The sequence below is a fragment of the Bos grunniens genome, chromosome 13 (genome assembly GCF_055505025.1).
Source record: "Bos grunniens cultivar Pamir isolate PY7600 chromosome 13, Bosgru_T2T1.0, whole genome shotgun sequence".
Classification (NCBI taxonomy): domain Eukaryota; kingdom Metazoa; phylum Chordata; class Mammalia; order Artiodactyla; family Bovidae; genus Bos; species Bos grunniens.
The window spans coordinates 26,276,334-26,420,512 of record NC_141177.1 but is presented as its reverse complement, the minus strand read 5'-3'; the positions used below and the strand labels follow the sequence as shown (position 1 = coordinate 26,420,512).

The 144,179-nt window shown below is 44.8% G+C and overlaps 1 protein-coding gene across 1 annotated transcript; it reads right to left on the bottom strand.

Annotated features, from left to right (window-relative positions):
* Positions 1-38,493: 38,493 nt before the first annotated feature.
* On the bottom strand, positions 38,494-128,036 carry ZNF831 (zinc finger protein 831). The gene is made up of 6 exons (XM_086330954.1): positions 127,901-128,036; positions 105,928-109,476; positions 104,690-104,829; positions 92,297-92,448; positions 41,346-41,506; positions 38,494-40,559 (listed from the first exon to the last, which is right to left on the bottom strand). The coding sequence occupies exons 2-6, from the start codon at positions 109,438-109,440 to the stop codon at positions 39,723-39,725; spliced, it is 4,803 nt and encodes a 1,600-aa protein (XP_086187080.1). The 5' UTR covers positions 109,441-109,476; positions 127,901-128,036; the 3' UTR covers positions 38,494-39,722.
* Positions 128,037-144,179: the final 16,143 nt, after the last annotated feature.

Genomic DNA, 144,179 nt, shown 5'->3' with positions numbered 1-144,179 from the left:
AAGTGGGAAGTAAAGGGATCACTGGCCCCAAGCAAGTTAGACATCCAGCAGGGCACATTCCATTAGGTTTCCAGTGAGTGTGCTCAAGCGCTCAGTCCTGTCCAACTCTTTTCTACCCCATGGACAATAGCCCACAGGGTCCTTTGTCCTTGCAATCTTCCAGGTAAGGTTTCCAGGCCTGAGAATAATCCTCTGTGGTTCTTGGCCCCACCCACTGTACCTGTGGGCTCTGCCCCTAGGCCCTCTGCTGCTGCTAAGTCGCTTCAGTCGTGTCTGACCCTGTGAGACCCCATAGATGGCAGCCCACCAGGCTCCCCCATCCCTGGGATTCTCTAAGCAAGAATACTGGAGTGGGTTGCCATTTCCTTCTCTAATGCATGAAAGTGAAAAGTCAGAGTGAAGTCGCTCAGTCGTGTCCAACTCTTAGCTACCCCATGGACTGCAGACTACCAGGCTCCTCTGTCCATGGGATTTTCCATGCAAGAACACTGGAGTGGGGTGCCATGCTGCTGCTGCTGCTGCTAAGTCTCTTCTGTCGTGTCCGACTCTGTGTGACCCCATAGATGGCAGCCCACCAGGCTCCCCCATCCCTGAGATTCTCCAGGCAAGAATACTGGAGTGGATTGCCATTTCCTTCTCCAATGAATGTAAGTGAAAAGCCAGTAAAGACTGCATTGTGGATTTCAAGGACAGAAGCATGAAGCCCAGTCAGGAGGCTTGCACAGACCAAACAGGAGATGCTGGTGCTTTAATCTTGGATCATGGTGGTAGGAGTAGGGAATCATGGTCAGATCAGATTCAGAAAATATTCTGGGTGCAGAGCCAACTGGATTTTGTGATATTGAACTTGGGAAGCAAGAAAAGAGTGATAGAAAGAACTCAAAACGCCCTCGAGGATTTTGGCCTGAAACTTAGAAAGGCAGACAGATGCAGGCGTGTTTTGGAATGTGTGGAATTCTGTCTGAGTAAAGAGGATTTTTCACACCCTTTCAGAAACTGAAACTAGGAGGTGGCCAGCCCCTACACCCCAAGGTTAGAAGGTCACCCCCCAAAGGCCTTTCCCTTAGCGCTCAATTAGTTTTATTCCAACCCTCATCCCCACTTCAGATTCAAAGCAGCTTTCCCACAGAAGAGTTTTGGGGTGTGAGAAAGAGAAAAGCGTTATCTTGGAGGCCAGTCCCACAACCCAGAGTGCTGGAACACCTCTCTCCAATTCTGGGGCCTCCTACCCATCCCCCTCACACCCACTGCTGGGGACACTGTGCTTGGCTGTACCACCCCAGCCCACATCTGTCAGCCCAGCAAACAGACCCCAGGAACAGGTTAAGTGAAGGGTCTTGTGACCCGCTCATTCTCACCAAGCCACGCCCCCTCTCAACACCACAGTCATTTGCATCTCATAATAATCTTGGTATCTTACCATCCCTGCTCTCAACTGCTTGAAGACAAAAGGAAGTGACAAATGAAAACCCGTTGGGAAAACAGATTGACAAGGAAAAGAACAAACAGCATGAAGCAGCACACACTGAAGCCATCAAGGCTGGCTTTAGCTGTCTGCCCTGCACGCAGACTTTAAGAACAGCCAAGAGATGCTAGGATCTACAGTGTTTTAATTATTGCTTTCAATTTTTTCCCCAAATATTTATTAATTAACGAATGTCTGATCATAGAAGTGATCTTGGGGCCTTCCTACAGCTGAAACTTAATAGTGTGAAAGTCGCTCAGTCATGTCCAGCTCTTTGTGACCATGGACTGTAGCCAGACAGGCTCCTCTGTCCATGGAATTCTCTGGGCCAGAATACTAGAGTGGGTAGCTGTTCCCTTCTCCAGGGGATCTTCCTGATCCAGGGATCGAACCCAGCTCTCCCGCATTGCAGGTGGTTTCTTTACCATTTGAGCCACCAGGGAGGCCCTAACCTTAATAAGATAAGCTTAAAATAATGCTTACTACCTGCTGGGTGCCCCATATTAACTTACAATATGTATAATACACAGCAGCAAGGAAGGTCATTTTATTTCTGTTTAACAGATGAAGAAACTGAGGCTCAGAAAGGCTCAGAGACTCAACCACAGTCTGGAGGTTGAATTTGGGAGTTGTCCCCAGCAGGATTTCCCACAAAGATTTTGGGATAAGCTCACTGTGGAAATAAATGTGGATCAAGAAGACTTCTGGAGGGCTTCCTTGGTGACTCAGTGGTAAAGAATCTGCCTGCCAGTGCAGGAGACAATCCCTGATCCAGGAAGATCCCACATGTCACATGGCAACTAGGCTCGTGTGCCACCGCTGTTGAGCCTGTGCTCTAGAGCCCAGGAGCCACAACTACTGAGCCCACACGCTGCAAATACTGAAGCCCACGCACCCTAGAGCCTGTGCTCCGCAACAAGAAAAGCCACTACAATGAGAAGACCGTGCACCACAACTGGAGAGTAACCCCTACTTGCTGCAACTAGAGAAAAGCCCAAATAGCAATGACGACCCAGCACAGCCAAAAATAAAAATAAATAAAATATTTTTTAATGTGATCTATTTTTTAAAAAGGAGATATCTAGAGATTGAGAACTGGGGAGAGCCAAAGTTTAGAGCTAGAAAGGTTCAGGAAAGGGGACAGAAAAGAGAATCCAGCTGTGATTCAACCCAACTGGCACACTGCCCTGCACTGGTAATGGAGGGAGGGTACCAACCCACACATCTGTGGTCTCCCCTGTATTTCCAACGCCGTTTATGCACTGGCTCATCTGCTTACTCAAAAGTACTTCTTGAGACATGAACAATGGAGAGGGTATTGTCAAGATGCTCACTGGTTGGAAGACAGGACTGATGGTACAAAATCGTTAGAATTCTGCATTAGTTATCTATGAAATGCCCAGGGTGGGGATGAGTAGGGATCCATGGGGACCCACCCACCAGCTCACTTAGGTCAATATGTGCATCTGACTACACTGATCCAATCCATCTCTTTAAATGAAAAAGAGGGCAGTAGGCAATACCAAGATACAAAATAATGAGAAAATCTAGGCGCCACTGTTAAACAGGTTATAAGATCCAGTGGAACAACTAGATAGGAACCAAGATCATGCAATTGCTGTGAAAACATGGCAGATTCAAATAACGCATAAATACAGTAAAAGTTATGAGTGAAAGAACAGAAGAAAACCCTTGCACACATATGCAGATGATTTTCTTCCCAGCCATGCCGCAAGGCACGCTGCTTGCAGAATCTTAGTTCCCCTACCAGGGACTGAACCCACGTCCCCTGCAGTGGAAGCACGGAGTCCTAACCTCTGGACCACCAGAGAAATTCCCCAAAATAATTTTCAACAAGGGTGCCAAGGCCATTCAATGGGGGAAGAATCAGCCTTTTCAACGAATGGTACCAGGAAAACTGGAAATCCACATACAAAAAAATAGTTATGTAACACCATATACCAAAAGTCATATATACAGAAATGGTATGAACCTAACAGAAGCAGAAGATATTAAGAAGAGGTGGCAAGAATACACAGAAGAACTGTACAAAAAAGAGCTTCACGACCCAGATAATCACCATGGTGTGGTCATTCACCTAGAGCCAGACATCCTGAAATGTGAAGTCAAGTGGGCCTTAGAAAGCATCACTATGAACAAAGTTAGTGAAGGTGATGGAATTCCAGTGGAGCTATTTCAAATCCTGAAAGATGATGCTGTAAAAGTGTTGCACTCAATATGCCAGCAAATTTGGAAAACTCAGCAGTGGCCACAGGACTGGAAAAGGTCAGTTTTCATTCCAATCACAAAGAAAGGCAATGCCAAAGAATGCTCAAACTATCTCACAATTGCACTCATCTCACACACTAGTAAAGTAATGCTCAAAATTTAGAAAAGGCAGAGAAACCAGAGATCAAACTGCCAACATTTGCTAGATCATTGAAAAAGCAAGAGAGTTCCAGAAAAACATCCATTTATGCTTTATTGACTATGCCAAGGCCTTTGACTGTGTGGATCACAATAAACTGTGGAAAATTCTGAAAGACATAGGAATACCAGACCACCTGACCTGCCTCTTGAGAAACCTATATACAGGTCAGGAAGCAACCGGACATAGAACAACAGACTGGTTCCAAATAGGAAAAGGAGTACGTCAAGGCTATATATTGTCATCCTGCTTATTTAACTTATATGCAGAGTACATCATGAGAAACGCTGGACTGGATGAAGCACAAGCTGGAATCAAGATTGCTGGGAGAAATATCAATAACCTCAGATATGCAGATGACACCACCCTTATGGCAGAAAGTAAAGAGGAACTAAAAAGCCTCTTGATGAAAGTGAAAGAGGAGAGTGAAAAGTTGCCTTAAAGCTCAACATTCAGAAAACGAAGATCATGGCATCTGGTCCCATCACTTCATGGCAAATAGATGGGGAAACAGTGGAAACGGTGTCAGACTTCACTTTGGGGGCTCCAAAATCACTGCAGATGGTGATTGCAGCCATGAAATTAAAAGACACTAACTCCTTGGAAGGAAAGTTATGACCAACCTAGATAGCATATTCAAAAGCAGAGACATTACTTTGCCAACAAAGGTCCGTCTAGTCAAGGCTATGGTTTTTCCAGTGGTCATGTATGGATATGAGAGTTGGACTGTGAAGAAAGCTTTACGCCAAAGAATTGATACTTTTGAACTGTGGTGTTGGAGAAGATTCTTGAGAGTCCCTTGGACTGCAAGGAGATCCAACCAGTCCATCCTAAAGGAGATCAGCCCTGGGATTTCTTTGGAAGGACTGATGCTGAAGCTGAAACTCCAATACTTTGGCCACCTCATGTGAAGACTTGACTCATTGGAAAAGACCCTGATGCTGGGAGAGATTGGGGACAGAAGGAGAAGGGGACGACAGAGGATGAGACGGCTGGATGGCATCACTGACTCAATGGACGTGAATCTGAGTGAACTCCGGGAGTTGGTGATGGACAGGGAGGCCTGGCGTGCTGCGATTCATGGGGTCGCAAAGAGTCGGACATGACTGAGCAACTGAACTGAACTGAACTGATACAAAAATTCACTCAAAATGGTTCAAAGACCTAAACCTAAGAACTAAAACTATAAAACTCTTAGAAGAAAACTAGGGGAAAAACTTCATTACACTGAATTTTGCAATGATTTCTTGGATACAACACCAAAGTACAGAAAGAACAGAAAGAAGAAGCATACTGTTCCCCATAGTAGCTGCACCAATTTACATTCCCACCAGTAGTATACGAGGGTCCCCTTTTCTCTGCATCCTTGCCAATGTGTGTTGTTTCTTGTCTTTTTAGATAGTTGTCATTCTGACAGGTGTGATGTGCTATCTCATTGTGGGTCAAAGCTAAAAGTTACAAGTACTGTATGATCCAGCAATTCCACTTCTGGGCATTTTCTTCAAAGAAAAGAAAAAAAAAAAAAAAAACTAATTTAAAAAGACATATGCAGCCCAGTGTTCATCGCAGCATTATTTACAATCACCAACACACAGAGCAACATAAGTGTCCATCTATAGGTGAATGGATAAAAAGATGTGGTCTATATATACAGTGGAATATTACTCAGCCATAAACATGAAATCTTGGCTGGAGTGAACACATGGATGGGTCTGGATAATATTATGCTAAGTGGAATAAGTCAGAGAAAAAGCAAATACTGTATGATTTCTCTTACATGTGAAATCTAAAAAGCAAAACAGAAATAGACTCATAATGCAGGGAATTAACTGGTGGTTGTCAGAGAGGAGGGGACTGGGGGAATGGACAAAATAGGTGAAGTTGATTAAGAGGTACAAACTCCCAGCTAAAAAATAAATGAGGATATAATGGGGATATAATGGACACCTAGGGAATACAGTCAATAATATTGCAACAGCTTTGTATGGTAATTGATGGTGAATGGTCTACTGCAGTGATCATTTCATAATATATAAAAATGTATTCAAAATGTATAAAAATATCAAAACACTATGTTATATACCTGAAACTAATATATATGATATTGTATATTAATTATAAGTCAATAAAATGCCAACAATTTGGATTTCATCAAAATCAAAAACATCTGTGCATCAAAGATCACTATCAACAGAGCAAAAAGGCAACATGCAGAATGGGAGAAAATATTTGCAAAGCACATATCTGATAAGGAATTAACATCTAAAATATGTAGTGAATACTAAAACTCAACAAAGAAACAGATTCAAAAGTGGCAAAGGGCTTGAATAGACATTTCTCCAAAGAAAATGTACAAATGATCAATCAGCACATGAAGGAGGAGCAGAATCACTAATCACTGTCGCTAGTTGTTTAGTTGCTAAGTCATGGCCGACTCTTTTGCGACCCCATGGACTGTAGCCTGCCAGGCTCCTCTGTCCTTGGGATTTCTCAGGCAAGTATCCTGGAGTGGGTTGCCATTTCCTTCTGCACCCTAATTATTAGAGAAATGCAAATCAAAACCACCATGAGATAGCAATTTCTACACCCCTGTTTATAGCAGCATTATTCACAATAACCAAAAAGTTAAAGCAACCCAAATGCCCATCAAACTTACGGTTACCAAAGTAGAAAGGGGAGGGGAAGGGATAAATTAAGAGTTTGAGATTAATACATACCTATCACTATATATAAAATAAACAACAAAGACCTACTGTATAACACCAGGAATTATATTCACTATCTTGTAATAATTATAATGGAAAAGAGTTTGAAAAGAATCTAAAATGGAATCACTTTGCTATACACTAGGAACTAACACAGCATTGTAGACCAATTATCCTTCAATTAAAAAAAACAAGTCCCAGGCTTCACAGGCGGCTCAGTGGTAAAGCATCTGCCTGCCAAGGCAGAAGGCAAATGAGAGGCAGGTTTGAGCCCTGGATCAGGAAGATCCCTTGAAGTAGGAAATGGTAACCCACTCCAGTATTCTTGCCTGGAGAATCCCATGGACAGAGAATCCTGGTGGGCTACAGTCCATGGGGTCGCAAAGAGTCGGACACAATCAGCAACTAAACAACAAAAAAATGTTCCAGTGGTGGTGGTGATGGTTGAGCAGTGATAAGAATTTTACTTAATGCCACAAAACTGTACACTAAAAATGGATTAAAACGTTAAATACTATGTTATGTAGATATGGCAAAATGGTAAATCTTGTGTGTGTGTGTGTGTGTGTGTGTGTGTGTATATATAAAACCACAATTAAAAAATTAAATTAAAAGGGGGTGGAAATCCTCCCATACACCCCCAAAGGTACTGATGACGTGCATGCTTAGTTACATTCAGTCGTGTCTCACTCTTTGCAACCCCATGGACTGTAGCCCGCCAGGGTCCTCTGTCCATGGGATTCTCCAGGCAAGACTACTGGCGTGGGTTGCCATGCCCTCCTCCAGGGGATCTTCCCAACCCAGGGATCGAACCCAGGTCTCCTCCATTGCAGGAGGAATCTTAACAGCGGAGCTACCAGGGGTGCCCAACTGATGACAGTAATGGCCAAGTAAGTTGTTATATTCTTTTTTTTTTTTTTTTTCAGAGCTCTTTAGTCCACGGACAGAGGGTTATTAGTCTTTGAAAGAGTAATTGGGGCAAATCATTTCTAACCCCTCTCAGCTCCTCTACAAAGCATAGCTGGTCTGCAGTGACCGCTCAGCATATTGCTCCCACCATGTCTTGAAGGGGGAGGTGAAGGAGAGCATGTGATTCAAAAAGGGGCCCCTGAAATTCGATCCTCATCTTACTGCTGCTGTAAATCTGTCCCTCCATGCCCAGCACCTGGCGAGGCACTCGGAATGTGATACATTGCTGGACTGACTTCCAGGCTTCTCTGTAGTTTCTATAAAGGCAGGGTAGCCTCCAATTAAAATTTTAAAAAAATAATAATAAATTTAAATAAATAAATAAATAAAGGCAGGGTGGCAGTGGGGACTTGAAAGATAATACAAGTTTCAAACGAAAGAGATGTTCCAGATCTCTTATTAAAAAAAAAAAAATGTCAGGAGAAAGGTCAGGGAAGAAAGGTTACATGGTAATGAAGGGGGAGGGCACAAATCCCAAGGTGGCCTTGACTTTTTAATTTAAATCCAGGGCCCATCACTAGCTGTGGCTCCTCATGAATGATAAGCAGAGACTGTCCAGATGTGGCTGCCACCCGGGGCGATCAAACCACACGAAGTTGCTTTAGAATAATACATTACTCTGGATGAAACGTTTCAACAGGTGCTGATTTCCTAGGCGGAATGGTCTCTTTCCCCGAGGCAAGAAAATACTTCTTTTGCATACCCTGCCCTTAGAAACAGTAAAAGCCCCTTGGCCTCTGTGTGATGCTGATTTCCCTGGTAGGTGTCACCTCCTTTGTTTTGGGGTCACTTGAATTATAATTTTTGAACTAGTCTGGCCTTTGGCCGGAAACAAGCTCTCTTTGAGCACTTTCTCTGGAGGGGAATTTTACTTTTAAATACCAATAGGTATACAAATGAAGGCTTCCATGCTAGCTTGGGCATTGTTTGAAAGAGAAACATTATTTCATAACATTTTGGAAAATATTTCAAGTGAATGGATTCCTTTGATGTTCAAACAAATTAAAGGTTAAATCACTTCATGGAGTTGTGAGGGACAGGAAACAAGATTATTTGCTGTGTGCATGGCTTTTTTGTTTGCCTTAAATACTTATTTGGTACCCGTCCCTTAGAGTTCCTTGAAAAATTAGTGTTTAAACATACGCTATGTGGGTTCTTCCAAGCAAGACCTCTGGGTCATCCATTGATCTCATCAAATGTGTTTAAAAATCTGGCATATTTGTCCATGGGTCTTGCTGGGGGCTTTTTGTTTTTGTTTCCCTGCGCTGGCTATTTAAGTTAATTTAAATTCATTCTTTTCATGTGTCATTGAGAAACACATGATCTTTCCTGCTGACTGCCCAATGTATTCTCTGGAGCTCAACCCTGCCCATGCTTCTATAAAGTGTGTGTGTTCAGGATGGGAAAGAGATGGCGAAAGTCCCTGGGAAGTTGTGTCAGTAGATTAAAAAAAAAAATCTGGGCAAAGCAGGGGTAATGAAATTAAATACTAACATGTAAAGTACACAGCTGGCTCTAAGATTTTCAGATTTGGTTTTCACCACGGGTGCTTTTCCACAACACAGAGATGCTGACGCTTTCTCTGGGAAACAGAGAAGCATTGTGGGGAGTGATCGGGCAAGGGGTGGTGATGCTTCTAGCTTCTGAGGAGGTTTTACAGCCCTGGTGCGTTTGTTCTGTCTCACAATAGACTTACGAATAAGATTTCATGGTTAGAAGTAGCCTCAGACACCCAGGGAAGGAAGGCAGGGCCTTGGGAGAACATCCTTACATCAACCAAAACCTAGGGCAGAGGTTGTCTAAACAAGCTTTGAGAAATAACAATTCTGCACAAAGCAGAGCCCAGTTCTGTGCTGTAGTGAAAGTTCAAAGCTATCCAGATTCAGCAGAGGCGATGGCTGTGTGCAAAGGGAAATGTGCCCAGCATCAAAAGCCACTGCGGTGACCTAGAGGGGTGGGGTAGGGGCGGTGGGAAGGAGATTCAAGAGGGAGGGGATATATGTATATGCTATGCTATGCTAAGTCACTTCAGTCGTGTCTGACTCTGTGCGACCCCATAGACGGCAGCCCACCAGGCTCCCCCGTCCCTGGGATTCTCCAGGCAAGAACACTGGAGTGGGTTGCCATTTCCTTCTCCAATGCATGAAAGTGAAAAGAGAAAGTGAAGTCGTTCAGTCGTGTCCGACTCTTAGCGACCCCATGGACTGCAGCCTACCAGGCTCCTCCATCCATGGGATTTTCCAGGCGAGAGTACAGTAGAAGCTAACACAACATAGAAAAGCAATTAATACTTCAATTTTTTTTTTTTTTTAAGTGGAAAACTAAGGTGCTGCAGGTGTTGCAGGAAGGCAGACCCCTTCCAGGGCCCGAAACTGGGCTCTTGTCTAACACTCGAAATGAATTGTCTGAGGAGACACATGTGCTGACAAAGCAAGAGATTTTATTGGGAAAGGGCACCAGGGTGGAGAGCAGTAGGGTAAGGGAATGCAGGAGAACTGCTCTGCCGCGTGGCTCGCAGTCTCTGGTTTTATGGTGATGGGATTAGTTTCTGGGTGGTCTTTGGCCAATCATTCTAATTCAGAGTCTTTCCTGGTGATACACGCATCGCTCAGCCAAGATGGATGCTAGCGAGAGGGATTCTGGGAAGTGGACGGACACAAGGCGTCTCCTTTAGATCTTTCCCGAACTCTTCCAGTTGGTGGTGGCTTATTAGTTCCGTATTCCTTATCAGGAGTTCCTGTCTTGAAACAACTCATGCAAATGGTTACTATGGTGCCTGGCCAGGGTGGGCGGTTTCAATCAGTGTGCTTCCCCTAACAACTTCCCCCGGGGAGACTTCATACTCAAGATACTTCTTGGGAATTGGGGCGGTGGTCTCTTTCTTCTGTAACTTCTTCCTGCTGTGCATGGGCGTAGGCCTGCCTAGCAGAGCAGAAGTCTCTCTCTACCTGATCTAAGTTGGGGTGTTCCACATCTGAAACCAGCTTCCACCCTTGTAGTAGCAGCAATTTAGCTTGAAACTGTTGGCCCCTCTCAGAGATGAAATAGACAAGGGCCAAACAGAAGACCTAACAGGATGGTCATCTCTGGTCCCCGGAAACAGAAGGCAACATTTGGGGTGAGGGCTGCAGGGTTTGTGACCCTTTTTGATTGGTTGGTGGTGAGGCAACAGAGCTGTGCTCCAGGAATCTTGTGTTCAATCTGAAGTTACCAACCTCCACCTGGGTGGGGGCACAAAGACATTGTTATGCATATTTCTTTGAGTAGGAACCAGGACTCTGTCTGGAGGCTGTACCAACCTTTGATTGTTGTTCCTGTTTCTGTATCCCCTCCCTTCCCTGATTAGCAAGGGTTTGAATCCACCCTTTGGAACTCAGGGAAGGTCAAGGAGGCTGAATGAAGCATATATCCTACAGACAAGAAATGAAGAACACAGAACAGATCTCTACTCCAGAGCCCCACAGAGTTATACTCAGTTTTAATTTAGGGAACTAGGCAACTATGACTGTGATAACTTCCTGTCAAAATGGAGCATTGGGCTGCCTCAGCTTGGAGTATAGACACTGAATTGGAAGTATTTCTGAGTTCCAAGTTCTAGATCTGAGTCTTGTATGATTACAAAATCTCAATCCCTTGGTCTGCCATTTTGGTGTAACAGACCCCAATTAGAAGTAGTTGGAGGAGTGATAACTGGAATTTAGAAGACAAAATAAATCTCATTTCTTTTTAGAAGAATAGACCTGAAACCCAGTCCAGAGCTGGCACTTCAGGGAGACTTGTAGCCGGGTAGCCAGTTGCCTAGTTTTATAAAAAATAAGGTTACTAGTTTCCAGCAGACATTGTTTTGAGAATGGTGGCATCCACGCCTGACACAATTCAGAAAACTCAAGTGTTTAGCAATACAAGATCTAATCTGAAAGTACACCCATAGCATCACCTAATTATTTCCCAGGATATCTGAACCATAGCTACTCTATTTTGACTTTTAATTGTAAACTTTTCCTTAATGACATCAGTGTTTCTCTAGGTATGAGAAGATGCAAGAATTGGGACCATAAAATCTTCTCCTGAAAAGATTTAACTATCTGAAGGCCTGTTCTGCCAGTTTTTCCCAGAGCACAGAGTGCCTCATTCCTGATTTTCACCCTGAACTCCTTTCAGGGGTGTTGAAAGTCAGCAGTTGCAGCGGCCATGATTTAATCTTTGTAGATGTAGCTGGCAAGTGTCAGTCTTCAGTTGGCAGAGCCCCTTTTTGCTCATAAACTTGACCATGATTCTCAGGGGGGCATTTCATGACCATTTTATCCCATGGTGCTGGGAATGTCCATTCTCAGGTTTGGCAAAGATTTTGTTGACAGGCCACTCAATGTGCTGTTACTGGACTAGGCCATAAAAAAGTATCCAAAATTCTCTGGACCACCTGTCTTACTAGCCTCTTGGTCCAGGAAAATATTCCGTCTTGTTGCTTCTTCCCATATCTAGAGTTACACTGTTACCATCATCGATCTCATATGGGACTATATATTATTCTATTAGAGGCCTCACACACACATTTGATGGTATAAGAAACAGTAATTTTGTAAAACAGGTGAAATACAAATAACATAGCCAGCAGTATTAGTAAAGTCACAAGTAAGACTTAAGAGCTTCCATTAGATGTAGCCCAGTATATCTCAGGTCATCTGACTTAGTCTGCTCTGTAGAATCTTTATCTTCCAGGGAAATTATATATTGGCACTGTCTATAAGGCACATAGCCCCGTTTTCTAGTGGTACTAGACCGATTGTCCTTAGTATGATTTAATTGTTTCCAACACAGAGGAGACTTTAAACCTAAATTATCATAGCCTGGTGTTATCTATATAAATCCATCCCATAATTGTGGGAGATTTTTTCCTTCTGTGCTGAAACTTTTCCTGTTGCTCTGATTGAGCTTGAGTAATAGAAAAAAGCTCAAATTTATGGCCAGAGTCAGAGCAGGCATTATTAATTGGCCCGGTGAGGGGATCCCTTCTAGTACTATCACTGTAACCTGAGTATGACTATAATTTTTTTTTTAAGTAAATTTTCTCAGGGCCAACCAGTTAGAGTCTTGTAGTAGAGAAATTTACCAAGGTAACCCAGAACTAGACACAGGTAATTGGCCACAAACCCAACAATTGAATTGATTTCTGAAACTAGCATAGAATCAGGCCTATGATAGAAAAGCATTTGATTTATATGCAAAGGTCTAAGAAGTCAAGAAAACATAAATGATCATACGAATCAGGTCCAGCATCTTGGGGAAGCTGTCTACGTCTGATGTCATCGTCTTCTTATCCTGGTGTAGTGTCGTTTCTCCTGATAAAAAGTCCTTCCATCCAGGTTGGAGACAGTCCCTTAAATTATGTCCTTTTCTAGTCCTGGTTGCAGGTCATGAGGCATCTGATCTTCATTCAAAGATAGATTACTGAGATAAGCTTCAGAAACAAACTTAAGGTGTTCTTTAAGAATTCAATTAAATTTTACATTAATATCACGTAACAGCAAAGAATTATCTAAGAGATAAGTCTTACTAGACGCAGACCTCCATTAACAAACTGGGATTTAACATTTTTTGAAATATCTTTTTCTCCCTAAAGTTACCCTCATTTTTATCAAATATAACCAAATTAAGCCTAGTTTGTTTGCAAAATAGGTCTGTTCTCACTAATTTTGGTCTGATGATTTATATAACCATAATTGATTATAGACTTTTAATATGCTGAAACATTTATAGAGTCTCAGACTGAACTTTTAAAATAAAACAAGGCTGGGAAACTCACACCAAAGGCTTATCACAGATTTTGCCTAACAAATCTAAGTGAATTCTTCCTTTTTTAAGGTCTCAAAAATTTCTTGAGATTTTTGTACCCCTGAGATAACCTTCCTAACTCATTTGATAAACTTACTGGAAACCTAAGAATTTCCAATTTTTAGAGGAGTCAGAGAGAAAATATAATTGTTTTGTTTATAACGTTTAATTTTACCAAAGTATTGTCATAATTCGTTTGAGAGGAAGGTTTTCCCTACTCCCTGAAAACCCATAATTTTTCAGATACAAACCATAAAAGTTATAAGCATATTCACTGGTCCATTCAGTCCTTCTGTTAACTTTTGTGAAGTCATCAGGTTTTCCATTAGAGTACCAGGACATATCAGAATGTTAAGAACTCCATATAATTTCTAGGATATCTGTATTCGTAATTTTACCATACATTATAACATGAACGGATTTATTACTCATTTGATAATCTTTTTCATGTAATTTAACCAACCAAATAAACACAGTTTAATATCTCTCTTTGGGATGTTTCAGGGGCCCTCTGAAGCACCCCAAAGTTAGCTAGAGGTCAAAAGAACTTCAGAAGAATTCTATTTAGGAAGTTTTATCGAAAAGATCAATTAAAAGGGTTTAGAACATTTGGTCAGATTTAGTCAATGTTGATGGGTGTATCATTTAGCTTGTTGATATGTTACAATAGGCCTAAAAACCAAGGCTCAAGGTCTAGTGAAAGTCAGCTCTGCCATCTTGGACCTAGTTGACTAACCAGTTTTCTTATGGCTGTGTCATTTCTAACAAAATCCATTTATCTAACTAATTGTAATCCAATTTTAGAAAATCCTGATCATGCATAACTCTTTAGTATTTTTCACACCTTTTTCTTTCTTTTTTTTTAATACTGAAAACACACTTCCTACTTTCATTTAGCAAACCAAGAACTAACTTTTATATTAGCGTTTTATAGATTGGTGAGCATAAATACCAGTGATAATTTCTAAAACTCTTGCTTTCTTAGAACATTTTAGAATGGCACCAAACATTATTCATTTATAGTCCCAAATCTCTTTAGTTTCTCTGTAAAAGGAAATTAGTGTTTAGTAGTAAATGTTTCAAAATCTTACTTTATTTGGAAATGACCTAACTATTCAATAGACTTCCAACCCTTAGCACACTTAGCACAACCCTTAGAAATTTAAGTTATGCCAATCTGGAGAGACTATTTTAGACAGATATTTCTAAAGAATAATTATTCTTAATAGAGTTTATATAAAAGCTCATATCTCATTTACATTTTTTAGAAGTTTCTTCACTTGAGGTAATTTCCTTATTGACAAACTTGTAACAGATATAATATTTAACTTGTATTAAACCTAGGTACAATGAAAATATTCTACTTAATGTTAATTACTCTAAGACATGTCTATATTAGATAGGTCAACAAACAAACATTAATATCAGGTATTTAATACTGAATATTTCCCAGTTCACATGAACCTGGAATTTATCGTTTAATTTAGAGTTATTTGATTTGTAAGCACTTACCTTTTTTAAGCCAGTTAAATAGAGCTCATTTACAAATTAACCTCAAAAATATTACCCAGAGACAAAGACATACCAAGACATATTTAGACAGACACAGTGCAAGATCTAGCTTCATTTTCTAAGTTTAGTCATGAATTAGATACTACAATATAAAATTTACTAGTTTATTAAAAAAACAGTTGAAATAAATAAAAATTTTAAAGTCTTTTTCCCCTTTTCCCTCAGTCTCAGGAGTTAGAGATGGTCTAGATAAGTGTTCCTGAGAGCCCTGGTCTCAAGGAACAGGGAAAGAAAATCGAGTTCTAACAAAATGGTGGCAGGTCTAAACCAAATGGTGGCCAGACAAAGCAAAATGGCCATCAAAAATCACAACACAGAACACAGAGTTGAAACACACACATATAAACCTGGCAGTCCTCATCAGACACTCCCTTAAATACAATACAGTCTCTCAGAAAACCTCCTATAGAGACACAGAACTTCAGATCCAAGTACTAACATCAAAGATTTCAAAGGGAGGAAAGGAAGCCAGGTTGAAAGAAGAAGGGGGAGGAGGTGGGAGAGGGGGTGAAAGGGGTGGCCTTACGGACGTCTCCTGCCACCTACAGATACCCAGGCTTTATGGGACTTTTCCCTGAGCCTCCAGAGAAGGGAGGACTGGAGCTTGGCCCTACCAGAAATCAGACCAGACCAGAACCAGAATTCGAGTTCTCTGCCGAGAGGAAGTGATCAATCTCCAATCCTCAGCTCAGGCTGAGGGCCCTTCGACCAGATTCCTGCATCCAGGACCAGGGGACTAGAAAAACAGTGAAGGATAGGAAGGGTTAAGGGGAGGGAAGGGGAAAGAGGTCAGTAAAGTCTCTTGTTCTTTACTGGTCGGGGCACTCTGGCCAGTTGTCCACGTCAGGAGGAGACCAGGGACAAAAGGGTCCCAGTTGAGGCCGCTGGGTCTGGTCCATTGGCAGACAAGCTGGCCCCTGAGTTCCCCGAGTGGTCAGGATGTCAGTCTCAGCAAAGAAGAGTCCCCTCCAGAGTCGCCATTTTTTGCAGGAAGGCGGACCCCTTCCAGACCCCGAAACTGGGCTCTTGTCTAACACTTGGAAATGAATTGTCCGAGGAGACACATGTGCTGACAAAGCAAGAGATTTTATTGGGAAAGGGCACCAGGGTGGAGAGCAGTAGGGTAAGGGAACGCAGGAGAACTGCTCTGCCGCGTGGCTCACAGTCTCTGGTTTTATGGTGATGGGATTAGTTTCCGGGTAGTCTTTGGCCAATCATTCAGAGTCTTTCCTGGTGGTGCACACATCACTCAGCCAAGATGGATGCTAGCGAGAGGGATTCTGGGAAGTGGACCGACACATGGCGTCTCCTTTAGATCTTTCCTGAACTCTTCTGGTTGGTGGTGGCTTATTAGTTCCATATTCCTTATCAGGCGCTCCTGTCATGAAACAACTCATGTAAATGGTTACTATAGTGCCTGGCCAGGGTGGGTGGTTTTAATCAGTGTGCTTCCCCTAACACAGGGAGAGCCTACAAGGTTGCATCCCTGTGAGCTAAAGCTGATGGAAGCCTCACCTGCCAAGGCCAGTTCTGGGACTTCTCCTACCTGCAAACCAGAGAAAAGGGAAGCCTGCATTCTGTGACAGGACCCAGTTAATTTCAGGATGTGTTATAAACCTTCTGCTGCAGAACTTTGGCAGAAAGCAAATCTGTCATCTCGAGAGGAGTTCGATGTTCTAAATAAGTACAATTAGGATGATAAGCACACATCTCCCTCCTCGAAACCCCTTCATTATTAAGAGAGAGAAGGATACAGACAGAGTGGGACAGGAAGAGTCTGGTAAGAAAGTAAATGACTCCAAAACAGACCAGAGGGTGGAGGGCGACTGGCAGCTTCCGATGAATGAAACCAATTTTTCTCCCAAAGCTTCTGGAGTATAAATGGCTTGGATCAGCTTCTGCATTGGCAACTGAAGATGGCAAACTGTTGCTGAAATGCAAAGTGGCTCAGATGGTAAAGAATCCACCTGCAATGCGGGAGACCTGGCTTTGATCCTTGGGTTGCAAAGATCCGCTGGAGGAGGGCATGGCAACCCACTCCAGTATTTTTGCCTAGAGACTCCCCATGGACAGAGGAGCCTGGCGGGCTACAGTCCATGGGGTCACAAAGACTTGGACACACCTCTGTGACTGAGGGCAACAGCACAGTGTCCACCGCATTGTGAGGCCAAACAAGACCAAAACATCCAAGACTGGAACAGAGAAAGCTTTACTGCAGGGTCCTGCAAGGAGACGGTGGCTCATTCCTTACAAATACCAAACTCTGACTTCCCTGGTGGCTCAGTGGTAGAGAATTTGCCTGCCAACAGAGGAGACATGGGTTTGATCCCTGGTCCAGGAAGATCCCACATGCACTGGGGCAGCTAAGCCTGTGCCCCATAACTACTGAACCTGTGCCCTAGAGCCCTTGCTCCATGATGAGAGAAGCCACCGCAGTGAGAAGCCCACTTGCCACAACTAGAGAAAACCTGCACAGCAATGAAGACCCAGCAGAACCAAAATAAATTAATTAATTTAATTAATTACCAGCCTTTTAATTAATTTATTAAATAAAAATAACCAGCCTTCTGATCCTGGAAGGCTTTCAGCAAAACCCTTTTCTAGGAAAGGTGAAGGAGGCACAAGGTTGCAAACATCTTGGCATCACAGCCTTTGTTCTTGAGGTCAGGTCATGGTCAGGTAATTAGGTTCTGGGAAATCTATACCAAATGAATGTTATTCTCTGTTCTGACAAGAAGGTCCAGGTCCCCAGATCCTGTCCAGCTGCCATCACTGAGGGAGCCAGGCGCCCGGGACTCAACTGGCCTTCAGGCTCCTCAGGCTGCCCGTAAGGAGGGGGCCAGTAGGCTGCACCCTATGCAGACAGCCGCTGCCATGAGATGGCTGAGGCAGGGATTGGGGAGAGGGTCACCACAACCACCTCAAGGCCTGGGCCCAGCAGTGGGCAGCCTTGGCAAGGGCTCTGGAACCTGCAGGACACAGCCTGCAGCCTGTTCCCCAGGCTCCTGGCTCACCCACTGGGCCGAGGCCAGGAGAACTGGAGGGCCCCAGGGAGAAGGCTGGGCTCCACCTCTTATCCTACTCTCAGTCTGAGGACCACCATTCCACAGACCATTGGCTGAATGCCCAGACTAAGGGTCACTCACTGACAGCTGGTTGCTTGTGGGAGGGGCCACTGCAGCGCTGACCAATAGCTGAACGGGGACCACTAACTGCTCTGCAGTAATCATCACCTGGAAACAGGGTGGTGGGGGAGGAGGGGTAATGGCCCATAGCAACCGTCTGGTGCTAGGGCTGTACTGGGCCACGCTCTATTACAAAACCTCTTCTAAACCAAAAGGGACACAAGAAATAAGATCTTGACACAAGAAATAAGATCAATTCACCTTATCTCATTTTATTTTATTTTTTGGTGTTCTCATCCAATACTTTTTTTAATAAGAGATGCTCAATAAATTCTTCAAAATGAAGTACTGAAAGTGTGTTTATATCTGTGGTTCTCACCTGGGAGTGGTGTGTCTGGCTCCCAGGGGACACTGGGTAGTGTCTGAAGACACTTCTGATTGTCACCATGCAGTGGTGGCCTCCCCCACCCCAACCTGATGTGTAATCAGCCCTTCCTTCCGTGACATTGGCCTGAGTGCACTGGCCCAAGTGCTCCATTGAGGCAAGGACCTTTTGGTCCACAGCCCCTCCTAGCCCATCAGGCCAGCCTACTCCTGCCACCCACCCACTGCACTGCTCTAGCAAGCAGACAGGAGCTCCACCCTGGGGGCACCAGCTCTGGGCCTATCTCTGGGGTCAGGAGCTGACTGTTGGGGTCAGGAGCTGACTGTTGGGGCCAGGGTGGGCTGAACCCACAGTACCTGACAACCCTCCACATGGCCACCGTGCTCTCTGCCATCTGCACACCTCATTCCACCGAGGGCTAAAGGACAATGTTGCAGGATCAGCTGGGTCCTTCAGACCTGGGGTGCAGTGGCAATGAGGCAGGTACCAGTTACAGTGGCCCAACTCAGCCATTGATTGGCACCACAGTTGACCCCCCACCTTTATATGTAAAAGGAGTTTGAATTCAGACCAAGGGAAGATGGTTTTTTGAGATGCTAGATGCTAGTCTGCCATCTTCTTAGTCTGCTAGCCTTCCCATTAAAATCATTAGTCCTTGTTTCAACTACCCAGGGCGGGGCGTGGGGTGTGGGCAGGCACATCACCCCTAGGTGAGAGTCACTGATGTAAACTCCCCTGCAATATTTCATTTTGAAGAATTTATTGAACATCACCTATAAAAAGTACCACATGGACTGGATGAGAACACCAAAAAATAAAATAAAATGAGATAAGGTGAATTGAAATGATCTTATTTCTTGTGTCAAGATCTTATTTCTCACAGGCAATGGTGATGAAATTCTGCTCAATATTATGTGGCATCTTGGATGGGAGGGGAGTCTGGGGGAGAATGGATACATGTATTAATATATGTGTGGCTGAGTCCCTTGGCTGTTCATATAAAACTATCACAACATTGTTACTTGGCTATGAGAATGAAAGTGTTAGCTGCTCAGTCTTGTCCAACTCTTTGTGGCCCCATGGACTTAGCCCTCCATGCTCCTCTGATGGGACTCTTCAGGCAAGAATACTGAAGTGGGTTGTTATTTCCTCCTTCAGGAGATCTTCCCAACCCAGGGATTGAACCCAGGTCTCCTGCATTGCAGGCAGATTCTTTACCATCTGAGCTACCAGGGAAGCCCAAAATAAATAAAAAATTTAGAGAACTCATCTCCCAATTTATTGGCCTGTCGTGTGGCAAGCAGAATGAGCTTGGGCTTGGTGACAGCCGCTTGGGGGAGGGAGGTTAGTTATTGGCATCTACTGGATGGAGGCCAGGGGTGCTGATAAACTCCTCCAGTGCACAAAGCAGCGCTACAAGGAAGCCTCTGGCCCCAAACGTCAATGTGCCAAGGCTGGGAATCCTGGACAGGACCGTGTCCTCTAAAGCTGTCAGTCATTCAGACAGGGATGCCTACAGAGAAGCCCTTTGCAAGCCAGGCTTTGTGTTTAGAAACCAGGGAGGTTTAGATGACAAGACACAAAATCCAATGCAAATCAGTTGAGGCACTACAGGGACCCCAGTGACTCTAGCAACTAAAATCGACATCCGTAACTTTTGAAAGTTGGACCATAAAGAAGGCTGAGCACTGAAGAATTGATGCTTTTAAACTTTGGTGTTAGAGAAGACTCTTGAGAGTCCCTTGGACTGCAAGGAGATGAAACCAGTCAATCCTAAAGGAAATCAACCCTGAATATTCATTGGAAGGACTGATGCTGAAGTTGAAGCTCCAATACTTTGGCCACCTGATGCAAAGAATAGACTCATTGGAAAAGACCCTGATGCTGGAAAAGATTGAAGGCAGGAGGAGAAGGGGGTGACAGAGGATGAGATGGTTGGATGGCATCACTGACTCAATGGACATGAGTTTGTGCAAGCTCCAGGAGATGGTGAAGGACAGGGAAGCCTGGTGTGCTGCAGTCCTTGGGGTCGCAAAGAGTCAGACACGAATGAGTGACTGAACAATAAAAACTTTTGATGAGTACCCCTGGTATGCTTACTCTAACTCTGCTCACTTGGGCCAACATGTCTGCAAACAAAAATTCAGGTATAGGGGAAAAAAAAAAACAAACCTCAGGTATGCATTCATTTTATGGGCTTTGTCCTACTGAGATCCTCTGCCTGATCTGGGCAGAACTTCTGTTCTTCGTCAGTGGAGGTTGGGAGAAAAGAAAAAAAGCAATGCTGGAGCCCTTTGATTTTCTATTGTCTGCTAGCTCTAGGATTGATTACTTCACCTCTGAGGTTTGAACTTCTCCCTGGAAAATCATAGTGAAAATAAATGTAATTTATACAAACTCTTGAGCTTAAACATATACATTGTGCAAATTACTTTGGAAATGTTCCTTACAGCCTTGCCCATCAGAACTGTGCTGAAAGGGTGTCTGGTGAGCTTTGGAGCATTTATGAGTCCTAAGTCCATTTATAAGTCCACAAGTGCTAAGCTAACATCTTCCCCTTGCCCTCAGAAATAAAAAATAATTGGTTTCTCCTAGTATCCATTTTCACTCATGATCCTACATATGTCATGAGCTCTTTACTGATTAGGAAGTCATGATTAACATGTTCCCATAATTGCAAAGAGCAGAAGGAACATTCTACACATACCCATTGCTGTTGCTTCTTCTGCCAAAAATATAAACACTCATTTGAGTTTAGTTGGACATTCATTGCCACTAAAGAATCCCCCCATATCAGTGCTGGGAACTTGTTAGATGCTCCTCTGAAAACCATTGTTTGCTGAATTGAAACAAGTTCCTGAAGCATATCTTCCAAGGTTTTTAAAAAAAGGATGAGACTACAGGTTTGGGTGTCAGGGAATCACACTAACCATTTTGTGTTTGATTAAAAGCTTATCATCTAAAAATTGCATATTTCTTGTAAGAAATGGAAATTTCCCTTCAGTCTGGCCACTCAGAGGCAGCAAAAACTCCAAAGCGTTTCTTTGGAAGGAATGATGCTAAAGCTGAAACTCCAGTACTTTGGCCACCTCATGCGAAGAGTTGACTCATTAGAAAAGACTCTGATGGTGGGAGGGATTGGGGGCAGGAGGAGAAGGGGACGACAGAGGATGAGATGGCTGGATGGCATCACTGACTCGATGGACGTGAGTCTGAGTGAACTCCGGGAGTTGGTGATGGACAGGGAGGCCTGGCGTGTTGCGATTCATGGGGTCGCAAAGAGTCGGACACGACTGAGCGACTGATCTGATCTGATCTGATCTGATATATAGAATGGTGTAACCAGGCTGGTGAGAAAAAGGGACTGGAAAGACAGGTGAGACCACCTCAGCCTTTTATTTAGAAACCTTACATTTGTTTTGCACTGTTTTCCTTCAAAGCACTTTTTACATGTTTTGTACCTTTTGAGTCTCACCATATTCTAAAGCTGAGCTTTTTGAGGCAGGAAGACTGGGGCTTTTTGGTCTCTGTGTCTCCCTGTACCCAAAGTCTCATCAACCTAAGTTGGAGAGAACCTGGGGAGAAAGAACGCTCCCCTAGGACTGTCCCTGTTTTCGCATTCAAGGAAACAACAATGGCCATTTTGGAAGGCTGCTTCCAAGGTTAAGGTGGAAATCAATGCAAAACACCCTACGGGTATTCCTCTCAGCTTCTGGGTTCCACTGAGAGCTCTTTCAGAAGGATCCCCTCCCTTCTTGTACTCACTGTCTCCACTGCATGCTGAGCGGCGGCTCTGTAAGTTGCCATCCCTTTGTCTGTGGGGCTGTTCATCCCCCACCAGAAGTTGTTGTGTAGGTTCATGTTCTGGTTTCGCACACACTCCAGTTGCCAGCAGTTACAGCCCTAACTCAGAAATAGCTGAAGAAAGGCATCATAAACAAAGCATTATGGATTGGAGTTGGAGGTGGCTGTCTACATTCGTGACTGGAGTGTCCTGGAGGGTAGGAATGGGGGCTGATTTGTCTTTGAAACAGACATACAAACTGACAAGATGAAAATCCTCAATAACCACTTGGTCCATTGTTAGTTCATTTGTCAAATCATCACAGATTTTCTAGGGGCCAAGAACTCTTCCAAGCAACTTACAAGCATGATAACATTGAATCCTTACAGTGATGTTCCATGATCAAGCTAGAAGATGGCATTAACTCCTAATATGATGTGATGAGAAGGGCCCTTCACCTATGTGATTCCCTCCACAAAGCCCACCACTGCAGCTTAATCCCTAGGAAAACACCAGGGAAGCCCCCAAAAAGTATTAGTCATGTCTGACTCTTTGTGTGACCCCATGGACTGTAGCCCACCTATCCATGGAATTCTCCAGGCAAGAATACTGGAGTAGGTAGCCAGCCGTTCCCTTCTCCAGGGATCTTCCTGATCCAAGGATCGAACTCCGGTCTCCTGCATTGCAGGCAGATTTTTTTTTAACCATCTGAGCCACCAGGGACGTCAATCATGAGGAAAACCTCAGACAAACCCAAATGGAGGGACAAGCCACAAAACAACTGGCCGATCCTCCTCCAAACTGTCAAGGTTATCACAGCCCAGAGGAGCCTAAGGAGACATGATGATGGCCAAATGCAAAGGGGTGATCAGGATGGGGTCTTGGACCTGCAAAGGGACCTTAGGTGAAAACTAATGACATCTGAATAAACTGTGGTGTTTCATTCATAGTCCCTTGTCGGAACTGTCATTGTCACCAATGTACTACAGAAACGAAAGATGTGAAAAATACCCCTATTTTTCATTGGGTAAAGGTTTATGGACACTGTCTGTACTATCTTCGCAACTTTTCTGTAAATCTGAAACTATATTAAAATAAAAAACATGTTTAAATTAGAAAGCTTGCTTAAAAAAAAAAATAGAACCCTTTAAAGTAGGGATTTTTAACTGCCCCAGTTTGATGGTGAGACTACTACCCAGGGGAGTCAAAACTTATTGTCTCCTAACCTGCTTATCATTCTAGCAGTTTGTCCCACCCTGCTCTGAGGCTCCTGTTAACACCACGGAAACCCTCCCAAGCCTCCTGAGAATTAAATGTGAGAGCAGATCTTGAAGGGGTCATTTCTCTGCTTGAAAAGTTGAGTCACCCAGGTTGCTCTGAAGGGCAGAGAGCAAGCCAACAAGGTCTGGGAGCTCAGGAAAACATCGCCAGATTGATTTAAAGGGATGTTCAGAGACCTCCTCAGAACTCCTGGGAAGTCTTGGATGTCTGAGGAGGTTGAAAAATTGTTCCAATTCTGTGAGGCCTGGGCAGCAGGAAATCATCCAGAGTAACCTCTCACACCATCGAGACACCAACTTTTCTGCCTCTCTGCGAAGTCCAAGACCCACAGCTGCTTCCAATCAGGATAAGCAAACCCTCCTTCCGGAGCATCTCACTCCACGGTCCCCATGGCTGGCTCTTCAAAGCACACTCCGTCGCCCCATGCAAGGAAGAAAACACACACCCTTTCACCGCCTGGGGCCCGTGGTCCCTTCCCTCTTCACCATGTTATTTCTTTTCTGAGTCCTCAGCAGCTCCAGCCTTATCCACTGGGATTTCTTGGAAGGTCCCCTTGCTTCTGGTGTTTGCGTCATTCCAGTGAATTTCTCCCAATGACATTCAGATCTATAAACTTCCAGTGCTGCAAAAACTCGCCATGGACCGTGCTGGGCACTATGGGTTCTGCTTCCTCAGCATCCAGTCTCCCTTTTCTCCCATGACAGCTTGGGAGGTACTTCATCCCCACAGCTGGCTCCTTACCTGCAAGGTTCTTTGGGAGAGGCCTTCCCTCCCTTGTTCAGGCCTGGCTTAATCACAGTCCCAGTGAATATGGGTTTGTGGGAGGGGGATGTGAACCAAGAAGATTTGCCAGGGATTTTGTCACCAGCAAATGAGGGTCCTGAGTGCTCTTCAACGCCAAGGAAAGTCCCCTGTGATACCCCAGGGGGCTTCTGTTGGCTGCTGAATGATATGACCATGCTCCTTATGACATCACCCTCCCCCCAAAAAAGTCAACCTTTCAACTTACCAACTGTTGTGTGATACGTTGTCCTGTGTATTCCACTGTTTTCCTCTAGGCTCTGTTCCAACACATTATTCCTTCTTGTTTGTTTTATAAAAATGGGGACATCTGATAAACACTCTTATGCTAGACTCGGTGGCCCTTCCCTACCATATTTATCAATCGACTCATTCTTTTGGACCCTGAAACATATGTCTTGAATGGATGTACTCCGGTTTATTGAACTTTTTACTTGCTGGTGGGCATTTATGCTGCATTCTACTACAACTGCCTTGGTGCACCTGTCAATGTACTTTTTTAAGACAAAGTCTAAAAGTAGACATGTTAGTTGAAAGGGAAAATGTCAGTGACCACGCCATGGACGGACCTCAAGAGCTCTGCTGTCTCACACCTTGACCCTGCCTCTCTGTGGCCACCACCTGATGGTGCCCTGAGTCTTGTTCTGTGAAATTTGAGGAGAGGGCTCCTGGTGAGTGAGAACCTTCTGTGTGTCAGGCTCTGAGCATTTAGAATTTTATGTGCATTTAACCCTGTGAAGCAAAAACAATTACTATCCCCATTTACTTTGCAACTCTATGGACTGTAGCCTACCAGGCTCCTCTGTCCATGGGATTCTCCAGGCAAGAATACTGGAGTGGGTTGCCATGCCCTCCTCCAGGGAATCAACCCAGGGATGAACCCACATCTCTTGCATCTCCTGCCCTGGTTGATGGGGTTCTTAACCATTAGCGCTGCCTGGGAAGCCCACATTTACAGATGAGAAAACTGAAGCTCAGGGAAAGTCAGTAAGTTGCCCCAAATCGTAGATCTGATATATGGGGGGAAAAAAGGAATTTGGCTCCAGTCTTGCCTGACTTTGTGGCCTGTGCTCAGCACCCCCACCTCCCCTTCCCAGAGGCTGTTGGTGGGTGCATGGATGATGGATGGGTGGGTGACGGATGGATTACCTCTGCAATAATTGATTAGAAATCAGAGCAATTGGTGTGGGGTAGATGTGAAGTTCTCTTCATCTGGTTTGAATTATTATGAAATCAGGATTATGTTGTTATTTTTCAGGCTACATTCTGAAAGACAGTGATTACTTTCTTTTATTCATTTATTTTCTTTTTCTATCAGCTTTAGCTACTAAATCCTCCTCAGTACAACCTTCTGGATCTTCCCAGAACTGCACAGGAAGAGGAGGCTTACTGTGTTCTGAGCCGTCGACTTCTAGGGTGGGTCAGACGTCCTCACAGGCAAACAGGCCCTTCTGAGGTCATTGCCTTTGGGGCTGTTTTGTCCACAAACTTCTGGCTTCTCAGGGAAAACACATTTCTATATGTGGAGAAAAAGGAATCCTCATGTACTGTTGATGGGAATGTAAATTGGTGCGTCCACTGTAGAGAACGTTATGGAGGTTTCTCAAAAAATTAAAACTAGAACTATCATGTGACCCAGCAATCCCACTCCTGGGTAGATGTCTGAAAAAAAGAAAAACACTAATTTGAAATTAGTTCACCCCAATGTTCATAGCAGCATTATTTACAATAACCAAGACATAGAAGCAATCTAAGTGTTCATCAGCATATGAGTGGATAAAGATATATAAATACATTACTGTTAGTCTCTCAGTCGAGTCCAACTTTTTGTGACCCCATGGACTGTAGACCACCAGGCTCCTCTGTCATCGGGATTCCCCAGGCAAGGATACTGAAGTGGCTTGCCATTTCCTCCTCCAGGGCCACCTAGGGATGGAACCTGGGTCTTCAGCATTGCAGGAGAGGGCCATAATGGGCACAACGTGTGTGATATCAGAGATTTGGCAAATGCAGGATGACCAATCTTCCTATTTTGCCCAGAACCGAGGAGGACCCTGGAATGTTACACTTCCAGTCCTAAAATGGGGGAAGTCCCAGGCAAACCAAGACAAGCTGGTCACCATGCCAAACATCTCTATCCTGTTAGGGATAAAAGAATGGATGGAGCTCATGAAGGCTCAGACTGGACCACTCCCCAAAGCTGGGGCCATGTACCTTGAGTCTCAAAGGCACATTCTAGAAAAGTTTGGTGGAGTTTGGGAATGCAAAAAAAAAAAAAAAAAACCTAAATATTAATGACTTTCCTCCCTGCCTAGGTGCTTCTGATTAAATCTAGGGTGTTTATGTCTGATAGGGGGCTTGACGGTAATGAAGTCAAATCACCCTGCTATCCTGCATGGGGCAAAACTCCATTCCAGGCAACCACCAGAGCTAAACCCACCAGCCACCAGAGTATATGGCAGGGCCTCAGAAATTGCAAAGCATTATGCAAATATAAGTAAGATATTATTTTCATCCTAGTCTATGAAGGTCCCTTGTGGTATTGGCAATTCTTATATGACAAAGATCTATGTTCCTTTTATGCTGAATTAATAATTCACTTATGCTAATAAAAGAAATCCAGTTGCCAGGGTCTCAGAACAACCCCATGTCCTCCCATGAATTCTAATATGCTGGTTTTTTTCCTTTTTTTTTTTCCTTTTGAACCAGCAAACGGGAACAGGTGAGTTGCAAACTCTTGGCATATTTTGAGCCAAAAGTGGTCCACAAATTTTTTTTTTTTTAATGTGAGACACATGCCCCTGCTTTTGCTTGGCCTCAGAGCATACCACCAGCTGCAAGTCATTTGAATCGACTACCCATGTTTTTGGTTGAAGCGTGAGAGACCTGTGCTGATGTGACCTTTCACCCCTCTCCCTTACATGTGTAAGTTTTGTTTGTTCTCCACAAATGTGCATGCCGGGTGGGCCCCATCACAACATCAGCATTCCAACTCAGGTGGGTATAATTGAGCCTTCCCGTTAGCAGAAATAGGTCTAACTTGGTCTTGGAATCTGGGATGTCTAGAAACGGGCTGGACCCACAGTAGTTACTTGTAAGCAAATCAGACATGCCTGATGATTTTGAGGGGTCTCTTCTCCATAAAAGCCCAAAGACTTTCTTGTTCAAAGAATCAACCCTATCACAAAATCCTTGTCTTTTGAAAACCGGAAGAAAGCCCTGGAAGCGTAACAGAAAACTACCTATCAAACTTGGATGCTAAAGAATTCATATTAATTCAGAAAAACCTTCCCTCGCTGACCTTCATCTTATCTCGACATTTAGTGAACCCCTGAAAGGTCATTTAAATACAGACACAATCTGCCTTTTGTCTCACTGACTTGCAGGGTAGAAAATGGCTGAATGCCCCCAGAGGTATTTCATATTCGAGGCAGATCTGCAGTCTATTCAGGCCAGGGCTACGGCAAAGGCTTTGCAAAAAGGACAACAGCACATGGCTCCAAGAGACAGCTGACCAGGTGGGCTTCTTACAGATGGGGGCTTTTCACCACCTCCCTGAGTCCACCCCTAATGCTTTATAATCACACTATTTTATCTGGTGATGTGGTTCTGCCCAAGCGCATCCAGAGATGGGCTGTAACTGTCTATCCACACAAATTCTTCCCTCTGGTACACCAGGTGTCATCTGAAATTCATACGTATGTAATTGAAAATGACATTTCCTCCCACTAGGCAGGAAACCACCAAGCAGTGACCACAGGAGTGGTTAATAACATAGCTCCTCCCACCTCACTCCCCAGCGCCTAGGTTTAGGGTAGAAATCAATTAGACTTCCACCTTGAAGCTCCCTGCTGTTCCAAAGCATATTATTTTATTCCATCTGTCAGTAATTTCCAACAATCTGGTTATAAAATCAAAGTACAACCCAGAGGGTTTTTTTCCCCTCCATTCATACTCTTAGAAGCTCTTTCTCCCTCAGATGAAATTGTGTTGAAATCTGTGTAGTGAGGCTCCGATCCTTGGTCCTATAGCGCCCTTTGCACATTCCCAGGTCTGCGGGAATGTCCAGGCAGAGAACTGTTATTTCTCCAGTTCTGTTAATGTTTTGTGGCAGACATGTCCCGCAGGAGGGGGACTACAGCTTTGCTTCCCGCACCGCTGGTGAAAATTGAGTTGTCACAGCACAGGGAGTCCACGATCATTTCTAATCACCCCAACCCCTGGTGGGAAGCATTTAGCTTTGGGTCAGTTGCACAGACCAAGGCAGGTATGAGGACAACCAGGGCAACAAGCCCATCTTCGCCACCTAGGTGCTTCATGTGGCCATGAAGTCACCGGAAGATAAAATGTTAAATGTTCTTCCTTCTCAACAGTTCTCTTAATTAAAGACCAATATGCGCCTTCTGTTCCCAGGCTCCCAGCCCTGAAGGGGTCTCTTCTGACACTTTGAAGGCAGCACATTTTGAAGTGCTTTTTCCCGATGCCTTCCTCATCGGATGCGGACCATTTTTATACGCATCAAACAAAAGATGACTCATCTACACTGATCCAGGAATTGGCTTTTTTTAATTGGCTGATCTCTATGGGGGAGTGGGGAGGACTCAGCTACTAATGGAAAAGGTTAAGCTTTTCAAACTTAATGTGAAATCAGAATGAAGATGGCCGAACAAAATAAAGCAGCCTCGGTGGGCGGGGTGTTTTGAGTGAGTCCTGGGTGAGACCACACGTGGGATAGAACCGCTCCTTCTCAAGCCAAAAACAGGCTTGTTTTTCAAATGCTTCCCCATCTCAATGAAGAGAGAATGAGAGAGAAAGAGGAAGACTCCAAATACAAACCTAAGCCTCTTGAATTTTATCAGATCCCAGGGTGTCTCACTTCTGTCCCTACGTAAGTCAGAAGAGACCGTCTCGCTCCACGCGTCTCACAAGATTCAACACCGGATGGCAGGCATTCGGATTTTTCTGTTATTACGGTGACTTTTTCCCTTTCATCTTTTCATCCAGATGACTGTAAAAACTGCAAGGCGATTAAAGCCATCTACTCCTTTATCAGAGGGTTTATGGACAGCAGTTCTCAAGCCTTGGGGTCAACGGACCCTTTAAGTATTTTGTTTTAAGCCTTAGATTACTCACGTGTTAACAGTTGGGGCGAGCTGTTGAGAAAATTAAAGAAGGCAGGGGGGAAAGTCAGGTTAAACCAGATGCTGACAGAAAACCCTAAATGTGTCCATATAGAGTTTTGCGCAGCTCTACACAACTCCGCCTTGAGCTGGTTGGAAATGCTACTTTCATCTTAGGTACTTCCCATTCTCAGGAACAGTAGACACCTTGTAGACAGGAGTGTGCATTTACATTTTAGGTCAATTTTCAGCTTTTCAGTTCCAGAAGAACCTCCTTCCTAGATCCCCAAGCATGGTGTGGATTTCTTGGTCATAGCTTTAGGATAAAATATACTCTAACTCTGCCCATAAAATCCCCCAGGTCCAGCCCTGCCCCCTGCAGTCTCACTGCCTGCTCCCCAGTCCACACCTGTGCCCCTCCGTGCCTGGGGCCATCCCATTGTCTTTTCGGTTCCTTCCCCTCAAAGCGCCCTCCACCTGGAAAATCCATTTTCCTCTCATTCTAATTCATCCTTCAGCGTTCATTCTCAAGGTACCATGATTCTGTGGGTTCCCCCCATTCTTTTCTCACTTGGTATGGCCCCTTTTAGCATTTGAAAAATTGTAAGTAAATAATGTGTAATATTTTGTTTCACGACATCTTCTCTACCAGGTCGTGCCTGGCAGATGGCAGGAGTTCAATGAATAGTTTGTTGGATGCATGGAAGAGAGGAAGAAGGGGAGGAAGATGGAAAGAAGGGAGGAAGGGAGGCCGGGGGAGGGAGGGGAGGAGAGAGGGTAGATGCACCTGCAGCGGAGCCTCACTGTGGTGGATACTGTGAGGCACCCCCAGATCTCCTCTAGTGAAGGGCTGCTGCCCCGGCCCCTGGAAGTGCTATTGGCACTGTTGGTCACTATGGCGACTGCCTCAGCTGCAGACAGCTGCCTCCCCAAGGTCACACCCCTTCTCCAGAGCATTCCACAGGTTGGCCAAGGCTGTCATAGTCTGTGTTAGAGTTCAGCTTCTCCCTCTGCCCAACGTGTTTCCTCATTCTCCTTTGCACAGGGCTGGACCTTGAGAGCATTTCCAGGTAGACCTCAGGCACTAAACTCTGTTTCAGAGTCTGCTTATGGGAAAAGCTAACCTGAGACTCATAAGCCTCTCCTAGAAAACGGATGCCCCTTAAGCCTAGGATGGACCAAGCCCTAAAAGTCAGGCTTCTGGTGGCGGTGGATAGGGGGACACTCAGCAAGATTCCCAGCTGCATCTCTAAAGCTGACAGTTTAGGCAAAAACCTGAGAAGAAGGGCCTTTCTAGAACTGTTGGAATCAGCAATGAGGCACTTGAAGTTCTCTACTGAAAGTAATTTTAAAAGTAGAAAAAGTCACAGAAAGTCCTGGTGCCTGGCAACATACTAAGTACTCAGCAAATGTTTGTTGAAACAATGAAAGCTTCTCTTTTTTTCTCCTGTTCTCTCTTTCTCCCCTAAGAATTTAAAACCAGAGAAAGATAATAAGACTAAAACATTCAGCTCCATCAGTTGTTTTCTCTAAGTCACTTGTTTTTAGCATGAAAGTGATAACTATTTGTAATGTATTTTTCCATTATCTTCTTTGTGCAGGAGGTTTTTAAATTAATTTATTCTCTCCCTGCATCAGGTTGTCTTATAATTGAAGACGTGACGTGTTTGTCTTCCAAATGCTTTTGGTGATGTCTTTTTTGCTGTTAACATCTTCTTTGTCTACACTTGTGATCCCTGCCAAATTGCCCATAGAACAGCAACTCAAATACATAAATTATGGGACCACATAGGCACCAATCACATCTGTTTGAGTCCAAATGTCTTGAGAGAGTTTTCTTTTTGCAAAACCAACACAGTCACATCTAGATTAACTGGAACATTTGGAGGATGGGTTAGTCTGGATAATATATTTATTCTGGCTGATTTCCAGTTAACCAGAACTCCACTGATATTTCCCAACCCTGATGCAGAATATCTTTATAAAATGTATTGATCCTCTTGATGCTCTTATCAAGGAGAGTGGAGATAATGGACAATTTCAGAGGCAGAATCTAGTCATGTCATGGCAAGCATGTTGGACTTTGAGGCTTTGATATCAGTCATATCCTTGCTTCTGACTCAAGCCAGGACCACATCCTCAGGTTCTCAATTTCCTCTACAAAGAAGAAGATGCAAAACAACCTTTCAGATTTGGTGCATCCCCATCAATCCTAAAGGAAATCAACCCTGAATATTCATTGAAAAGATTGATGCTGAAGCTCCAATACTTTGTCCACCTGATTCGAAGAGCTAACTCATTGGAAAAGACCTTGATGCTGCAAAAGATTGAAGGCAGGAGGAGAAGGGGCAGCAGAGGATGAGATGGTTGGATGGCATCACCAACTCATGGTGATGAATCTGAGAAAACTCCAGGAGATAGTGGAGGTCAGAAGAGCCTAGTGTGCTGTAGTCCATGAGATTGCAAAGAGTTGGACACGACTTAGTGACTAAATAAGAACAAAACCAGATCTGAAAACTCCTTGGTTCCCAGAAGCAGTATTCATACTCTTTCATTCCATTTGGTTATAGAGGTCAATGAAGACTGTTTGGGGCTCTGGGTTGCATCTACCCTCACAGTAAAAGCTGATCTTTAGATCTGTATTTGCTGGATGTCTAGTCAATATTCAAACATCTGTTCACAGGGATTTAAATTCCCATGTCCTAGTTCTTTCTCCTCAAAGTGGAATGAAGAGTGAAAAAAATGAAGTTAATTGGACCATAACCCATAGATGGTCTACACTGCATGGATTCAAAATGCATGTCCTAATGCCTCTTGATGAAAGTGAAAGAGGAGAGTGAAAAAACTGGCTTAAAATTCAACATACAAAAAACTAAGATCATGGCATCCGATCCCATCACTTCACGGCAAATAGATGGGGAAACAGTGATGGATTTTATTTTCTTGGGCTCCAAAATCACTGCAGATCGTGATTGCAGCCATGAAATTAAAAGACGCTTGCTTTGAATTTAAAAGATGCTATGATCAACCCAGACAGCATATTAAAAAGCAGAGACATTACTTTGCCAATAAAGGTCCGTCTAGTCAAAGCTATGGTTTTTCCAGTAGTCACGTATGGATGTGAGAGCTGGAGCATAAAGAAAACTGAGCACCAAAGAATTGATGCTTTTGAACTATGGTATTAGAGAAGACTCTTGAGAGTCCCTTAGACTGCAAGGAAATCAAACCAGTCAATCCTAAAGGAAATCAGTCCTGAATGTTCATTGGAAGAACTGATGCTGAAGCTGAAGCTCCAATACTTTGGTCACCTGATGCAAAGAGCTGACTCATTGGGAAAGACCCTGATGCTGGGAAAGATTGAAGGCAGGAGGTGAAGGGGATGACAGAGGATGAGTTGGTTGTATGGCATCACCGACTCGATGGACATGCATTTGAGCAAGCTCCAGGAGTTGGTGATGGACAGGGAAACCTGGCATGCTGGAGTCCATGGGGTCACAAAGAGTCAGACAGGACTGAGTGACTGATCTGAACTGAACTGAACACAACTGGGGAAGTTCCAGAGGTGATGTAACAGAAAGCATCAGGACTGGGATATGGAGCCTAGACTCTGCTTCTTGTCCTGCCAAGGCAAGTTTTTCTCCCCATTCTAGTCTTGTCATCCAGTCCAAGTATAAGGCTGCTCTGGGGTCTCTAATAGACTGTGACCTCAGCTTCTTAGATCAGAATTTCTGAACCTCAGCAGTATTGGCATTGAGACTGGATACTCCTTGGTGGGGACCATTCTGTGCCTCATAGGATGTTGAGCAGCATCTCTAGATGACTTTGTTCGTCTCTGATAATGAGGCAATAATCAGAAAAGGGGTGGGGCCAAGTCACGCATCTTAGACTCTTTCTTTTTTCCCCTTGATGCCTAGTGAGCCATTTCTGTTCCTTCATTTAGTAGAAGTACATTAATACTTGCTATGAACTAGGCATTGTCCCAGTTGCTAAGAACCTCAAGACACCATGCCTTGCCTCCAAGGGAGTCTCTTTGGGGCTGTTTATGTGGCTGTCTCATTATGTACTTCATGGACCTCCACCACCCAGCTCTTTAACAAGAAGGGGACTTTCTGACTAGAGTACGGCTTACGTGTGCACACATGGGCATAGGGTGGGACTCCTTAGAGCAAACATGTCTTATGGGAACTCTAACATATAGAAAAAAAAAAGCCTAGATACCTGACCTTTTATTTATGATGAAGTCTAGGGACTCTGTCTGAATTTCTGCTGACTTCTAATGAACTCTTCCCAGTTTCATGCAACATACACATAGAAGACAACTCAGCTGCCACTGAGGTCAGAGACAGGACTGAGTCCCATCCACAGATGCTGCATGTACAAAGCTGCCAATTTCCTATAGGAAACCATTCAAAACTGCATTTATCCAGAGAATAGTTCCTCTACTTATGGGTAGAAATCACATGGACTAATGCTTGATCCTCAGAGGTAAAGAGTGTTGAATTTGCCTCTGGCAGAAGCTGAGGGAGACCGAGAACAGACGTCATTCACAGCTGGGGACAAATGTCTTAGACGCCACCAAGCAGTTCCTTCTGCGTTTGCAGCCTGGAGATTAACAGGCTGTCCCCAAATACGCGACTGGAGACTTGTTCTCGGTGGCTGTTAGCACAGCCAAATCCATTTGCTTCAAATTCAAGAGGAAGGAAGCTGGTCTTTCACCAGAACTGAAGGGACTGCTGGTGGTTCAGCACGAATCCCTAATACACTTTCTTGTGTATGATTCTGCACTCATTAACCAACCAACCAATAAAACAACAAAACACTGAAAAAATATATTGGCGCAACCAGCTATTATATGATTGTTCCTTCGAGACTAATGGATGTGAGCGTCCTTTGACTTGGAATGTTAATTGCTCTGCTGTAAAGTTTGACTGAAGACACTTATCTGATAAACCTACAGTGCAACTTGCCCTCACCAGTTCTGTTGGCTTGAGAGAGAGCTGAGCTTAATAAAAGCTGGAATAACTGAAGAAACTAACACAAGTATCTGTTAGATTAGTTCCATGTTTCCCCGCAGAGTGTGTGTATGGGAGGGGTTATCCTGGGTAGTACAGAGATGATATTTAACTGGTATGCGATGATCAATCTTAATACTTTTAATTCACATTGGAAAATACACACAACTACCAAATTAAGGCTGAGATTTCACAGATACTATAATTTACAAAAAGAGTAGCTTCTTTAAACAGAGATGATTTAAATAAAAGTATTAAATAAAGAATGTACCCACGTGTGGACAAATACGGCAAAAAGCAGTAAGATGGTTCTCAAATGATGGAAGTTTGGAAAGAATAGATCAATTTATGACTATAAGCGTTTGATGAGTTAGCAAAAAAAAGACTATGAAAATCCATCAGTCAGTATATCTGCTCTTCCCGTGTTTCCATTCACACTTTTTCTCCCAATGCATTATGTCTCCATTGACTTCAAATGGCTCCAGGAGGTATAGACAAAGAATACTGTGTTGGTATGTAAAAATAAGTCTACTATTCTTGCCAAGAGTACATGATTTATACTCATAAGGAGGCATTGTTTTTGAAGTAAGGATGTTTTCTCAGTTAATGAATAATATTAAATATCCAAGTAACATCAATTCCACAGGGAAAAGTTTGGGATTATTGCACTGTGGATAGTGCCCTCATGTGGCCTTAAAGTCTAGCTACATTTAAAACCACATTTCTAAGTTACTAGCCTTGAAATATGGCAGACAATGACAGAAGGGACACATGGGAAAAAGAGCAACACAAGAAAATGTGATAATTTGCCATTACCCAATTCTTTCATTGAGTGGAATGGGATACCAATATGGCGGATGAAATGTCTGGTCAACTTTTCAGGAATATTCAGATATCCAACTTATCTAGGATATATTTTTGGTGGTAGTTTGAGTTAAAATGTTAACAAATCAAACAAGACATTTTTATTTTCAGTTTTATTTTTATCAAAACAAAATAATTTAACCATATAAAGAAGGAAATACATTAAACAAACAACCAAGAAGCCAACAGCTTCTTGATTCTGAACAACGGATAGTGTAGTAAGTTCTAAAGAGTTGGCTGCATATATAAGTACTGAGTCATCCTCTAGGGCTCCAAATGACAGAAGCTGATTATTTTTCCTGGCTCTTTTTTCTTTCAGTGGTAAAGTAATACACTCAACATCCTATACTTCAGATTGAATTATGTGTATCCCCACAAACATACAAAGCATGGATGAAAAGGATTGTACAGGGTACAGATCTAGCGCATAGGATTTCTTGGGTCCTGACATCTAGGTTTAATGAGTATCTGGGAAAGAAGAGCAAAAGGCTGTGCTTACAGATTGAGAAATGTAGTGTTTCAAATGCCAAAGAGTCTCCCTCGCAAGCATTCTGGAGTCACAATTGAAGTGAGAAGAAATACGCAAGCCCTGTTTGCCATGGCTGTAGAAATATGACCTCCATAGAGCCAGGCAGCTCATTTTTTTTCCCTCACCAGATTAAATTATGTCTGGAGATTTGAGCAGCGGTACATTCTGATAATGATGACAGCTTCCATAACTACAAAATCTGCTGCACCAGGCAGATTTTTGTGCAAAATGCAAATTTCTATGCTGGGAGAAAAAATGAATAATGTGGTCATTCTAAGTAATGAATGTAAATGCAAGGAAATACAGTTTGGCATGAGACAGAAATCATTCATCTGTCATGGCAAGATCTGTGGTCACAATGCGATTGTATAAAGCCACACTCCTCATCTGAGCTCTAGAGGAGGGATTTCAGGAGAGGGAAGTTTAACTTGCCCTTAGTTACCCATCATGCTATTGACAGGGTTTTGATTCGAACACAGAAGCACCAATCCCCTGTCTTTTTTTTTTTTTTTTTTAACCTCTTGGAAGATGAACCATAAGTTCTCCTCGGTTGTGAAATGAGGGGTATTAGCTTGGTCCCGAATCTCAAAGGCCATGAGTTGTCTCTATCATGAGGCATGAGTTGTCTCTATCAAGTCTTACAACAAGGAGGCATGAGTTGTCTCCATCATGCCTTACATCAAGGAAGATTCAGGTTGTCCATCAAAAAGCACATGGCATTAAGAGCCACTTAACAGTATAGTTTGCCAAGAGCGGGGGAGTGTGAAACCTCTTTTCTCTATGCATTGTCAACAAGTGAGATCTGGCTGCGTGTAGGTACAGCTGGAGGGGCACACTTGGTGGTGTCTTGAGTATCACAGTTCATGGCATTTGTATACCTCACTCCAAGAGAATAGGAAAGAATTCCAAGTGCACTTTATCTTTGTCTATGACAGCATCCTGGGAGTTATTCTCTGTGGGAGAAGTTGAGACACCCATTGGTTAAGACCCTTACCTCAAGCTACAATGAAATTAACAGCACTGGGAAGAAAGGGGAATCCCTGATTTTTAGACTCCATTTTGCCCTGTTCTAAAATAAATTTGCTTTCCCTTAACCATTCCACAGCACACACTTGTACAGTCATAGCAGCAATGACCAATCAATAATCCTGAAATTTTATTTTTGATAACCCTAACTGGGTTATAGTTCACCAATAATATCCTTAAAATGTACCTCTATAGTTGCAGTTCACTTTAAGAAAATCCTTAAGAACTTGAGAAAATTAAGACTTACAAAATCAGAGATTGTCTGTTGCTTTATAAAAGAATTTTTCATTAAAAAAATATTTACCTTGGGATGATTTTCAAGGACCAAGTCCTCTAGGGTCATTCAAACTACATTTTTTAATTTTTTTTAATCCACTCAAATACAGCTTTTCACAAATTCATGTTGATATGAAGTAAGGTACACTTGTAAACATTGCCACCAACTAGCTTAAAGGACCATCGGAGAGAAGAAAATCGGTGACCTGCTCACCTTTGTATGAGAGGCACAGAGAGTTAGCGATGGAATCAGCATTCTGCCATGTTTGATGGAGCTTGGGATGTGGCAGCCAGCAATGATGGGTTGCAGAAGGATAGAGCTCCCACCTGATTCTCCTGAGGTCGTGCTACTGGGAGCTGTGATGTACTGACCTCAGTACAGTGATGCAGCCAGCAGCTCAGCAACCACCCGGGAAAGAAGGGTCTAGACCATAGTCTTCCCCCCTGACCAGTGCCTCCCAAGACAAAGTAACTAGCTCATCCTACAGATATGCTGGCTTCCTCCTACACAGTAGTGTTCTGTCTTTGCTTCTAATTTTTACATCATAAGCCACCATTTAGAAATGGGTTGACTGCACCCCCCTAAACCTGGAACTCTGGGGAAAAAATTAGAAGAGCTTCCCTGAGTCCACATTCTTCAAAAAAATAATAATTGGGTTTAGTTCCCCACATCCCCCTCCCAAACTTCTTGGGTGCAAGACTACTCCTCATGAGGCTCTCCTCCAAGCCACGCTCATGAGAATCGGGGCCCAGAGCAGCATTCAGTGCATCTAGTCATACTCTCTCCTTCCCAGAAGGAGAAAAAGGTGCCGAAAGGGCATAAGTCTTCACCAAGATTCCCTAGCCAGCTCTGCACAAGGTCAGGCCTTCTCTCCCTCTTCCTTCAGGACTCAGAACATTTTGCTAGCCCTCTCACTATAGTGGCAAGGATAAATCAAAGGGTAGATAATTACATCACTTTTGTTTGGTTTAGAAAGTACAGGAAGCAAACGCCTAGCCTCCTTCTTATGTTTTCCTTGACTGGACTTGAAATCACTAGGCTATGTCGAAGCGCATCTGAAATGACCACAGACATAAGCTAAGTCACTGGGAGAAGCTGACCCTACCACAGAGTTTCTGTATAAACAACCCTTAAATTGGAAACTTCACTTGAAGACTCTTGAAATCTGACCGTCCTTCATCACAGACAAGGACGTATTAAAGCATCTTCATACCGTGCGAGATGTTTTGCATTGCGTTTGAACTATGTCGTAGGAACATCCTTACATCAAAGTGAAGCCAAAAGAGCTGGGCTATAAATTCCAAATGGTACAAAATCATACCAAAAGCAAGTATAAAATTTTATTGAAATGCAGCAGTGTGGATCTCCTGAAGTTTCTCCTCTCCCATTTAAAGAGGAGAAGAGTGTGGTAACTTGGAGGCTTTGCTCACCACTGACGTATATCAGCTATTTTCTTCTGCACAGCGGTGCATGGGCTTGGAATCCTGGGGAATTTTCTCTGTGCTGTTCTGACTTGCACAATACAGAGGCTGATTTAATTTGACAGCAAAGTAACACCAAGCCCCCAAAATAAAATTACCAAGATGTAAAACAGCGTCAAAACTCCAATTAGTTTTGTAACCTTGAAGCTTCTGGAGGAAATCTGAAAGGCTCCCATCACGATGAGCAGGCATCAGTTTAAGCTGCAGAGATTACTAAAATGTAACCCTCTAATTGAAATTGCTCAGAGCACAATATGACAGAGAGAATTGGAGGAAAACAAGTGAATTTTCCCCCTCAAAAATGACTCATTACAGAGACTGTTCTATCAACTTTTAACACAATGTTCCTTTTGCAAGAGCTGGAAAAACCAAGGGTTCCAGAGGTCTCCACAGAAAAGGCACCAGGAATACAAGCGAAACATGCTGTGTCATTGAATCACACGTAAGCATTGACCATGTGTGCAACATTGAGAGACACTCAGTATTTCATCAGATCATAGGCATTTTGAAGTGTATTTACAGCTTCCACTAAGGAGGCAAATTACTGAGCCCAAACTTCAGTTTTGGGAGGAATCCAGAATGAACAGAAGTATCTCACTGCCCAGCTCCTTTGCAGGCTCCCCCAACTTTCCCAAGTACCATTACCCTCTTTGAAGCCAACCCCAAGCTCACTGATGGAGGAGACCTGTCACCTTGACCCTGGTTCAGAAGCAAGTCAATTGTGGCTGTCTGGGTCAATGCCAGTTTCCTGGGTAAGGCAGTGAGGAACCAAAGCAGAGGATGCAGCTAGGAGTCAAGCCACAGTCCTCATGCAGGTCAACCCTGCTTACACTTTGTTTCACTGCCACCTTTGCCCTGCTGGCACCTTGTGAGCAGGACATCTGGGGAGGAGTGAGGCTGAGCTTGGGTTTCAGAGTGGGTTGGGGACATCTTAGAAAGACCCCCAGATGGCTTTCCTCTCTGTAGGGGCTTCATGAATAGAGTTCATTTCTGCCGCCCACTTGATGGCATCGACTGCAAAGTATCAACCATCTTTGACGACAGACACCATCTTTCTCTGGAAGCGTCAGATTTCTATCACTAACCGATCTTCATCATCGCTGCTGGTGTCGCTGGACTCCACACGAGTTTGCTTTCTCATTCCTTCCAAACTTCTCTTCCTGAGGGTTTTCAAAGAGGCTGCAGGGACCTCCGTGGGCAGCCCTGGGTTAGAAGGGACGGCATCATCCTTTAGAGCCATGAATCCAGTTCCTTGAGATTTCACACTGTCAGGTCCTACCAGAGGGCAGGGGACCAGTCCTTCCCTACACCCACATTGCCCCCCAGAAGGAAAACACGACTTGTGTTTCCCTTCCTCTTGGTGTGAACTAGCTGAAGCTGGTCCTAAAGCTGGTATTTCAAGATGAATTTTTCCAGTGGACCCTGGTGTAACTGAACCTGAAATTCTCTGCCCAGATGAAGGCTTCCCTGGCAAAAGGTTTGGGGACACACCCTCTTCTATCGTTTTTCTGTCTGGAGAGCTTTGTGCGAGAGTCTCCTCTTCACCCTGGCTATGGTCTTGCGGTTCCACACTGTGAATTCCCAGGGTTGTGTGGCCTGCTCTTGCCCCCAGGGAAGGACAGAAGGCAGCTGCAGAGGTAGCAAGGTCATGGCCGAGAGAGGTTCCTTTGGACACAAAGGAAGAAGGCTCTTGAGCATCTGAGAAAACGCATGGTGTAGGGTCTGCTGAGATGTGCTGCTGGGATGGCAGCAGGTGAGTCTCCAATGATCCCACGTCGAGACCTTTGCTGTGGGCTGGAAGGCTGTCATTAGCCCCCAAGGAGTCAGATGGCAGAGATAAACCTGACCCCACAGCCGTGATTAGAGGACAACCAGCCCCATGCTCGCCAGCAGATGAAATCTCCTGCAATAAAGTGCAAAGGAAAATAAATGGAGGGAAAAAAAGTTAATTGGTATCAAAAAACTTGTGGTCAGAGATGTGGTCCTCATTGAGAACAAGGTCTGGAGGTCCTGATTCTTTACCAAGTGTGAACCTCGATACAATGTTCTCCTCAGTTTCCATTAATAACTAATAGATGCATTAACTCTAGGAGAGTTCCCTGTTGACACACAATAAGCTACTGAGACTGCTCTGTATTTTTATCTGGATTTAAGAAAACTCAATCACTCAGTTATCCAACCAGCTCTGAGCATCCAGTTTTAGATCATTACTTAATGTGTGCTACTCAGTGTGTGTGTATGCTCAGTCCTGTCTGACTCTTTGCGACCCCCTGACTGTAGCCCACCGGACTCCTCTGTTTTGGGGGATTCTCCAGGCAAGAAAACGAGTGGTTTGCCATTTCCTCCTCCAGGGGATCTTCCTGATCCAGGGATCAAACCTGCATCTCCTGCATTGGCAGGTGGGTTCTTTACCACCGCCACCAACTGGGAAGCATCTTTATTCAAGTATGAATTATAAAGGGACTTGGGATTTTTTTTTTTAACCGACTCTGAGATCATCCCAATGGTTCACCGTCCACTCATTCAGCACCATGTTTGAGGCATCTGTTTGCCTCGAGGGGCTTTTTATGCCAGGAAACTTCTCTAGGTGTCCTGAGTGAGTTCCGCCACACTGGACACTAACAAGGAAAAGAGAGGCATAAATCCGGACCACAGATGGGTACAGACAACTCAAAATCACAATTCCCACCTTTGCGATTGGTCTGTCTGTGTCCCCGATGGTTCTTAAGCTTGTGTTAGGACAGAAACTCCTGGAGACGTGTCCGCTCTCCTCTTCCTCCTGCTCTCTGTTCTCAGTGCAAACAGATGATTCTGAGGTGACACAAGAGGGCTCCCCTGACGGATTCACACCTGAAGGGGGGGCACACAGATACACACCTGAAATTATAAAATCAGCCAATAGCCACTTCCCAGGTGTTGACCCATGTCTTCGATACCAGCTCCGAGCTCATCAACTGCGTCCTACATGGGATGTCCACCAACTCGATTTACCTTGAATCAGTTCACATTGTAAATAAAATGTCTCCACTTCTGCTAAGGAGAGAGATGGAAAAACCAATTCCTAAGGTAGAAAAATCCTTTGATTACAGATTTTAATAAATATTTCATATGGATCTTTTTTTTTTTTCATTAGAGTCATCTTCCTTGCCACATTGGTTAATTTTGGATTGGCTTGAATTCTGTGGTCATTCAACTGAGGCCAGAGTAGAAATATTGAGAAAGGAAATTTCCCTGTTATGTTGGATGTCTTGATCTCCACCAGAGCACTGACAGCAGGAGGGTGATGGGTTTTTGTGTTGCTGTTGTTTTGTGGTGGTTTTTGTGATGAGTGTGGGAAGAGGGGCGACAAAGACATGGTCTTGACGGTCCCCACCAAATATCATCTCCCTTTCAAGGGAACCTTACTCTCTCTTCCATCTTATCATTTTGGCCTGGGATATAGGTCAGAAGGATCATGGAACTTCAGAGCATGTAGATCCCATCATGAGAGCAGAGCAGAAAAGCATTCTATAAGGACTGTGTTGCCAGAGAAAAGGGTTTAAACCACTTTTCAGTTTATGAACTTTAAAAAAACTTTGTGTGCTGCAGTCCATGGGGTCGCAAAGAGTTGGATGTGACTAGGTGACTGAACAACAACAGCATAGCTGGTTTACAATTTTGTGCCAATCTCTGCTGTACAGCAAAGTGACCCAGTTATACATGTATGCGTGCTAAGTCACTTCAGTCATGTTCGGCTCTCTGCAACCCTATGGCCCATAGCCGGCCAGGCTCCTCTGCCCATGGGATTCTCCAGGCAAGAATACTGGAGTGGGTTGCCATGCCCTCCTCCAGGGGATCTTCCTGACCCAAGCATCAAACTTGCGTCTCTTATGTCTCCTGCATTGGCAGGCGGGTTCTTTACCACAGAGCCACCTGGGAAGCCCTAGCCATATATAGACATTCTTTTTTATATTCTTTTCCATTATAGTTTATCATAGGATATTGAGTGTAGTAGAGCTCCATGTGCTCTACAGTAGGACCTTGTAGTTTTCACCTGCTAATCCCAAACTTCCAGTCCTTCCTTCCCCCACCCACTCCCCCCTTGTCAATCTACTTTTAAACCTGCTTTTATTTTGATTAACATTACACATGCACAGGGTTTTTTTTTTTTAAGTTGTCTTTCTACTTAAGAAAAACAGCCCACCCACTCATTTTTTCCCACTTGGGATTCCTTTCATGTTTATCTCCTTTTCTCCTAAGGACAAGCACGTAGCATTACTTTAGATTCCCCTTTTCCACTTTGGAGAACAGCTGATGATATCATGAGGGGAGAGGCGTGTTTAGAACCCTCATCCACAAGCCTCATTACCCCCACCCGTGGGCACACATCCCTCCCCTCTCTCCTCTCTTCAGTTATATGTTATATGACTATGCTGTCAAGATTTTGTTGGGGATATGCAATGTTTACATCATTATGTTCAGGAACATGCTTTTCACCACCAAGTCAGATGGTGTACTGTGATTACATTGCCTTTCTTGCCAACACTGTTTTTCCTGAAATTAATCATTATTTTGTCTTCTTCTTCTGCCTAGTTTTTTGCACGAATTTATTACCAAAACCACCTCCCATTTCCTTCCCAATTGTCTTTTATTTCATTTTATTCATTCATTTCATTGCCTTGGAAACATCTCACTCAGAACTTTCTGACCTATTCCCAGTGGACCACTGCTCACTAGGCCCAAAGTGGGGCTGAGCCAATGCATCTCCCTACACCTCCATCCTAACAGTTTTTTTTCACCTCTGGTTCCTGGACACCCCCCCCCCCGCCCCACACACACACACATACTTCTTTTTCCTGGGTTTTCTCTCTTTGTGTTCTTTCCTAATGCAAAACTTCCGGCAATTTCATGAGAAAGGATGAAATAAAATTCTTTAGACTTTTACTAGTGGCTTGTCTGATAGCTATCTGAATTAAAATTCATCTTCCTTCAGAACTGAAGATGTGGCTCCACAGAGCTCTAGCTGTTGAGAAGTCTGGAGCCAACATGATTTACTGTTCCCAATCCTTTGGAGGAAACGGTTTTGTTTTTCTCTCTGGAAACTCCTAAGCTCCTTTTTACGAGAGTATCACTATGGTCCTGCATCTATTTCCATTTGTTGTCTGTACACTTTCAATGGGTCCTTTCAATCTGAACCATGTCTTTATGTTTTACAAAAATATATTATTTCTTTGATATATTTTTTCCTTATGTTTTTTATTTTTTAGCTAGAACTGCTCTTACTAGGTTATTAGACCTCTTGAGTTAACCCTCTATTTTTCTTTTCTTTCCTATTTTCTATTTCTTTTTCTTTTCTTTTGGGGGAATTCCTTCAACTTTCTATTCCAACTTACAAGTGTCTATGTCTGTTGTTGTTGCTCAGCTGCTGAGTCGTGTCTGACTATTTGTAATCCCACAGACTGCAGCATGCCAGGCCTCCCTGTCCTTCACTATCTCCCAGAGTTTGCTCAAACTCATGTCCATCGAGTCAGTGACGCCATCCAACCATCGCATCCTCTGTCGCCACCCTCTCCTCTTGCCCTCAATCTTTCCCAGCACCAGAGTCTTTTCCAATGAGTTGGCTCTTCACATCAAGTGGCCAAAGTAGTGGAGCTTCAGCTTCAGCATCAGTCTTCCTTAAAGGTTGGATTGATATGTCTGTATCATGTTTTTAATTTCCAAGAGCCCCCTCTTGGAATAATTATTTCAAGATTATTAATTATTCCAATGATTAATAATAATAGTTAACATTATTATTAATTATTATTATTGTCCCTTCTTTATAGCATCCTGTTACTACTTCATGGCTCCAGCATCTTCTCACCTGTCTCAGGCAAGATGTTGCCATTGCTGTCATTGCTGAAACTTGCCTGTCCCTACACTGTCTATCTTCTAGGTTCCTTTGTTTCTGTTTGCTTTTATCTCTTTCATATTTAAAGGCTTCCCTGAGATATCCAGCAATCTATCTGCCCATGTTTTAGAAAGAGGTACTGAAAAGCTGGTTAGAAACTCTACAAATGTAAAGTGTCCATCGTGGACCTCCCTGCAGGGTTATCTTGTTGCCTTGTTGACGTGGAAAACCCTGAAGTCATCCACTTTGGGTCTCCACACAGGCTAGTCGACTTTTGCAGAAGGAGTTCTCTGATGTCCTGCCTGGAAATTGTAAGGCAGGTGTCAGCATTCTGTAGTCCGAATTGGGATTGGGCAGGGAGGGGCTCAGCATCCAGTGCCAACCTTTGGTTAAACCCTCTGTTTTCAACCTAGTCCTCTTGCTCCCCAGCATTTTGTAGGGTCTCCAGAGACTAAGCCCCAAGCATTATTTGGGAGTGAAAATGAAGGATGTGACCAGGGTCTGAGAACCAGTGGTGGGGTGGAGGTTTCCGCGGGGTGGGGAGTGGTCAACCAACACTCCTGTTTTCAGTCCCACCTGGTACCATGAATTTCTTAATATTCTTGACTTGACCACTGTTAAATCAGGATGAAGTTCGCTTGGGTCTGCTACTCAGTGACCATTCAGCCTCTGCATTCTAATTCCCACAACCATGGCACTATTTCTTCTCTGGTTACCTAGTGCCCATAGGCCTGGACATTCTAAACACATTCCTCAATAATTTCTGGGTTTTTAGGGGAAAGTGGAAGAAAGTGAACATGCTCTCTCCTCCATCTTGAACCCAAAGGAACAGATCCACTTTTTATACCTCCGGGACAGGTCACAAGATGACCTGAACGCACTAATCTTGAGCAAGTCAGCTTGAACATCTATCCAAGTTGCAATGATTTGGCAAAGGAAATTGTAATTTTCCCTTTAATACAATCTTTACTTGAGCACCACAATACCACAGTCATCTAAAGACATAGCACCAGGATTTTGGTATTTCATTCATCCACTCAACAAACATGTTTTGGGCTCCTCCAAGGAACCAGGCACCATGTTCAACCCTAAGGAATCAGAGAACAAGACCAAGATGCCCTGGTTCTTATGAGACTTTGCTCCAACAAGGAAGAGAAACAGAGGCATGTAAGATAATTGAGGTTGTGATGGGGGTCAAGAAGGAAAGAAATGAGGGGTGACTACTCCAGGGAGGACCAATACAGAGGAGGCTATGACAGAGATGCAGTAAACAGGGAAGGGAGAACGATACTGAGAGTGATAATAAACAGAGTATTATAGAGAGTAGCAGTATCCAAGGGGCAGATTACAGAGAGTAACTGGGGTGGGACAGTTAACTGGCTTGCCTAGTAGAAGAAGGTATCTCTGATAAGGTGCCACCTGAAATGAGATCTTCAGGATCAGGAAGAACCAGCAGCCCTCAAAGGCCATTCCAGACGAAAGAGAAGCAGAGGCAGGGGACCTGCAGTGGGATGGAGCTCAGAGGATGGACCCAGTGGAAGGAGGCTTTGCTGGAAGCACAGTGGAGAGCAGGGGGCTCAGGTCTTGTAGGATGCAAGAAGTCCTGGGAAAGGATTAGATTTTATTCACCATTCATTGTGAAGAAACCAGTGTTTCCATCAAGAAGTCTACATCCTCTAAAGATGCACATGGTTACTATACAGAGACTGAATTAGAGGAGAGGGCATTGCGGTGGGAAAACCAGTTACAAGGTTCCCAGGGTCATCTAGGGGACGGGGGGATGGCATGTCTAGGGCAGTGGGGAGAGAAATGGAGAACATAGACTTGAGATCATTTTCATTCTCATCTATGAAAAACCACCCAAAGACAATAACGATGAAAGACGTTTCTAGAGTCCCAGGCCCACGCGCCTCACTCTAAGTGGATTAAGCCGTGCCCCTACGGTGACAAAACCATCAGGCAATTCATTCAATTCAATGAAGAGTAAAAACCAATTAGTATAGAGAAAATAATCAGATTGGTCAAGCATCTTCTCAGCAGGTTGTTTGGGTTTTTAAGCTTAACGAAAAGGCCATGTGTGCCTTTGACCAATAACTTCTGACTCATCAGAGAAAGCGAGAGGAGAAAATCCATTGATTTAATTTGCTTGTGACCTACAGTCTTACAGAGAAAAGAGAGTTATCTTTAATCATTGTGAAAAATGCCCAAATAATGTCACTAAAGTGTGTTAAATGAATTGAGATTCTTGGGAAAGGACAGCATCCTTGCTTTTAGATGGATGGCCCATTTCAAAAACTTTTCAGGTCCAATGTTAAAGCACAGAACAGGGTCCTGTTTATGTTCTGGCGTCATTCTATGAATCACTTCATACACCTTCAGAAATTGTGGATTTCTATGTCCTATGGCAATCTTTGCAGATTCAACCGCTCTTATGCAATCATCAGCATCTTATTATTAGAGAACTCATGTCTCATCACTTCTGTTCCCCTCCCCATTAACGGCTGCATGTTTAATAATTTCCCTCAGAAATAACATGCTTCCCTGGTGGCTCAGACAGTAAAGCATCTGCCCGCAATGCGGAAGACCCAGGTTCGATTCCTGGGTCAGGAAGATCCCCTGGAGAAGGAAATGGCAATCTACTCCAGCACTCTTGCCTGGAAAATCCCATGGACGGAGGAGCCTGATAGGCTACAGTCCATGGGGTCGCAAAGAGTCGGACAAGACTGAGCGACTTCACTTTCACTTTCAGAAATAACTGCCGAACCACATGGAGAGAGGAAGAGACTGCTTAGTGTGACAACAAATTTAAATTTAGCCATCTTGAAACAGCAATAGGAAACTGTAAATAATTAGAAGGAAAATGGAATGAAGAAATGACACCATGAAACTTACAGCTTAACTGGTGAGACCCTTAATGCCAAGCCTCCTGCCAGCTATGTCATGGCGAGGCCATATTAAAATGCTAATAGACATATTACTCAAATATCATTATCTTGAAATGTAAGAAATTCAATGCTTTTTCATCAGTTGCCCCAAACCTCCATGAATTTAGAGTCCAAAGATGATGAATTATAAGAAAGGAGTAAAAAGGAGTCTTCCACGTGGGCCTCGTTAAGTAAACTGTAAGTGTCAACAAGATCCCAGGAGTAATCACCAGACTACTAATTTATATGATACGAAATTGTTTACAAGCATCCCTGCCACTGAAAGATGCACAATGGGCTAGCATTTAAAACTTGCGATTACTTCAGGAAAGCTGGGCAGAGCTCTAAATGGAGTCACTATGTGGGCAATTATTTGCTCATCCAAATACTAGTTGAGCACATTTTTTTGAGTCCATATTTTTGTTTTGTGTTGTTGTTGCTTTTTAAACTTGAAAAAATATTTATTTTTGGCTACACCGGGTCCTCACTGCTGCACTTGGGCTTTCTCTAGTTGCAGTGAGCAAGGGCTACTCTTTGTTGAAGTGACTTCTCCTTTTGGGGTGGCTTCTCTTGTTGGGGGGGCTTCTCTTGTTGCAGAGCACAAACTGTAAGCACCAAGGCTCAGTACTTGTGGTTCACAGGCTTAGTTGCTCTGTGGAATGTGGAATCTTTCCAGACCAGGGATCAAACCCATGTCCCCTGCACTGGCAGGAGGATTCTTATCCACTGTACCACCAGGAAAGTCCTTGAGTCCCTATTTCTTGAGCTATTTATGAGTCCATATAATTGTGCCTAAATATTTATTACTGACCACAGTCAACACTCTGCCAGGAACTGCGCTGAACACAGGCAGTTTATTCAGTGACCAAGGCAGACACCTTTATGGAAATGACAGTCTAATGGCGTAGAAATTCAGCCAGCAAATCATTACACCAAAAAATGATCTACAAATAACAAATGCTAGAAAAGATGTGGAGAAAAGGGAACCCGTCTGCACTTGTCAGTTGAAATATGAATTGGTGCAGCCACTCAGAAGAACATTGTGGAGGTTCCTTAAAAAACTAAAAGTATAGCTACCATATGATCCAGCAATCCCACTCCTGAGCATATATATCCAGAGAAAACCATAGTTCAAAAGGATACATACACCCCAAGCAGAGTTCATTGCAGAGCTGTTTATAATAGCTAAGACATGGAAGCAACCTAAATGTTCATCAAAAGATGAACGGATAAAGATGATGTGGTATATATGTACAATGGAATACTACTCAGCCATAAAAAAGAACAAAATAATGCCATATGCAGCAACATGGATGGACCTAGAGATTATCATACTAAATGAAGTCAGTCAGAAAGAGAAAGAAAAATACCATATGATATCACATATATGCAGAATCTAAAATATGACACAAATGAATTTGTCTACAAAACATAAACAGAGTCACAGACAGAGATCAGACTTGTGGTTGCCAAGCGGGGGTGGGGGGACTCGGAGGATGGATGGATTGGGAGTTTGCAATTAGCAGCTGCAAACTATTATATACAGGATAGATAAACAACAAGGGCCTACTGTGCAGCACAGAGAACTATATCCAATATCCTGTAACAAATCATAATGGAAAAGAATGTGAAGAAATATTTCAAAATATAAAATTTCAATTAAAAAAATCACCAAGTAGGTGTAGCAAAAGCTAGAAGGAAAAAGCAGAGGGTGCGATAAGATGGTACAAGGGGGTCCTGACCCCACCTGTATCCATGAACAGGAGTAAAACCATGCATGCTGTAAAACTGTTAACCCACACTACCTGTTTAGGGCTGGTTTTCTCTCTACCTAGTCTGAATCATTCATTTAAGTAGTTATTCAACCAATAGTTTTAAGGCTCTCAGATTGAACTAAAATTTTTTGCAAGCAAATCCATTCGTTTCTGCCATTCTATTACGATTTCTGTTTGTAAGGAACTCCAGAGAAGAAAAAAGTACAGCTGAAAATGATGGAAGGAAGAAGATTTATTTGCAGGCAGAGGCTGGGGACATTCATTCCAATCAGAAAATGATCAGAAGTGGGTGGGCCGTGGGTGATAGGGAGCAAGTAGTGCTCAATTCTAGTTCCATAGATGGACAGGGACTGGAGAGAGAGAACCAGGAAAAGGTATTTATCCAGAGCAACCTTGGGCACTTTTGTGCTATCCCAATGCAATCTTTGGAAAGTTGGCCTCTAACTAATCACAAATGAATCTTTTATTCAGAAACACTTTCCTCGTGGCTCTCATCTCTTTTCTATTCCTCTGATGAAAGGCAATCAGGACAAGAAATCTTCCTGCACAGAAATTCTTTACCTAAACTATGTTTAGTGGAAATTGCTGTTTAAAATCGTGCTTGAAGTTAACAGTTGGATCCTGTCCAGACAACAAGAGAGTGACTTTATAATGGAGATTGAAAATAGAATGATGAAACCATGTCAGGAAAAGAGATGATCAAAGAAATGGCCACCTGAGACTTTAAATGCTGAGACTAAATGCAATCCATCCACTCTCCGTATCGTTATTTTAAAAGTTTCCTGTTGCTAAATGCAATTGTCTACAAAGGTCCCTTCCCCAGGACCTAACTGATACACTCACGATGGCTTCTCATCTTTCCTTGAGATTTACACCTTGGAAGGAAGGAGAAATTACTCTGTTTCAGCAATTCCAGAGCTTGGCGACTTAACTATTAATAATAGCTTTAGGGAAAGAATGAATACTTCTCTATTAATTCTAATGAGAAAAGATGTAGGAAAGTCATTAGCTCCTGTCAGAGGAGGAGAGCGAAGGCTAAGTGGGAGAACAGCCCAGGAGAGACCCCTCCTCTGCCTTCCAAATTCTTTCGGATGCTCTGGAACATGCTGAGGACTCTTTTGAGAACAGAAGGGGAGAAGGTTGCTGGCCCGAGGCCCTGAATCACAAAAAGAAACTGCTACAGAAAACCAGGAAAAAAGGCACAGTCACCCTTTATTCTGGGGACGTATTCAAGCCTCTTCATCCAGTGTTTGGAAATTGGCCCTTTTATGTGAGTGTAATTAGGAAGAGTTTTTACTTGAGAAACCACCTGTAATCATGGCCATGTCTACACCTCTGTTCCTGAGATGAAAGCAAAGCATTTTGATCACATTCTCCATTCAGATATTTTCTTCCAACTCTGCGAACAGGGTTGGTTTGAAATCTTGCCGTGACATTAAAGCTTGGTCGTGTATAGAGTTCAACAATGTTCCTTCAGGAAGCAAGACAGATGCCTTCGGGATAAAGACAAGTAATGAAAGCAACTCAGGAACACTCTTGGAAAAGCTTTTCTGAACAGCTCCTGAAGAAAATGTGTCTAATGGATCAAAGACAGTGGTTTTCAGCCAGAGGTGATGTCTAGGGACTTTCTCCAATGCGTGGTACACAGGATAGACCCCCATCCCATTCTGGATGGCCCCAACCCCAAAGGTCAACAGGGTCACGACTGGGAAACCCTGGTTGAAACCAAAAATCATAAACTCAAAAGCTACAGGGCCAGATCAGTAACAGAAACGAGGGCTGTGGATGAAGAAGAAGGACTGGCCCAGCCTCAAGGGCCAGGCTGCCTCTCAACGCCCCACTCACAGAGACCAGCAAGGACCAAGAGGCAAATCTGCTGGAGCTATCAGTTTTTCATGAGAAACCAGAAATCTGAGCTCCATGGTTCCCTTTTAAACACTGACAAATTAATTTTCAAACCACATCACTGTGCTAACCAACCTATCTGTGGCCTGAATGCTGCCAAGAGAGGCCAACGAGTGACCCTTTGTTGGGGAAGAGGTTCGGGGGCACCAAGGATGAAGGCAAGGCTTTAGTCTCCACTCAGCCTCTGCTCTTTTGCAGAAGCAAAGTTTCTTTTAAAAAATACTGTCAAAAAGATATTTATGGGAGAGTAATCCTGTTTTTGAAAAGTAATTTAGCAGTGTCTTATAAAATGAAATTTATAATTATAAAACGTGCCTTGATCCAGCAACTGCTCTCTGGGAAATTGAGCAAGAATATTTACTGCAGCAATAGCTGTGGTAGGAAAAGCAATAGCAATCAACAGGAACATCCATCAATGAAGGAAGAGTTGAATAAATAAATTATGGTACAGCTATACTGTGGGATTTTTGTGCCATTATTAAAATGATCTATCCATCAATCTGTAATATATGCTAGAGTTACATACAAGGTGTATTAAGAAGAAAAGAGTTGTAGATGACTGAATATGGTGTGATCTCTTATTTTGTGTAAACAACAAAATAAAGTGTCTGTCCATATTTTTATGTATGTAGAGAAATGCGTGATGGTGCATCAACCCAACTCTGGCAGCCTCTAGGGCTCATGAGGCTGGGGATTGTCAAATTTTCCTTGCATATGTCAGTGTTGCTTTCTTTGTTGCAATAAGTATGGTACGGTTTTATTAGTCTGAAAGAAAAATTAGAGGCCAATAATGACATTGGCTTTAAAACTCAGACTGAAAGTCATGAGGAAAAACTCCAGATTGTGCAGGGCAAATCATTTCTATCAGAACAAGGAAGACCATCATACTCTTATAACAATAGGTCGTTTCTTAGGCAGAGGAAAGGTTGAGAGACACACAAAAGGAAAAGAAAAATATATTTTTCCATCTTTTAATCAAATCTGAAGTACTTCTGTTCTATCATTTTTTTGTATGAAATTTTGCTACTTCCAAGTAATCATTTTCCAATCTCTTTTTTTTTTTCCCCAGAAACCACTTTTCTCTATGGTTTAAATTTCTCTTCTCCTTCTCTGATGAAAAGCAATCAGTTTGAGAACACTTCACTTACCACTTTCTCCAAAAAAACATATTTAGTGGGAAAGTATGCTTAAAATCTTTTGGTAAGTTGAAACTTCAAATCATCCTCAGACAAAAAGAGAATGCCTTAAAATAAAGAGAGGACAAATTGTGGGGAAGAAGGAAAATGAAATGAAGAACAAAAAAACCCAGCTAATATTATTTGAATTATTTAGTGCCAAAATTGAATCAAGAGAACCTACTTTAGAGATCATTACTTTCAAACTTTCTTAACTCTAAATGAAAATTGTAGCAGAAAAAAAAGAAGTTCAGGCTTTTGGAATATAATTGATGTGTTTAGGCAATTGCCTCATCATTTCTTAAGATTTACACCCTTAGAAGGAGGTGTTATCCTTGTTTCAGCGATTCCGTAAGCAATATTACTTAACTAATGGCTTTAGGAAAAGAATATCTCCCCATTAAATCTGACAGGAAAAATAATGGTACGGAGCCATTAGCTCTAGTCAGAGGCGGAGAGGGAGTTGGTGGGTGAGGGAACCCTGGAGTTCAGGCTGCCATTTTGTTTCTCTCAGGGAAACATTTGGAGGTGATTTGTGACAAAGGGAGCAGGTCAGGAGAGACATGAAGTAAACCAACCCCCACCCCCCATCTCCACCAGTCCCAGTTCACTCATGACTAACAGAAGTTGAAAGGGTGAAAAGATAAAAACAATTCAAATATACTTAATTTCAGAGAACTACATCACCATCCTCATATAATATTGAGCTATTCCACCTTTTCAATAGGATTCAGTAAACCTTTTATTTCAGGAAGTACCTGTCAGAGAAGTTCTCTTTACCTTTCTTTTTTTTTTTTCAATGAAAGATAGCTGCTTTGATAATGTTTGCCTCAGAAGAATTTTTCCTAAACTATGTTAATGGGAAAAAAAATCAGTTAAAATATTTCAGTCACTTAAAAGCTTTGGTATGGACAGAAAATTCAAAAGAAAAGATTCCAGTGAGAAAGAAAGCATAGAAGTGCCTCCTTCACCCTGGAATTAAATAAGGGTTTATTGTCAATGATTTAAGCAGCTCAATTCCGCCTCACTGATGTAGTGTACACGTAGCTGAAGAGAGGAAAATTAAGACATAATTACATAAAGATTGGTATTGTGGTAAATGCCACAGAGGAGATGGGTTATGAATCATGGCACGAGGACACCTAATTAGGCTTGAGAGGAAGTGACCAGCCTGAGGAATCAAGATGTCACCTTGCAGAACCATCCAAGGGTTGAACTGCATCTGTAGATCGCCTTGGGTGGTGTAGTCATTTCGACAATATTGATTCTTCCGACCCAAGAACACAGTGTCTGCTTCCGTTTCTCTCATCGGTGTCTTATAGTTTTCAGAGTGCAGGTCTTCTGCCTCCTTTGGTAGGTTTATTCCCAAGTATTTTATTCTTTCTGATGAGATGGTAAATGGGACTGTTTCCTTAATTTCTCTTTCTGATCTTTCATTCTTAGTTTATGGAATTGCAACAGGTTTCTGTGCATTGATTTTGTATCTTGAAACTTTACCAAACCCTGCTCGCATCCTCAGGATTCTCTATGTATGGTGTCATGTCATCTGCAGACACGGACAGTTTTACTTCTTTTCCAATCTGGATTCCTTTCTTCCTCCTCTGATTACTGTGGCTAGGACTTCCAAAACTGTGTTGAATGAAAGTGATGAGAACGGACATCCTTGTTTCGTTTCCGATCTTAGAGCTTTCAGCTTTTCACCACTGAGTGTGATGTTAGCTGTGGGCTTGTCATGTGTGGCCTTTATTTTGTTGAGGTAGGTTCCCTCTGTTCTGGAAAGGAATAGTATGAAACCTCAGCTGGGTTCTTCAGAGAGAATATAGTTGAAGGATCCACCAGAGGGACAGAAAAATACATTTACTAAATCCCACTCCATGCCAGAGTATTTCTCTCTCCTAATGCAATTTTCTAAGCAATCATATGTTTTCCTTCAGAAACTACTCTTAGCGGTACTTACTTCTCTTCTTTGATGAAAGGCAATCAATTTAAGATTTCCCTCTCAGAGATATTTTTTTTCCCTGAAAGATGTTGAGTGGAAAGCTGTGTTTAAAATCAACCCTGAAGTTGCAAGTTTGTTCCCAGACCATAAGTATGTACCTAAAATTTAGAGAGCCACTGTGGGCATGAGGTGAAGGAGAAAAAAAAAAATACAATTACTGAAAATACTATTTGGAATCTGTAACACCGAGATGGAAATCAAAAGTATATCCTCTTTGAATTATGATTCTCAATGTTTCTTTATGAGCCTATAAAATGAGGCTGCAAAAGACTGTCCATTTATTGAAATACAATTGAGATATTTGAGAAGCTCAATTCGTCCTCAAGATTTGCATTCTTAAAAAGAAGAAATTGATCCATTTCAATGATAATAGCTGAGAAGAAAGAGCATTTGTTTTCTCCTTCATTAATCCTGATAAGGGGGGAAATGGACTAATTTCTAACTAGAAACAAAAGCAAGAAAGAAAATATTGGCATTGGCCTCAATCCATTTTGGTTTTCCAATCACTTTAGGAAAGAAACATTGTAAGTTTAGCCTCTGTGAAAAGATAATATCCAGGGAGAATCTCTGTCTTCCCTCAAACCTAAAATGCAGTAAAATCAATAAGACAAGAAACCCAGGAAACAAAACGAGAGAACATTTTTCTGTTTTTGTAACGTGTTTAGATACTACATCGCATGTGCTACTCGGGCATTTTGTCTTTCTCCAGAACACCTGCCTTTACCTTTTTTTGAGGAAAGGCAAGTATTTAGAAAGCTGAAAACTTCCTCTCACTCAGATATTTCTTCTAAACAACATTAGTGAAGGAGTCAGTGTAAAATATTTCACTAATATGAAATCCCGTACCCAGAATTCAACAGCATTTCTTAAACTCTATTATAGAGGAGCAAGGGGACTGGGAGAAAAGGAAAGGAATAAAAGCAACTCAAAAGACTCTTTGAAAACTTTTCAGACCAAAATTTACTCAAGAATGTATGCTTTCAACCCGATTTCCTAAGTGTGGTTTTCTCAATAATGAAAGAAACTCAACCGGGCGGACTTTGCCCATAATGGAAGGACTTTCAACTTGGCTTCAGCTTTTCTCAAGATTTCCACCTCAAAAGAAAAGAGCCCTCCTGCGACTGCAATTCCGTAGCAAAGAGACTCAAGGAGTGTGTTTTGAGCAAAAGCCTCGATGTGGTTTCTATGGATGCTGGAGGAAAATAAAGGGGGACAGTCATGAGTTCTTTCAGCTGAAGCAGGAAATAAAATATCAAGGGTTGACTCTGCCCTGTGATGAAGAGGCTCCAACCTCAAGGTTACGTGGAACTTGGAAGCGCGTGTAACAAAGGGGAAAGAGTACTAACAGGAAGAGATGGACCCAATTCTTTTAGAATCCTAGGAAGTCAGTCTTTTGTCCTCCCAGCAGCTTTAGAAATTCTGCCTTTTATAACGGGAAACTTAAATTACAGGATTTTTTTTTTTTTGAACTTCAGAAACTCTCCCAGTCTTGGAGTCACAGACTTTGTCTTCCTCTACATATAATCAGTCTGGTTAAAAATGCCCTGGAAATGTAAAACCTCAGTTACACAACTGAAAACGTTCTTGGAAGTACAGATAGGACTCCTAAAGCAACATGAAGGAGAAAGAGAAAATAAAAAGGCAAGAGCATCCCTCCATAGAAATAAATGTGTAAATGCTCATGCTGCGAAATTCATTAAGAAATTTGATTTCTAGATTTTTAAGAACAGCAATTGACGTATTAGAACCATGGAGAAAGTCAAGGCTTTCAAGCATATAAGAAATCTTTACATCATTCCTTGAAGATTTCTCCTCCATCACCCACAAAGGGAATCTGTTTCGCAAGTCAAGAGCACTATAGGAAGGGAGATCCAGATCTAACAGAAAGTGGGAGATGCTTCTAACTGTTGCCTGGAAAGGAGTAGAAATAATGTCGGGAATCCAGAAAATTCCACGTGGGGAAGAGGTAAGGAATGGAGTGGGAGACGAGACTTGGAGCAGATACAAAATTCTGCACTATACACAAAGGCGAAGGGGCTGGGGGAAAAAAACAGAATTTAAAATAGGCAAAACTGGCTACAGGGAGAGAAGACAATCTTTACAAACTCCTGTCTTCCAGCAGTCCCTGGAATCCCCCCTGGGGGTGGTCCCTGGCAGGGTTGGGATTGGGGCACCTGTGCACCTGACCACACATCTGGCCCCTGGTTATTTTCTTTCTTTCTTTTCTAAGTCTACTGAATTAGTTACAATATTACTTCTGTTTTATGCTTTGTTTTTTTGGCTCAGAGGCATATGGGATCTTCGCTTCCAGGTCCGGGATTGAACCTCACCCCCTGCATTGGAAGCCGAAGTCTTAAACACTGGTCCCCCAGGGAAGTCCCCTTGGTTATTTTCTTGAATCAAAGACAGCTGGGTCGATAAGACGACCACTCCCCTCCAAAATTTTCTCCTCCTAAAAGTCCCAGAGTCTGTTTAAAACGCCCGGAGAAAGAAAGGACAACTCATCACATATGTAGAGCAAGGTCCAATAAAAGGAGATTAAAGAAGGAGGTGGGGTAGAACCCAGAAACGTCAGCAGTCATCATCGAAAATTTATTCAGGAAATCTTGACTTCTGTTTAAAATATGTTATTACTAAATTCAAATCAGAAAAAAGAATACATGGCTTAAATTATCATGGAGTAAACTAACTTAAGGGTTTTGAAATAAAGTAGTTTACACGTTTTCTGTGAATGCTGACAGAAAAATAATGAGAAAATTGCATGAATATCCATCAAAGAATGAGGGCTAGAAGCACAAAGAGTGGTTCTCTTGGCTTTCTCAGTCAGACCCCTCGTGAAAATCTAAAAAGAGGGGAAAAAAAAGTCAGCGTGGGGAGAGCAGAAGAAAGATGTGAAGTGGACTGAGCCCCAGAGGATGCTGGTACCCAGAGAGACAGGATGATGGCAGACTGCCACGGAGGGAAATCATAAGGGTGAACATCTCAGAAACTTTCTGCCCCTTCAAGGAGTTTTCAACTTCTTTAGGCAAAAGCAACCTTCAAAACTTCTATCTTGAGAAATGATTAGTCTACCTGATCTCAAATATTTCTCTCCCACAGAGGAAAACAAGCCTGACCATTTTCCTTGCAGAATAGCCTCCAACCCTGTATATTCACTGTGAGTGTCTGCCAAGTATACTTCATTATTACGAAAGTTCTCTCAGGGAAAGAAATCCATACCCAGTGTCTAATAAATACAAGAGGTGGGGAGGGCAGGAGGAAATGAAATAGCATGCAGGAGACGATAAAATTTAGGTTTTAGTATAGAGATATACCGTGTCTAGAAGGTCGAGACTCGCCCCTGATTACAGCTTCTGAGTGTATTTTCTTAGCCAGAACTGACAGATTTGATGCCGCCTCCCGCATGGATTTTTCGAAAAGAAAACTAAGCCCTTTCCTTCCAGGGTTTGGCTTGGAAAAGAGAGAAAGTGAAGGTGGCCTGTCCTCACTAGTGGAGTAACACAGCCTGGAGGATGCCTGCCCCTGCCACTGACCTCATTTGGGGTCCAGGTGACTTGCTGAGTGGCCTCAGGCCACAGGAAGAAAAGCCTTATCCAGGGGAAGGAGCCAGAAGGCAGAGATGGACAGAGACACAAAGGGAAGGAGAGAAAGAGAGAGACAGCAAAAAGAACCAGTTGCAGGGCAAATGGGGAGATGCATGTGCCCAGGTGACCCAGAACAGGTGATCCGACCAGCTGACCCTGAACCAGCCTCTTCAGAGGTAACAGGTTAGGAGTCTGAACAACAGACAGCCCAGAAGCCAACCCATCTGCAAAAAAAGGTGGTGCCCTGTGCCCCCCCAGCCTGGGCATGGAGGACAGGGCACCGCCACACTGATCAAGTTGCAGAAGTGGAATTAGATTTGAAAGAACGGTCAGGTGCGTTTTCAAGTACATGGAGCCCCCCTCCTGCAGGATGGTAGAGGCTGGAAACGGTGGTCTGAGGGCCTCAGGGAAGGGTAGTAGATGAAACGGGATGCCGAGTTAAACCTGAACATCAGGTCAACAATGGATCATTTGTAACATAAGTGTATCCTATTGCCAAGCTTGGGGGCATACTTATGCTAATATATATAACACACACATACGGATGTGTATATATATGTATGTGTGTTTGTGTGTGTGTGTGTTTAGGGGCTTCCCTGATGATACAGTGGTAAAGAATCCGTCTCCCAATGCAGGAGACGTGGGTTTGATACTTGGGTCAGGAAGATCCCCTGGAAGAGAAAATGGTAACCCACTCTAGTATTCCTGCCTGGGAAATCCAATGAACAGAGGACCCTGACGGGCTACAGTCCATGGGGTTGCAAAAGAGTTGGACATAACTTAGCAACTAAAAAACAACAACAATATATATATCAGTTCACTTCAGTTCAGTCGCTCAGTCGTATCCGACTCTTTCTGACCCCATGAATCGCAGCACGCCAGGCCTCCCTGTCCGTCACCAACTCCTGGAGTTCACTCAAACTCATGTCCATCGAGTTGGTGATGCCATCCAGCCATCTCATCCTCTGTCGTCCCCTTCTCCTCCTGCTCCCAATCCCTCCCAGCATCAGAGTCTTTTCCAATGAGTCAAGTCTTCACATGAGGTGGCCAAAGTACTGGAGTTTCAGCTTTAGCATCAGTCCTTCCAATGAACACTCAGGACTGATCTCCTTTAGGATGGACTGGTTGGATCTCCTTGCAGTTCAAGGGACTCTAAAGAGTCTTCTCCAACACCACAGATCAAAAGCATCAATTCTTCGACACTCAGCTTTCTTCACAGTCCAACTCTCACATCCACACATGACCACTGGAAAAACTATTGCCTTAACTAGAAGGACCTTTGTTGGCAAAGTAATGTCTTTGCTTTTGAATATGCTCTCTAGGTTGGTCATAACTTTCTTTCCAAGGAGTAAGCGTCTTTTAATTTCATGGCTGCAATCACCATCTGCAGTGATTTTGGAGTCCAAAAAAATAAAGTCTGACACTGTTTCCACTGTTTCCCCATCTATTTGCCATGAAGTGATGGGACCAGATGCCATGATCTTCATTTTCTGAATGTTGAGCTTTAAGCCAACTTTTCACTCTCCTCTTTTACTTTCATCAAGAGGCTTTTTAGTTCCTCTTCACCTTCTGCCATAAGGGTGGTGTCATCTGCATATCTGAGGTTATTGATATTTCTCCCGGCAATCTTGATTCCAGCTTGTGCTTCTTCCAGCCCAGCGTTTCTCATGATGTACTCTGCATAGAAGTTAAATAAGCAGAGTGACAATATACAGCCTTGACATACTCCTTTTCCTATTTGGAACAAGTCTGTTGTTCAATGTCCAGTTCTAACTGTTGCTTCCTGACCTGCATACAAATTTCTCAAGAGGCAGGTCAGGTGGTCTGGTATTCCCATCTCTTTCAGAATTTTCCACAGTTTATTGTGATCCACACAGTCAAAGGCTTTGGCATAGTCAATAAAGCAGAAATACATGTTTTTCTGGAACTCTCTTGCTTTTTCCATGATCCAGCCGATGTTGGCAATTTGATCTCTGGTTCCTCTGACTTTTCTAAAATCAGCTTGAACATCTGGAAGCTCACAGTTCACGTATTGCTGAAGCCTGGCTTGGAGAATTTTGAGCATTACTTTACTAGCATGTGAGATGAGTGCAATTGTGTGGTAGTTTGAGCATTCTTAGGCATTGCCTTTCTTTGGGATTGGAATGAAAACTGACCTTTTCCAGTCCTGTGGCCACTGCTAAATTTTCCAAATTTGCTGGCATAGTGAGTGCAGCACATTCACAGCATCATCTTTCAGGATTTGAAACAGCTCAACTGGAATTCCATCACCTCCACTAGCTTTGTTCGTAGTGATGCTTTCTAAGGCCCACTTGACTTCACATTCCAGGATGTCTGGCTCTAGGCAGTGATCACACCATCGTGATTATCTGGGTCGTGAAGATCTTTTTTGTACAGTTCTTCTGTGTATTCTTGCCACCTCTTCTTAATATCTTCTGCTTCTGTTAGGTCCATACCATTTCTATCCTTTATTGAGCCCATCTTTGCATGAAATATTCCCTTGGTATCTCTAATTTTCTTGAAGAGATCTCTAGTCTTTCCCATTCTGTTGTTTTCCTCTATTTCTTTGCATTGATCGCTGAGGAAGGCTTTCTTATCTCTTCTTGCTATTCTTTGGAACTCTGCATTCAGATGCTTATATCTAGTTCATCTGAAATTCAGCTTTAACTGGGTGCCTTATATTTGCATCTGCTAACTATGTCCCCACCCCTACAGGGTGTGGGGAAGGGGATCTAACTGGGGACTGGCTGTGCAGAAATATTTCTCCCCCTAGATGAGGCCCCAAGGCAACCCATTTTCTACTGAAATCACCCTCCCCCACTGCCTTGCCCTTGATGACAGAGAATCGAGTGTGTGTTTTGTCATGACAAGGGGAAGGAGGCTGTGTCCACCTGTGCTCATAAATTCAAGGAGAGGAGATGAGAATGGATGCAAGAGTACAGGGTAAAGGATAAAATTTGAAAGAGGTTTCAGTGTGGAAATGTACCCAATGGTTCTTCCCTATTTTTTATAGATAACATCATTCCTCTGATGATAGGTTCTGGGTCTATTTTCTCAGTGAGCATTCTCATGCACTTCCTATCAAATATTTTCAATGCAAATAAAAGTAATTTACTTTTCCAAGAATGTTTTGGTTTGGGTAGAGATGATACTACTTGGTCTTTGGTCACGGCTCCGGGTTATCTTTGTTCTAGAAAGAATAATTACGTCATGCATCACAGGGACAGGATGGGGTGAGTGGGGGTCTTCAGGGCAGAGCTTGCAATCAGCGGTGGAACAGGGATGCCGAGGAGATCCTGGATATAACCGGGAGAGAGAAGCAGAATTCCTGTGGGTAAAAAGTCCAATGGTGGGAGCAGGTGTGGGATAACTTGACAAGGGAGAACCCGAGAGACCTCAGCCAGGTGATCAAGGTCAACATCAGTAACGGTGAGTCATGTGATGGCACACCCTTGATAGGATGTGACAAGAAGGTCAATTCACCTCTGGAGTCTCACTCGCCAAAGCCACCCCCCCCACCCCAGTCTAACCATGATAAAACCATGAGACAAACCCCAGTAGAGGGACACCCTCCACAACACGGAGCAAGAGTCCTCCCAACTGTCGAGGACGTGGAATACAAGGAAAGTTAGAGATGCCGTCAGACACAAGAGGCACCTAAGAACCTTCTGGAAGTCCACACTTCTCTCCTTATTCTTCAGATCTTGGATCCGTGATGCAGCTTTTCCTCTGAGATATGTCAGGAAAGCATTTTTCCTTCCTTGATGGGTCTTGAAGTAAAAAAAAAAATATGTATTTTTTCAGTTCTCCCATTTCAAACCACTTTCTCTAACAGTAGCCAGGGTATTGTGCTGTCTGCCCAAAGTATGTAATTTGCAGAGCTCACTGAGCATGAAAATGTGGGCCATCATTTAAAATGGTTAAGAATTCCAAGATATGGAAGCACCAATAGATGAATGGATAAAATGCCCATCATAGACGGAGGAATGGATATTAAGATGTGGTATATACATGCAATGGAATATTACCCAGCCATAAAAAGAGTGAAATCTTCCCATCTGCAACAACATGGATGAACCTAGAGGGTATTGTGCTTAGTGATTAGTGAAGTAAGTCACACAAAAATACTACATGATATCACTTACATGTGGAATCTAAAGAAAACCGTGAACAAAGATCACCAAACAGAAACAGAGTCATAGTTACAGAGGACAGGGATGGGGGGCACAGAGAAATAGGTGAGGGAGATTACAAGGTGCCAACTTCCAGCTACAAACTAAATGAGTTGTGGTATGAGATGTACAGTGTGGGGGACACAGTTAATAATTATGTGATATCTTTGTATGTGGACAGATGGTAACTAGACTTATCCTGACCGTTTCGAAATGTATAGAAATATCGAATCACTATGTTGTATAATGGGAACTAACATAGTGTTGGAGGTCAATTATACTTCAAAAATAAACTCATAGGAAAAGGGATAAGTTTTGTGGTAACCAGAGGCAGGGGATGGAAGGAGGGGGAGTTAGATGACGATGGCCAGAAGGTACAACCTTCCAGTTATAAAATACTAGGGGCGTAATGTACAATGTGATAAACATAATGAACGCTGCTCTATGTTATGGACAAAGAGTTCTCTTCACAAGGAAAACATTTTTTTAAATTTCTTAAATTTTGTATCTCTATGAGAGGATGGATGTTTGCTAAACTTATTGTGATCTTTTCATAACGTGTGTAAGTCAACTCCTACTGCTGCCTGCCTTAAACTGATACAGTGCTGTGTGTCAGCTGTTTCTCAGTAAAACTGGAAGGAAGAAAGAATTTCAAGTCAGCCCAGCAGAGCAAGCACGGGGCCTTCCGAGTTTGGCCCTGTGTGCTGCGCAGCTCCCAGGCACGCTAGGGTTTCCCTCAGCAGGTATTGACTGCTAAGATGGGAGAAGCCCATCTTCACATCAACAAGGAAAAGAACCAACACAACAATTCTTCAAGGACAGATAGAGCTGAGGAATGGAGCTTTTGTAAAATGGCATTATGTGGACTGAGGCGAGACTGTGTTTCAAATTGAGGAACACACCTCTCTGTGTTGTTAGTCCCCAAAGGACCCCGAGACCCCCTGACCCCTGGCTGACCTTTCTTCTCAGGGAGGAACCCAAAGTCCACAATGGGGAGAGAGGGATTCTGTGGGAAGGAGAGGCTCAGTTGGGTTGTTTTCTCTTTTATTCATTTTCAGAAGGTCTGGAGGAGTGGTGGTTGTCACACACACACACACACACACACACACACACACACACACACACATACACACACACACACACTACACACACAAGGATTAACTTTTCAACAGCAGACACATGATGAAGGCAGTTGTCAGTTTTGGCCCTTGGGAAAATTGGAAAGGCCTTGAGAGAATTCTTCAAAGTCTGTCCCCAGTTTCTGCCATGTGTTTGGGATAAAGCACAGGTAGGCTTTAGGTTTGATAAATAAAACTGTCATCCAACCACAGTCCCTGTGTTTATGGAGTTGTGTATGTGTGTGTTCAGTAATGATCCACTCTTTGCGGCACCCCCTGGACTGTAGCCCACCAGGCTCCTCAGTCCATGGAATTCTCCAGGCAAGAATGCTGGAGTCGGTTGCCATTTCCTTCTCCAGGGGATCTTCCTGACCCAGAGATGGAACTCGCATCTCTGGCACTGGCAAGCAGATTCTTTCCCATCTGAGCCACCAGGGAAGCCTGTTTATGGAGTTGTAGGTTCTTTCACAGATGCAGCGGAGTTCCCCTGCATTCTGGCAAGGCCACCTTGCCACTCAACCTCCCCCCAGCCTTGTACCCAGAGCAGCAAAAAGGCAGATGTGGGGAGGAGACCACTGGCCACAATGGCGAACCTGTGCGGCATAAAGCCAACCGTTTGGCGGTTACTGAGTCAACCAGGAGCTGGAAGGATTTACTCACCTTCACGCACAGATGCCTTCCCTCTGTGCTGCTGTATCCTAGTCTGTGCAGTGTGAGGAACCCGGCACTGCCTATTGGGGTGCTTGAGTTAGATGAGTGGGTACCACACACACCATGCTCAGGACCTGGGATAAAACTCAGGTCTATATTGTTATCTTAGTCATTAATTTGTGGTCTATAGCCCATGTCCCTCGACCTAGAACATCAGCTCCAGGAGGGAGGGGACCTGACCTGCCTCAGTGGTCCCCGTTTTTCCAGCACCTAAAGGGCTTGAGGGAACAGCACATATTAGCTGCTTGATAAATACCCTTGGAATGAGAGTGCAACCTCGTCAGCCTGACTCTGAAACTTAGGCCAGATGCTGCTTTTCACCTTCATTCCTCCCAATGGCAGCTCTCACTCCTGCACAGAGGTTTCTTGCCCTTTGTGACTGTAGATGCATCTCCAGAGAGAGGTTCTGCAAGGGTTAATATGTGTGCAGCATCTCAGCGCCTCAGGCAGGGGTCCCAGGGCGCATCCGCAGTTGGTCAGGCTTTAGAGAAAAGCTCATTTTCTGATGAATTCACAGCAGTCCTTCCACGCCACCCCCATGAATGAGATCAGTAATGATTTGACTCTGCTCCACTATTCCCACTGATTATAATCATATTTAAAAACCCTGATCATTTTTTTAAACTGCATTTAATGTCAATCTGCATTCATCAAGAATTTTTTTTTTCTTTAAAGGGGTTGTTCTCTTTAAAATCTCCATATGAATTTTGAAGGTAACGGGCTCTGAGCCTGAAGGTAATCTGAAGAAGAAGATTAAAGGTGACCACAACCCTGTTTTCCTCAGGAAGAGAAACAGAGCCTTGAAACTTACAAGCCAGCTCACGTTTCCGCATTCCATACAGCTTCCACCCTCTCTATTCCATCAAAATTAATTTTCTTGTCAGGGATACATAGGTATAACCACAAGCTCTCCCTGGTTGATGAGTGGGGGAGGGGGGCTACCAGGAGGAAACAGTAGGATACGTGTACATAATGGGACACCCTCACGCAGTTATGACAGTTTGATGTCTCGTTCTGGGTAAATAACAGCAAGGTGTTTTTCCTACTCTTATTACTGTAGCTCACCATATAATTTGAGATTCCATCAGTGGGCGACGTTGAAAAAGCTGCAAAGACCTAACAGAAGAGAAAGGATGAAGCCACGCACTGTGAGATGTAGGCTCTGGAATTGTGGGGACCTAGGAGGCAAGCTGGCTCCTTGTTTGGCCATCACAGGCATGGGGGGAGCATGCCAAAGGGATTCAAAGCAGAAGCGCATGAGACTGAGAGAACCTGGGGAGGAGACACACCCCCGAGCTTGTCAGCATGAACACGGGTGTTTAGTAACAAGATTCTTCAAGTGGTATCACTTGCTCTCTGGAGATAAACAAACAAAAACATGTTTTTTCTCAAACTAGAATTTTAAAGTTCTGTCATTTTTTTGTTTTAACTTGTGATGGAGAGTAGGGTAAGGAATAAGATGTCACTGCTGCCCAGAGAGACGAGCTCAGGCACAGAGAGAAAATCTTAGCACATACACAGCACCTGGAGAATGGCATTCCTGGCATGAATATTCATTGAATTTAAAGTTTGGACTTTTACCCCGTCTATATCTCTAGCCCTTGTGGCAGAGCCTGAGAGTTGCCTCCCTGTTTCTGATCCTTTTTCTTAGCAACGAAAACCCACTTTCTGGATAGGGTGTGCTGCTCTGCTAAAAACGACATTTTCCAGTTTTTCTTGCAGCCAAGTATGACTAGGTAACTAAATGTTGGGCAAAAAGATGCGAGAGGATATGATCTATGCACTTTCCAAGGCAGGCCCTTGAAGGAAGGGCTGGTCCCCTTTCAGTCCTCCTTTGCCTTTCTAGTAGCTGGACTGCAGACGTGATGGCAGGAGCTGAAGAAGCCATCCTAGACCACAAAACAAGAAAAGCAAGGAGACAAGGAGAGCAGAGCAACAAGACAGGAGGAACCTGGGTCCCTACCATGAAACCACCATCCTAGATTGTTCTGCTGCTGCTAAGTCACTTCAGTTGTGTCCGACTCTGTGCGACCCCAGAGACAGCTCACCCGGCTCCGCCATCCCCGGGACTCTCCAGGCAAGAACACTGGAGTGGGTTGCCATTTCCTTCTCCAATGCATGAAAGCGAAAAGTGAAAGGGAAGTCGCTCAGTCGTGTCCAACTCCTAGCAACCCCATGGACCGCAGCCCACCAGGCTCCTCTGTCCATGGGATTTTCCAGGCAAGAGTACTGGAGTGGGGTGCCCATTGCCTTCTCCTAGACTGTTCTAGTTACACACAATAGTTATTTGTGAGAGGAATAAAACTTTTCATATCCTTTTAAATTCAGTTATTTTCAGTTTTCAAGAGAGAAGCCAAAGCTTTATCATACTTAGTACCACAGTGATGAGAAATATTTTACTGTAGGAGTCTAATAAACTTTAGACTATTATCTAAACTTTGGTTAGCATGTGTGTGCGTGCTCAGTTATGTCCAACTCTTTGCAACCCCATTGACTGTAGCCCTCCAGGCTCCTCTGTCTGTGGGATTCTCTAGGCAAGAATACTGGAGTGGGTTGCCATTTCCTTCTCCAAGGGATCTTCCCGACCCAGGGATCGAACCCATGTCTTCTGTGTCTCCTGCATTGGTAGGCAGATTCCTTACCACTGAGCCACCTGGCAAGCCCTAAACTTTGGTTATCCCCATACAGTCTTGACAAATTTGGTTTGCCTGTTGACCAACAAGTATTAAGCCTTCACCCGTTTTTTCTTATCTACAAATTATCTGGGCCAGGGATCAGCAAACTACAGCCTGCAGACCAATCCTGACCCTCTGTCTACTTTTATAAAGTTTTATTGAAACACAGCCATTCCCATTCATTTACATATTGTTTGTGGCCATCTTCTCCCTAACATGTCAATGTTGAGTTGTTGCAACAGAGACTTTATGGTCAGCAATGTTAAAGAAACATGTATTATCTGACCTTTACAGAGAAAGACCACCAGCCCCACTCTCCCTGCTTATAGCCAACCAACTTCCAGGATGTGAGTGATGCCATCCTAGATTGGCCAGTCTCAGCCATTCCCACAAGGATCCCACAGATGCATGACCAAACCCAGCAAGACTTGAGTGCCAATTCAGCCAAACCTGATAGCCCACTAACCCAAAGATTCATGAGCAAGAATAAATACTCCTAAACTACTGAGTTTAGGGGTGTTTTGTTACACCACAGTAGCTAACATATCACAGGTAAACCTATGTTTGACATAGATACCGCTATATAGTAAATATATGTGTCATTACATTTGATACAAGAGATGTGTATTTATGATGATTAATATGCATATTTGGGGATGACACAAATTCCTTCAGAATATTTGTTTATAAATATTGGATGTAAATATATTACATTTGGGGACGTCCAATGATAACTAATGAGATTGGGAACGAGAAGCATAAGATTTCATAACCTTGGTCTAGTGGCAGATTGCCCACATATTTTAGCACTTGCTTGCTATATAATCTTATTTCTGCATCTTTAAAATGAGTGTAGGAGAGTATAATTATGGTTGATTTGCATTGTTGTGTGGCAGAAACCAACACATTGTAAAAATTAAAAAACAACAAAAAAATTTTAATGAGTATAATTTTAGCACTTTTGTATTTCCATCAAGAATTTTACAAGGGGTAATAAAAGGGCTCAGAATAGTGACTAGTGATGGGGACCACCCATCAATATTAGCTAGGATTATTCCTATTGTGGTTCTTATTAGATAATACACTGCAGACAAATTATAATTTGTCTGAGCAATGAATGGAATTGAAGTTTGAGAATAAAAGTGTTTACAATAAAAGACTTTGAAATGAATGACTTTTAAAAATAATGCATGTTAGTCACTCAGTTGTGTCCGACTCTTTGAGACCCCATGGATGTAACCCACCAGGCTCCTCTGTCCCTGGGATTCTCCAGGCAAGAATACTGGAGTGGATTGACATTCCCTTCTCCAGAGGTTCTTTCCGACCCAGGTCTCCTGGATTGGAAGCAGATTCTTTACCATTTGAGCTACAGGGAAGTCCTTTTAAAATAAGGCATGGACTTTGAAAACAAACTTATGTTTACCAAAGAGGAGACTTGATGGTGGGGAGGGATAAATCAAGAGTTTGGGATTAACATATACCCACCACTATATATAAAATAATCAACAAGAACCACTGTAATTAGCACAGGGAACTTTACTCAATATTCTGTAATAGCCTATATGGGAAAAGAATCTGAAACAGAATGGATATGCATATATGTAAACTGAATCACTTGGTTTCAAAAAGTTGATGGGAGGGAGGACCTTGAATACACATTTAGTCATTTTTCCTGGGAGGTGAGGACACAGTTATAAGCGTTGGGTGTTGTTGCAAACAAGTCCCTTGAAGATTGCTTTAAAAAACAAAATAGGATGTGTTTATTTTGTGGAAATTTCAAACAGGCATCTACCTGAGAAATGAAAGTGACTGTCCTAATGTTATGTAAATGGGTGCTCACGTGGTGGATAAATTTCTACGATGGCATTGTGCTCAGATTCTAAAAGTACTAAATCTCAAAGAGCTGGGTTGAAAGTGAAGATGCTGTGCTCGGAAATCTCTATTAGGTGACTCAAACCAGGGGCTCTGGCAATGACAAAAGCCATCTTAAAGATTCATGCTACAAGTTCAGCTAGAATGGCTTTGTGAAATGTGAGTAAAAAACATAATGTCCCTACACCGATCTTTTATGTAATGTGTGGTTTAAAGGACTGTGTGCAACTACCTGAATACATAAAACAGTATAAGGAGAAGTTTGCCTACTTCATCTCCATATTGAGGTTGTATTTCAGGTGGTCCAGAAACTCCTTTGGATCTTTGTGTTGAGAAAATAGGAGATAGCCTTATTGTTCAGTTGCTAAGTTGTGTCCGACTCTTTACAACCTGCTGGACAGCAGCACGCCAGGCTCCTTTGTCCTTCACTATCTCCCCGAGTTAGCTCAAATTCATGTCCATTGAGTCAATGATGCTATCTAACCATATCATCCTCTACTACCCCCTTCTCCTTTTGCCTTATATTGAGGTAAAACTAGTAAACATTAATAGCTGTGATTCACGATTTGTAGATAGTCGGTGTCTTGCTCTCTTGTGTAACTGACTTATCAAGAAGTCAGTTACAGAAGAAACTTGGGAAGAGTGAGAGAAGCCAGAAGAAGTTTAGACAACAAGGATTTTGGGAGATGGCCACAGGGAGCTCTGGAGAACAAACCATAATCACAAAACTCATTCTTCCTGAAGGCAAAAAGCCTGAGTGGTCCTGTCCCTCCATCAATCAATCAATCAAGGACTGTGGACCAGCCTTCAGCAACTGTGTGTATGTTCAGTTCAGTTCATTCGCTCAGTCGTGTCCAACTCTTTGTGACCCCATGGACTGCAGCACACCAGGCCTCCCTGTCCATCACTAACTCCTGGAGTTTACTCAAACTCATGTCTGTTGAGTTGGTGATGCCATCCAACCATCTCATCCTCTGTCATCCCCTTTTCCTCCCACCTTCAATATTTCCCAGCATCAGGGTCTTTTCCAATGAGTCAGTTCTTCCCATCAGGTGGCCAAAGCATTGGGGTTTCAGCTTCAGCACCAGTCCTTCCAATGAATATTCCAGACTGATTTCCTTTAGGATGGATTGGTTGGATCTCCTAGCAGTCCAAGGGACTCTCAAGAGTCTTCTCCAACACCACAGTTCAAAAACATCAATTCTTCAGCACTCAGCTTTCTTTATAGTCCAACTCTCACATCCATACATGACTACATGTATGTTGGGGGAAAGTAATTCCCATCAGTCAAGGGCCAATCCCTTGGAGAAGGTACACATAAAGAGATGTGCACCCAGTCTGAAAAGGGATCTGGGCAGGACACCAGTGGCTTTCACCAGAACTGTCACCCTATAGTACAGAGTGAAATGGTCTTGCTCTTTGCTCTCCTCTACCAGGAAACAACACTGGGCTGTGATAGATATAGAGAACAAATGTATGAACACCAAGGTGAAAGGTGGAAGGGGAGATGGGGTAAATTGAAAGATTGAGACTGACATGTATACACTACTATGTTAGGTAGCATCCCCAACTCATTGGATATGAATCTGAGCAAATTCTGGGAGATAATGAAAGACAGGGGAGCCTGGAGTGCTGCAGTCCCTGGGGTCATAAAGAGTCAGACACGACTTAGAGACTGAACAGTAACAGTGATGTGCAAGGGAGATAACTGATGAGAACCTATTGCAGAGCACAGGGAACTCCAACCAAAGCTCTGTGGTGACCTAAATAGGAAGGAAATCCAAAAAAGAGGGGATGTATGTAGACATCTGACAGAATTTGGTCCACTGGAGAAGGGAATGGCAAACCACTTCAGTATTCTTGCCTTGAGAACCCCATGAACACTATGAAAAGGCAAAGTGATAGGATACTGAAAGAGGAACTCCCCAGGTCAGTAGGTGCCCAATATGGTACTGGAGATCAGTGGAGAAATAACTCCAGAAAGAATGAAGCTATGGAGCCAAAGCGAAAACAATACCCAGTTGTGGATGTGACTGGTGATAGAAGCAAGGTCCGATGCTGTAAAGAGCAATATTGCATAGGAACCTGGGATGTTAGGTCCATGAATCAAGGCAAATTGAAAGTGGTCAAACAGGAGAAGGCAAGAGTGAACATCAACATTCTAGGAATCAGTGAACTAAAATGGACTGGAATGGGTGAATTTAACTCAGATGACCATTATATCTACTACTGCAGGCAGGAATCTCTTAGAAGAAATGGAGTAGCCATCATGGTCAACAAGAGTCCGAAATGTAGTACTTGGATGCAATCTCAAAAGTGACAGAATGATCTCTGTTCATTTCCAAGGCAAATCATTCATTATCACAGTAATCCAAGTCTATGCCCCAACCAGTAACACTGAAGAAGCTGAAGTTGAATGGTTCTATGAAGACCTACAAGACCTTTTAGAACTAACACCCAAAAAAGACGTCCTTTTCATTAAAGGGGACTGGAATGCAAAAGTAGGAAGTCAAGAAATACCTGGAGTAACAGGCAAATTTGGCCTTGGAATATGGAATGAAGCAGGGAAAAGGCTAAAAGAGTTTTACCAAGAGAACGCACTGATCATACCAAACACCCTCTTTCAACAACACAAGAGAAGACTCTACACATGGACATCACCAGATGGTCAACGCCGAAATCAGATTGATTATATTCTTTGCAGCCAAAGATGGAGAAGCTCTATACAGTCAGCAAAAACAAGACCAGGAGCTGATTGTGGCTCAGATCATGAACTCCTTATTGCCAAATTCAGACTTAAATTGAAGAAAGTAGGGAAAACCACTAGACCATTCAGTTCAGTTCAGTTCAGTCGCTCAGTCGTGCCCGACTCTTTGCAATCATTCAACTATGACCTAAATCAAATCCCTTATGATTATACAGTGGAAGTGAGAAATAGATTTAAGGGACTAGATCTGATAGATAGAGTGCCTGATGAACTATGGACAGAGGTTCATGACATTGTATAGGAGACAGGATCCCCATGGAAAAGAAATGCAAAAAAGCAAAATGGCTGTCTTGGGAGGCCTTACAAATAGCTGTGGAAAGAAGAGAAGTGAAAAGCAAAGGAGAAAAGGAAAGATATAAGCATCTGAATGCAGAGTTCCAAAGAATAGCAAGGAGAGATAAGAAAGCCTTCCTCAGCGTCAATGCAAAGAAATACAGGAAAACAACAAAATGGGAAAGACTAGAGATCTCTTCAAGAAAATTAGAGATACCAAGGGAACATTTCATGCAAAGATGGGCTCGATAAAGGACAGAAATGGTATGGACCTAACAGAAGCAGAAGATATTAAGAAGAGGTGGCAAGAATACACAGAAGAACTGTACAAAAAAGATCTTCACAACCAAGATGATCACAATGGTGTGATCACTCACCTAGAGCCAGACATCCTGGAATGTGAAGTCAAGTGGGCCTTAGAAAGCATCACTACGAACAAAGCTAGTGGAGGTGATGGAATTCCAGTTGAGCTATTTCAAATCCTGAAAGATGATGCTGTGAAAGTGCTGCACTCAATATGCCAGAAAATTTGGAAAACTCAGCAGTGGCCACAGGACTGGAAAAGGTCAGTTTTCATTCCAATCCCAAAGAAAGGCAATGCCTAAGAATGCTCAAACTACTGCACAATTGCACTCATTTCACATGCTAGTAAAGTAATGCTCAAAATTCTCCAAGCCAGGCTTCAGCAATACATGAACTGTGAACTTCTAGATGTTCAAGCTGGTTTTAGAAAAGGCAGAGGAACCAGAGATCAAATTGCCAACATCCACTAGATCATTGAAAAAGCAAGAGAGTTCCAGACAAATATGTATTTCTGCTTTATTGACTATGCCAAAGCCTTTGACTGTGTGGATCACAATAAACTGTGGAAAATTCTGAAAGAGATGGGAATACCAGACCACCTGACCTGCCTCTTGAGAAACCTATATGCAGGTCAGGAAAGCAACAGTTAGAACTGGACATAAACAACAGACTGGTTCCAAATAGGAAAAGGAGTTCATCAAGGCTGTATATTGTCACCCTGCTTATTTAACTTCTATGCAGAGTACATCATGAGAAACACTGGGCTGGAAGAAGCACAAGCTGGAATCAAGATTGCTGGGAGAAATATCAATAACCTCAGATATGCAGATGACACCACCCTTATGGCAGAAAGTGAAGAGGAACTAAAAAGCCTCTTGATGAAAGTAAAAGAGGGGAGTGAAAAGTTGGCTTAAAGCTCAACATTCAGAAAACGAAGATCATGGCATCTGGTCCCATCACTTCATGGCAAATAGATGGGGAAACAGTGGAAACAGTGTCAGACTTTATTTTGGGGGGCTCCAAAATCACTGCAGATGGTGATTGCAGCCATGAAATTAAAAGACACTTACCCCTTGGAAGGAAAGTTATGACCAACCTAGATAGCATATTCAAAAGCAGAGACATTACTTTGCCAACAAAGGTCCGTCTAGTCAAGGCTATGGTTTTTCCAGTGGTCATGTATGGATGTGAAAGTTGGACTGTGAAGAAAGCTGAGTGCTGAAGAATTGATGCTTTTGAACTGTGGTGTTGGAGAAGACTCTTGAGAGTCCCTTGGACTGCAAGGAGATCCAACCAGTCCATTCTAAAGGAGATCAGTCCTGGGATTTCTTTGGAAGGAATGATGCTAAAGCTGAAACTCCAGTACTTTGGCCACCCCATGCGAAGAGTTGACTCATTGGAAAAGACTCTAATGCTGGGAGGTATTGAGGGCAGGAGGAGAAGGGGACGACAGAGAATGAGATGGCTGGATGGCATCACTGACTTGACGGACGTGAGTTTGAGTGAACTCCGGGAGTTGGTGACGGACAGGGAGGCGTGGCGTGCTGCGATTCATGGGGTCACAAAGAGTCAGACACGACTGAGCGACTAGACTGAACTGAACTGATGTGGACATTTAGCTGTTTGGCTATACAGAACAAACTGATATAGCAGTGTAAAGGAACTACACTCCAATTTAGAAACAAATAAAAACAAGAACTAAAAAGAATGGGTTGTGATAAATGTCTTTTGTTCCTTGATTTCAGCAGTCATTCCTCCATCTTCTTGGAATATCTCTTCTCAATATAAGTGGGCTGGTTTTTAACCAATCACCACTTCCCATCTCCAGGAGCAAGCAAATTCCACTCATTTGGACAAACAGAAGGCTCAGGGCTAGATACAGGACCCAAATCTCACTAAGTCAGAGTTGGTGCTGGATTTCAATTCAATTCAAATAGGACACTTCCTACTGCAATTGTTAAGAGGGTAGGATGCATGCCGGGGGCCACTTCATGCCAGGGAACAAAGTACCCCCCGCCCAACCAAAAAGGTCAGCTCAGATAGGAAGAGGGATAAACAGAGCCTTGGTGATATTGTTTGAGTCTCTGGGCTTCTTGTTTCACAAGCAATTATGTGCTTAAATCTTTTTGAGTTGGATTTTGGTCCCATGCTACCAACAATTATATCAATAAGCCATGACAAACTGTTTTCCTCTTACAGACATTGCTTACTTTCCTTCTGTCCCAGCAAAGGAGGTGGGTGGGTGCCATGGGTATTCCTCCCCTCTCCCACCCTACCACTTTCCTAACCATATTCAAAGTGGGATTAAGAATTTACCAAACCTCGCCTAGTGACAGACTTAAAATTCAAAGCTTGATTGTCTGCTCCTAGTCCCCGGAAAACCATCCAACGTGGGGACACATCATGACTCCACTGAAAGGAGCCAGTCTCTTCTATAAAGAGGCACTTCCAATGGACAGTGATTAATCTAGTTTCCCATTCTTCGAAGCAAAATAATAGAGCAATCATCATTTTCTTCCTTATCTAACTACGCAGATGACGGCTTCATGACTCCTCAAATTTATTGAGTAGCAAAACTGGAGAGAAATATGTCCTCTGTCCTCAGAAGCATTGAAAGCCTCAAGCTGTCAGAACCAACGCAAGTCTTACTAAACAAGCTGCAGAAAATCCAGGAAGAGATGGGAAAGGTAAACAAACACAAAACCCAAAAGAACTTCTTCCTCTTCAAGGAAACTTCCAGACTAAACAAGGCTACGTGGTTTTTCTTAGTTTTGATACAGGATGACTTGCTGCTGCTGCTGCTGCTAAGTCACTTCAGTCATGTCCGACTCTGTGCAACCCCATAGATGGCAGCCCACCAGGCCTCGCCGTCCCTGGGATTCTCCAGGCAAGAACACTGGAGTGGGTTGCCATTTCCTTCTCCAGTGCATGAAAGTGAAAGTGAAAGTGAAGTCGCTCAGTCATGTCCGACTCTAAGCGACCTCATGGACTGCAGCCCACCAGGCTCCTCCGTCCATGGGATTTTCCAGGCAAGAGTACTGGAGTGGGGTACCGTTGCCTTCTCCGGACAAGATGACTTAAGTCACTAAATAATGTTCCTCATTTCTTAATTTACAGAAAAATATGAGTGCATTGAATCTATAATGAAATGTTACTTAAATGAATCCAAATTAATTTAAATTAAGCATTATAGAATGTAGCATTTAAAATGTATAGCAGATAGAGATTAATAAGGGAAAAATGAAGAGCTTTCCCCCTCCCTCCACTTAGCAACATGCAGTATTCTGCTCTGCAGAATGAAAAGGGAAAGAAAAGAACAAACCATAACAGACCCAGGAAGCAGTTTTAAAAGGAAAATAATTGCTTTCATATTAAAACATACAAAACGAATTTCTTTTGAACCATTAATGTGTGGATTTTAAAAAATCAATAGCATACTCTATTTAATCCACTCGAACAAAGATAAATGGGAATTCGTGTCTCTGGTTCTCGGTAGTGTTTTCTCTCATGCTTTTTGGAATCACTGTGCCATGTAATTTCTGTTGTTGTTTTGTCTATGACACTTGGAGAAGCTCGGGTCTCAACATTTTTGGAGACAAAGGGAGCTCAGTGAAATGGGCTTGGTTTACCCGTCAGACAATGTAACAGCACAGAAGATGCTCCATCAGTGGCCCCTGAGAGCGTGGAGGGCCGAGTGAAGGAAGTGGGGCCATGTGCAAAGAGCAACCAGCTCATCCAAGCAGCAAGAGCAGATGGACGCTGTGTGCAGGCATCAGGGCAGAAGGGCACGCCAGTCAGGAGGGGACACAGGAAACCCAGGAGGGGCTGGGCAGAGGGGAGGCCTCCCCTGGTACAGGAACACATGATAAGCCAGCCTGGCAGGTGATGCCACCAAAACCAGGACAGAAGCCAAGACACACCTTGAAGCACCAAGGCTGAAAAGCACACACTTATTGGGAGGGGCCAGCGAGGGCTTCAGGGACAAGGAGGAGAAGTCTCCCCTTCCTGCGTCTCCGTGGTTGCCCACATGCGTGCCCACATGCCACATTCCACTGTGGCTTCCTGGTGTGCATGGATTCAAAAGTGCCCCTCCCACATTCTCGGGGAAGGGGGAGGAAAAGGGGTCATTTCCCTCAAATCCATTCATGCTAAAAGAACTGTAAGCACACCGGCTTCAGCATGTAGGGGTGGGGGCTGACATAGGGAGTGGGGGCAGCCTTCCCAAGCCCCCTGGCAGCTGGCAAAGGTCTCAAAGCTCCTGACAATACTGGGGCTCAGACCAGTGTGTATGCATGCGCTTGTTTTTTTTAAATGTGAATTCACTCTTGTCATGTAAAAATCGGGAGATTTAACTTAATGGAAAATTCTGGGTTTCTGGTTCCTTAGTAGAGATTAAAAGTCATGATCTGGGATGCTCACTGTCAAATAAGATATTAAGCCCTGTTTTAAACGATAGATATAAGCGATATCTCAACAGCCCTATCAAATGGATACTGGCACTTTTCGTCTTGGAGTTATAGACGGAGAAACTGAGGTAAGGGTGCCGCTGAGACCAGCCGAGGACACAGGACCGCAGCCTCCCTCCAAACCGATTCGGGAGATGCTGTCCCACTGGTGCCCCTGCTGGGCTGGCTGCTGCAGGCTTGCTCCTTCCCTGCATCTCTGGGTTAGAACATTTGCTTCCTTTTTTTTTTTTTTTTTTAATATTTCTAACGTGTGCTTCTTAAAAACATGGTCAGCTTTGAAGGACAACTGGTTTGTTTCCAAGCTGGGGAGGATAGAAACACCTCACATCCATGACACAGAAAGACTGAAAAGCCCTGTTTGTTGTGCAAGGAGCCAGGAGTCTGCGTTTGCAGCAGAATCCCGTATCCTGCTCACATACCAGGATGGGGAGCCGGCCAAGGTCCTGCAGCCCACCCAAACCCCTGCCCGGCCCCGTTTAGTCCTTTATTTCACCCTCATCCTATCACTCTTCTCTTTTCTTCCCCTCTCCTTCCCTCCATCCTCGGCTGGGGCTTCTGCCTCCTCTCTTAGCTTTGGTTTTTATTCTTGCACATCTGGGTGGCATTTCTCATTTATAAGAAAAATGGGAGGACAGGAAAGAGCCGGGGTCCCCTGCATGCTGAAACAGTGGCAAGGGCCATTTCTTGAGCAGAAGAGGTCCTGCCTATCTCAAAAATGGGGTGGGGAGGGGGTCTTAAGATGAAAACCCTCCTCTCCCATCCCTGGGCTATAGTCATCTAAATTCCAAAGAACAGAAAATAAATTCGTGCCAAGGGGTCCTCTGGTAGTCAGAGCAGTCCCCTCCCCACGTGAGTCAGGGTCCGATCCACAAGGGACCCACAACTGGGCAAGATCAGAGTCCCCCACAGAGGGACCCCGAATTTGGGCTTTCAGCAGGGCTCCCAGACGGAAGGAGCCAGCCTCGCTGCCTGCTCCTAGACGCTAGGGGGCGCCCTTGAAGCTTGGAAGACAATTTCCATCAAATAAAAAGTGTTTTTTTTTTTTCCCCGCTTCGGTAATAAATTCACAGGGCTTGTTTTTTAACCCCCATCAGAGGTTAGAATAGTTTCATAAAAAAAGTTTTGGTAAATTCATGGGCAACTTTTGAGGTTATATGAGGTTGTTGTTTTAAAAAAAAAATAGAAAAAGAGAAAGAGAAAAACAGCCTTTCTCTGTACTCATGTAAGACTCAGCATCACCAGGCGTGAGGGCGGACGGGAGTCGGGGCTTCGGGCTTCTGTATTTTTCCACTAGGGTCCGCACACAGGGGGATTCTCGGGGCGGGGGCGGGGGGGTGGTCCCTGCTGCCCACCAGCTAGGGGGCAGGTCCCCCGGGGAGCAGAGTCCCAGCTCTCTTGATGCACCTGTTCGGGTGCCACAGAGCCGCCCACAGCCCCAATGCCCATCAGAGGTGCCCACCCGCAGTCCGGACGAGTGCTGGTCACCGCTCTTGCACTCCTTTCTTCCTGGCAGGGAGTCGAGAACAAAGCAAAAAAAGTTCCAGTCCCCACCCCCACCAACCCCAACTCTGGAATAGGGGTTAAAAAGAATAAGAACTTTATCTCAGATTGATAAGAAAGGAGACAAGAGGAGGCAGAAGAAAAACAGCGCGGTTATGAGAGGGGGCGTCGTACATTAACTATGATTCAGAGGCTGAGATGCACTGAGTTCATTTTTCAATCTGCCTTTTGCGAAGGGGGAAAAAAATCAGGAAATTATAGAAAATTGAGAAACAAACATCTCCGAGAGTGCTTTGCACCCGGGGGTGCTTAATGAACACTTAATAATTTCAAACGCGAGTACTTAGAGAAATAGCTTTTGTCCATTCCCGGCATGCCAGGTGCCTCGTAGCAAAAAGGGAGAGCTGAAGTGACTGAAAATGATCGCTAATGTCTGTGCGGAGCGGGTGGGGGCACAAAAATTACTTCTTCGTGTCTCTGAAAGTTAGGGAAATAAACAAGCAAAAATATAGAGCTTTAGCAAAAGAAAAAAAGCGTTAGAATGCAACTTGAGTTTCTTTTCCTCCATGTTTGAACTTGGGCAGGACTCCTAATTAGAATGGAGAATGGCCCTGACATCCCCCTGCTGACCCCAAGGGGCCATATTGAAAATTAGAAGAAGAAATTCCAGTGCTCAAGCAGGAAGCAAAGCTTGTTGGACCCGATTCCCCTGTGCTCCCTGCCAGCATCCAACCTTGGGGCAAAGGCCACAGTGAATGCATTTATTTAGAGAAAGGCAGTGTCCCTAAGCAGAACTCACAGTGCCAGGAAGGCGCCAGAACCCAAAGGATTATTCAAATCCCTTTGTCCCCTCTACCTTTGGGGCCAGTCTCGCTCACAGGCCATCTGTACCCAAGTGCATAAATTCATGTGCCCCCGAGCACCCACTGACTCCATACCACCTAGCTCCCCATCTGAATTTCACTGTTCCTTGATTCATCCCCTTGACCTGTAGAAGTCTTTCCCAGACTTGGGTGGAAGGATAACCCACAGCCCCCACTGTCAGCCAGGATAACCACTGTGACACCCACAAAGTCCTTTCAATGCGTGACACAGCCTCTTTCTAACTCACCATCTCATGTAGATTGGGTATCTTGCCAGTCCCCTGGACAGATGAGTGGGCTATCTAGACTGGCCTCATGGGCTCTTCAAGTGCCAGGTCAGTGAGTCTCTGATACCTATGGACTCAGACACGGCCCCATTTTACAGATCAGGATCTGAGGGAAAGGGAAAGGATGACCTTGGCCAAGGAAGTAGTAAGAAGAAAAGTCAGGACTTGAATTCTTCAGACTCCAGAAACAAAGTTTCTTGCCCTGCACTACTACTGGCCGAATGAGGGGCTGAAAGAGAGGGAGGAAGAAGGAGCATTTGGCATTTTTTAAATTATTTGGCTTTCCAAGGTCTATTGTAGGAAGCAACTGGGTAGGATGAAGTATCTGTCCTAAGAGGGTACCTGTAAATCTACAGACAGGAAAAAAAACAGAACCTAGTTCTCAAATTCTAGTTAGAGGTTGAAACCCAACCTCTCTCAAGACTTAGTCAGGCAGGTGTTAAAGATGTATTAGCATCAAAGGGTGACTTCCTTTGTGATGTAATCAAGAGGCTTACAAAGGAACTGAGGCTTACAAATGACCTTCTCATTGTGACTCAATGCAGTTGGTCTACTTATCACTTAAGAGTTGTTGACGCCATTCAGGTCTCACTTTGCTACTAATCCCTTCGTTAAAATTCACCTTTAAAATTAACCCTAAAGGCTCGCCTGTTCCCCAAAGCAAAACAGCCTGGCCCCTCCGGAAGATCAGGTCCCAGGTGGAGGTCAGAGAGGAAAGACCCAACTAGGTGACCTGAACCCTCCATGGTTTTGTCCCCCATTGGTAGGTCTGTTGAAATCATCACTTCTCCTCTTGCTTCATCCTCTGATGCCATTTGTCTACCAGTCCTTCAACATAGAATATTCTAGAATAAGACTCTTTTTGAGGGTTCTGCTGAGAAGAGGCTCCCCCAACTCCAAGGTAAGGACAGTCTCCAGAAAGCCCTCCCAAAGCAGAACAGTCTCCAATTCAGATTCGTGATCAAAGGCATGTGCCTCTTTTGTTTTAAACGAAATTTTTGAGCATAATACAGTTTATCTTTCCAAATCTCAACCTCTTTAAATGACTCTGTGGTCCTGACCTCTGGCCTCCCCAGTGGAGCCAGGCACGAGTGCACTTCATACTCTTGTGCTCCCAACTTCTGTTGGTGCAGAAATTGGAATTCAGGATGTGTCGCTCCGTTTCTACAGGAATCTATTAGCGACTGCCAAGGGAAACACTTAGCATCTTAGATAAATAAGTAAATAGTAGTTAAGTGCTGCGCGCCTCCACTTCCAGCAGTTTTCTGTGGATAGCAAAGATTCTTTATGATCCAAGGAGGAGAAAAAGGGATGATGCAGTGACAGGCTGCAGGTCTCTGTAGGGGGCCGCGCTCCCCCTGCAGTGGCCGCCGGATGGAGGGGCCACGGGGATGTGTGGCGGAAGCGCGGCCCCCTCCTGTTTTGTTCCTGTTTACGCTAGCCCACTCTCCCTTCCCCGCTCCAGCCGGCCCTGTCAGGATCCCTCATTTGGAAGCTTAATCATATCAGCGAGCTTACCGCATTGCATGTGTAATGACTTGTTTACCAGTCTGTGCCGGCTGCCTCTGCCAGACTGGGCTCTCCCTAAGGACAGGGGCCGTGGCGTGTTCTTGTTTGCCTCTCTTCCTGCTCCCACACACTGCCTGGCACAGAGCGGACCCGACTAATTGCATATGAACTCTCATCTATTTCACAAAGGTGTCTCGATCCACCAACCGGTCCCCAAGCTCCTTAGGAGAGTACTCATGGCATCTTCTGCTTCTCCTCACTCTAAGGGCATAACTCTGACACACAGAAGCTGAATCCCACTCAACCATGAGTAAGAGGTGGTCTGGACATCTGGGCCCCTCTCTCTTTTGGGAAACTGTCTCTCCTCTACTCTTAAAGGTCCCAACCCATCCCTCCATACAAGGGCAGGTGTGTGATTTAGACCTGGTCACTCAAGTCACTCAACTCAACCAGTGATTGGTTCTGGAGAGACACCTGCTCCCAACTAGGCCACCTAGACTCAGAGATCTGGGGTTACAGAAAGGAGTCAAGCATATTCAGGCAAGGCAAGTCCTAGAGGAACCAGTGATGATGCCCCAGGAGAAGATCCAAGCGATGGACAGAAACTGAATCTGGGTGACATCATTCGTACCCCTAGATCCAGCCAAGCCTGAAGCCCCTTTCTCTGTTCCCTGAGATACTGTTTCTGTCTAGGCCAATTTAAACTGAGTCTCTTTCCTCAGAACCCAAAGATACAGGTATCCACTGCTGGTAGCAGCATTTCAGAATAAGATAAGCAAGGTGTCTGTCTGGGGATAGTCAAAGCTTGCAAAAAGAAACATTGCTATCATATTCTCTGCAAGCCTTCTCATTTTATTCCGGGAGTCTGGACTGTGGCCCCAGATCCCACACTAAACCAGAGAAGACTGAGACATTCATCTCTTCAGCTTCTGTCCATAATGAGGGATGAAGATGCCACTCAGGTTTTGACTAAAGCCTCACATATTGCTGTTTGCTCGGTCGAGTTCCCAGGCGGCCTGAGCATTCTGGGAGGTAGCTGAGTAATGCTCAGAGCTCAGCAGCCTGCAAATCAATTAATCTCTTCTGCAAATTGCTCACCAGGTCTAATGAATTGGCTCGGCACAGAGGAAGTCTTATGTGGCCTTGTGTCCTCCGCAGTGACGGACTTCTCTCGGAGCAGACCGAGACATCGTGCCTCAGCCGAGGAACAAATCTATTAATATTTGGAGAGAACATCAAATTGTACCCAGAGGACTTAAAGTTTGGTCAAGAGAAACTCTCTTCTCTGTGATTTCAAAACAAGATAGTCTATTCACCCCTCCATGTTTTTTTCCACTGGATTCTGCCAGCCTTCCTCACGGTCTGTCTGGCAGTGGACCCCCTCTCCCTGCAGTGAGATGCAAGCTTGGGGTGGAAAGGCCCTCCTGGTGACAGGCTTTCCAGTTAGCATCTGTCACACATCTTCGTATTTTTTTTTAAGCTTGATAAGATCGAAGAAGGAAAAGGTACTCTAATATGGTACTGATGGGAATGTGAAATAGAAAGCAACTTGGAAATATCTACTAAAAATGTGCAACATGACTAAACTACAGTGAGGTATCACCTCACACAGGTCAGCCTGGCCACCATCAGAAAGTCTACAAACAATAAATGCTGGAGGGGGTGTGAGGAAAAGGAAACCCTCCTCCATGTAAACTAGGGCAGCCACTCTAGAGAACATGGGCCTTCCCCATGGCTCAGATGGTAAAGAATCTTCCTGAAGTGCAGGAGACCCAAATTCGATCTCTAGGTCAGGAAGATCCCCTGGAGGAGGAAATGGCAACCACTCCACTCTTCTTGCCTAGAGAATTCCATGGACAGAGGAGCTTGGCAGGCTACAATCCGTGGGGTTGCGAAGAGTTGGACATGACTGAGCAGCTAACACTTTCACTATAGAGAACACTGTGGAAGTTCCTCAAAACACTAAAAATAGAGCTACCATATGATCCTGCAATCCCATGCCTGGGCATATACCTGGAGAAAATAATTCAAAGAAATACATGCACCCCAGTGTCCACTGCAGCACTTACAACAGCCAAGACATGGAAGGAACCTCAATGTCCGTCAACAGATGAATGGATAAAGAAGATGAGGTGTATATATACACACTGGAATATTACTCAGCCATAAAAAAGAATGAAATAATGCCATTTGCAGCAACATGGATGGACCTAAAGATTATCCTACAAAGTGAAATAAGTCAGACAAAGACAAACATCATACAATATCATGTATATGTGAAATCTAAAAAAAAATGATACAAATGAACTTATTTACAAAAGAGAAACAGACTCACAGATGTAGAAAACAAACTTACAGTTACCAAAGGGGAGAGAGAGGGGAGGGGTAAATAAGGAGATTATATATACACTAATATATATAGCCTACTATACGTAAGTAGATAGTCAATGTATATATACTACTATACATAAAGTAGATAATCAACAAGGACCTACTGTATAACACAGGGAACTGTACTTAATACTCTGTAATAACTTATGGAAAAAGAATCTGAAAAAGAATAGGTACATATATCCCTTATATATATGTATAACAGAATTACTTTGCTGTATACCAGAAATTAACACATTATAAATCAACGATATTCCAATATAAAATAAAGTATTTTAAACATGCAACATAACAAAGACTCAGCAATTCTTCTTGGGTCTTCCCTAGAGAAACCCCCCTACCTGGGCCTGGGAGTCATGGACAGTAGTTCCATGTGAAGTACTGGCAATAAGATGAACTATTCACTGTTAAGAGAATGACTGCCTAGGGTCACAGCAGCCCCACCCAGAGAGGCTCCGTCCCTATTTACAAGGCTGGGATAGCTCCATATGTATTAACAGTATGGGAAGACCACAAAATGGTGTTGAGAAAAACAAGGCAAGTTGCACAGTGAGATGGGTAGTGTTGTACAATTCCTATTAGACACAGACACACACACACACACACACGCATGCACAGAAACAACACTCTGGCAGGTGCCTTCCTATCCCAAACTGTAGTTTCATCTGGAGGGGGCAGGGGGCATGGGGAATGGGGGTGGTGGTCAAAGTGAACATGAGCCTCATTACCATAATTGAATGTGTTAAAAGATGTATGATTCATCATTACTCACATAATTAAGAACTAAACTTTTCTGTTCCTCTAGGTGGAGCATCCCTGTTTTCCAAGTTCACTTTCAACACAAACCTGCCCAACTTGTTTCAGGAACTTCCTCATCTGCCTCCTAGCATCCACTCTATCTGCCCCAATCATTTCTCCACACTCACCTACAATGGATGGTCTGCCCTCTGCCCTCCTCATCCTTCAGTGGCCCCTCACTGTCCTCAGGAGAAGGATGAGCCCCCACCCAAGTCTCAGATGCTCCTGGTCCCTCCATCTCCTCTCTGCACCCTGGGCATTTCCCATCATCCCTCCTTTGGTCACAGAAGGCTCTGGGTCAGCATCTCAGACTTATAAATGCAGAGTTTGAGGATACCTCAAACTGCCTAGGATACCTAGGCATACCTCTCACACCACTGCCTAGGATACCTCTCACACCACTAAGCTCCCACCCCCATGAGGCAGAAAAGATTCAGTCTTCAAGAAGGGTCTTTGCAGAATGTTGGTTCACAGCTTCTACAGCCCAACTCTGATGAACAGAGTTTAAATTGATACAGGTGAAAGCCTTACAAGAGTTGAGGAAATTCTAGCTAAGACAGCAGAAGCCAATGGAATGTTATTGACAGAGGAAAGCAGATGTGACAGCACAAGAAAGTCCCAGGGAGGGACTCAGACCCCCAGTGGGGGAAGAGTCACAAGCTTAGCGTTAAATAAAATGCAATCACCCAATGAAAAGGTTGTTCTCCCTACTACCCTCTGATTGGGGAAAGAAAGTCCCAATTGGATGCTAATGTATATCTAAAGTCTTCCAGGTCTCTTTTTAAGCAAAGAGTGTATCTAGGGCTCTCGCCCACAACCATCTAGACAGAATTTGCCAGGAAAACATTCTCTTAATGGCATATGATACTGGCTTTCCATTTCCAGCATTGATAAACAGTTTCTATTGAAAATAAAAGAATTTATGGGTTTTGCCAATGAGCTTAAGTGGATCACATAAGCAAATAATCACACAGATGACATGCAGATGGGACATTTCTGAAGATGGTCCATGAATTATTGAATTTAGGAAACACCATGGACCCCTGATTCATCATCTGGGTGGCCCTGAGCAGGTCACTGGATGACTTGGAGACTCTGAGTCTCAGTTTCTCCCTCTGAAAATGAAAATGAATCATCTTAAGTCTGTTGGGGGGATTAGATGTGGGTGCAGCTCCTGAACTGAAAGTGCCTTCTGAGTTTAGTTATTGGGAGATTTCTCTAAAATCTCACTTTGAAATGTTACCCTGAATCTCACGGTGTTTACTGCCAGAAGCCACGCCAGCTGCAGGAAATTGCAAAACCAGAAACTCGATGGAGTTCTTATCGTTCAATAAAGCATCTCTCTCAATCAATATGACTTTAGATGTGTCATCTGGGCACAGGGCCACGCTGGGCTCCTCTTCAGCGTTCCAATTTTAGTCTGTGTACCGGCAGAAGCAGCACGACTTCCAATGTGCCCACAAAAGTCCGAATAATTAACCTCAACCACATCAGCGTTCTCCATTCAGTTCCGCGAAATGCGTTTCTAAGGAAATATATAAGAACACTCTTTATACCAAGGAGTGTTTTCGTGTATCCGCACATCAGAGTACATAGAACAGGATTCAGTTAATGGAGCAGGTCCTTCTGACACAAAGGATTTCAATAATAAAAAAATAAATAAAAGCTGATATGTCGTCTACTAGAGAGAAAGAAATGCGCACATAAACACAAAAACAGGACAAATCTCATTATGAGATTCTTTTTTGCAGCCCAGGGTCAATAACTGTGATATTAGGAAAAGGGTAATAGGCTGATTGCTGATGAGTTTTAAGCTCCTGGAGACTAGAATGTCCCACTTGAAATGCAAATAGAATTGAATGATGTTGAGTTCATCCCCGCTGCTCCCCATGTTCTGAAAAGTATTCTTTTCGGAACGGTGACTTCATCAGGAATTGTATAACCACAAAAGAAGCGAATCGTTTGGTAGAGGCTTTTGCTCAGGTAGTTTTACCCATTTTGTATGGACGTGTGAGTTTTCAGTGACTTTTTCTAATGAAAAAATAACACTCCAATGTGAGCAGGCAAATGTGCAAGCGGGCACACAACACATACCTGCAAAGCTTCCTTTCCTAAGTCCCTAAGACCCTAACCTGGGAAATAAACAGATCATTTTCATGACAAGGCTTAGTAGTGAACTTCCCCTTCAGGTACAAAAGATGGTCTTTTACTGACGTCAATTACATGGAATAATCGCAAAATGGAAAACAACTCCCCCGGTTCTTCAAATGGCATCAGGCAGATTAGGTGCTCAGGTGAGAAGAGAAACCACTCCAGCAAGGACCTATCGCACATTTAACCTAAACCCTGATTTCTGAAACACTACCTCCCACACCACGCAGAAGACACACTCCAATATCTTAGTTAATCCCCCAACAAGCCAATCCATTAAGACGTCGTCACAACTTCAGGCACTTAACGCAGAAACTAAACGGCATACACCTCATGGGCAAGCAGGGACATTTGAAAATTCCTTGCTAGAAACTGCTGTTTGTTGTCAGGGCAGCCTGGATGGATGGATCGCCTCTTTGCTTACCCTCCTTGCCCTCAGTGGTTGTCAAACATGTTATGTATAAGAATCTCTGTTCAGAGTTGTACACACCATTCCTATTCTTATGCTTGATAAGTGTCTGGTAAGTCAAGGCTACTTGAAATCTACAAAGAAACTTCCAGCTCCCCTAACTCCTTTGCTGGAAACTTGGATGGTGGATCACTGAATTTAGGTTTTTAAACACTTTCACGCAACATCACTAATTATTAGAATAATGCAAACTGACACTACAATGAGAAATCACCTCATACCAATCAGAATGACCATCATCAAAAAGTCTACAAATAATAAATGCTAGAGAGAGTGTGGAGAAAAGGAAACACTCCTACACTGTTGGTGGGTATGTAAATTGGTGTAGCCACTATGGAGAACAGTATGGAGGTTCCTTGAAAAACTAAAAATAGAGCTGCCATATGACCCAGCAATCCCACTCCTGGGCATATACCCAGAGAAAAACCATAGTTTGAAAGATACATATACCCCAGTGTTCACTGCATCAACTGTTTACAGTAACTAAGACATGGAAGGAACTAAATGTCCATCGGTAGATGAATGGATAAAGAAGATGTGGTATATGTGTGTGTGTGTGTGTGTATACAATGAAATACTATGGGACCATGAGAAAGAATGAAATGTTACTATTTGCAGCAACATGGATACAACTGGAGATTATCATACTAAGTGAAGTATGTAAAAAAAAGACAAATACCCTATCATATCACCTACATTTGGAATCTAAAATATGACGTAAATGAACCTATCTATGAAACAGAAACAGAATCAGGGACTTAGAGGATAAACTGGTGGTTGCCACGCGGGAGGAGAGAGAGTTGGATTGGAAGCCTGGGATCAGCAGCTGCAAGCTATTACATATAGAATGGATGAACAACAAGGGCAACATCCTGTGATAAATCATCATAGAAAGGACTATGAAAACATTTTAAATAAATAAAAGGCATGTGACCTTCATACCAGGAGAATGAAATAATGCCATGTGCAGCAACACGGATCGACCTGGAGATGATCACACTAGGCGAAGTCAGTCAGAGAGAGACAAATATCATATGATACCAGATACCCCATATGTGGAATCTAAAAAATTAAAAGATACAATATTACTAATATTTATAAAAGAAAAACAGATCCACAGACATAGAAAACAAACATGGCTACCAAAGGGGAAAGATGAGGGGGAGGGATAAACTGGGGATTTGAGATTGACGTAGACACACTACTATATTTAAAACAAATAACCAACGAGGACCTTCTGTATGGCACAGGAGACTCTGCTCGATATACTATAATAACTAAATGGGAAAAGAATGGGAAAAGAATAGATATATGTATACGTATAACAGAATCACTTGGCTATCTATAGCCTGAAATTAACACAACATTGTAAATCGACTACGTGCATGCTAGGTCACTTCGGTCGTGTCTGACTCTTTACAACCATATGCATTGTATAGTCCAATATAAAATAAAATTTAAAAAAAAAAAACATTAAATTCAGTGGTGTTGGAAAGTCAAAAAAATAAAAATAAAAAGTTCAGTTCTCAGAAGAGTCTCAAAGATGCCAATCATCATAAAATCTTATAAATTAGGTCTCCATCCTTCATAACTCCTCTGGCCTTCTGCTTGCAGAAGACTTCACTGCCAAGCCATCTGTTAATTCAAATGATTAGTCCCAAGTTATTGGAATAGTTGAAAGAGGGAAATTAAGCATCCTTTTAAAAAATATTTTTCAAAAACATCCTCTCTCTCATCTTCATAAATTATTGACAGGAAGATTCTCCAAAAATAAAAGGGAGAAAGAATCCATAACAACATCTTATTTCAGCTCCTGGACACAAATATTCCTGGCCACTTCTTTGAAAATGTTTTGCTGATTTAGCTGACCTTCAAGGATGTGAGCCAAAGGTTTTCCCAGATTTGAATTGGGAAATTCCATCCCGCACCCCCATCAAAAGATTACTCTCCATTTCATTTCTGGGTTTCAAATTCCGCCACGTTATAGCCCCTCAGGTCACCCCAAACAAATCACCCTATCATTGTCATGCTGAGGAAACCAGGTCCTCCCGCCTCAAAAATACACACATTCGCACGCACTCACAAAGTTGTGTGTACGCACACTTGCACGTACACGCACACACACACACACACAAACACAGTGGGGTCAGCTCTCTCACCAAGAAGCCAGCTCTGATCTCTCTAACCAGGACCTGCCAGGTCAAAGAAGACAAGAAAGTTGTTTGTAAATCGTGGGTGACCAAGGCCTATCTCTAGCTTCCTTTGAAGTTATTAATGGCACTCCGTCTTCAGACACCCAACACTTTCAGAGTGTCTGTCACTCTGCTGTGAAATATTGGCTTTGGGTGGTGGTGGCAGTAAGCTCTCTGAGCTCCTTTGATTCCCAGGGGGTGTTTATTTTAACGCATTCTACCCCACCTCCAACGCAATGGTGTCCATAATGGCCCATTCACCCCATGCTTGCTGGTTTATCCGACCCAACATCCCTGCTCCATCTTTGACACTTCAATCAGGAATGAGGGGTGATTAATATTCCCTGGGGCCACACCCCACAGACTCCCACTGCCCTTAATGGACACATTCCATGTGCTTTGTAATCATGGGAGAGGAAGCCCTTTGAAAATGGGCACCTGTGACCCAGACCTCTGGCTCAACTAACTGTTCCAACAACAAACACGAAAGCACAGTCATCTGTTATTACCACTTGCTCTGCTGCTGCAACATTATTACCTACATGGGGGTGGGGGTGGAAGGGGACTATGTTCCCAGTGGGCTTTGCACTGCGTATGGCCTCCCAATCTTAGCTCCACATTTAGATTTTGTTTCTGATTTTTCTTTTCTGTTTGGGGCTGGTTTTATCCCCCATTCCCTGGATTTTGGTAGAACAGGCTGGTGTTGAGATCAGAAAGCTACTGAGTGTGATGTTCTCAATACGGAGTAGCAGGGCTGGTCCCTGAGGTCGAGAGAAGCTTTTGAAGGGAAGACAGGATGAGGAGGACCATGAAAGATCAGAGACTTTCCAGCTGGTCTCTCCACTAGTACTGAGGCCCCTGGGTCACCATGAGCACAGGGGGTACACGTGCATCTTAGGAAGAAGCGACCGCCTCCATTGGAGGACGTATGGAAGATGCCCCCACCCTCTTGGGAGGACAGAAGAGCTCCCTGCTTTGGGCTGACAGTTCCCCAGGCAGAACAAAGGGCTGGACCGACAGGTGGTGACTGCATTTCAACCACATGTGGAGCCCTGCCTGCCCTCATCCAGACTGCCAGCAGGTCTTTCTCCCAAAGAGAAGCTAAGGGGGCCCCCTGACCCAGCACACCGGTCTCAGGATTGAAGCTCACTTGGACCACATGCCTGCACGTGTGAATATGTCCTACTGGGAGGTGGGCTGCATGATCCTGTTTTAACGAATACATATTGATTTAGGTTTATAGAGAACTTTCTGCCAGAGCCATTTGCACACGAGGAGAGCACAGACGATGAGTGTCCATGCATGCCACTGTCTTTTCCACTTAGAAACACATTTTGAGGTCCCTTCTATTGGTTCTCAGACCGGGGGAAAATTGTTGAGGTGGTTCGTGATTGAATTGTGCCTATCCCTCCAAAACATATATATCCAAGTCCTAAACCCACAGAACCGGTGACTGTGACCTTACTTGGGAAAACATCTTTGCACGTGAAATTAAATTATGAGTCTCAAGGTAAGATCATCCCGGATTTAGGGTGAGCCCTTAGTCCAATGGCAAGCGTCCTTATAAGAGAAAGACAGGAGAACATTTGACCCACAGAAACACAGGAGAGAAGCTGTGTGCAGATGAAAACGGAGACTGGAGAGGTGCAATCACAAGCCAAGGATACCTGGAGCCCCCAGAAACTGGGAGGCTGGGTAGGATCCCCTCCTGGAGGCTCTAGAGAGATTGGTAGCTTCTGGCATCCAGAACTGAGAGATAATACATTGTTGTTATTTTAAACCACCGCGTTTGTGGCAATTTCTTCCACAGCCCAAAGCAATTTACCAATCCAGAGAGCATCTGTTCTATTCCCCCTACGTCTGAACATCCAGAAGAAGCCATATCTCTGCTGAGAAATCTCCCCCTTGGGCTCCTCCCTGAAACACTGACCTCATCCTTCACTAAACAACAGGGACACTGAGTGCCACGCACCCCACATGCTCTCGGCACTCAGCATATGCCGGACCTTACACATGTGTGCGTGCTCAGTCCTTCAGTTGTGTCCAACTCTCTGCGACCCCATGGACTATAGCCCGCCAGGCTCCTCTGCCCATGGGATTTCCAGGCAGGAATACCGGAATGGGTAGCCATTTCCTCCTCCAGGGGATCTTCCCTCACCCAGGGATTGTACCCGTGTCTCCTGCATTGGCAGGTGGATTCTTTACCACCAAGCCACCTGGGAAGCCGCAGACCTTACACACGTACGCTTATTATGCTCCAGAGCTAAGAATCAACATTTCTCATCTACTTTAGAGTCTGAAAGTTCCTTGCTGTACACGACCTTGTTCGACCCTCACCCTGAGCCACTGTGGGGGTAAGACCTCTATCAGCGTCCTCTCTACAGATAGAAGGTTCCCAGGAGGGAGCTCGCTGACGTCCAGGGTCACTCCCCACATGATTGAAGCAAAGGATGGACAGAGAGCCTGTCTGTCTGTCTGTCTTTACCCTGTACCTCATTTATCAAGGGCAGGCACTGTCTTCTTCTCCTTTTCAGTTCTGCATGGAGCTTAGGAATAGAACCACGGTAGCTGATGTGAGTTTCCAGGATCAGCTTGATTCAGCTCTCTATGGTGCTGGGAAAAGAGCTGGTGGGAAAGCACTGCCATTTGGGGCAACTGGTAGAATTCTGGTGGGTTCTTTTGGGCTTTCTTGGGAGTGGTATCACCCAAGCACACCCTAATGGGCAGGTTCCTGGATTGTATCTCCTTGAGCAGGAGGCAAGTAATGGAGTTCAACGTGAGGAGTCACAGAAAATGAAGAAAGGGCAAAGCCCGGTCCCCTGATTGCATTTTTGTCTAGCCTGCTGCCCACCAAAGTCTTAACCCTTGATGTTCCATCAGAAGACAGTGCTTTTCCTTCTACAACTGGTCATCCATTGGAGCAAATACCTACTTTGACTTAAACTCTCATTAAGGGAAAAAAACGAGTCCTCATCCTTGCCTAAGAGAGGGCACGGGGATTGCAAGGAGAGGGGGTGGCGAGGGCTCAAGGGACAGCAGGGAAGCACTATCTTCCTGAGGGGGTGGTAGGGCTTCGCAGAGACTGAGAGGAGGGGACCCTAACCAACTGTCCCCACCAGCAGGCAGAACCCAGGGTCAGCCCTTGAGCCAAATGGACAACAATCAGCCACAAAAGACAGTTAATTCAGTCACCACTGGCCATATGGGACCCCACCACCTTCTCACACAAGGTCTTGGTCTGACTCCGTCAAAACACTGTCCACAAGGCTAAGGCTGGGCTCAAGAATGCCCAGTGGAGGGAGGAAGGAGGGGAAACTGCAGTCCAGAGAAGTTAATTGATTTGCCCAGTGATTGCAACTTAAAATAGCCCATTTCCAGGAAGCAGTCTCCATTAGTTCATCCTTTGTTTACTTCCGAGCATCACGAAGAGCCCCTTTTGTAAGCCCCATGGAAGCAATGTTCCCAGCCGCTGTCTCATTACAACTCCTCCTGCTACTTTTATTTCACGTTCACTCGAAAGCCCATCCATTGACCTATTTAGCCTCACAGTGGCCCTGCAGGAAGAGGCCAGTGAGCTTCTTCAGAGAAGAAGATGGGGGGAAGGTGGAGGCACCCAGAGTTCTGACTCAGGCCCTCCATACTCAAGGATGTTTGTTGCATCTCAATATTCGATTCCCAATATCCCCACCCAGTTTAGGGTCTTGACCGCCCCACAGAGGTAACACTTCTGTCATCACCCCATAAGCCATCAATACCCTTGCTGGATGTCAGGCTTCAGACAGCAAGGACAGTTGCCTTTGCTCATTTCACATTCCCAGCAGCATTTCACGTTCCCAGCAGCATGTTCCCAGGTGCCCAGTTTGGATCCATCTCCAAGGAGAACAAGTCTTACCTGCCATCTCTGAAGAAGCCTGCCCTTGGGTCCTGCATGGGTCCGGCCCCTTGGCTCGGGGTGGGTGGCCATCTTTTCTCAGAACCCAGTGTGGTTTCCGTAGTCTAGTGACTCTCAGCTGGACACGGCTCTGCAAGAAATTCCCTCTGTACCTGGGGAACAAGAAGCACAGGCGGCATGAACACCGTGGAAAGCCTGTGCCCTGGAGTTCGTGGGCATGGAAATTCCAAACGGGATGCCCAGAGAGAAAAGTCCAGGTCCCCATGTGGAGTCTGGGAGAACACAAAGGGCATGAGGTCCAGGCAGCTCGTCAGCTCTCGGGAACCCCTCTTCCTTCCAGTCCTCATTCTCCTGCCAGGATGTGAGAATGACCACAGGGCACAACTCAGGGGGCTCTTGTGAGCATGAAACGAGACAGCACCTGGAAAATGCTTCCCACACCACCTAGCACACAGCAGGGCTTACTCAAGGTCAGTTGCTGTAATTAAACACTGAATTATAAGACCATGACTACTTATGTGACAGGCTGTCCAGTGGAACTTTATACAGTAATGAAAGCCTTCTATACTCTGCATTGACCAACATGGTAGCCACTAACCATAGGCATCTCTGTAGTGACTGAAATGTAGTTCATATGTCTGAGGAACTGAGCTTTCTGGTCAATTTCATTTTAATGGGTTTAAAAAGCCACAAGTGACTGCTGCTGCTGCTGCTGCTGCTAAGTCACTTCAGTCGTGTCCGACTCTGTGTGACCCCATAGACTGCAGCCCACCAGGCTCCGCCGTCCCTGGGATTCTCCAGGCAAGAACACTGGAGTGGGTTGTCATTTCCTTCTCCAATGCATGAAAGTGAAAAGTGAAAGTGAAGTCGCTCAGTCATATCCAACTCTTAGCGACCCCATGGACTGCAGCCCACCAGGCTCCTCCGTCCATGGGATTTCCCAGGCAAGAGTACTGGAGTGGGGTGCCACTGCCTTCTCCGACAAGTGACTAGTAGCTACCATTATTGGACTGGTTGGGTCCAAAGGGTCTCCACTGAAAAAACTGGGCAGCACAGACATTCCACATAGAGAAGCCCTTCCAGGTCATCAGGTCTAACCTCCAAAACAGAGCCTTCACATCCCAGGGGAGGGGGAGGTGTGTAACAAAGGCAGAGAAAGAAAATACTGAGCTTCTCAACATTGCTAACTATTAGAGAAAAGCAAATCGAAACTGCAATGAAGTACCACCTCACACCAGTCAGAACAGCCCTGATTAAAAAGTCTACAAATAACAAATGCTGGAGAGGATGTGGAGAAAAGGGAACCCTCCTGCACTGTTGGTGGAAATGTATATTGGTGCAGCCACTATAGAAAACAGTGTGGAGATTCCATAAAAAAAAACTAAAAATAGAGCTACTATAAGATCCAGCAATCCCATTCCTAGGCATATATCCAGATGAAACCATAATTTGAAGAGATACGTGTACCTCTGTGTTCTTAGCAGCATTATTCACAATACTCGAGACATGGAAACAACCTCAATATCTATCAACAGATTAAGGGGATAAAAAAAGATGTGGTGTGGGTTTATATATATAATGGAATACTGCTGCTGCTAAGTCGCTTCAGTCGTGTCCGATTCTGTGCGACCCCATGGACTGCTTCTCCATCCATGGGATTCTCCAGGCAAGAACACTGGAGTGGGTTGCCATTTCCTTCTCCAAATGGAATACTACTCAGCTGTAAAAAAAGAATAAAAGAATGCCATTGCAGGGACATAGATGAACCTAGGAAATATCATACTAAGTAAAGTAAGCCATAAAGAGAAAGACAAATACCATGTGATATCACTTACATGTAGAATCTAAAATATGACACAAATGGAAACTTATCTATGAAACAGATTCACAGACAGAGAGAAGAGATTTGTGGTTGCCAAGAGTTAGGGTGGGTGTGGGAGTCTGGAATTGGCAGATGCAAACGATTATAGGTAGGATGGATAAACAACAAGGTGGGACTGAAGAGCACGAGGAGCTATATTCAGTATCCTGTGATAAACCATACTGGAGAAGAATATAACAAACAATGTATACAGTTGTTGTTTAGTTGCTAAGTCGTGCCCAACTCCTTTTGCCACCCCATGGACTTAGCCTGCCAGGCTCCTCTGTTCATGGGATTTCCCAGACAAGAATACTAGTGTGGGTTTTGCCATCTCTTTCTCCAGAGGATCTTCCCCATGCACATATTGAACCCACATCTCCTGCATCGCAGGCAAATTTTTATTGCTGAGCTGCAAAGGCCTATGTATATAAACTGATTCAATTTGCTGTGCAGCAGCAATTAACACACCACTATAAATCAACACTACTTCAACAATTTTTTTTAAATACTGAGCTTCTGTTTACAGTTATTTTCACCTGGAGTTTCTTATATCTATTGTTGCATGCCCTTTATAATGTACATAATACTTTAGGGGAGTAGAACATATGTATGAAAGTGAAAGTGAAGTCGCTCAGTGGTGTCTGACTCTTTGCAACCCCATGGACTGTAGCCTATCAGGCTCCTCCGTCTATGGGATTTTCCAGGCAAGAGTGCTGGACGGATTGCCATTTCCTTCTCTGGTAAATAAACAGTTATGCATTCTTGCTGCTGCTACTGTTAAGTCACTTCAGTAGTGTCCGACTCTGTGCGACCCCATAGACGGCAGCCCACCAGGCTCCCCCGTCCCTGAGATTCTCCCGGCAAGAACACTGGAGTGGGTTGCCATTTCCTTCTCCATGCATTTCTTGGGTGCAGGCTAAAAATGTTTTACCAGTAAGGAATGTGGAGCCAAAAGCAGACCAGCAAGCTAGTCTAGCACCTCCTAATGGCAGGTGAAGGAACTGAAAGACAGACCAAACACCTGTCACGTACCCTGACTCTCAACCCTGTAGCCAGTTGCTACCGGACTCTTGACTCAGGTCCCTGCACCATTTTGACCATTATTGGTGGTCAGCCCATTGAAAAGAAATCTGCACCACGTCTAGCTGCCTGGTCAAGCTACAAGGTCTCCCTTCCCAAGGCTCAGTTTACAAGAATTCTGTTCCCACCATGATGCTAAGAACCACCTGGTTGCAGAGGAAGGTAAGGCAACCTGCTTGGCAATTTTTCTTTCTCACTTGTCTGAGCTGTTGCCAACATCCAGCCGCAGTCCCCTCATCACCAGGGCCATTGGCAGAATTTTAAATAAGATCTGCAGAGTGCCGTATCCTCCTGGGCGCTGATTTTCACGGCAGCAACAAGGACAAAGTGACTTTTTCTTCATCTTATTCGTGTTTGGAAGAGGCTCCACTTGCAAGCACTCCTGCCTCCCTGGCCCTGGGCAGGAGCTGTCACTCCCCATGGGTGCCTGCCTGGTTCTTTGAAGCAGCCCGTCCCTGTTTGTCAAGACCTCAGGATCCTGAAAGTATGATCTGAGCCCAGGTGAAGAGCCACAGGGCTGCTGTTCTGCTAATCATAAACCCGTCAGACCAGCCAGTGCTGCTGCAGGCCTGGGGAAGAGCGACTTCTAAGTACAGAGACAAAGGCAGGAAGGATGGTGTGGGGATGCGGGAACCTTCCTCACCTGTGTGCCGTGGGTCACCTTTGTCTCCAGTCAGCGGGTAATTGACACGAGCTCACAGATGTTAAGAATGACACAGTTTGAACTGCAGGGAGGTCTGCTTTTGGAAAACGGACAAAAGCGAAGAACTGCATTTGATGGAAATAACTAGGAGACTGCCAGGAGAGCTGCAGCCTCTGGACTCGGGTCTCACTGCAGTGGAATCTAGACACTTTTGGCCCTGGCGGGGAGCCCAAGTGGACTTTGGCATTATCCTCAAAGCAAATTTTGTTTAATCGTGGGAAAGCTCAATTTCTTTCTCTCCTGGGTTCTCCAGAACATTGTTCGAGTGCCCCTCCTAGAGCAGCATCCCCCTGGGATGGACAGCCAGGATGGGGCAGGACTGCAAGCTCACCATCACTGTCCTGCGAGGCCCCTCATGCTCCAGCAGGTACCACGAGTGCCTCAGCTACTGCCTCCACCTTGGCTACTCGCCCATGTCAGCTGTTGGGGTGCCAGCTGCTAGGGATGCACTCTTACCACCTTCTCAAGAGGGTGGCCCTTGGCCAGTGGGAACCGACTTGCCTGGAAGGCCTGGAGGAGTGTGCACACCCCCAGGAAGGGCCCTGAGCCATTGTCACCGGGTGTGAGACCCCAGTCTTTTTGCTTCAGAGCAGGACAATCTCTGTGACACATGTCACACTCTAGAGCTCCTGTGGGGTCAAGCACGACTGGACATCCGACCCCACATCTCTTCTGAGTTCTTCCCTCGCCTGGCCTGCTTCCCTCACCCCTCACGAGCCTCCTGAGAACCCTCCCTAGGTGAACCACTTGTACCAACATCCCCATCTCAGGCCCTGCTTCTGGGGAGCCCAACCTCAGATGCAAGATTCCAGGGTCATCCCTGCTCCTCCTCCTCTGAATCCTGCCCACCTATTTCCCCCAGCGGCACTCAGGTGCATTTACCAAACCTCCTCAAATATGCATGTGCATGCTAAGTTGCTTTAGTCGTGTCCGGACTCTGTGACCCCACGGACTGCAGCACTCCAGGCTTCCCTGTCCTTTTGCTCAAACTCATGTCATTGAGTCGGCTATTTAAAGGCCAGATTTTAAATCCAACTCATACCTGACACACCCTCTGCTCTCTTGGTCTCTCTCTGTAGGTCTTCCTTTAAGAGCCAACATAACTTATGTAAGATTAGCACAGTATCTTCATTGATAGACCTCGTGAAAGACCAATCAGAAAGAAGCCTTCTTGCTCTGGGTCAGCATCAGCTGGGGCCCTGATGACCAGGGGACCAAGGCCACGAGTGCAATGGATATCAACTTTTCTGGAGTCCACTGGGAGGCTCATGAAAGCGGGCCAGGTAGGGCTGTCATGTATCTCGATGCTGGTGGAAAGCCATTGAACACCCTGCCTGCTCCAACCCCACCCTGACCCCCACTCCCACCGCCCTTTCTATCAGGCAAGTCTTGGAAGGTAGATCCCAAGTGGCAGACTTGCAGGTTTGATATGTGCTGATCCCAGAAAAGGAATACGTGTCTGCCGCGTGACCCTCCCTTAATCCTACAAGGAGTAATAAAGCAAACAGAAACGGTGGGAAGGCACAGCAGATCCTCAGCGCCCTTACCACACAGGACCTGGAGTCAGGGCTCTGGTGCCGTGGAGAGCATGACAGAGCCTCAGCACTAGTTCTCTGCCTACAGCTCACCTCAGAGTTATCTCATTGAATGAGGAGAGTATGTCATGACTAAGTGAGCAGACACACGGACTTCCGCTTTACAAGGAAAAACACCATCAGTTAGGAGAATTCTGCCCTCAATGTTTTCTCCTGTGTTCTCCGCTTCCGTGATTAACGGGCATTTTAGGGTTTACAAAGCGCCCTTTGCCCACATAACCTCCAATCTCCTCCTTGTTCATCCCAATTCACTCAGGGCTTCACAATTCATTGTTCATTTGTCAGGAGCTTCCTAGAACCAGTCTCTGAGCATTTCATGCTTCAGATAGCACTGTACACAGTTACAAATTAATCAATAAAATCCAATTCCATGGTCCAGTGCCTGCTCTGGGCACGGCTGAGACATTTTCTGTGGACGCTCAGAATCTCTATACCTCTACTAGTTAACATCAGGGCAATTAGGTGTCCAAGTATGAACTTTTTACATTTTCCCATTTCCACTCTGAAGACAGATCCTGTCTTTTCTAATCCCTCTCCCTTAACTCCTGTACTTTCATTAATGAAAACACCCATTTTCATTACATATTTGGAGATGGTAGCAGAGAGATGAGTGAAACAGAATAGAGGGCCCTGAAATAAATTCCAAGTATACACAGGAAGTTAAAATACAGCAAAACAGTGAAAAAAGTGGATTAGACCAGGGGTCTATACGCCTTTTATGTAAAGGTCCAGATAATAAATATTTTAGACTTTACAAGCCATATAAAGTCTCTACCACATATTTTTATGTGTGTATATATATTACACACACATATATTTATGGGCTTCCCAGGTGGCATTAGTGGTAAAGAATCTCCTTGCCAATGCAGGTTCAATCCCTGGGTCAGGAAGACCCACTGGAGGAGGGTATGGCAAACCATTCCAGTATTTTTGCCTTGAAAATTCCATGGACAAAGGAACTTCCTGGGCCCCCCATGGGGTCACAAAGAGTTGACACGATTGAAGCAACTTAACACATACATAAATACATATTTATATATATGTATATGAAAGTGAAAGTGAAGTTGCTCAGTCGTGTCTGACTCTTTGCAACCCCGTGGACTTTAGCCTGCCAGGCTCCACCATCCACGGGATTTTCCAAGCAAGAGTACTGGAGTGCGTTGCCACTTCCTTCTCCAGGGGATCTTCCCGACCCAGGGGTTGAACCTGGGTCTCCCACATTGCAGGCAGACTCTTTACCATCTGAGCCACAAAGGAAGCTCATATATGTATACATTTATATATTTTTATGCAAATATATGTGTATATATACATATATGCCTATATGCATTTTTCTAAATGTAGAAACCATACCTTCCTCACAAGGGTATAAAGAAACAAGTCAAGAGCTAAATTTGACCCAAGGTCCGTTGTTTTCTACGTAAATATAAAAATAAACCCTTCTTTTATGTTAATACAGATAGAGAAAGAACATGAGACTATCATTTTGTATCTGTGACCCCGGGAGACTGACAGTAAGGAAAAATTTCTTAGACAAGATCAGAAAATCATAACCATGAAGGAAAAGGGAGCTCCATCTGACTACATCAAAATATGCAACTTCTTGATGATCAGAGAAGTCTAAGTGTTAAGTGTTAGTCACTCAGTCGTTTCTAACTCTGCGACCCCACAGACTGTAGCCTGTCAGGCTCCTCTGTCCATGGAATTCTCCAGGCAAGAGTACTGGAGTGGGTTGCCACGCCCTCCTCCAGGAGATCTTCCCGACCCAGGGATCAAACCGGTGTTGCCTGTGTCTCCTGCACTGCAAGCAGATTCTTCACTGCCTGAGCTACCACGGAAGCCAGAGAAGCATAAACAAGGTTAAAAAATAAGAAGCCCATTTCCACAGAACAGTGGGCTAGCTGCTCTGGTTGCCTACCTTCCTATTTACCCTGATACTGAAACCAACTAAAAATGCAGATTAAAATATGAAAATGTTTACAACTTATATTTAAATGTACTGGTGTTCTGATTAGAAGGTAAGATATATTTAAAAGTCAAAACCCAAGTGAAAATAGAAACCTAAATAAGTGAGAATGTTTTCATTTTGAGGGCATTTGCCAAACCATAGGAGCCTGTTGTTCCGTGTTCATGGTCTGGTGGGGCAGTGTGGGGCGCAGAATTCAAACCCAGAATCTACCCTGTGTGAGAGGTGGCCAGAAGACCCAACCTCTTGTCCTGCGTAAAGCTGAGACCTCAGAGGTTATATCCTCAATATCTCGGTGAATTCAGAATAATACACCCTACCCCCAACACCAGCCCAGAGAACTTTTTTTTTAATTCCAATCTTATCACTGAGTAAAGAGGGCAAAAGTGTCTCCTGTTAATTTTATAACACTGAGTCTATCTTCTCATGGGTTTGCAATCTGAATTCACATTACCCTGGGACATGGAAAAAACTACAAGTAAGAATTTTCTTTAAAGTAGTTGTCAATGGGTGCTCCCAGGTACCTAGCAGAAGCAAAACAAATTACTGGAGAAACCCACCACGAAGTTCCCAAAACCTCAGCTTACTGGCTTCCCTGGTGACTCAGCTGGTAAATAATCTGCCTGCCAATGCAGGAGACACAAGAGATGCGGGTTCAGTCTCTGGGTCAGGAAGATCCCCTGGAGGAGGACATAGCAACCTACTCCAGTATTCTTGCCTGGGAAACCCCCCCGGACAGAAGAGTTGGACACGACTGAGCCTGCATACACGCGATGTCAAACAAGGAAACAAATACCAGAAGCCCAGGGGATTCCTAATGGGATAATTTACAGTGACGTGCATCTGGAGACATCAAAGTAAAAGTATGAAACACCAAAGATTAAAGAAGATCTTTAAAAGTAGCCAGAGAAAAAAGACCTTCAAAAGACAGATGAGCAGATGAATCGCTGACTTCTCTCCATAAAACGGAAACTAAATGATGATGCAGTAGGAGCTTTGATGGATTAGGAGGAAATAACAGTGAAATTAAGACTGGAGACACAGCAAAAATATTTTTCAACAACAAGGATGAAATAAATGCATTTTAAGACTCATAAAAAGTGAAATTTTTCTTCTCTAAAGGAAGTTCCCAGGAATATGCTTCAGACAGAAGAAAATAATCCCAGAATAAAGACTTGACATGCCAAAGGCAATGAAGAGGCAGGATGTTTACAATTTCGTGGGTAAATAGAAATGCATGGGCTTAAACATCAGATAACAGACTTGGGAAGTACCTGTAGTTATGTATGACAGGCAAAGGATATATGCAATTCTAGGATATATACACAATCCTACACATTCTGGGTCCGCAAAACATGAAAAGTCTGCTCCTGACAAACATTAGTAAGAATATGGGAGCGTGCAAACTCTCACATTGTCAAGTTGAAAGTGTGATTATCTTATAACCCAGTAATTCCACTTTAAGGTATATTTCTTAGAAAGCCTCTCACATTGTGTTTAAGGAGGCACACATAAGCATGTTCATGGCAAAGTTAACACATACACAAAAAACTGAAAACAATTTAAATGTCCATAAATAGGGGAATGGAAAATGCAATGTGTAATTCTCACGGGATAGAATACTCTATAGCAATTAAGATGAAGGAGTTTTATCTGAATGTATCAACATGGCTATATCTTCAAAAACACAATATGGAGTTTAAACATCAAACTGCAAGATGATAAATTCAATGTGATATATATATTAATATACACATATATTTTAAAGATACTAAACAATTTATATATTAGTGGATACATTGATTATAAGGTATGAACACATGGATGGAAATAGCACCAAACATATAAAGCTACATAATTATCTTTTTCTTCTATTTCCTTTATTTTATGTAATATTTAAATACTACATAAAGTAATATTTTATTTGTTTTATTTTTTAAGGCTCTGAAGCAAATATGATAAAATGTTAACATCTGTTAATTCTGGATCAGCACTCATGAATCTGTTATAGATTTTCTAAACTTTTCTGTATTTTTCTTTATTTTTATTTTTCCAAAAAAAAGAGAAAAAGATGGGAATTCCTTGGCAGTCCAGTGGTGAGGACTCCACACTCACTGCCAAGGGCCCAGGTTCAATCTCTGGTCGGGGAGATGCTGTTGCTGCTGCTAAGTCGCTTCAGTCGTATACAACTCTGTGCGACCCCACAGACGGCAGCCCACCAGGCTCCCCCGTCCCTGGGATTCTCCAGGCAAGAATACTGGAGTGGGTTGCCATTTCCTTCTCCAGTGCATCCCGCAAACCATGCAGCACAGCAAAGAGAGAGAGAGAGAGAATATGCTGATACATGAGTTTCACAATACTCTGTGAGCTGAGACCCATAGGGGAATCTCTGCCACAGTATTTCATTTCCTGTAGAATATTAAAGACAAATGGAGTGAAAATGGGGGCATGAATTTAAAAATGGGCTTCTTTCTTAAGGAGAGAACACACAGGTTGATAGATAGATAGACAGCATAGATAGGTGGATGGATGGATAGATAGATAAATAGATAGACAAGGTAGACGGATGAATGGATGGACAGACAGATATCAATAGATAGATAGACAAGGTAGGTAGGTATATGGATGGATAGATATTGATAGATAGGTAGATATAGATATGCAAACATACATACATATGTGAGTGGGTAGATGGATATATAAATGGATACACACATCCTATAATATAGTCATTCACATCTAGGGGATAGATGGAGACAGAGCGTGTGGTAGGCAGATTAATACCCACTCACCCCTGCAGAGATGGCCCTATCCTAATCCCCAGAACCTGTGCATATGTTACCTTCCATGGCTAGAGAGACTTTGCGGACGTGATCGTGATGAACGTGTGTTCAACCAGTCTAGTTCAAGTGTTGGGAACAGAAAGCTATAAACGAGGCACCCCCAGCCTTGTGGCCCTCCTCACATCTCCTGGGACCCTGACTGAGGTCTGGAGATTTATGTGATTATTGTCACTTAGATGTAGTGTAGTGTGTAGCTTGATATGTGGGAGCAAAGCCACACACCAGTGCTCCTGGGCTGTGGTCAAGGTGATGTAGCATTGCTCTCCAAGCCCACTCTCTGGACCAGCATCCTCAGCATCACTGAGGAGCATGTTAGAAGTACAGACTCTCCAAAGATCTCTCTCAATAAATGTCATATTGCACTTGAAAATATGTGAAAGTGAAGTGAAATCACTCAGTCGTGTCCGACTCTTTGCGACCCCATGGACTATACAGTCTATAGATTTCTCCAGGCCAGAATACTGGAGTGGGTAGCCTATCCCAAAATATGTTTTGATATTGACCACTAACATAATTTAACAGTGATGAGAACAGACTCTATATGATTTCAATACTTTTAGATCATGAAATTTTTGTATCTGGTCTTATGTCCCTGGATATGTTCCAGTGTCCCCTACTTTACAGTCTATAGGAACTTGAATAGAATTTGTATGCTACTGTTGTATGAAAATTGTATAGATCTCAATTATGTTGAATTGGTTCATAATGCTTTTCAGGTCTGCTCTATCTTTCTACTTCTCTGTATATTTACTCTATTAATTTTTGAGAGTTTGGTATTGAAAATCGAACTAAAAATTTTATCTACTTAAAAAAATAATATATCATGAAACTATATGTAACTTTGTTCTGCATTTTCCAAGTCTCCTGTAAATGTGTTACATTTTCATAATTTAAAAAAAAATTGTAATAGAATTAGCATTGTAATTATCCTTCAATTAAAAACAAAGAAAAAATCAATTAAAAAATTTAAAATAGAATTAGCAAAAATAAATAAATAAAAATTTAAAAAAAATACAGACTCTTGGATAGCACTCGGACCCACTGAATTTGACACAGCATCACAAAAAATCTACAGAAAACCCTATGCGACTTTCCTGTCTGTTATGGGCTTGGAACACCAGGGCAAGCTGCCGTTCCACACACAAGCACTGGAAGAAGGCTTGCTGGTTCAGATCTGGGTCCCTGCGGAGGCTGCCCAATCCCTCTGGGGGTCACAGTGTCCTCGTGAGAAAAATGGGGAGCCTGGCACACAGTAAACCCTCAGTGATGCCAGCTCTGGAAATGTGGTCCTGGCAGACATGTAAAACAAGGGCAGGGGACTCAAAAGAGGGTTTGTCATCTCCAGCCACGGAGACTCTGAGTAGTTGTAGGCAAGCATTAGGGATTTGCGTGGCCTCCTGATGAGCACCTAGGTCTGGATCAAACACCTACAAGAGGAGGAGAAGGCCAAGCATTCCTGGAAGGAGACATCGTTGCGGGGGCGAGGTGTGGTGTGGAGGTGCAAGAGAGCCTCAGGGATCTGGGTTCAGAGTGTCAAATGGAGAATGGATGAGGACTGGGACCACAAGTCACACTGAGGGGGAAGGGAACAACGGTGGGAAAACGGGACAGAAAAACCTTGCCGCGGGTGCAGGGCAGCGTTGCTGTTTAGCAGCTGAGTCGTGGTGCTGATTAAAGAATTTGGTTTGTAACTTGCACACAGTGGGCAATGTGAAGGGTTTTGAGCAAAGGGGCAAGACAATCAGAATGACATGCTAAAAGAGGAGTGTTAAAATCCACCTGCCCCTACCCCCCGCCTCATTTGCAGTTGGGAGTTTACATATGCACTCAGATCACAGAGAAAAGTCTAGAAGGGCACACACCTCAATGTGATTGTCTCTGAATGGTGAGATCACTAAGATATTTTATTATCTTCTCCTTGTTCATGTGCATTTTCTAATTTTTCTGCAAAGGACATGCATCACTTGCATAATTAAAAAAGCAATAAAACCTGTAAATAATTAACATGCTCTCTCTTCAGGACTTACACTGGATGGATGTGTTTTCCACTCAGTTGTTTCAAATATTTGCTGGATGCCTGGCCTTAAAAAGGGCACCATTGAAAAACACAGAGCTAGTAGACTGATGGGGAAACATTTGAGTCTTACAACCATGAAACTCTAGACCCCAGTTCCTAAACAGGACTCTCTCTCTCTGTTTCTCTTTCTCGCTCTCTCTCCCTTTCTCTCTGGGCACAGAGATGCCTTTTGAATCCCTGGTGAAGTTTTCTTTGCAGGTTTATTGAAATTGCAGTTTGCAGTTACAGCGTCAGATGGGGAAGTGACAGAGGAGGCCACACGCCCTACCTTTTAGAGTGGGTGCTCAGATGTTTCCACCTGCTGCTCCCACGAGGCATCTTTGCTCTTCTACGAGACCGTCGTTTCTTCCACTCTGGCTCAGACACCCGGTCCCGGGACAGCATCCCTCGGGCTGTTGGGTCAGAGAGCTGAAAATACCAGTGATACTGGCGTCATATTGCTCACAGCCCTTGTGGTGGGAACAACACAGAGGGGTCTCCCACTGCAGACAGGACGCCTGCCCGGAGAAATCAGGCATCAAAATACTGCCTTGCTAACTGGTCTGTGCATTCCTGGGCAGAATCTTCTGGAACCTGCCTGGGCTGGATCCACAGAGGAAAGCCCTGACCTTTGGTGATACCATGGCTGTCTCCTTGCCCTCCTTCAGCAAAATCCACTCCCAGTAACTGATTGCCTTTTGGAGGAAGGAGGCTAACTTGGGTTTTAGATTCCGCCTTTCTCAGGCCCAACACAATCTTTCCTAATCCACCACTCTTGGGATGAAGACAGTACTACCAGGGAGAGCAGCCTGTAAGCTCTGCTTACAGGGACCCAGGCCCTGTTGTTCCACACGATTAAATTAGAACAGAGGCTACAGGACCCTCTTCAGTCACGCTGGCCCAAGACATCCCAGGGTGGGACAGGATCCTTGATGATACAATCCAGGTGCATGGGGTCCCTCTAATGGTGGGACTCTAAGCCTTTTTAATCACCAAGGATTAATCAACCCTCTAGAGCACTCAGCTCCTTAACCTTTCTGCCACTGCTCCCAGGAAACTCAGGAATCAGTCGAATCTGATTATAGCAACTATTTTTCTGGAATCCCTGGAATGATAATGCTCTCTTTTGAAGAGTTTTTTCCTGGTGTCTGTCTCTCAGTAAGGGTTTCTGATTTATAATTGTTGACTACCCAGGGAGCTCCCCTGAGCAGCATTTCATTTTTACTTTTTGCCTCTGCTACCAGGAAGCTCCTAGTCAAAGTTTATGTCCTGTTATGAAAAAGATCTCACCCAGAGTGGTAGGTACAGTTATACTTTCCTTTGAAACTTCTTTTTTTCATGATTTTCTTTCATTTTATTTTACTCTTGGGGCCACTATTCACTCCCTTGGAAGTGGGCTGAGAAGACATTCTACAGGACAGCAGAGGCTATACCAGACGGCCTCACACTTTCTCTCCATTATCACAAGTCCTGCCTGCCAAACTTCCTCCCTCGGCTCCCAGGGCCCTGGGGCAAAGCTGGTATTACCTTCGACATCTGCATCTGCCCTCCATCTCCAGGGCGTATCCTGGTCCATGCTCCAGACACTGTTTTGCTCACCAGCCAGGCGTCCGGACCCTCACCCTGGAGGCCACCTCCAGGCAAATGTAAGCCCAGGTACACAGAAGCATCCTTCTCCTTCTGCTCCATTGGCAGGGGGAGGCTGCGGCTCAGGCAACACCACGTGAGCCGGGGCTCGGCCCTCAGCGATGGAAAAGAGCCCTGGACCCCGCAGCTCCTGGCAGGTTCTGCATTGGTGCGCAAGGCCAACTCAGGCCAGTGGGGGGCCATGCTGGCCGAGAGAGAGGAGCCAGCCTGGTGGGAGCAGCAGGCTAGAGACCCTGAAGAAGGGGCTTGAGTAGCACTCTCAGAAGGTGCCCCCAGCTCTCCAGTGGGTTCCCAGGAATTGAGGACACCCCCAGAGGGCCCGGCCCTCGCCACAGTGTTGCTCCTGGAGATTTCTTGGGTGTCAAGGGTCCCACTCCTCCAGGATTCACACATTGAGGCAGGCAAGAAGGAGGCTGACCCCTTGAGGGCCCTGGCTATTGGTATACCAGCATTCAAGCCGCCCCTCTCCTCTCTCTGTAGCCCCTTTCTCTGGTCACATGACCTGGACCAGCTGGGGTATTTCCAGCAGCTATCTTCTCCAGCTGGGGCCTGGCCTGAGATAGGACAGGGAGGCAGGAGGGCCCCCTGCCCTGACTCGGCAAAGGATGTCTGTACCTCAGGCCCCCTTCTCTTGCAGATAGAGTCCTGGCCTTGGTCCAGCTTCTGGGGGAGAGGTGACAGGGGGCGGGTGTCTCTCTGGGGAAACCTGAGGAGGTACTGGGGAGGAAAGACCATGTCCACCGAGTCAGTGAGGGTGTGAGGAGCCGGAGGGTGGGAGGCCAGTTGGGAGGGACACCCAGGGGGACGTGGTGGAGGCTCCGTTTCTTGAGGACCCTCCCACCTCAGGGCCCCAGATATGACACTCTCTGTGGAGTTGCCACTTCCAGGCAGCCCCCCTGGCTTTTCCCCAGGGTCAGTGTCCTGGTTCTGAGGTGGTGGTGAGGCAGTCTGCATGGGGCCACCAGGAATCTCTCCTCCTGCTCCCAGGAGCTCCTGGCAGCTTAGCTCCTCCACCTTCAGCTTCTTCCTCTCTGAGGGGAGCTTGTCCTCCAGGGCCTTGGGCTCTCCTGAGCTCCCACCAGGCCCTCTCGGGACCACATGGGCCTGCTGACAGGTTTCCTTGGTGCCCTCACCACCGCAGGTGCCACCTTCCAGCTTGGAGTCTGGCCTGGGAGCCTCTAGGTCACCCCCTTTGGGGGGACCAGATGCTGGGAACTGCTGACACTCCAGCTCCGGGCCCTCATGTGGAGGAAGCAGAGGGCTCTTGCTGTCCAAACAGAGGGCTTCTCCACTGCTGAGGGTTGGGGGTGAGACGGCCCTGTTAGAGTCCAGCTGGTCAGGGCCTCCTGTTCCAGCCACTGTCTCCCTCAGCTTATGGGGCTCAGTCATCAAGAGGCCTGCCAGGACTGGTGGACTTGCCCACGGCCCTGGCTTGGCCCCCACAACAGTGTCCCCACCACCCGAGGCCTCTTGCTGGAGAGGAGGCTCCAGCGCTGCCCCACCGCCCACTGTCACCTCGGTAGCCTTCCTGCCTCCACGGTGACTGGCTTTCGCTCTCTGGTAGATGCTCTTGAACGTGTCCTTCCCATACACTTGCCACTTCTCCTGTGAGAACATCTTCAGTTTCCTCTGGCCGCGTTTCTTAGCAGCTGCCTGGCCCTTGCTGGCAGACCCCTCCTCAGCAGCTGGTCTCTTTCCCTCTGGGTCCTCCGCGGGGGCCAGGGCATCTGCGGTCAGGGGGCACGGCAGGTCCTCCACCGCCGCCTGTCTGACTAGAGCCCGAGGGTGCCCGCCGGGGGCATCAGCTGGGCGGGCGGGGGTGGGCCTGGGGCTCAGAGGTTTCTGCCTCCGGGGCCAGGAGTCCCGGGGTTCCGGCGGCTCCGGCCACGTCCCGGTGCCCTCGACGAAGGGCAGTGAGTTGCTCCTGGTGACTGGCACGCAATCGGTGCCAGTGGAGAGCTGCGTGGGGACCGAGTGGAAGAAGAGGGGGCGTGCCCTGTCCGGGGGCGTGCAGGTGGAGCGCGCGGCACGCAGGGCGGCCGGCAGCCTCCCGGGTCCCGGCGGCCGCAGATCGAAGTGGAAGGAGTCCTTGTAGGTATAAGGCATGGGCAGGTCAATGCTACCCTGCTTGGACAGGACCGTCTTGCGGGGCCGCACGTGTGCCAGCTGGGGGTCGTCCACCACAGCCTGGTTGTGCGAGATGAGCCTGGCGATGCGTTCCTCCAGCCGCCTCTTCTCCAGCTCCAGACCAGCCACCCGCTCCGCGCGCCCGGGCCCGGGGCCGCCCTCGCCCTCGGACTCGGCGCTGTGCTCGGACAGGCTGTGCAGGGGGCTGCCGGCGGCCGGCGGCTGCTCCGCGCTGTCCGAACGGGACAGGTAGCCCGAGTCGGTGCTCTCGCACTTCCGCAGCCGGCCCTCCGAGGGCTTGGAGTCTCCAGGCTTCTCCACCTGCTGTTGCTGCAGCGCTGAGCTCGGCCTACTGGCCGTCGGGGACCGAGGCTCTGGCAGCTTCCACCTCGACTGCGGGCTGGCCAGCGGGAGCCCGGGAGCAGAGTCTACAGGGGCCTCCTTGATATCAAACGTGGACCCCCGACAGGGAACAGCGTCCAACTTCCGATCCAGGTTCTTGGCAACCAGGGACACATGCACGGTGGGCACTGGGCAGTGCCCAGCGGCGTTGGTGCCGGGAGAAAGGGGTCTTTGTGATAGCGCCCGGTCGGCCCCCGTGGGCTCAGCAGCCTTTTCACCTTCCTCTAGGAGGCTGCTCCCTCCACCGTCAGACTCCGAAGAGAGTCTGGAGTTGTTGAGGTGTGTCTGGGTCCGTCTGTGCTTATATAAGTTGCTCTGGGTCTTAAAGGCAATGCCGCAGGTGGCGCAGGGGAAGGGCCGCTCCCCTGTGTGGGACCGAATGTGCTTCTCCAGAACGCTGGGCTTCAGGCAGTCCCGGCCGCAGTGTGGGCACAGGTACCTGCCAGCGTTGCGCACCTTGCCTGGGCTGCCCAGAGCGGGCCCCAGGCCCGGTGACAGGATGGGCAGAGCACCCACGATGTTCACCGTGAGCCCCGGGGCCACCGGCTTCCCTGCTCTGGTGGGACCAAGCCCTTCAGGCTGCAGCAGGGGGCCGAGAACGAAGGGCAGGCTGCCCCCGTCCAGACTGCCTGTCACGAGGGGAGCACGTGGCTGGAGCCCTCCCGGAGGCACTGTGTGGTACAGCGGGATGGGCAGGGCCTTCAGGAACACGGTGGGGGCCAGGCCCTGCTCCCGAGACAGGATGACGGGGCCCAGGGTCAAGTGAGGCGATGCCTGCCCACCCGGGGCCCCTGGGGGGCCAGAAGCAGGTGCCGGCTGGTCCCTGGCAGGCGAGGTAGGACAGGCGAGTTCTGGCACATCCATCCCACATCATCTGGGTGGCCTGGGGTGCTGGGAAACCTGTGAGCAACAACCGGACTTTACTGTGGGTACCTCTCTTCTCTCACTGTACGGTACACACTTGCCTGCCCCCACTGAGCATTTCATCACCTCTACTGAAGCCACAACAATTCCGCCCCCCCCCCCCCCCCCCGGCAAAAAAATGCCCTTATGCTCTTGTAAAAAACAGGGGGGAAACTGAAGCTCAGCAAGTGGAAGTGACTTGTCGTGAAGCTGAAACATGATAGAGCAGGGTTCAGACCCAGGTCTGTCTGAATCCTGTCTTTTATTTAATTTTCCAAAGAGAACTCTTGATTCTTGCCCTGCACACAGGTACATGGTGGGCTTGTCAGTGACATCCCCCTACCCAGCACAGTGCCCCGTGCAGAGGGGACACTCAGAACATGAGCTGACTTCGTGACAAAAGAAAGTCGTGCAGCTCATTAAGGGCCTCAAAGTCCACAGTGACCCCATGCCTCGGGGCAAGTCCCTTTCTTCATTTGGGCCTCGGTTTTTAGATCTGTAGAGTGGGCAGAGAATCAGCATCTTCCACTCTGGAGTGCTGAGTTTCTGCTGTTGGATAAGGACAACAGGGAAGAAAACTGATCTGAAGGGATGCTTACTAGACTGAACAAATGAAAATACAAAACTCCCAGTTAAATTTGAATTTCAGAGAAACAATTCATAATTCTTTAGCATGTATCTATGTCTCAATTCTTGCATTGGTCTTGCTTACACTAGAAAATTATGCATTATTTGTGTGTGTGTGCATGCTCAGTCATGTCTGACTCTTTGCTATCCCATGGATTATAGCGCACCAGGCTCCTCTGTCCATAGAATTCTTCAGGTGAGACTATTGGAGTGGGTAGCCATTTCCTTCTCCAGGGGATCTTCCCGACCCAGGGATCAAACCTAAGTCTCCTGCTTGCAGGCAGATTCTTTACCATCTGAGCCACCAGGGAAGTCCAAATGTGCCCACAATTAAAAGTTAAATTATATAAATCTGCAATTCAATAAAGCATGTTAAAAGCAAAGTTACTACAACTGGATATTCACATGCAAGAGAATGAAATTGAATCCCTACCTCAGGCTACATACAAAAATTGACTTGAAATTGATCTAAAGCCTAAATGTAAAAACTAAAACTATGAAACTGTTAGAAGAAAACATCAGAATAAATCTTCATGACCTTGGATTTGACAATGGGCTGTTAGTTATGACACAAAAAGTACAAGCAATTAAAATAAAAGGATAAATTGAATTCTTTCAAAATTAAAAGCTTTTGTACATCAAAGGACACTATCAAGAAAGTGAAAAGAAAACTCACAGAATGGGAGAAAATATTTGCAAATCATATGCAGGATAAATCCAGAATATATAAAGAACTCTTATAATTCAATAACAAAAAGACAGACAACTCAGATAAAGAATGAGCAAAGGGTTGAACAGACATTTCTCCAAAGAAGATATCAGTTCAGTTCAGTTGCTCAGTCATGTCTGACTCTTTGCAACCCCATGAATTGCAGCACACCAGGCCACCCTGTCCATCACCAACTCCTGGAGTTTACCCAAACTCATGTCCATCGGGTCGGTGATGCCATCCAGCCATCTCATCCTCTGTCGTCCCCTTCTCCTCCTGCTCCCAATCCCTCCCAGCATCAGAGTCTTTTCCAATGAGTCAACTCTTCGCATGAGGTAGCCAAAGTGTTGGAGTTTCAGCTTCAGCATCAGTCCTTCCAATGAACGCCCAGGACTGATCTCCTTTAGGATGGACTGGTTGGATCTCCTTGCAGTCCAAGGGACTCTCAAGAGTCTTCTCCAACACCACAGTTCAAAAGCATCAATTCTTCGGTGCTCAGCTTTCTTCACAGTCCAACTCTCACATCCATACGTGACCACTGGAAAAACCATAGCCTTGACTAGATGGACCTTTGTTGACAAAGTAATGTCTCTGCTTTTGAATATGCTATCTAGGTTGGTCATAACTTTCCTTCCAAGGAGTAAGCGTCTTTTAATTTCATGGCTGCAGTCACCATCTGCAGTGATTTTGGAGCCCCCAAAAATAAAGTCTGACACTGTTTCCACTGTCTTCCCATCTATTTCCCAGAAGTTACACAAATGGCCAAAAACACATGTTAAGATGTTCAATATCACTAGTCATTAGAAAATGTAAATCAAAATCACAATGAGATATGACTTCATGTCAACTAGCACATTGTTATAATAATAATGAAAGTAACATGTTGCTGAGGATGTGGAAAAATTTTAGCCCTAGTGAGAATGTAAAATGATGCAACCACTGTGGAAAACAGCTTGGCAACTCTTCAAAAAGTTAAACACAGAACTACTACCTGACCCAGAAGTTCCACGTCTTCGTATATACCCAAAAGAATTAAAAATAGGTATTCAAATAAATAAATCATAAATGTTGATAGCCACAATTCAAAAGAGCCAAAAGGTGGCAACAACACAGGGGAAAGATACTCTGGAGAAGGAAGTAGCAAGCCACTCCAGTATTCTTGCCTGGGAAATCCTATGGAGAGAGGAGCCTGGAGGGCTACAGTTCATGGGATCACAAGAATTAGACACAACTTAATAGCTACATGTCACAGTCATAGCTTGGGATTGGCTTCAGTGGAAGTATTTATACCACAGAAATTGGCAAATGCTACAATTAATCATTTTTCTCTTTTTCGTCCCAAGACTGTCGTTCCCATTCTCTGTTCCTCATAAACCTGTCTGCATTGTAGATCTCACAGACTTGAGACCTTGTAATATTTTAAGGAAAGACTTAAAGACAGAAATCCCCAGGGATGGGTAGGAGCTACTAGAATTCCTAAGCACTGCCGTGAAGAGAAGATGAGGCTTCCTTGAAGGTGCCGTGTCCTTCCTACTAGCTGAGAAATTTCCAGGTGCTTCCCAGGAGAACCATCAGGCCCGCCTTCCTGTCTCTGCTCACCTGGCTCCCAGGTCACTCGGGCACAGCTACTGGGAGGATCAGATGAATGACGTGTATGAAAACATCGAGGGTGGCATCAGGCAGGGAGGAAGTGCTTGGTTCATCTGAGTTTCCAGTGATACGCCATAATATTTTGAACTATTAATGAGCGAATCCTCCCCTCCCCACCTTCCCTCCTACCCCTTGTCTCTTCCCCATCAGTCAGCGCAGCCAACTCCCTTCAGAGCCTCCGGGAAGGGAGGCTGTCTCAGGTGCAGTTCCCAAGAAAGAAGGCCATGCATGATAAGGATTCGGTTTAGGAGGTGATTTCAAGTAATACTGACAGGGGAGTGGGAAAGCAGGGTGAAGGAAGCTTTAAGGAGTGTGTCATCCATAGATTAAGTTAACCTTAAAATACATTCCAATATACATTAGATGCAGACACTGTTTGATTCCACTTATACGGGGTACTTAGAATAGTCAAATTCACAGAGTTAGACTGTACACTGATAGATGCCTCAGGCTGGGGAGGGTGGAGAGGAGGCAAGCGGGGAGGGGTAGTTAGTCTTTAATGGGGACAGAGTTTCAGTTTGGGAAGGTGAAAAATTCAGGAGTTGGATGATGGTGAGAGTTGCATGACAATGTGAATGCACTTAGTGCCACTGAACTATACAGTGAAATATGTTAAAATAGTAAAATAGTATGTTTTATATTATGTGACTTTTACCACAATAAAAAATATTTAAAAAAAAAAAAAAAGAGAGAGTGTATCGTCAAGCAAGTCCTCACTGAGGGCACCTAGAGCTCACCTAACCAGGTTGGGGAACAAGAGATCATATAAACATGTTACCCCCTGGGGGCTGAAGGCGCAATGGCTGGCATGGCCAGCTGGCCAAGGGGACACACCCAGTGGGCTCTGTAGCCCCAGAAAATCTCATGCCCAGCAAGACTGCCTGCAATTTGTTCCTAAGTGGTAAATGCAGAGAAGGATGAATGGCCAGGGCTTCCAATGGAGTTATTATGGCAGAAACAGAGGACAGACTTATAAATTCCAAAGCCTAAACCCTAAGGGGACTCTGATGAGGACCATCCTTGGGTTGGGAGGAAGTGGGAAGGAGGAAAGCCAGAGGGAGGTGATGAGACCCACAATAGCAATAGCTGCAGAGACGAGTCCAGTGGGAGGGATGGAAGAAGCCCCCAAGGTTCCATGCCCAGAACCCTACAGCCCAGAGGGCTACAGCCCAGGACGACTCCCATAGTACCCAAGAGGGGGTTGGGAGTGACCCGGAAAGTGGGTCAGACCCAGGGCAATGCAGGAGAAGGGGTGACTCAGCGAGGTGGGGCTGGCTTGTGAGCGGAGCTAGGGGCTGAGCACCACCTGTCTCCTGAAATAAGCCCATCATCAGGGGAGAGAGAAAAGAAGTCCAGAACTGACTGCCTTGAGGTGGGAGGAGTGGGGCTTCAAAATAGAAATTCCAGAAAAAGAGCGCTACATCTCTGACACACCTGCCACGATGATTATTTTGCTCTCTGCAGCCTGTTGCGTGATCACAGCAAAATTGACACCTTTTAGTAGCAGCTGATCGCTGCCAGGAAGGTAGCAAGCCCACCAGCACCTTCCGGAGGTTGGGGAGGGGGAACATGGCACTTTTCCCAGGAAAACCACAAAGGGCTGCGCTGATGATTCTCACTCTGAACCAAGGGGGTGGGAAGCCATCCTATTGCCATCAAGCAGGTGCCCCAGGAAGGCTCTAGGAGGACCACCTGCTCAGCTAGACCCACTGCCAAGCGCTGCCCCCGCCCTGTCGCCCTCCTGAGGGTCCACCCTGCAGAGAGCTTCTCGGACTCCTCGCTTCCTCCATCTGTCACGTGTGGGCTTCCCACTCACCGAAGCTATGTTCCTCTAAGCTTGTGTGTGGCCCCATGGGGAGATGAACAGAAAGGTGGGAGGAACCTGAGGAAAGTGACTATTTCCAAAGGCCCCTTTCTTCAGAGCAACCCACAAGGGGGCCTGGGCAAAAAGACAAAGTGGGCATGCTGCAAATAGGTTTTAAAAACTCACCTTCTGGGCCTGAGAGACAAGACTATGAAGATGGAACTTTCAGCAGATGGAACTTCCAGAAAGAACGTGGGTACCAAGACTGTCATTCTAGTTGCAAGTTTCCCAAACGTCAGTCCATCTTGCATGCCTGTCACCTGCTGTGCTGTGTGGGGTAACCACTTGCTTCCCCCAATCCCTGGGCACCTGGGCTAGCATTACTTTAACAGGGAACTATGTGCATAAGAATGTGAATGTACTCAGCAGCACAGAACTGCACTTTAAAATGGTTGAGATAATCAGTTTTTTGTTATGCATATTTTACAACTTCTAAAAAGTAAAAAGAAAGGTGATGCTATATCACTGGGCTTCCCTGGTGGCTATGATAGTAAAGAATCTGCCTGCAATGTGGGAGACCCAGGTTGGATCCCTGGGTTGAAAGGATCCCCTGAAAAAGGGAATGGCTACACACTCCAGTGTGCTTGTCTGGGAAATCCCATGGACAGAGGAGTCTGTCGGACTACAATCCACGGGTAACAGAGTTGAATGCAACCGAGTGACTGACACTTTCACTTTCTTCACTGTATCATTACCCAATTAGCCAAAAGCTTATTTTCATTCAAAAGCCTGCAAACATGTTTAAAGCAACAATTGATTCTATTCATAATTTTCTAAATATTCTAAATAAGCCATAATATTCTAAATCTTAGAAGCAACCAGGATGCCCTTCAGTAGGTGGGTGAATAAGTCAATCATGGTGCATCCAGACAGTGGAATGTTATTCAACATTAAAAAGAAATTATTTTAATTAAAATTTAATTTTAATGACAAAAGACTGGAGCTATCAAATCATGAAAAAACATGAAGACACATAAATGAATATTTTTAATCAAAAGAAGCCGATCTGAAAAGGCTATATAGTTGGACTGTATGATCCCAACTATATAAAATTCTGGAAAAGGCAAAGTTATGAAAACAGTAAGAAGATCTGTGGTTTCCAGGGGATGGGGGGGAGGAAGGGATGAATACATGGGGCACAGAAGATTTTGAGGGTAATAAAACTGTCCGGCATAATACTGTAGCACTGGGTACATGTCATTATGGGTGCATGTGCGCTCATGTTCGACTCTCTGTGATCCCATGGACTGTAGCCCACCAGGCTCCCCTGTCCATGGAATTTTCCAGGCAAGAACCCACTGGATGGGTTGCCATTTCCTTCCCAACCCAGGGATTGAACCTGTGTCTCTTACAGCTCCTGCATTTCAGGTGGATTCTTTACCATTGAGCCACCAAGGAAGCCCATTTATAAATCTAAACCACTCTTTTAAAATTATCTATTAATTTTTAAAATTAAAAATCAAAGCAATTAAGTTTTTAAAGACATGTGAAAAGACATTTATTGTCACTGGCCAAGATGTATGAGGCATAGGTCATCATGCCACGTCTGCTATCAGTTAAAACAAAAACAACCAACAAATAAATGCTTATAATAACTGGAGGTGAAAACAAAGGAGGACTATACCATTACCCAAAAGAGAACCAGCATGTTCACCACCACTCAGTAGCAATAAGGCCATTCATACCCATGGGGTCAGTGGAAGCCATGTGAGGAGCCAAAACATGGCATCCAATTTTCCAGGGAGACACCCATGATAACTGAGTGGGGAGCCAGAATGACCACCCCATGAAGCAGTAATGAGGAGCTCATCCTTGGGGTCAACAGAAACCAAGTGGGCAATCTGTACTTCTCTCCATTTTCTCCCCCTTCTGAGCATCATCAAACTGCTGCTGCTGCTAAGTCGCTTCAGTTGTGTCTGACTCTGTGCGACCCCAAAGACGGCAGCCCACCAGGCTCCTCTGTTCCTGGGATTCTCTAGGCAAGAACACTGGAGTGGGTTGCCATTTCCTTCTCCAGAGCAGCATCAAAGGAAGCCAGTAAAAACAGAAGGTTTAATCCATCCAGACTCTCATAATGTAGTACCCAAGTGACTAAATTTCAATCAAAATCACTTTTCATATCAGGGAGATGTCAAACTGAGTAATGAAAGATAATTCATAAATGCCAAAACCAAGATGCAAGAGGTGTTGGAATTATCTGACAAAGATTTTAGAGGGCCCATCATGAAAAAATGTCTCCATGAATACTTACAAATAGCATTGAAACAAATAAAAACAGTCTCAGGAAGGAAATCAAAAGTAAAAGGACAACCAAATGGACATTTTAGAACTGAAAAATACTATAACCCCAAATTTTAAAATTCAGTGGGTGCGCTCAACAACAGAACAGAAGGGAGGGAAAAAAAGAAGCTGTGAACTTGAAGATAGAACGATAGAGGTTTCCCAGTCTGAACAACAGAGAGAAAATAGGCTGAAAAATAAAAAATGAACAGAGCCTCAGGGACCTATCAGATTAACAAAAGCTATAACGTTCATATCATCTGAGTTCTGGAAGGAGACGAGAAAGAGGACTGGGAGAAAAACAATACTCATCGAAATACGGCTGAAAACTTCAGTTTTACAAAAGACGTATAAACCCATGGAATCAGGACACTAGTGAATCTCAAACAGGATAAACCAAAGAAATCCTCACCAAAACACATCACAGCCAAACTGCTGAAATCTTAAGATAAAGAAAAATTTCCTCAAAGCTGTAAAAGAGAAATGACAACTTTCCTATGGGGAAAAACAAATCCTAATGCCAGCCCGTCTGGCATTTCAGCCCGTCTGAAACTTAAGGTCAGAAGGAAGTAGCACAACATTTTTCAAGGGCCTAAAGAAAAGAACTGTCAACCACAAATTCTATATCCAGCAAAAAGACCCTTCTAGAAGGAAGGGGAAATGAAGGCATTCTCAAATAAAACACAGAGAATTTATCATCAGCACGAATGGCTAAAGGAAGTTCTCTACATAGAAAGGAAATAATAAAGGGAGGGGGAGTTCCCTAGTGATACAGTGGTAAGGACTCCACACTCTCACTGCCAAGTTCAATACCTGGTCAGGGAACAAAGATCCCACAAGGCATGTGGTGTGGCAAACAAATTTTCAAATAAAATAGCATAAAATAAGAAGTCATCATAAATTAATGGTGTGATCCATTCTTGTAAAAATAATATTACTACTACTAAAACAAGGACACTTGGAACTTCAAGAAGGAGAAAGAACACTGGAAAGAGAAAAAATATAGATAAATTCAATATTTCCATTTGAATTTTCCAAATGATGTCTGAAACAGAAAACACTAATGTATTTAGAAGAAATATTTAAGACAATTATAGGTGGGAGAAGGTAGAGGAGGTAGTTTCTACATTTCACTTCAGCTGGTAAAGCAGTGACATTAATAGACTATGATGAGTTATGAATCTATAACGCGATACTAACAGCAACCACATAATCAATACGAGGATATCCGACAGAGCCTGCCTGAACCACAGGCCACAGATGCCATCTCTCTGCAACCATAGAAGCTCGGGCTGGAGAGGATGTGGCTGCAGCCTTCCTGACAGTGAAACTGGGTACCCATGCAGGCAAAGCACAGCTGTCTGTGGCCAGGGGTCCACACACAGTGTGGCCAGTGGCCAGTCCCTCTGCAAGCCTGACTTCCCTCCACACAGCCCATGAACTCTGACTGCCTCTGTCCCCACTAGCGTCCATATTCCCAATGCACACCCTCATCTCTTTTGTCATTGCCTGCTTCCTACCCACACTCCAGAGGGTTACCTATTATGTGCTCAGCAATTCCAGACCAGCTCCAGTCGGGCTAAACTAGCCAACATCTCTGCTGTTGGGTGACTAAGTCACAACTTCTTCAATGAAGTCTGAACTCCATCCAAAATCTGCCCTTTAGTGGACAATCTCTCACAATCCTAGGGACTATAAACAATGTTCTTAAGTCTTGTGCATACGTGCGTGCTAAGTCACTTCAGCTGTGTCTGACTCTTTGCAACCCTGTGGACTGTAGCCCTCCAGGCTCTTCTGTCCATGGGTATCACCAGGCAAGAATACTGGAGTGGGTTGCCATGCCCTCCTCCAGGGCATCTTCCTGACCCAGGGATCAAACCCACCTCTCTTATGTCTCCTGCACTGACAAGGCAGGTTCTTAACCACTAGCACCACCTGGGAAGCCCTCTTATGTCTTATAGTTACTCTTTTATTTTAGTTAATCATCCTTATCCTAAACTTCCCCAGTGTAACCAACTATGTGATGTCTATCTTCTGATTAGATACACATACTACAGAATCAGTACTGGAAGGGGCCCCAAGGGACAGATCCCTAAAGATGGGATCATGCCCTTGAACTTAAGTGTGATGTTAGATCCTTGCCTATGAGAAACGGGATGCTTGCAACCCATGACAAGCAGTGTCATCACAGTTAATCAAGCTATTACCCTTGGTTGCTCATGATAAAGTGCCAATGGGGGCACGTGCCTTGGGAATACCAGCCACACATCAGTGATGATGACAATCAGGAACATGGTATGAGATGGACTTTTCTGACTGCCATTGAGCACTTAGAAAACTATAAACCCAGGTCTATTAACTCCCACCTCAAGTCCTGATCTGAGACTCAGACAGCTTCCACAACAGCCCTGAAAGAATTTATTTCAGGGCTGACATGACAGAAGATCAAACACAAAATTTAATGGTGCAAGTTGTGCATTTAAATGGCAGTTGGATTCACAGTCTCACCAAGTGTCTAGGGTGAAAATTAGGTCAGTAATCAGGTAAGAATGAGATCCTGAAACTTGGAATAAGGCCATCTGACTGGACCTGGAGAAACTGACAATATTGACTCCAAGTCACTCTGAACCTCTCTGACCAGTAGCAGTAGCTTTTCCTCCAAGGTCCAAGAAGACCAGTCTTCCTCAGCTTGAAAACCCCATGGTATGCTCCCTTGAGGCATTAATAGACGCCTCGAATGGGGATGTTCTCTCTTCTCAGAGCCCACCACAGCCCCCCACCCTTTTGTCAGTAACTAGAGCTGCATGTCAGCATGACTCAGGGAGCAGGTACAGGCTAAGTTATTGTTGTTTATTGTTATCTTATTGTTTTTTATTGTATATTATTGTTGTAAGACTTGTCCAACTCTCTGTGACCCCATGGACTGCAGCACACTGGATTCCCTGTCCTTCACTATCTCCCAGAGTTTGCTCAGACTCATGTCCATTGAGCCCATGATGCCTCTGAGCTTTATCCAGGAGGAAATAGCTTATATACCAAAATAGCTGTAGATCCTTGATAACACATATCAGCAGAAACCTGAGAATCCATGTGTGGGAGTGGATCCTAAGAGTGTTATAACAGAAGGGGTACAAAGAACATCAGTGATTGGGCCACGTTCATTGATGGGGTGCTTATTAGAAGTTCGCAACTTAATGTATTCATTGAATGGCTGGCTGTGGTTTTGCAGCTTCCTTGGTTGGTTAACAGAAACCTGGACCCACCACTAGAAATCTAGTGGTGACCTAGATTTCATGAGACTGAGATGCCAGAACTCCTGTGGTCTGATGTGGAGGCAAGAATTCAGCAGCTCAGGTAACTAAGAAGGCTGGCCTGGGTATACCGTGTGCCACGTTCAGACCTACCTACCCACTCCCCAACCACAATTTTCTAGAAGACCCAAAGGCCCTCTCCTCTCTAGGGCATTGCACTCACATCCCTGAAAACCTCTGTGGTTGCTCTCTTTTGAGGTCAGGTATGTCTAGGGGGTGTCAGCCTTGAGATGGGCTCCCCGATTTCACTGGGAATCCCAGGAGAGCAGAGGCCACGCGGGAGCACTTAACTGTCCATGAGAAAGTGGGCATATTCAGCCAGGGCCGTGGGGAGGGGCCAGGAGTCAGAGTTCCTTGGGTCCTAGAGATCTTCCGTGGTAGCTGACTGACCAGGGCGCCACTAGGGGTAAACTAGGAGGTCAGCCCCTAGGATATGGCTTGGTCTGGATAACAAGAAACTCTATGTGTGGTTGTGTGGTCACTAGTAACCTGACTTGAGTCACCAGAGAGAATCATGCCCCTTCGTCCGCTCTTCAGACCTTAGTCAGTTCACAGAGCCAGAGGCCTCTGATTGAAGGGAAGCCTAAGTGCCCTTCAGAAAGAACCCTGTACTATTACTCTATAGTCAAAGCTATGGTTTTTCCAGTAGTCATGTACAGATGTGAGAGTCAGACCATAAAGAAGGCTGAGCACCGAAAAATGGATGCCTTCGAATTGTGGTGCTGGAGAAGACCCTTGAGAGTCCCTTGGACTGCAAGGAGATCAAACCAGTCAATTCTAAAGGAAATCAACCCTGAATATTCATTGGAAGAACTGATGCTGAAGCTGAAGCTCCCATACTTTGCCCACCTAATGCGAAGAGCCAACTCATTGGAAAAGACCCTGATGTTGGGAAAGGTTCAAAGTAAAAGTAGAAGAGGGTGCCAGGGGATGAGATAGTTAGATAGTATGACCAACTCAGTGGACATGAATTTGAGCAAACTCTGATAGTGAAGGACCCGGAAGCCTAATGTGCTGCAGCGCCTGGGACTGCAAGGAGTTGGACACACTCAGCAACTGAACAACAACAGGAAAATCTCCAAACACTTGGAAACTAAAACACAAACTACTAAATAACCCACAAGTCAAAAAGGAGGTGTCAAGGGAAGCCCAAAACACAGCGAATGAATGAAGCTGGAAATATAACATCTCAGAATTTATGGGACACAGCTAAGGCTGTGCTGAGAGGCCATTTATAGTGTTAAATGCTTATTCAAGAAAAGACAGAATCTCAAATCAATAACCAAGCTCCTACACCCATAACCTAGTAAAGGAAACCCAAAATAAGCAGAAGGAAGGAAATAATGAAGAAAAGGAAACAAAATGACTAAACTACAACAGAAAACTAATCAAGTCAATGAAAAATAAAGCTTGTTCTTTAATAATATCAATAAATTGATCTTTATGAAAATTATTACATATAGAATGGATAAAAACCAGATCCTACTATATAGCACAAAGTACTATATTCAATATCCTGTAATAAACCATAATGGACAATAACTTGAAAATAAATGTATATATGTATAACTGAATCACTTTGCTATACAGCAGAAATTAACACAGCATTGTAAATCAACTATACTTCAATAAAATAAATTTTTAAAAAATTAAATAAATAAATCCTACTTAGAATCTCTACAAAGATTTAGAAAGGAAAAAGGACAGAAGACACAAATTCCTAACATCAGGAATGAAACAGAATATCATGACAGACTTGCAGTATCCAAAGGACAGCACAAGGGTTACCATGAATAACTCCATCCACATGCATGTGATAACGTGAATGAGATGGATCAATTCCTCGAAAGGCACAAGTTAGCAAAAATTCACCAAATATAAAACAGATAATTTGATTAGCATTGTATTTATTAAGCAGACCAAATTTGTAATTTTATTATATTTTAAAATCTTCATTGAATTTATTACAGTATTTCTTCTGTTCTTTGTTTTGGATTTTTGGATGCAAGGCATGTGGGATGTTAGCTCCCCAACCAGGGATCAAACCCACACCCCCTGCATTAGAAGGCAAAGTCTTAACCACTGGACCGCCAGAGAAGTCCCCCAAATTTGTAATTTTAAAACAGCCCAAGGAGAAGTCTTAAGATCCTGATAGTATTGCTGAAGAATTCTACCTAGAATTTACATAAAAATTAATACAAATTCTGTACAACTTCTTTCAGGAAACAAAAGAGGAGGGGGCATTTCCCCATTAATTTCATGAAGCTAGGTATTACCCTGACACCAAAATCAGACAAAGATAGTCCAAAAGCAAAGCAAAACAAAACCTACAGAGCACTATCCCTTCATGAATGTAGATGTAAAATCCTTCATAAAATATCAGCAACTAGATTCTGCAATGTAGAAAGAATTACACACCCCACGACCCAGGGCCCCAGGCCTGCATCTGTGTAATCTATCATATTTACAGAGGAAAGAAGGGGGGAAATCACATGTATATCAATTGCTGGAGAAAAAGCTTTTGACAAGAGTCAGCACCTATTCATGATAAACTTTCTCAGAAAATATAAATAGAGGGAAAGCGTCTCAGCTTGATGAAGTGCATCTAAAGATGTTATCCTTAATGATGGAAAACTGAATACTTCCTCCTAAACATCAGAAACAGGATTATACACAGATCACTCAGCACTTTTATGTAACAGAGATGTAGAAATTCTGGCCAGTGCCACACAGCAAGAAAGACAATAAAAGATACAGAGACAAGAAAGGAGGAAATGAAACTTTCTATATTTGCAGATGACACGATCATCTATGTAGAAAATCCCAAGAAATCAGAAAAAAAGAGAGAGAAAAGGAAAAAAGCTTTCTAGAACTAACAAGTTCAGCAAAGTCATGGTCTACAAGATCAACACCCAAAAATCAATCCCACTTCTGTATACTAGCAATGAACAATCGGAAACCTAAATTTAAAATGCAATGCCATTTACAAGCACTCAAAAAACTGAAACACTTAGATGTAAAATGAACAAAGCATAACCAGGACCTATATGCTGAACACTACAAAACACTGATGAAAAACTCAAAGAAAATCTAAAGAAATAAAGAGATAGATTGTGTTCATGGTTTGGAAGACTAGCCGTAGCAGAGGTGTAAAGATGTCAGATTTCCCCAGAGTGATAGAGAGACTTACTTCAATTCCTATCAAAATCCCCATAAGCTTTTTTTTGTGGGCATAAACAAGATTATTTGAAAATTTATTGAGAAAGGTAGAGGAACTAGGGTAATTCAGTTTTGGAAGAAGGATAATAAAATGGGAGGAATCAGTTTAAATTTTCAATAAATTTTAAAACTTATTACAGCACTACAGTAAAGAAGACAGTGCCATACTGGTAGAGGCACAGACACATAGATCAAATTGAACAGAATTTAAAAACAAAAACAAAAACAGAAATAGACTTGCACAAGTAGGCCCAGCAGATTTTTAACATAAGTTCAAGCAATTTGGTGAGGGGAGGGTGATCTTTGCAATAAACAGTGCTGGAGTAACCGACATCCAGAGATAAAAAATAACCTCAACTACACCTCAGACCTTACTTATATTAACATTAACTCTAAATGTGAACCAAGCTTAAATGGAAACTATAAAACTATAAACTCTAGAATAAAAAAAACAAGAGAAAACTCTTTAGGATCCAGGGCATAGGAAAGAGTTTTCAGACTTGACACCAAGAGCATGAGCCATAGAGGGAAAATGTATAAATTGAATCCCATCAAAATTAAGAATATCTCCTCTCTGAGAACCCCTGCTTTGAAGAGGATATAAAACATCAGCTATAGTCCAGGAGACAGTATTTGTAAGCCATATATTAGACCAGGGAATTAAACCTAGAGAATGAAAACCTAACATAAAAAAAAAAATTAAGTTAAAAAAAATTCAAACTATATGCCAATATACAATAAAAATTAAATTTAAAAAATTCAGCAACCATCCAATCAAAAAGTGAGCAAAAGACATGAAGAAAGACACAGCGCCAAAGATATACAGATGGAAACAAGCACATGAAAAGATGTTCAGCACCACTGGCCATCAGAGAAATGCAAATGAAAACCACAGCGAAATATCACTGCACACCCATCAGGATGCGGAAATGAAAAACAGTGATAACACCTAGTGCAGGCGAGAATGTGGAAATACGACATGAATGGCTGATGTGAATACGAAGTGATAAGGCCATTCTGGACACAACTTCGGCAGCGTCTTGAAAAAAAAATTAACCTGCCACTACCATTTAACCCAGGGATTACCTTCCTGGCCTTTTATTCCAAAGAAATGGAAACTTAGATCCACACAGGAGACTGTGCACAAATGGTCATGGCAGCTTTATGTGTAAATAGCTGATAATTGAACTCAGCCCTGATGTCCTTCAACAGATGAACATTTAAATTAGCTGTGGTCCAGCCATGTCCTTATTACTCAGCAATCAAAAGGAGTGAACTATTACATGGAACAATACTGATGAATCTCCAGAGCATTATGCTGTGTGAAAAAAGCCACACCCCAAGGCCAGACACTGTAATTTCATTTATACGACATTCTTCTTTTTTTTTCCTATTTTATTCTTATTTTTTCCATTTTAAAATGGATGTGTAGTTGCTGTATAATCTTATATAAATTACAGGTGTATAATACAGTGATTCACAATTTTTAAAGGTTACACTCCATTCCATTATTATAAAGTATTGGTTATAGTCTCCTTGTTGTACTGTATACCCTCATAGCTTATTTTACCGCTGAGAGTTAGCACATCTTAATCTCCTAGATGTGTGTTGCCGCGTCCCCCTTCCCTTTCCTCACTGGTAAACCACTAGTTTGTCCCTATATCTGTGAGTCTGCTTTTCTGTTGTTATATTCACTGGTTTGTTGTATTTTAGATTCCACATGTAAATGATATTATACAGTATTTGTCTTTCTTTGACTTCAGTTAATTTGTCTTTCTCTGACTTCACTTTATGGTTTATGATCATCTCTAAGTCCATCCATGTTACTGCAAATGGCATCATTTCCTTCTTTTATGACTAATATTCCATTGTGTGTATATACCACATTTTCTTTATTTATTCATCTCTTGGTGGACACTTAGGTTGCTTCCATACCTTGGCAATTGTAAAAAAAAAATGCTGCTATGAAAGTTGGGGTACATCAATCTTCTAGAATTAATGTTTTTGTTTCTCTCAATATATACCCAGGAGTAGAATGGCTACCTCTTATGGAAGTTCTTTTTTTTTTTTTCACTTGTATAATAGTCTTGAAATGACAGATTATGGAGCTGGAAAACAGATGAAAGGTTACCAGGAGTTGAGAGGGGGAAGTGGGTGTGGCCACGAGATATCCCTGTGGTGATGAAACAGGCTGTATCTTGACTAAATCAACATGCAGGTTGTGATTTGAAAGATGTTACCATGTAGGGAAACTAGCTAAAAGGTACATGGGATCTCTCTGGATTATTTCTTACAACAGCATGAAATAAAGAAAGTGAAAGTGTTAGTTGCTCAGTTATGTCCAACTCTTTGGAACCCCATGGACTGTAGCCCGCCAGGCTCCCCTGTCCATGGAATTCTCCAGGCAAGAATACTGGAGTGGGTTGCCATTCCCTTCTCCAGGGGATCTTCATGACCCAGGGATCAAACACAGATCTCTTGCAGTGCAGGCAGATTCTTTACTATCTGAGCTGCCAGGGAAGCCCTGCATGGGAACTGCATGGGAACCTACAATTATCTCAAAACAAAAAGCCTAATTTATAAAAATAATAAATAGTAAATAAACAGAAAGAAAGAGCACTGAAACAGGAAGTGACCTTCATAGCATGTGAGCCCATGTTATTTACTGCAGCATCTAGAGACCTAAAACCATATCCCTCGGCCTGGGTGCCATAAGGCTGCCCTTGGAGAAACACTGACTTGGTGCATATCATTTTCCTCTGCATCATTTTCTCTAGGTCAATTCACTTGTCCTCAGGTGCCCTTATATTCAGAGGACATTTTTACATCACTGCCATAAATGGCAAGGCTCCCCCATTATATGAGTGCAAATGATTATAATGATAATATGATATCAGTGAAGACCCTCAGAGACTTCTCACTTCATTGCAAGTCAGAGCAGAGGAAAGGCTACCCTGACAGACTCTGTAGAGATTCCTGACTGTGACCATTCAGAGAAACTTGGTCATCTTTGCTCAGCCACACCCAGAAGGACAGAACTCCCAGACCTCGAAGACCATACCTGTCTTTGACCCTTTACTCAGCTCCCTTCAAGCTCTATGATTTTGTAAACTATTTTTTAAAGCACTGTAGGGCATCACTGGCTTCCCCAGTGGCTGAGCAGTAAAGAATTCATGTGCCAGTGTGGGAGACTCAGGTTCAATCCCTGGGTCAGGAAAATCCCCTAGAGGAGGAAATGGCAACCCACTCCAGTATTCTTGCCTGGAGGATTCCATGGACAGAGGAGCCTGGCAGATACAGTCCATGGGGTCACAAAGGGTCAGACATGACGGAGCACACATGCATGCACATACAAGGCATCATTGGCCATGCCACACGGCCTGTGGGATCTTAGTTCCCCAACCAGGGATTGAACCTGGGCCACTGCCGTGAAAGTGACGAGTCCGAGCCACTGGTCCGCCAGGGAATTCCCAACCTCTTATGGCTTTGAAAAAGTTGCCTCGACTCTCCTTGCCATGTTTTCCTTCTCTGAAGGTCAGGGCTTATGCCCACTTGTTCAGAGGATCGGACAACTGGCAGATGTGTATGGTGGTGAGCACTCTGCACTGGGTGTTTTTCTCTGTGTTAATTTGACACAGACCTCCCCACCCCCTTCTACAGTCTTGGTTCTCTGCATACACGCTTGTGGTTTCTGCCACGAGAAGGGCCTCTGGCTGGTACCCACTTGGCTCTCCTGGTGGCCTCATTTCCCCTTGGCAACTAGGCAGTGATTATTTAAGTTTTGGGGGGTTCCCCCTCCCCTGTCTTTCTGGTCAAAGTAAAACCGAGGGAGCAAACCTTCATCTCTTGGCTTCTCTGAATCTTCCCACAGTCCCCAAGCCTGTGCAGAACCCAAACGCTTGCTCTGATGGGTATCAGTCTTGTGATCCTAAAAGCTTGCCCTTAGTTGGGTACCAGAATTAGTTAAAAGGCACATTATTTTAAATTGGCCCTGACGTCGATTCTGCTTTTCCCAGTCTCCCGATGTTATCGTTTTTCTAAGTTGCATCCTGTCTCCCCTTGCATTCCGGCAGATAACATCTTGGCTCTCGTTCTTACAGGAAGATTTGCGACGGGAGCAGAGAGGCATGCCACCTCTCAGGACATGGGCTCCAGGGCTTATCTGACAGACCCTCCAGCTCTTAGCTATTTTGGACGCTGGGAACCCAAATATATGTATAAATACATGGTCCCAGGTCCAGGGTCCCTTGTAAATCTCACTGAAAAATGCTCCCCTTGGGTGGTTGCTCAGTAGAGCTGCTATAAATAGTATGACTCTCAAATACCTTGATATTTAGATTATACTGTATGTTTTTTTTTCTGACTCTTGGGCTAATAGAACTAATGTTCCTAACCAATTCACACCTTCAGTTTAATTAGATCCATCACTAAAAAAAAAAAAAAAAAAAGAACTGCTTACCAAGCAACAGCAACAAATTTCCTTATAGGTTTTTCTATGTTCAGGAGAACACGGATTGCAGACTCGGTTTCTGACAGCCATTATGATTTGCAGTAAATATTTTGACAAAAAGAACAGTGATGGTAAGCACACAGGACAATTACTGAACTGGGTCAAGCCCAGTTTTATGCAGCATTTTCTTTTTAACTGTATGCTTGAAGATAAATACATCATTAAGAGTACAGGGTGAGGAAAAAAAAAGAGTTTGTTTTTTAAAAAACTAGCATTATCTATAGGCTTACCTCGTGAAGTATGTTACATACCTTGATGGAGAGAGAGGTACCTGCGGCCAGTGGTGCTCCAACTCAAACACGAATGACCTGGCCTGAAGCTGGGGAGACATCCGTGGCCCCAGAAAAGAACTCAGAGCAGAGAGGCGCTGGCCCAGCCTGCCTCCTACCCTCTTTGCTGAAATGGTGCCCACTCTACAGGCAGCATCTCCGAGGGCAGAGGCACCCTCTTTGTGTATTAGAAAATAAAGTAAAAGAGGATGACCTCCTGTGGCTTGGCCTTTGAGTCAACACTGGGCTTAACTGAGAAAAGCACCATTTTGAACAACCTGGAGGAGACACATGCAGAGATGAAACTTGGTCTGGCTCAGAAATAGGAAGTCAATTCTTTTCTATACATCACTTAATGTCACAGTAACAACCTTTAAAAAACAGGAAGAGAGAGATGCAGAGAGGGAGAGAAAAAAAATACAGCCTCTGCTGAGGCCTTCAGTAATTGTGACTATTGATCTAACAGCGCATCTACCGAGCCTGCTGCTGGGAAATGGAGGTGTGGCACCCAGCATATCAGAGACGTGTTTGTCCTGTGAAGGCTGGTAAGAAGTAGAGCCAGCGTCGTTGTCTTCCTGGAGGTGGGGTTGGAAGAAGCGTCCAAGAACCTCCCCACATAATACTGCAGGTTCTCAGGGCCCAGGTAGGGTATTTCCACTGCAAGTGAAGAAGGCCTGACAAGGATCTCTGTGATGCTGTCTTTATTTAAAGTACTGGTACTTTGCTCAATTTGGAATCACTTGCATTAATTTTTTAATTTTTTTAATTTACTTTTTAAATTGGAGGATAATTGCTTTACAATATTGTGTTGGTTTCTGCTGTACCATTAATTTTTATTTTCAATACATCGCATGAAAACATTATCTTGATGACTTCAGTTTGGGGCACCCCTAAATTCTGCATCCATGGTGGAGTTTTCTCTGACTCCCCACTCTAGTCCTTGCCCTGCTCTCTCTTACTTTGTAAGGAGAAAACACAGGAGTGATGGAGCATTGAAAAGTATAATAAATACAATCCATAAATATGTAAGAATACAGTATGTACAAGTTCAGTACATAAATAATAATTATTCTCAGTGGTGGAAGTTGAGAGGCAAAATGAATCTCTAAGTCACATAGAAAACAAACTTATGGTTACTAAAGGGGAATGGGTGGGGAGGGATAAATTAGAAGTTTGGAATTAACAGATACACACCACTATATATGGGTTTCCCACATGGCTCAGTAGTAAAGAATTCTCCTGCCAATGCAGGAGCCACAGGAGACAGGTTTGATCCCTGTGTGGAGAAGATCCCCTGGAGGAGGAAATGGCAATCCAATCCAGTAGTCTTGCCGGGAAAATCCCATGAACAGAGGAACCTGGCGGGTTACAGTCCATGGGGTCTAAAAGAGTCAGATGTGACTCAGAGACTGAGCACGCATGCACCGCTATATAGAAAATAAATAACAAGGACCTATAGCACAGGGAACTGAAGATATTAAAGATATTCAGTATCTTTAATAATCAAAAATGGAAAAGAACTTTAACAAGAATACATATATACATGTACATATATGTAAAGTTAAATCACTTTGCTGTGTACCTGAAACACAACATTATAAATCAACTTCAATTTTTTTTAATTGCAGCTATTGGTATGGTTAAAAAAAAACAAAAAAGAGTCTCAGGGCTTCCCTGGTGGTCCAGTGATTAAGACTCTCTGCATGTCAACCTCCAGCTGGTCATGTATCTAAGCCTCACACTGAGCTAGATTGGGCTTGGGGAGGAATTTTACTTGGGTGAGTGAGCTGGTCTTTGGAAGAACCACATCCTGAAGATTCATATGGATTCCACTCCCTATACCTCTAGCATCAACGCTCAGGCACCTCCCCAGCTATGTGAGCCACCAGGTGTGCAAGTGGTCACAGGTAGTATGCAGGTAAAACTGGGAAAGCCGGAAGCAATGTCTCAGTGGTGTAGCATGAGCACAGCTCCAATGTCCCTTCCCCTCCCCAGGACCCTCCAGCATCCCAGATCCCAGCACTGCCACCAGCATCCAATCCAATTTATTGGTATTAACAGTTTTCCCATTGTTAAATATCATAGAACCACCCCCTGACCATGACACAGAAATAAAGCATCACGGAAGCCCAGGGAAAGACAGTTTGGGGAACTTCCTGGATAAAATAGATGAGCTGGGTGTTGCAGGATGCTAAAGAATTTTCTGGGCAGGTGTAGCAGCAAGAGGCAAGCTGGGGAGGCTTGGAAATGCACGAAGGTCAAAGGTTTGTGAGTGTCTGGCTGTCCCCGACAGGGAGAGGGAGGGCCATGGGACAGCTGTGGATGCAAGGAAGAGAGAGGAGAAGACTTGGAAGAGCTGAAGAGCTGGGCCTGCCCCTGGAGTAAGGCAAAACTCCCAGAAGTAGAGAGCCATGGGGGAGGATGCAGAAAGGACTGAGAAGGCGGTAGGTAGACAGTCCCCCATAACCAAGGAAGCCCTCAGAAAAGAATCTGTCTCTACATCCGGAAAGGGCTTTGATTTTCTCTTTCCTCCTAAGTTACAGTGTGAATACACTTCATGAAGATAGCTTAATGGGAAAGTTTCCCTGTACAAAAGTAACTTAAAAAATCATGACTTTGGAGTTAATTGAAAATAAACATATCAATGGATGATTAGATTAAAAATCTCACATATCTATGCCATGGAGACATGAGGCAACAGAAGAATGAAATCCTGACCCTGGAACAATGTCAGTGGACCCCCAACTACACTGAATGGAACCACAGCTATGCTGAGTGGACCCCAGAACTATGCTGAGTGGATCCAGAGCTATGCTGAGTGGACCCCTAACTATGCTGAGTGGACCCCAGAGCTACTCTGACTGGACCCCAGAACTATGCTGAGTGGACCCCAGAACTACGCTGAGTGGACCCCAGAACTACGCTGAGTGGACCCAGAGCTACGCTGAGTGGACCCCAGAACTACGCTGAGTGGACCCCAGAACTATGCTGAGTGGACCCAGAGCTATGCTGAGTGGACCCCTAACTATGCTGAGTGGACCCCAGAACTACGCTGAGTGGACCCCAGAACTATGCTGAGTGGACCCAGAGCTATGCTGAGTGGACCCCTAACTATGCTGAGTGGACCCAGAGCTACACTGAGTGGACCCCAGAGCTATGCTGAGCGGCAGAAACCAGACGCCAAAGACGACATGTCGTCTGGTTCCATGTATATGAAATGTCCAGAAAAGGCAAATCTGCAGAGACAGACAGTAGAGTTATAGCTCCTTAGGGCTGGGGCTAGGGAAGGGAGTGACGGCTGCTACGTGCAGAAGTTATTTGGGATAGGGGGGTGGAATGTTCTGGAATTCAATCATAGAGATAAGTGCACAATTTTGTGAATACACTAAAAACCACTAAATCATAGACTTTAGAACGGAAACATTATGGTATGTGAATTATATCTCAAGATAATAAACAATCCCTCCCCTTCCAATTTTTCTAAGTACTGTCACATAATTCATCTGTCCAGATTGGGAACCAGATAACTAACCCAGTAAGCATGTGACAACAGTCACCAAAGAAAAAGAAAAATCATTTCCGAATTATTGTGAACTTGCTTTCTTGGGCCCTTTTTTTTTTTTCCTCCCTCAAGGAAACAAACAAAAAAGATATATCACTCCCTTGCCAAGAGTAAGGCTCGTTTGGCAAAATTGCAGTCTGTCATGACAGTTCTCTAAAGAACAGCTCTCAGGTGCAGCTAAAAGACAGCAAAACCAGGACAGGACGCAGATGTCCTGCAGGTCCAGGAAGACTGGATGGGAAGAGGAACTTACACGAGGAGCAATGCTGCATGGCCCCTGTGCCCCTTTGACACACGTTCCCTTCCAGAAGTGGGGACGGGGGGAGTCTAATGACCCCGTGCCTCTGGGGTTCAATGAATTTCTGTCCAGAAGTGGGGCCAGGGGGAGCCTAATCACCCCCTGCCTTTGGGATTCAGTGCCCAGAATCTTCCCTGGCCCCCAGAGATGCAGCCACATGGCACAAATCCCCAGGGTGGCTGCACCTGGCCCCCTTCTTGCAGCTCTGAGAGCAGCTCTCCCCCAAGACTCAGCAGAAGGATGAGTCTGTGCAGGAAATCTGGGGCCCAGGGACCTGGCTCAGCCTCACCAGCAAGCAGGGCGCTAAGAAGATCTCGAGGCTTCGGATGAGTCAAATCTGAAGTGACTGCAAGACGCCTCCAGATGTGGTCCTCTCTCCACATCCTGCTGCCAGCCCTTCTCTCCCCTACCTCCAGGGGCCTCTGCAAAGCCTTGAACTGGGTCCAGGGCAGATCATAGTCCCCAGGGCATGTGTTAAACGAAAGGAAATGAGTGGATGTGTCTGTTTGTCGTTTGCTTGTTTTCACTGTTGTGCAGCAGCAGGACAACTTGTGAAGAGACTATGCAAGACCAGTCAGGACAGACAGCCACCCTTCTCCTTCGACTCTCCTGAGATGGGCCCTCACATTTCTTGTCCCTCTCAGGTTGTCTTCCCCGGGTGTCCTAAGTAATTGTTTGGGCTTCCCTCTTTGTCACCTGATGGCCTGCATAGGATCAGCCCGAGGACACTATCTACCCAGAGACAAACCCCATCAGATTTCTCCAGCCTTGAGCCAAACCCAGACCTTGCATGGGGGCCCGTAGAGACCTACCAGCCAGGTGGGACCTGCCGGGATGGAAAAACCTCCAAGTCTCCAAGCTTATCAACTGCAGAATGTTCACAGCGGGCTTCAAGCGGGAGGCAGGGGCACACACACGCGCTCTTGGGAACATGCAATCGGGTTTTCATTTAAGCCTCTTTCCTCTCTGGATTCCATTTCCCTTAACATTCTCCTTGTCAAAAGAGGTTTGTAACCACAGTCCCCGTGTAGTGAGAAATGAGGTTCACCTGTAGAGCTCCTCTTAAGGGGAGCCCTCCACAGGGCTGGGACGTGTCCCCATGGCCGTTGTTCTCATTTCTGTGCAGATGGAAAAGTGCACTCCCCTGAAGAGCAGTTGCAGGAGTGGTCGTGTAATTAACTGCCTGAGTGTCCTCTGGGCCACTTCAACCATGTTTTTATTTAAAACATGCCGCATCCAGCCGGTTTTTGATTATCCATGATAATGGAGGTCAAGGGTCAGCAGAATAATTGAGATGGAAACTTTATTCCCACCAGAGGGTCTCCCGCTCCCCCACCTCCACCTCCACCTCCTGCCTTCCTCCTGCTGAGGAAGGAGGCGCTGTTGGATCGTGGAAGAGCTGCTGGCCTGGAGGCTCCCTTGGGCCAGTTCCACAGTCAGGATTCTACAACCAGATTTCTGGGGGACTGTACACCATGCCCTCCCTTTCAGTTGGGGGGAGGGCGGTGGTGATGAAAAGGAGCCAGACCACTGCATGCCGGATCCTCATGCCCAAGCTGAGCGTCATTTTCATTTATACTTCTAACATATTTCTTCAAACTGACATGTTTTTTTGTCATTTAATTGTTTACAAACTGTAATCACAGTTGATGTGGTCATGATATACTTCTGTAATATCCATTAAAATAATTCCCTAGGTAGTCACTTTTTAAAAAGATATGTCAGAAGACACCACTTGACCCTCGTCTGGATCCTAGAATAGAAAGCCAGCATCCAGGGAAGACTGAAAGTCTAGATAACATCTGGAATTCAGTTACAGTCGTGCGTCAACATACTACATCTCTGTCATTGTGCAGCCCTGTGTGCATGTCAGATGCTCACAGCGGGACAAAGGGCTAACTTTGCAACTTTCCTGTAAATGGAACATGACTCCAAGATATAAAGTTTATCTTCAAATGTTTAACAGAGATGCAGATGACTTGCAGACACACCTTCTCCTGAAGAGGCTGGGACGAACTGTGAGAGAAACATTGAGATGCATACATGACCACGTGTAAACCAGAGCCAGTGGGAAGCTGCTGTCAGCACAGGGGGCTCAGCGCAGGGCTCTGTGAGGACCTACAGGGGTGGGGTGCGAGGGGAGGGGCATAGGGGAGGGAAGCCCAAGAAGGAGGGGATACATCTGTACATGTATATAGTATAGACACAAATGTATATATGTATAGCTGATTCAGGGCTTCCAATGTGGCGCTTGTGGTAAGGAACCCTTCTGCCAATGCAGGAGACAGAGACGTAAGAAACACAGGTTCAATCCCTGGATGAGGAAGATCCCCTGGAGAAGGGAATGGCAACCCATTCCAATTTTCTTGCTTGGAGAATCCCATGGACAGAGGAGCCTGGCAGACTACAGTCCATGGGGTCACAAAGAGTCGGACACGACTGAAGTAACTTAGCATGCAAGCACATAGCTGATTCACATTGTTGTTCAGCAGAAACCAACACGACATTGGGAAGTAATTATCCTCCAATTAAAAAAATAATAATAGTGTTTAATGGTTCCACCTAAATTTACAGAAGTTAAGAAATTAAAAAAAAAAATACAGTACCCCAGGTCTAGATACCAATCTTGGGAAATGTCACGTCAGACAATGTGCCAGCCCTTTAGACTCTTCTGATATCGGGAATGGGCTGGGTTTGGGTTGGTTTCTCTGGTCCAGACCCATTCAGGGGAGGGTTGAACGAGGAAGCAGGAAGACGCCCCTGGCTGTGGTTCGGTGGGCGGGGGGCACAGGTTCATCAGGACAATGTCATTCTGACTCTCAAGACAGTTTCCCCAAAACTGTCCTCCTCCACCCCTGGTCAGCAAACAAATGCCCCCTCCCTTTTCCGGAACAGCTCCCATCACTCCAGCTTCCCGGCTCACATCAGGCTATGATCGTACTACATCCGGGGAAAGATTCAGAGCCTCCGGGGCCCATTACTGCCTTGTTGTTGATGCTCCTGCCGTAATTGCCTGAGCAGTTCATTTTCCTAGACGGTCACCCTGACTCTGCTTTCCCAGAGCTAGAGAGAACAGAAGTGCCTGAGTGACAGACCAAAAGCCAGGCGAAGGCAATTGCATTTCGTTCCCTACCCATAGTACCCCTATTTAGGAAGGCATGCTGGAGCTCTTGAGCACTTGGCTGATCTGATTTTTAATCATCAAGTGTAAAAATGAAATCATTCCCAGCATCTGAAGTGATTTTTGTCAGTGTCACCCACTGTTTCTGTAGATTAATTTTTTAGACCAGAAAGAAAAAGCCCCACGTTTCAGCAATAAAAAGAAAAACTGGTTCCCCTCTTCCACCCCCTGTCAAAAGTTTCTTATGTAATGAGTTTGTTTTCTTGTTCTTTTTTTTTTAAGAGGAAGAGTTCACTGATCCAGATGGGGAACAAAATGGTGGGGCTAAGACCCCCACCCCACCCACCCCTTGGGAGATGGATTAATCAGTGTCTTCCAGATGTATTTACAAAAATGATATGTTTAAACATCTCAATAAACAGATTAAAACCAAGATTTGTATATCAGCCTCTGCCAGCTACTTCTCCAAGCCAAGTATCCCTTTGTCCTCATGAAACCGAATGATGACTGTTCCTCAAGTCCAAGTCCTGGCCTAGGAGACCCCAGGGATTTTGTTCTCTCGGTGGCCTCTGAGCTCGTGCTCTGGCTTTCTTTCCCACCATCCCATCCTCCGGGTGTGTCCCTTCCGTGTTGTTATTGTTCAGTCACTAAGTTGTGTCCAGCTCTTTGCGATACCATGGACTGCAGCACACCCAGTTTCCTTGTCCTTCACTCAAACTCATGTCCATTGAGTCAGTGGATTGGCTTGTTTTCCTGTCCAGGAGAAGCTGTGCTTTGTCCAGTCTGCCCTGTCACCTCCCACTGCCCAGAGAAGGTTTTGCCATCACTGAACTGTTCTTCACTGGAAGGACTGATGCTGAAACTGAAGCTCCAATACTTTGGCCACCTGATGCTAAGAACTGACTCATTGGAAAAGAACCTGATGCTGGGAAAGATTGAAGGCAAAAAGAGAGGAGGGCAGCAGAGCATGAGATGGTTAGACAGCATCACCGACTTAATGGACATGAACCTGAGCAAATTCTAGGAGATAGTGGAGGACAGGGAAGCCTGGCACGCTCCACTCTATGGGGTTACAGAGTCGAACATGACTGAGTGACTGAACTGGACAATAACAAACTGCTCTTCGTCTTTTCTGTGATACATGTTCAAGATGCTTGAGGAAAAATAAGGACAAAAACCAAACAGGCAGATACCAACCCAAAAAAGCCATGAAGAAGAAAATAGAACCACTCCTGGGAAATTGCATTCCACAGCTACTCACACATTCACCAACTATTTCTTGAACACCAAACAGGTTCCAAGTTTCTGTTCTAGGTCAAAGGATCAGGGGAGAATAAGATAAGGCCCCTGCACTTGTGGGCTCACCTTTTGGAGTAGGAGACAATCATATAGAAGAAAACACATAAGTGAGTGAAGTCATTTCAGATAGAGATAAGTGATGAATAAAAAAAAAAAGAATGGAGTGCTGTGACACATGATGAGGACAGCTGAAATGCAAGGATGATTCAGCCAAGGGGAAATCTGAGGGTGAGTTGTTCCAAATGGAGGGAGTTTGATGTGCAAAGGTCCTAGGGTGAGCACCCACTTGGCAACTTAAAACCAGCAGAAGGCTGATGGATATGCATAACAATAGCAAAGAGGAAGATGCTACAAGATGAGGCCAAAGTCCAATCAGAGGACAAGGGGTGTAGAGCTTTTGAGGCCACAGGTGGCTCAGATGGTAAAGAATCTGCCTGCAGCGCAGGAGACCCAGGCTTGATCCCTGGGTTGGGAAGATCCCCGGGAGAAGGGAATGGCAATACTGAAGCCCCACTACAGTATTTTTGCCTGGAGGATTCCACGAACAGAGAAGCCTGGCGGGTTACAGTCCACAGGGTCGCAAAGAGTGGGACATGACTGAGCGACTAACAGTAACATTAAGACATGGCAGGGAGGCTGGGAAATCTGTTGAGAGAAAGAGGGTCAGGACAGAGGAACGAGCTTTTCATTGGAGTTTGGAGAAGAGGGACATTGGAGGAGGGAACGTGGATGAAAAAGGAAGAAGAAATGTTTCAAGTTTTGCTGTGGATCATGAGACTCCTCCCCAGCACTGAAGAAACTCAAGCAAAGGACCTTGCTGTTTGCCTATCAGATAAATCACCTGCTGTCTCCTACAAGCCCCTATCTGGGGCTTGTAAAGCTGCTTTGAGACTGGACCACATGAGTTCCTGTTCCAAAGGTGTTACATACTCATTCTACAGGCTCGACCCATGTGTGTGACTATGTTCTGGACTCACGATTCCTCTCCCTGGAGCAGGAAAAAGTGATCCAGCCTGGCTAGATGTTGCATCCTCTGTGAGGTGTGACCCAATTGTCCAGGCACCCTGGGAACTTGTCCTCTCTCAGGGAGCTCCTGTAGCTTGCACATCCTTCCCCATGCACTTCAAACAGCATGTTGCAATGATTGGTTTACCCATCAGCTTCTGTCACCAGTTGCACTCCTTGAAGATGGTGACAAATTTTAACTTTCTTAGCCCAGCTCCACGGGGCTTCCCAGCTGGCACTAGTGATAAAGAATCCGCCTGCCAATGCAAGAGATGTAAGAGACATGGGTTCGACCCCTAGGTCAGAAAGATTCTCTGTAGGAGGGCATGGCAACCCACTCCACTATTCTTGCCTGGAGAATTCCATGGACAGAGGAGCCTGGCAGGCTATGGTCCATGTAGTTGCAAAGAGTGGAACACAACTGAAGTGACTTAGCACACACACATGTAGCCAGCTCCACACAGGTACTTGGTAAGCAACTGTCAGACCGACTTCCCAGCTGTGCTGGGAGAGCAAAGGTTGTTTGTAGCTTTTTCAAAGAAAGAGTTCCCCCTGGCATGAAACAGTGGGGCAGTAACTCCCTCTCCAAGGCTGGGCTGGCCAAAGCAACTTCCTACCAGGTCCTTTTCCCTCTAGGACCTTCCTGTTCTCCAGAGCTTATCATGGCAGGGATGCTCAACCTCTGACTTGTCCTTCCTCGGGTGTACTTGGTGGGGGCAGGGGTGGCTAGGACCATCAGGTGTGTTTGTCCAGTCTCCCGATCAAGTCTGGGCAGCTGGGAGACCCAGGCTTCTGGGGGCAGCATCCTGCACCATGAAGCACTTCACCCAGTGGGCCTGGGAGCAAGACCGCTCGGTGAGGCAATCGGTTCCTCCCACCATGACTTCTGCTCCATGGGAAGCCCAGCCCAGGGAAGTGGGAGCCAAACACAAATCAGGCCCTGACCTTCTCAAAAGTCAGGCAGCAGGGCTCAGGCATGCTTAATATTGCATTGACTTCTTCCTGTTCTCGTGGGGTCCAGTTGTGCCGAGTTTGGCCCCGAGGGGAAGAACTCAGGGCAGTGCGGGCTGGGAGCCAGTGCACGTGTTCTCTGTAGGCGGGAAGGAGAGGGAGCCAAGAGCGGTGAACTCAGGAACACGGTCTGCAGGGGCCGCTCAGCCTGCTGGGCTGTGGGTGGAGAAGGCAGTTGAGCAGGATGGGAATGGATTGTGTGCCCACCAGCAGCAAAGGTCCAGTGATCTCCCTTCACCCCCAGGCCCCCTGTAAACACCACACTCCTCCCATGACCAGAGGGCTGATTTTCAAACAAAATTCCATCCAACATCCTCACTCTAGTCACAGCTCCCTGAAGTAGTCTCTGCCACCTGCATTGTCGCCAGGGTGCTGGCCTCTGCACACCTCTGCGGCTCCGTCCCAAACCCCACTTCCTGTTTGCATCCCAGCCCACCATGGCCTTTCAGCTCCTGCTGGCGTGGGGGCCCCATGACTTGTTCTGTGTCCGTCCTTCCGTCTGCATCTCATTGCCTTGCTCCAGACCTTCAGACCTAACTCAGATCTGGGGTCTTCTGGGGAGCCTGAGAAGAAGCTCATGTCACCATGCTTAGCCATTAACCTGAGCTCCTTTCTTCAGCAGACAAGACAGAGGGGCTGGGGCAGCCCACCCCTCCATCATCAGTCTCTGGGCTCAGTTACTCTCTTGGGGAACATCTCTCAACATATGGGGGTGCAGTTGGCACCAACATTTGGGGCCAACCCTGTTAACTCTAAAAGCACAAATACCAAACCATCTCACTTAAAACTTGCAAATCTCCATGAAGACTTTCCCATGAGAATTCACTCTCTCCAAAAAGTCTGTGCCCAAGATTCAGGTATCAATCCTCAGTGGACAGGGCTCTACCAAGCTCCCAAAATCTCAGAGCAGGGGTCTTAGGGCACCTAAGGTTGAACCTGGGCTCCGTTCTCACTAGTTGTGGACAAGTTCCTTTGTCTTTCAAAGCCTTCACAGACTGCTCTGTCTGGCAGGGACGATAATAACCCCAGGCACTTGGATTAATTAAGTTCATGGTGCTCCCCAAAAGGCGGGTGGATCTCTAACCCCAGTCAGTGTTAATGGGAGCATTTTTGTGTGTGTGTGCTCAGTCATGTCCAACTCTTTGCGACCTCATGGACTGCAGCCCGTCAGGCTCCTCTGTCCATGGAATTTTTCAGGCAAGAGTACTGCAGTGGGTTACTATTCCCTTCTCCAGAGTATTGTCCCAACCTGGGGATTGAACCGCGTCTGTTGCATATCCTGCATTGGCAGGCAGATTCTTTACCACTGAGCCACCTGGGAAGCCATGGTGGAAGCCAGTGGGAACATTACAGCTGCAATTATTCTCATCAACAGCACCCATTCTGGGCATCTTGGCAGGAGGATGACCAGAAAGAGGGACTGCCTCTTCCTCTCTGGAGAGAGATCCTGAGGAGGGCTTATCCTGAGAGACAGGAGCTGTGTTTCTGGCTGGGTGTGCACAGATCACAATGGCAAGTCACGCACACATCAGTGTGTTCCCCCTGCCTCATGCATCCACCTCCACACCAGCCCCCTCACATCCTCAGCTACACCAGAGAACATGTGTGTGTGCTTGTTCACACACACACACACCTCCTGCCCCAGGCCAAACATGCTCCAGGAACGTGGACCTCACCAGGTCCCAGTGGCACTCAGCCCAGTACACCTGCCATAGCCAGAGACCCAGGACAGTAGTGGGGTGCAGGTGGGATGAGCTCATGGCCTCCCACAGGTACACACTGCCAGGCGGCCAAGTGTATTTGCATATAATTTGCATGTGTTGATACAGCCTTCCCATCTCTGCATAGAGCGTTTCCAAGCTAACCTGTTATTACTGCTCCTCCAAAGCTTGGTTTTCCTAGGCGCTTGCTCTGCTTATCCACCCACTGTCAGAAAGTCCTAGGCAGGGAGGCAGAATCTGAGCACCCGGAAAGTCAGGCCAGCATCCCTGGGTCTTGGCTGCTCCCCGGGACAGCGAATTTCATCATGCCTCCCCGGGAAAGACCCAAGGAGACCACCCTGCATATAAAATGTTACTGTGTGCCCGGAGCCAGGTACCCACTACAGCACATAGGCAACTTTATTCTCCTCAGGGCCCAGGGAGCTAATCTGATGGAGAACTTGACCCCAGCTCCTCCCAGAGCAAGTTTTTCAAGTTTGCATGGGCATACCCCGTACTACAGATACTACTACTGAGTGAGTGAGTGAGTGAAAGTCACTCAGTTTTGCCCGACTCTTTGCGACCCCGTGGACAACACAGTCCATGGAATTCTCCAGGCCAGAATACTGGAGTGGGTAGCCTTTTCCTTCTCCAGGGGACCTTCCCGACCCAGGAATCAAACCGGGGTCTCCTGCATTGCAGGCAGATTCATTACCAACTGAGCTATCAGGGAAGCCCATACTACTACTACTACTTGTAGCAAATATATAAAAATGCAGAATGCACTGAAAAAACATATATGTATGTGGGCATATATATACCTTTAAATGAATCACTGTGCTGCACACTTGAAACTAATATGGTAAATAAACTATACATCAATTTTTAAAAATGCATGATGGGAAAATTAAAAAAAAAGAAAACAAATGCATGATGGGGGGCTTTCCTGGTGGGCTCAGTGGATGAGAATCCACCTGCCACGGCAGGAGACATGGGTTCAATCCCTAGTCCAAGACAATCCCGCATGCCAAGAAGCAACCGAGTCTGAGTGCCACAACTGCTGAGCCTGTGCTCCAGAGCCCGGGAGCCACAACTACAGAGCCCACATGCTGCAACTGTTGAAGCTGCTGCTGCCTAGAGCCTGTGCTCGGCAACAAGAGAAGCCACTGCACGAGGAACCTAAGAAAACTGCAGTCAGAGAGTAGTCCGTACTCGCTGCAACTAGACAGAAGCTTGCACAGCAACAAAGACTCAGCACAGCCAAAAAAATAAAATAAATTTTAATAAATAAAATTATTTTTTTTAAAGGGAAAAGGAAAAAAAAATGCAGAAGGGTGAGTTTCCTGGCGGTCCAGTGGCTAAGACTCCGTTTTCCCAATGCAGGGAACCTAGGTTCAATCCCTGGTTGGGAAACTGGGTCCCATATGCCACAACTAAGAGTTTGCATGCCACAACCAAGACTGAATATCTCACGTACTGCAACTGAGAACTGGTACAGCCAAATAAATACATAAAAATAAATGTTTTTAAAATAAAAAAATTTAAAAATACAGGATGCCTAGTTAAATTTGAGTCTAGAAGAAACAACAAAGAACAAGCTAGTATATCCTGTGCAATCCTTATACTATAAGAGAATTCACAGCGTCCCTGAAGTCCAGCTGGGCACCCTGTATTCTCTCGGACAGCCCTACCTAGGACCCCAGATCCACTGGTTTCTAGTATCACTAAAACCATGTTTTCTCCCAGCTTTTAGCTAAGACCAGAGGAACAGGGCTTTACTGCCTAACTGTCCAGCTTCCCACTGTAGGATAGAAAGCGAGAGCAGAGGCTCCACCTAAGGTCAACTGAGAACCGCCAGAAGGAGACACAGGGGCAGGGAGAACACATGTTTCCTAATTTAGTTAAACATCGAAAAGCTGTTCCTCTTCTGTGTCTGGGAGGAGCGCGGTGGTTATCACTGTGGACGTGAGCCCACGTTTCCTGTGGCGAGAGACACGTGTGTTTGCATCAACAGGCCCTGTTTCTAGGGACCCCCCCAGGATGTGAGGCCCACAGCGGTCACAGAGGAGGAGGGGGCCAGGGAGGACCTGTAGATGGGGCTGCTTGGGAGCTAGGGGCCCTGGAGAACCCCGCCCCTCACGTGGGACGCCCACCTGCACGCTGCACCCCGTTGAGCTTCCGCATTGCACTGCAGACAACTGGCCCTTCCCAGGACCATAGGTGACAGTCGCCTAGCTGCAGACCTTTGCTGGGGGTGGGAACTCAGCAGGCAAGGAACGGGGCTGGGGACCTTTGCCCTTCACCTGCAGGGAGGCCACCCCTCCGGCCCCACAGGCCTCCCTCCAGTGGGCTGAGCTCTGGCTCTTCCAGTGGGGCCCCTGTACTTCCAGAATGGGCAGGACTCTGCCTGCAGACACCACAGGTAAACAGGTGCCTCGCCCAGGAGTGAGGGAGAGGAAAATCCTTCATCAAGCCTTTTTCAGGGGAAAGAGTTATTTTATAGTAAGATCGGTGGATCTACTATGGAAGGCAATGCAAAAAATAACATACATAAGGCTCCGTTTCCTCCTCCATCAGAAGGTGATGGGATGGCTGCAGCCTCCCAGGCATTACAAGGACTAGAAAAAGAGATGCAGGCAAAGCATCTCCTTCCCGGGCATAACACTGGGCAGTCAGAGTCAGCAGCAGCAGTCACCTTCTCTGATCATAGTTTTGGACTTATCCCTTCAACTGGCCTGGCATATCAGACCTCTCTGCGCTTAAACAAATTACAAAGCTGCTAAAGACTCCAGGTTTTCAGCACCGGGGGAAGCTTTCACTTCATTTTCTAAGGGCATCCTCTGGTCAGGTCTCAAGCAGGTGACAAGAGCCTGAAGGTCTGTCATCTGCCCTGTCTGATGTGCCCAGGTGGGCACCCATCTCGTACATCAGTGGCCACACACATGGCAAACCTGGAAGGAACCAGAGGTTCCCATTAGAACGGAATTCCCGTTACCCATCCACTGGATCACCACTCATCACCACCTGCTAGCTAGGTGTTCCCGGCCCAGAAAAATCCAACTGTGGTTGCTGAAGAAGCTTTGGTAGAGGATGTGATGGGCCATGTTCAAGGAGCTTGGTGTGGTCAGGAAGGAATGACTCACCCAGACACACACAGCTCACATGCATGGACTAGGGATCCTTGAGTCCGCTGCCTGGGTTGAAGGACAGAACCCAATCTCGACAAAACACCCAAGTCAGTTCCCTGCCTACTCACACCCTCTCGGTGGTCCTGACCCTCCTTCTTAAGAACTGCTCAAATTCAGTGATGCTAATCTCTCTTGAGGACCCTAGCACTGAACCTGCCCAGTGGCCATCAGAGATCAGCCACACTCTTTGTATTTCTTCACTTGATAGAGAGGTCAACCACTGCTCTGGAATGTTCCTGGGTGGGGTTGTCCACTCCCCTGTCTCAGATGGACCAACCATGAAAGACTCAGGAGCTAAATGAAGACCATACATAGGCGGCTCTGAACACCTAGTCGTCAATGACTGAGTCTGACTGTAGGGTCGTGGGGGGATATTTGAATTAATTTAAGAGAGGACAAGAGATGTCCTCTCGAATCAGGGGCTGGGATGCATTCACACTTTCTTACTGACCTAATAATTGTTGCAAATGTACAAAGACAGTTGTCTCAATGGTTCCACTACTGCTCGGCATTGTTTCTCACGTTTGCCTCTTCCTCATGCCAGCTGTTATCCTGTTTTCACCTCAGAGAGCGAGGCACCCTGCTCAGGACAGCTCCGGCATCTAAACTGCTCTTTCAATACAGCCTGGGCTCCAAAATATGAACAGGCGTTTTCAGGGTAAGTAGCCTCAGGTGAGATTTCAGCCAACATCTGACCACTTCCAAGTCCCATGATGAGTTCCTGCTAAAATATTACGCTTCGTCCTAACTACCTTGGGAGCGATTCTCTGTTTACAAAACACACTTCGTCAATATTCACCCCGTGTGGAGATTAGGGAGCCCCGTCCTTCTCTGTAGTGGTAGAGATGCCTCTAAAGCCATTTTTTTTTTCCAAGCCATGATCCAACATCTTTTCCCCCCAATTTCGACTCCGTACAGCCTTTCCTTTTTGAAAAACAAAGCATAACAATTGCAATTCTCCCTTGGCCAGTGGCCAGACCTCCACGGGTTGGAGCCAGGAGATGAACGGATACACCCGGAGAGGGCAAGGTCAGAGAGTGCAACATTCTGGACTCGTGTTTGTGTAAGAGACCAGAC

Bases quoted from the DNA above. Each gene is read 5' to 3' on its own strand.
- ZNF831 (XM_086330954.1), bottom strand. From the start codon at position 109,440: ATGGATGTGCCAGAACTCGCCTGTCCTACCTCGCCTGCCAGGGACCAG. The intron at 104,830-105,927 runs GTAATACCAGCT...TGGTATTTTCAG, and splicing joins GGCAGATGCAGATGTCGAAG to CTCTCTGACCCAACAGCCCG. The intron at 41,507-92,296 runs GTAAGACTTGTT...CCCCCCCTTCAG, and splicing joins GGCTTCTTCAGAGATGGCAG to GTGTGAATCCGTCAGGGGAG.